Genomic DNA, 144179 nt, shown 5'->3' on the forward strand with positions numbered 1-144179 from the left:
GGGCTAGATTCTGCTGTGAGCAGGTAACGGGAAATTGAGTTGGGGGGGCATGGCTGTGAAAATACATCATGTTCTGCTTAGGATTGCATTGGTATCAAGGCAGAGCATCTCCATGAAGGTGAACAAGTTCTGGATTTACATGTGATTTTGCGCTACGGTCAGGGAAGGTGTGCACACTCTCATCTGCTGTCTTGGTGTAAGCCCAGGGTAACGCTGCTAGAGATGGGGAAAAACATCCGAATTAATGGAGGATAAGTGAGCTTGGTGCCCAGGAAGTCGGTGAGTAGCAAGGTAATTGATTACCTTGTTCTGAAGAATCCTTGAGCCTCTGTCTCAGCGACACCAGCAATCCCTAGGAGCTGTACCTTTCCAGACAGGCTCTCCATACGGCCAAGAAAGAACTGCCTGTACTGGGTGTGCAACAGGTTTGAGCTCTTTGCAAGGGTAAGTGCGAAGGCCTATTTTTGTTTTTTTTTTTTTCTTGGTAAAGACATCTTCAGAAGTCAGATAGGCACTGACAGGGAAATTGTGTTAGCTTAAGCCTAAAAACTTAATAGGGTTTTGCTAATACAGGAGAGCGTGTTGGTGCTTGTATGTGGGTATACAGTAATTCTGCAGGTAATCGAAATCAAAGTGGGCTGAGCTAGGGTAAGTAAGCAAAGCTGCTGAGTGGAATAGCCAGGCTCCTGAGCTTAATGCAGGGAGGAGGTCCATGCTTTTACAGGTGTGTCTGACTCCAGAGCTGGCAACTTGGGGTGCAAGACAATCCAGGCATGTGGCTGGGTCCATGTGTGCTGACTTTCTTACTGGCTGCTGCTCCTGCTGCTGGAAAGAGCACGTGGACGGCTGTCGTCAGAGTTGTACCGAAGGAAAGCGCAAAGGGACGACGCCAGCTTGGCTTTTTTTTTTCCTTTTTTTTTGTTTTTTAATCACTCAGCTGCACTGAAGCCCGACGCCTCTGGTAGCCAGCGGTGGAGCAGTGAGAAGCTGGTTTTGTTGCTGCGCTTTTACGGGAGAAGCTTGGCTGCGTTAACTCTTGCAAAAACAAGCACCTAGGTAACTGGAACAAAATCCAGTGATGGAGGGCGGCTCCACAGAAGCCAGCAGCAGCTCCCAGGGAGACACCGGCTGGCTGGATCCTACCCTTGTCACCTGCACTGAAACAGTGACTTTCACTGAAGTGGTGGCAGAAGAGGAGTGGGGATCCTTTTACTATTCTTTTAAGGTATTCTTTTAAGGCATGCATTAGTTTTCTCACATGCTTGCAGCTTTGGTGCATTTTCAGCACCTCTGTGGGGAGGCAACTAGGATTATTGAACTTTTTTGCCCAGATATTTGTGGTTTTTTCCCCCTGCAAAGACGGCAGATAGCATGTGTGAGGCATTTACTGAAAAACAAAATAGTTGTAGGAATTGGAGTTCAGACTTTCAGGTCTTAGCCAATTGTATCCCCTTCCAAGAGGGGACGGTACTGTTTTTCTATAGAGGTATTGTAATTATACATGCATCTTTAATCAAAAGCTTGTATTAGTACATCTTTTATGTAATTTCTTATAGCCATCATCTTGACATAAGGGATTTCTTTTCAATTTTCCAGCTGCAATGAACGTTGTACAGAAATGAGAGGGGGTTTTGTTGTTTTGTTTTGTTTTTTTTAATCACGAGGGACAGGTTCTAATTGGTTGGTTTGTTTGTTTGCTTTTAACTTGAGCGGGGGATGCAGTGTCTGTTGAAGGCTGCTGTTAAGAATGCACCAGATGAATCATTCAGTAGTGAATGCTGTTGAATGACATGGAAAGTGTATTCATTCATCTCCCCAAACCAACATCACCCTTGCAATACGTGAATGAAGGAAAAAGATGAAAGCAGTACTGAAATTCATCTTTCCTTCAGATTTCTGTGCCTGTTGTCATCGCTTAATTTCGTGCTGCATGCTGTGTGTCACTTTACTGTTGTGGCACATTGTAGAAGTTAAGTTCAAGTTCTTAAAAAGCCTGACAAGGAGTACCCTGCCATTCCTTCTGCAGCTCAGGACCAAAGAGATCACTTTCAACTGGAAAGATGTAGCCACTTGCATCATTTGACAATATGTTAGGTAAAAGAGAATATGTTCAGAGGCAATTTTGATTTCTGTGAGCCTGTTAGTGCTCTGACACAACGCCAGCGGAATCAGTGGAATTACAACAGGTTTCCACCCCTGGAAAGGAAAAAGTCGATCTGTAGTTCTACAATTAATTAATGAGGGTCTCTTTTAACATGCTGCTGATACATTTTTGTTCTTGATTAAGACAGTACTTTCTTATCTAGGATTTCAAGGATGAAAATTCTTTTTTTTCCCCTCTTTTTTTTCTCTCCATATTAGACTCCTAAAATGCTCTTGAAAAAAATCAGAAACGACAAGCAAAATATTTTTAACAACTTTCTCTTTATCTCCTTTGTTCTTTCCACAGTTAGGGCTGTAAATCTGAACAATGTCATGGGAGCAGTATTATATAGTGGCAAAAGTGACAATTAATTCCATGATTAGAAAGTCCCCAGGCAGAAAAATGCTCCTTAATAGAGGAGATTGAGTAAATTACAATAATTGGGAAACCATGGATAGTCATGCATGCATGCTCGTCCATTGCTAAAGGAAACTTGATTCCATTAGCTGAGAGCTTCTCATTAGACTTGCACTCCGCTGTTGGATGTCTAGCTCTGGCATATATAGCATGAACTTTGCAAGGAGGTTCACTGATTTCACATCAATTACTAGCTGTTGATAGGCATGGAAATATTTTGACTCTGGAGACAAGTGACAGCTGGTGCTGCTGCAGGAAAGGAGGGATAAAGCACCTGCTCTGATGACTACGGTGCAGGGAAGACGGGGCTCCCTGCCAGCAATTTCAGGTCCCTGTAAAAGCTCACATGTGGAAGGTGCTGCTGACACCTGCTGCCTTGGTTGGCTGTCCTCCGCCAGTGCTGCCCACATTGCATCCATGTCCTTGCCCCTTCCAGCAAGCCAAGCAGGGGGCTGGTTAAGCAGCTAAAGCAATAAAAGGTTCAGCTTGGAATTGGGTGAATGGATTAAAAACCAGAGCTCAGTGCTCAAAATGTAGCTACAAATGGGGCTTTGGCCTTTTATTGGGATTTTCAAACACGTTGTAGCCCATGGCTGACAGTAAAGGCAAGCTGGATGAACGGCCACCCCACAGGTTGACTCCAGAGCCTGCGTGCCAGGATGCAGACAGGGCACACAAGCTATTTCTGCTTGGGAAATGCAGGTGTAACCTATCTTACCAAAGCAGTCATAGGAAAACACGATCTAAGCCGATAAATGGAGACGAGGGAGTGACACTCACCCAGTACCTGGAGCAGTTCCTGTGTTAATGACTTTTTAACGATTTTATCCAATGACAGCTATGTAGCATATCTCACACGCTGCTCGAACTATGGGAGCATGCGCTGGTTTCTTTTTTTCCTCCCATGCTTCAGAAGGACAGCCTGTGCCTACCTAAGGTAGTGTCTGTGTTATACTGTGGTGGCAATGTGACAAAAGTAAAATAATGCGCCATAGAGCATTTCAGTGCCAAAAAGTCCTGTTACAGGCTGAGCTGTGAGTGCTTCCCTGCTTCCACTTTCAGAAGCATTTGAGTTTCTGTCTATTCCTCTTCAGAGCTTAACAACTAAATCCTGCACTGCTTCAGATTAGAAAGCATTTTGCCAGTTCAGTTAGATTTCTTCTTTTTTTTTTTTTTTTGGCTGGGAAATGGAGCATTTCATCCCCTTGGAGGAATGCACATTTCCCTTCTGTTAGTCATTACAGTAGCTCCTCGGCCATTTGCTCACCAAGGCTTTGCCCACGAAGTCTGCTTTGGGGCCTTGGCCGTGTGTGCTAACTAGGCTGGCTCTCAGCGTGTGGAGTTGCAGCCTTTGGGGCAGGATTGGGTGCACCCACGCACCATGCAGCATGCAAGATGAGCTGGTGCTTCCCACGGCAAAGGCACTGGCTCATCCCCACCTACGTTCAGGTCTTGCTGCTGTGTTATGACAAATGGTCTCTGAAAACCCAGACCGTATTTCTTCCCGGGTGCCTTTACATGACACATCCAGGTAGGTTACTGTCTTAAACCACAAGAAGTCCTGTTGGCTGTGTCAGCACCAAATTCAGAACAGATGTGCAAATTGGTATTAATTACAGCGCCAACCTCCCGGGCCAAAGGAGAGTTCATTACATCCCTTTACAATCTCCCCCATATGCATTTAATCTGCGTGTAAAAGGGCTCTAAGCGAGTGTCAACCGCCCTCTGCCAAATACAGTAATCCAAAAAGAACAGAGATCATCTGAACACCTGTGGCCTTCCTTCTCTTTAGGACCTTCTTAAGTCTACAAAGCTGACAAGGTGCAAACCAGAAACCTGCCTGGAGAGAAGTTGAAATCTCAGAATAGGTTTGCCCCGCTTGTCCGCAGGGTTGGGAGGCTTCGTCAGGGCTGGAGGAAGCACCTCCCTGTGCCAGGCCCCCAACAGCTCTGAAGCTTCCCCAATGGTAGGAGCATGTACTCGTCCTCAGCGAGGACTGAGTAGGGCTCACCTCTTTTTTAAGAGGTCTACTGAGAAACAGGACGCCCTACTTTTATGCAATAGAGTAAAGGTTAGAGTGCTCAAAAGGAGAAAAGTTCCAGCTGCTGTTCCTTTCTCGGTGGGACTGTGTTCCCACCGTCACCTCCTGCCTCCCAGGAGAGTGGACTGAATTCCATCATCTAGTACATTTTCTTATTTTGTTTTCTGATGTGTAGAGTTGAGCCCTCACCTGTGCAGCAGGACACAAAGGTTTTGTCGTTTACATCACAGGTTGTTTGGGAGCCCCAGTCCCTCCCCTGCCAGGTGGGAACCCCAGCCACTGGTCCACATGTTGATGTCCCCCTCCCTCTGGCCCCATGAGCCCTGGTCCCTGTGCCATGCAGCATCACCGCAGCAGTGACGCTGAAGTGCTAGAGCTCTCAGGAGGAACAATGTGCATATTGAATCCACCACAAATGATTTTACACATATAATCTAAATTCTCAGTTTGTTTCAGGAAGGGCTGTTTGACTCTGCCTATGACTGTCCTCACCCACACTGTAGCATTCCCTGTACCTGCATGTTTTAGCCCACGTAACTCAGATATTAAACAGGTCTGCATAGCCGTGCCAGAGTAAGCACAAATCTAAGAGCATGTGCGGCTTATCCGTGGAGCCTAATGCTCTTTACAAAGGTCAGGGCTTACCATCTTCAGCAAAGAGCTGAGGAGACCAATGCACGGAGAGAAGGTTTGCATAGACTTGTTTTGTAGGACCATCAGGTAACAATGATTTGGCTCCAGGTGTCCTCCGAGCCTGTTTAAGTCAGAATCTGTTGTCCCTGTCATTTCATCCAAATGCAGGAGTCTCTCTATCTCCTGGAAAGCATTCACCTATGCTATTGCTCATTCTGATTTTCAAGCAAACCTCACAGAGCATCCCATCATTGAATACATAATAGAAAAATAATAACGGGTGCTGTCAAATTTCTGGAGTAATCTCTGCAAATGCAATCATACATTTTAGAAAAATAGGCATATCAAATAATTCATAAGTAACTTTGCAATCTTTCGGTGGGGGGAGAAGAGGAGAATTAAGTCTACACAAATAAGGTGTCAGGAACTCCTGAACGCAGCCTCTGCAATATGCCATAACGACTATTGCTATTCCTGAGATGCTGCGCTGAGAATGTAATAGCTAAACTCCTTGTGAAACAAATCGGCAGTGCTGTTGGCCAGGCTGGCTTCATCTAGTAGCTTAAATGCCACACAGAAGTGATCTGGCTGTATGACAGCCCGACTGGGGATAGCTCTGAGCCAACTGATTTGGGCGGTTTTATACTAGCAACCCTCATACTTCTGACTCCATGGTCCACACAGCATAGGGTTTGCGTCTATCTGCCTCTCCAATATAAATATGCCTAGAAAGTATTAATTTCTCCAGGTTTTTTTGAGATGTTTTAATTGTACAGATTAGGCATACTTAATCATTTTACCCCTTTTTGTGATTAAGATAAAACAGCATTTCACAGTTTTTAATAAGGCTATCAAAATCATGCTATTATGGATGGACCATTGAGTGACCTAATATTATCTCTTCCTGTTGAAAATGTTCTAGGAAAAAAATAGATAGGTACACCATGAGAAATGTATCTTTCCTGATGACATTAAAATCAGGGATATCTGTTTGTCTAATTCTGTGGAAGTTTCCTAGGGTGCAGTGGGTAAAAAAATCCTGCAATAACTGAACAGTACTGTCCCCATTTATTATCCATCTTGTACCAAAACACAGCAGAATGGCAAATGTCAACTATCTGCTAGTAAAAATGAATTGTTACCATTTGTTATTGACCGAAAATCTTCCCCTCTATCCCAGTCACACCTATGGAGGATTTTGGGGCAGGGTGGGGGGTGGTTTGTTTAGCTGTTATTTGAGCTTGGAAAGATTCACATGCATTAAATGTTGCACTCTGAAAGGACCCTGCCTCACCTGTGATGGTGAAGTCAGAGCTAAGAAATACATTTCTAAAAAAACTGGGGATTCACAAAAAAGGTAGATACAGTTTTGCGAGATTTCAAAAAGAAGTGAAAGTAATCTTAATAACATAATTAGCCCTTTCCATGAGAAAGTGTCCTGATTTAGTGAATAGGCTTCCTCAGCTTGTCTGTTTCCTTAAGTCTAAAAGGAGAAAATATTACAGATTTTTCCTCTGTATAACACGTTGCATTCACAGACTACGAGTGCAGTACCATATAGACACAAACTCATGCAAAACTGCTTCTCAAGTTTGGCAGAATAGAAAACATAAGCTTGGGTCCCTCCCCACTGTGCCCTTCTTCCAACCATAAGGACATGGGGAGAAGTGACTCTTCCCAGCACCTCTGATGTGTTACGAAGGCCTCGTGTGGCAACGCATCCCAGGATCGCCAGAATGACCTGTAACTGTGTGCTGGGAGGATAACACAGCCAGCCTGTGAGAAAGCATCTCCGTAAGGCAGCCTCTGTGCAGGAGATATGAAAACTACCAGGCATGACTGGTGCCATTGAAATGGGAAAGCAGCAGTCCCAGAGGCAAACCTGGGGCTGAACTAGTAGTTATGCACTTTGAATCAGGCTCCATTCCAGGCCACGCTACCAAAAAAAAAAAAAAAATCAACTCCCAGAGGGCTTGTTGCCTGCCCAAATGTGTTCCTCTCAAATTCAGTCATAGTGGAAGCACTTTCAAAGACAAAATATAAAACTTTGCTTTGAACTTTCTCTTTTCTCAGTCTTTCTTATCTTCACATGAGTTTTCCCAGAGCTTTTTGGTGTCAATCAAATTGCTTTCCCAAAATTTTCAGGAACATCTTGTGTGAACGCTGTATAGAAACATCTTCTCCGTTTTGCCTTGCAGAAGATGGAGAACGTTCTTTCAAAACACACTTGTATTACAGGGGTGGCCAGTACAATTTCTGCTGCTTGTGACAACTAGGGCATAAGATTTCAGTGATCTTCCCAGTTGTTAGCGTGTTTCTTTCTTACTGAGACAAGGCCTATCAGCAAATGAATCAAGAGTGAACCAGCCATTTTTGCAGCTTTTCTCGAGCATTAGGAGGTGGCTTGAATTAATCATCTGAGCTTTCACATACAGGTGACTAACATTTACTGTATGAAGCTTACTTCTAGCCTAAGTATCCCGTCCACTGTCCCTCTTTTTCTAAGATATTTGGTGACCCTTACTTTGTTCCCTCTTGACAGTCAGAACTGCTATCTACAACTAAAGTATGTGTAATGCACCTACCGCTTATCTTCAAGCAAATTTCTGTCAGGTTTTTTTTCACAGCCCAACTTGTGTTGCAACTTTCAACACAAGAAGAAATATGGATGTTTCCAGTTGGCACTTTAACCAAGTTTGGGGTTTTTTATGTATTAAAGAACCTTTATTTTGTAGCTGGTAAAAATAACAATAGTCATGATCCCTTCAGTGGCATCACACTTTACTTCTGACAGCTCATTGTTTAAGCTGGTCACACCATGGCAGAAATTCTTCATCTCAGGCCTCCACGTAAGCATAAGACAAATGCTTTCTTATACTTTTAAAGTCCTTTTTCCTAAGACTAATATGTTTGTGTCATTTCCATGCCAGTAGCTTTTACACCCATACTCTTTACTTGCAGGGTGAATTTTAATTTACATAAAGATTCCCACAAAGATCTGAGTTGTTCATGTTTCTACGATACAATAAAAAATATACTTGTGCAAAGCACTCCTCTGATTACGTCTGTATAAGTACCTTTTAGTTTTAAGTACATTCCTTAAGAAAATAGGTCTTATGCATACTTGTGTGTGCATAATAATTCAGGCAGGGAAGGACTTCTGAAGGTCACCTGTGCCAACCACTCGAAAGCAAATTCAAACTATGCCAAATTGCGCTGGGTAGGGTCCACTCAAATTTTGAATATCTCCAGGGATGGAGATCCTGCAGCCTCTCTGGGCTCCCATCCCAGTGTCTGACCACCCTCATGATGAACATTTTTTTCCTAATATCTAATAAAAACGTCCCTTGTTACAACTCTTACTTGTGGCCTCTTATCTTTTCATTGTGCACTTCTGAGAAGAACCTGGCTCCATCTTCTCTGCACCCTCCTGTTAGATAATTGTAGGCAGCAGTTAGACCCCACTAGGCTCCTCTAGGGTTTCTGCTGCGGAGGAATCTGGCAGTATGAGACAGAGGGTTTTTTATTTATTTTTGCTTTGTTTTTTTTTATTTTAAAAAACTTTATGAGTTATGTCAGAGGTGGTGCCAATGCCTTTAAGACTCCTTAATTAAATTTTGCCGATGAGTGTCTTTCTTTGATTTCTTTCAGTGTTGCTGTCCAAAGTGCAATTTGCCTTAGAGGTAAACTGACTATAAATCCCTGACTGGAATCAGTCAAGCTGCATGGCACCTGTCTGCGTCAGGAAAACTAATCTTCCTGGGTTTTTTTGGTTGGGTTTTTTTTTTTGTTTGTTTGTTTGTTCAATCCTAAATGGGGGCTGTTAAAATAGCAAATCTGTCCTCAACATCTTCAATATTGAAAGTTCAAGTCTCCAGATCTTCTACAACAGGATCAAAAAAATGCAAATCTAGACTCCTCCATTTTATTACATGGCCTGCAATTAAAGTGATTATTTCAGAGGGTGAGAAAAGATTTTTCTCTTTTTTTTTTTCCTCCTTTAAGAAAGTGCAATGCAATCTACTAGTGGTGAACCTGACCGTGAGCATGACAGTTCCCCAATTTAGCAAGGAGATTTATGTGTTCTTCTTAAATGTTAAGAAGAACATCCTTACAAAATTGTTTGGCTTGCTCTGTGATTACATCTCTCTTACAATCTCAATTGCTGCAATAAGCTACACTAGAAACCTAATTTTTAAAATATACCAAAGGCAAGCAGTAAGACTGTTTGCATATTCCCAGAATTTAATCATCCGGCAAGAAGAAGCTGTTCAGAGACTTAAACCACTACTGACCTGTGATATGAGGGATCAGTGCCTCTTCTTCACCCAGGTGACCAAGGACATGGAGCAGGAAGGCACCAGGTCAGCAAGGACATTAATTCACTATAGGCCTCCTCTCCTCACATTAAGAGGCCAGCCAGTCACATCAGGAACGGAGTACCTCTCCCTCTCTTTTTCTATTTATTTGCTGATTTCTTACCTGGCAACCTATTTTTCCAGGCTGTTTCCCAACCAGCCTCAGCAGCTAGAACAAAACTGTTTCATGTTGGGTCCCTGTTCAAGTACAAACATGCTTTGTCCATTGATAGTTGAACGTCTCCTTCCACTGGGCAACTGCTCTGATATCAGGCAAAGGCTTCTCCACCTCAAGACATGAGCAACAGCACCTCCACTGGGATGGGCTATCAGGTATATCCCTGTTCCACAGCCACAGCTGGTGGCCCCCAACAGAGAGAATACAAATCCTGAGAAATGAGTGAGCAAGGAAGTTGGCTGGGGAGAACTGGAAAGAAGGATGGCATCCTGGCACCAAAATGTCTCCCAATGGCTCTGAAAGGTTTTAACTATGGTCTTGATTAAAGCTGCTTGCAGGGATGATCTTTGTCTCAAATATAAAGCAGAATACAGCTCTTGCTAGACTTATTGCAGCCTATGGATTCAGAAATTTTGTCAGAGAGACAAAATAACAAGCCTCTTCTACAAGCAAAGGAAAATGCACACAATCTTCAGACAGGTTTTCTGGCTTACATTTCACCCGTGAAGAGGCTTGCTTCATTGACTAAAGCTGGTTTTAATCTTAAAGCAAGTTAGCAAAACATGAATATGTGCTGCAGATGTCAAGCACCTCCATGCTCTGAACACAGCAGTCTTGTGGAATAGCAGCACATGCAATGGTTGTAGTCAAGCCAAGGAAATCCTCTTGACTTTGATTTGTTCTGGGACCTTAGTCTTTAGTTTTTCTAATCTAAAAGAACTGGTGTATGACACTAGTCTCTCTCACAGCATTCTCATGTAATGTAGTTAGCAATGCCCACTGCAAAAGCAGCCCTTGCCAAAAGCTTCTACACAGGGGTTTGGGAGATGTTATTATTTTTCTTTTCATCCAGAATGCCTCTGGTGTCTGTGCAACATGTTATTAAACATTGTTTTTGTAAATTGCCTTGCTGAGGGTTGTTTCAAAAGAGGATTTTTGCTTGATGAACAAACAAGACACGAAATGAAACACCTCTATGTCTAAGCAACCTTAAGGTTCTAAAATTATAGAAAGTGCAGCTGGAGTCAAGTTCAAGGATCAATCAGCTATCTCTCTAATCTAATAGCTATTTTTAAGACCTTCACAGATGGAAGTTTCACTGGCTCAATCAATCTATATAGATATGATATATTTTTAAGTCAATTTTTAAAAATTATCAACCTGAATTCTGTGCTGTAGTTTTGGTTCACTGATTTTTGGCCAGTCATCCGTGGATCTGAAGAAGAGATTATTCCTTTCCTTTTTTACGTCAGTCTTTTTGTGTATTCAAGGCTACGTTCATATTTTCCTGCAGTCCGCTTTTTGCTAGATTAAGCAACTTCATTCAGTCTTTTCGCCTGGCTCTATCCTCTAGACTGCTGTCAACTCATTGCTCTGTGTCTCTCTTGAAGCACAGCGCCCGGGAGTGGGCATAGTACAGCTGCTGGGTACTGTGGAAGGATTAGAGCCGAGGCACATGAGACTAGTGTCGATCCCATGATGGTGGTTGTCGCTGTCATGGTAGAGTGACGTTATTAAATCATGTTCCACTTGTGGGGCACTTTATGTGCTGTATGCAGGGGGGGGATGTTTGAAGGCTCGCCCAACCCGATGTGATTATACCAACTGCACTGTAGAGTTCTGCATTTCTCCTTTGTTGAAGAGCATCTTGGTTTTTTTCCAGTGCATGTTTCCAATTCATCAAGATCATTTTGAATTCTAATCCTAGCCTCTGTGAAGGCCTTTATCACGGTGGGCATCCCATTAATAACCACCAAAGTTTTCATTCTGCAAGCTAACACAGACTGAGAGAGGCTGCAGTGATTTAAGGTGCCTATTATTATAGCTCCTTAATCCTCAAGAATGAGATTTTTCTCTTCTCTCTGAATGGCAGCTACCACAAATAGATTAGTAGAAACTATGGCTTTATTCCTTTGTCTATGCCCTTTCAAACTGACCTCTCCTGCCCTTTCAAACTGACCTCTCCTAAATTCAGCTTTTGCACCTTTTAGGTTATCTTTGTAGTCTGGTTTAATTCTGTATGTCCGTAGAGGCTTAGCTTAAAATTGCTTAACTGTTAAGCACTGCTTTTTAACTTGGCAGGAGGGCGTTTAAACTGACCATATGTGCTGCACCCCTATGGTGGCGAAACACCCCTCTAACACAGTCTCTGTTGCTCCATAGCTATTTCTTCTATGAGAATCATCAGAAGGTGTGAGTGTCAGATCCTTGTTCTGTTTGTACCCAGAATTTCTTTCAAGAAGATGCTCTCCTGATTTTATATCAGAGAAAATGGGAACAAGTCTTGCCCTTCAGCTTTCTTCATGTGTGAAAGACCTTTTCTGAAATGGAAAAGACAAACCAAACCCTGAGGAGAACCCACTGATTTCAAGGACAAAAATTATGTGAAATCTTACCTTTTTCAATTTTAATTACCTTCCAAAAAGACAGTTCCTTCCAATTCCTGTACAAAGCAAAGCATCCCCATAAAAATAGTTCCACCATGTCTCTGCCACACATTTTGAAGGGAATTTGTTTCCAAGAAATTCAAGAGATTTGCAGACACCCAAAAAAAGTGGAGTGGTTTTTGTCTAAAAGCTAATCATCCAGCCCACACAAGTTGTCTTATCTAGGTCACTGTATAATCAGTGGAGACAGGCCATCCCAAGGTAGGTGAGATGAATGGTGACTCACCTCTGAGATACTGCTATTATCTAGACTATACTATGACAATTTAGAGTAGTTGTCTCTCTTCAGAGCTTCTCACCTAACTTCTCTCAAAGTTAGGTGAGATGACCCAAATGGTAGATTTTGCTGGCAAAAGTTATCATGCTGGGAAAAGTGAAACTGTCTAAACACAGCCTTCATTGTATGCTTAAGCTAATCTCTGGGTTCAGGCACAGAGCGCAGCCTGAAATTGCTCATACACTGGGTCTTGCCTTTCCTGCATGCCCACATAACCCATGGGTAGCGCGGTTACCTACCTGGAGCAAAGTTGAGGCTGGTTCCCACAAGTGGCTCCCCAGTAGAGGAGGGACCATGGCTGCTGGCCGGGAGGGAGGCACTAAAGCTCATGGCAGAGCAAGAAGCTCCTTGCCTCTGCTCTTTTCCTGCCATTTCACCTTCCCTCCCCATGCTCACAGCTGAAACGTTTTCTTTTTGCGGGCAGCAGGAGCCCTGGTTTCTGCTCACCCATTGACAAAGTCATGGGTTAGTGGCTGCCAAATGCTTTTAATGAGTGCTCTCCCCTCCTTCTGTTCCATCATCAGCCCAGTCAGGTAGGCACGGGTCTCACTGACAACCTCCTTCCCCCCACCTGCTCAGGACAGTGCCTTGGGGTCACTTCTGTAGGGCCAGCAGCTGGGATCCCTCTTCCACTGCAGCCCTTACCTGTCTCCTCCATTTTCCACTAGCTCCCACACTATGGGTTTGGTGTCAGGAACTGGGAGATCCCGAACGACTGCATTGACATAAACCAAAACTCATCCCAGTTGCTAGGATGTGAATCCAGGCGAGCAATGCATCTGAAACATTGGAAAGCCACAAGAAGGCAGAGCAGGGGGCTGAAGGCTCTTCTGTATTTCATTCATACGGACTGTCTCCTCCTGAAACATCAAAGGCAGGGGTCTGCTCAGGAGCAGCAGGCTCTGGGAGAGGGGTCCCTTATGGAAATTGGGTTTACCTTTATAACTAGCAGTTCTGCTGAGCCATATATATATTTTTTCTCTCTTTGACTCTAATAATAATGTGTAAACTATTGCTGCTGGATACCTTAGGATTTTTTTTCTCCTGAGCTCCCCTGCTCTACGCCCTTCAAACCTAACTGTTACTGTGAAAAATGCCCTCTCTTCTATTTGTCTTTGCAGAAGAGCAGCAGAACCGTCTTCCTCCATGCCACTACATACAGCTTCACACAGGACAGGTTTTTATAAGTGAGAATTTTGCAGAAATGCTGAGTATTTTCTCCAAGCTGACCCCACGCTTACCAGACTTGGTGCTTCTCAGGCTCAGAGCTGGGCTGCTATGGGGAAAACATAAACTTCACACTCTCACATGGCGAGGGAAAACCTACAGAGTGGCCACTGAAAAATAACTATCCTGCATCTAGAGAGGACCAAATGGGTTTTGGTAGGCCAAAAGGAGGGCAAAGATTGGGCGTGCACTCACAAAACAAGCAAAAGTAGATACGTACGCCCTTGTTCTTGCAGACAGAGGATCCTGATGCCTTGAGAACGCAAATAACTTTTTTTCTTACTTTCTTTTCTTTGTACACACTACCACTAGGGGACGTTTTGTCATCACGTATTGCTCGCTACACAATTTTACTTTTCCTTACAGTGGGTCATGCTTTCTCTTCAATCTTGGTGCCCATATAGATCATGGAGTGAATGTCTGAATTTCATAGGGCTTGTGGAAAACCCAGACTCACTGGAGCTGGGAAGGAGAGAAGTATTTATTTCCCCCATTTCTCTGAAGGAGCCCATCTATCAGTATTGCTTACAAAGTGAGGCAGCTGGTTATTTCACAGCTTGCTGGAGCAAACCGAGAAAACTGAGGGTTGCCTCTCATTTTAGTGTTAAGTGCTGAACACAGACACTGTTTTGTGAAGATAGAAGTAATATACAGCCACTGCAAATCAAACTGGAATGAACATCACCAGCAGTGATGCATGTTAAGTATTTTCTGAAAGAACAAGAATATCTTTTAGACTAAATAATTAGAAATCAATTGGCAAAACTCACATTTCACTCCTTTTTTCCACTCTCATCTCATTTGTCCTAGGATACTGACTGGCTTAACCCAAGTCACTACCCACCCACCTACCAATACGCTTTTTTTCCTTCTCTCCAATGCAGACAGAGCAGCTGGTGACTCTTTGGATTCTCTTTATTGTCACAATTGCTGGAAATGCCATTGTGCTCTTCTCTACCTGGAGGAGGAAGCGGAAATCTCGAATGACCTTCTTCGTTACACAGCTGGCAATCACAGGTAGTGTATGGGAGGGGAAAGGCCATCTGAACGACACAGGAATCACTATTAAAATGACAAATAAGAAAATGCAAGTTGAGTGGTGAAGAATTCAGTTGCCACCTGATGTCCAGCTGCAGCTTGCCATAAGACAGATCGACAGCTGCTTATCTTAGGGCTCAGTCTGCCTCTGACCTAAAAAGATGTTGCTAGATGTAGTAGTGTCTGTGTCAGATGCAGCAGCTGCAACTCATTGATTTCACTGAATCTTATCTTCCAGTCTGAATTTGCATCCACATTTCCCAGAAGTTATGTCCCCAGCTGTTGTCATGGAACTGTTTAAATTGAACTAGTTTAAGATTAATCTCTTGTGTTTTTCTACTAAAACCCTTTCTAAAGTACTTAACAATGGTATTGCTTCATCAATTACTCTCTTGCATTGAAGAGTGAAAATAACTTCATGTTATCTGGTTCAACAAAGCGAGGGAAATATAAAAATGTAAATGTGGAGAGGAATGCATTTAGCGATTTTTTTTTTAATGGAAAAAAGGATGCTGATCTGAGAACTTTGTAGTTTTTAAACAAAATGGAAAATGTACAGAAACCTGGTTTGTAAAATTTCAATCTCAGCAACTAGGAAAGGAAATGAACATAAGCAGCATATTGTTTCTCTGTGGCCCTGAATGGACTAAATTTGTGGGGTTTTAAGTTTCCCAAGGGAAAATATGTGCTGTTTCTATAACAGTGTCCTGCTACTAATCCCTGCTTACAAGACAGCTGTGTCGTATTGTTTGTGTATATAGGATATATTTATATGCTTTCTGTTGCTTTTTTGGTAAGATATGGTAGGAATTACAGCACTTTTCCACTAAAGAGCTATTTAATATGTGATTTCCCAGCAATATTGCATCCTCCTTTGATGTCTGTTGTATCTCTGTTTAAACTGGAAAATCAAAGGACTACACTCCCCAATTTTCAACATGCATTCTTTGCAAGTAAATGAATTCCTGCTCATGGTCTCAACAATGTCTGCCCAGGAGCTTGTCCCGTTTGAAGAACTACTCTCAGTTGAAACAGACCAAGGTGTGCAAAGTGATGCAAAGGGACTGGCCCATAACTACAGGTGATGTAAGTATTATTGCAAGGTGAAGAGGTGAATGAAGGTTTGCAGTGACTCCTCTTCTGAAGTGCTGACGGCTAGTTTTCCTGTTTGCCTGTGAGTCATCTATAATAAACAGTTTCACTTCTTACCTTGGTCGTGACTTTCATGTCACTTCCTTCGTGTGCGAGCAGTATTTTCCATCAGGTAAGGCATGTTGATACAGCCTCACAGCACAGTTTGGAAGCATCAATCACAGATCAAGCGTTACAGTGTTCACAGGAGTTTCAAAATAGCCAATCTCTGCTCAAAGAGCTCTCAATCCCAGATGAATATACGGAAGATGGTAAAAAGTAGTCAACCAAGCAGTAGTACAGGCAAAGAGCAGAAGAGCAACTGAAGCCCCAGATGGACACCATCCATTTTCTACCTACTGTCATCAGCAAGCAGAGTACCAGGGGCAACCATCATGAGAAGGGCTTTGGAAGAGAGGAGGGTGGAAAATGACTCTGTGTATCCATCTGGCACAGAGGGCACAAGGGCTGGCCTTGCTGCCAAAGCAAAGGCACAAGTAATACATACACCAGCATGGTAATAGAAGATGGGTCCTAATAGGAAGAGCTCAACTAAACAGCAAAGGGTCTTGTCCTAGTAAGAAAACAAATGTATTTACTTCAGCAGAGAAAGAACCAGCATAAGGACACGGGTGTCCAGGTCAAAGGAATAAAGCAAGAAGCAGACAGAAGTGTCTGGACCAGGATAGCTCAGGAGAAGACTGGTCCACATGAGGTGTACTACGAGGAGGCTACTGCTGTTGCTGTGCTGGGTAAGGGCCTGGGTGGGAGTTTTGCCATTTTGGACCCATAGGAAAGGCTGACTTTTTGGATTAGAAGGGAGGTGGATAGAGAGCTATTCACTAGGGGTTCAAATACCATCTACATGAAGGGAGGGGAAGGCATTGCAAGTGCAGTTTTGAGGGAGCTGGAATAACCAGTGACAAAGACAACAAGGCAAATATCCCATTAGACGTGGGCTGCAAATAGTGCTATACAGCTGACGTTACAATATTGACTGAGGTCCATGTGTTCCACTTGCTGATTCTTCTGACTTCCCCTTCCCTAAAATTATCCCTGACTTTTAAAATCAGAGCTTCAAAGTGCCTGAGTTCAACAGTCTGTTTCATTTCAGATTACAGAAATTCACATAGAAAACTCACTTGACATTCACATTTGCAATGTTAAAAGAAGTAACACCAGCTTGAACAGCAAAGCTCCTTTCAAGCAATGTTGACTTCTTTTTTGTGATGCAGGAGTCAGAACTCTAATTTATCTTCCCGCACCAAGAGTTCCTGTCAGTATTTTGGCACAAAGAAATTACTTAATTCCTGAAATGGAGCCATTTCACTTTCTTATCTTCAAAAATATTAATAAGAACAAAGCAAGCTGGCAACAGTCATCATCCTTTCACAACAAGTTATGAGGTAGACACAGAACATTATGAAAACACTGGCTTGTCACATTGCTTTGACATGCTAGGCATATTTAAATCCTACCAACTAAAGCCTAATCTCCTGGCAAACAGTTTCTGCTTAGTCAATATTACTACTTCCATCTATTCTGGGATTCTTAAAATATTTATTATTTCTACCCCAATAGCAGAGAGAAGAATAATGGATATAGCTTTATCAATGTAGGCATTTCAAAGCCATTTAAAAACTTTTTGTCTATTGATCTGTGGCTCGATAGTTGAGTAGTGTCCTCAATTCTCATGTCTTCCCACTAATGTAGTACCAAAATGAAATGAAAATATAGCCTTTGTGTTAGAATAAACAAGGTATTCAAAGCAAATTGTGCATAATACATGAATAGGAAATGAGCGCTGTTGTTCCCCTTGACTGGTTGCCAAGCCAGATGCAGACGAGAACTAACTGATTGAGGCTTCTTTCAACACCGCCAGAATTCAGTGTTCAACCCACTTGGCAAATTCAGAGATAAGACTCATACTGATCCCTTACTACACCGTAATTCAACATGGTGCTCGAGGCTGCAGGGTTCTGTAGGAATGTGAGTAATCCCTTCAACTTCAGTGTGCTTAAAGATGTTGCTGAATCCTGGATTCAGAATATTTCATATTAAATATATGCCTATACAATGCCTGTGCCAATACCACATTTAAGTCTACGTTTAACTCTCAGCTCATGCATAAATCTCTTTGAAACTATCTGGGAATTAAGCACTAGGAAATCAGCTAAGAGTTAACAGCTGAGTTGAACAATAGTACTAATCACTCAGCATTAGCTAATTTAACAAAGAGGAATGTTGCCGTGTTTGCCTTGTGTTCAGTTTGCTTTCTGGCATATTCCTTTTTTGTAAAATTGTGTTTTCTTAGAAACAAGCTCATTGTGAAGACTGAAACTAAAGGTAGGTTTCCTACAGATATCTATCTCCAAGGCAATTTAGTTTTTCAGAAAGTGTAAGCTCTGAAGATTACCCTGTGAGAAGGGTATTTCTAAACACTTTTTCCCAAATAGGTTTCTTCTGAGTTTAGCACAAGTTATGCTCATGGTGCAGCTATCTATCTCGCCTGGCAGGAAACCACTCACATCTTCCCCTACCTGATGCCATTTCACATAACTTCAGAGTCTTAGTGTCTTTAAGATCTTTGCCTCTGACTGAATTCACTGAGTGGTTCACGATCAAAGAGTGGGGTCTGATAGACGGGCGAGTTCACAGGAGCTGTATCACACTGGAAATTTTCAAGTGAAATATGGTTGTTTTCAGAAAAAAATGGTTTGTCCACACATTTATATCCATTTAGATCACTTTATCCAACTCTACCAAATGAAGGCCTTCTTAACTCTACTCTCAAAATGTAAAAGCAGCAGACATGAGCATATATAAAACACAACTATTTGAGTAGCATTGGACAAGGAATGTCATTTATTGGCTAAACAGTCCATTCAATAAAAACTTATTATTTGACCAATTCTAAAACCAATCAAGCAATACATTAAAAAGCTCTGCTGAAAAGTATTTTACTTCTTATTATTCTTCATCCAACTTCAACTACTACTGACAGAGGAATGTATTTCAGTTCCTTTTAATGACCGAAAGTGCATAGTTTATTGAGGTTTTCTTCTCTAACATTAACATCTGGAAAGTTGGAGCTGGAAATGTCATGACCATTAGCTCTGTGAGTTTCTATTCCAACATTTAGCAGAAATCAGTACCTTAAGAACAGTGTTAGATTTTGTCCATTGTTAGGGGTAGAAATACATGTAGGCACTTTACCGCATGCCCAATTTTAAGCCATAGGCTGACAGACTTGGTTGGAAATACATGCTCACTTAGGTATTGCTGTGGCTGTAATGAAGAGATAAAATAAAAAGAACGTCAGCTAACTTCTATGGTAGCTTACATATAAACAGAAAAACAAAAGACAACCTGTAAAGGTATTCAACTACAGTCTGTATTATGATATAAATATCAGATCCTAAGGGATGAGTTGAGAATGACATTAAAAAGACAACGAGGTATTTTTAAAAGTGTCTCTTTATATCGCTGCCATGTTCTTCGGTTGCTCCCAGAAAGCTGGACCACAGGAGGCCTTGGTCCTTAAGCAACTGCACTCATTTTGTTCAGTGTTTAGTAAAAAGCCAATGCACTAAGAACTTGCTAGGAGACGGTTATGTGAGCAAATAGGTGGAAATGGATCCCACTAAAGCAAGGAGTGTTTATTTTCTGTGCTGCTTCTGTCCAGAGAGAGCATGATTGTGGGACTAAAACCAACTGGGCTCAGCCACCGACCTCTGGGATGGCTTTGGTTAAGATGACTGAAGGCAGAGTCTGCTAACTAATCTGCTAGTTAAATGCACTAAATAGGTGCATCTAACTCTACTACTACAACAACTAAACATGAACAAAACACATTGGAAGTTGTCCTTCCTTTCTTCTTCTTTTTTTTTTTTTTCTACACCAAAACCACTATGGCACTGACTGCTTTAATGGACTGTGCCCGTCCTTCAATATTTTTCTTCCTTGTCTATGTCACTTGAAGGAATGAAGATGACTTGTTACTCCCTGATCTGTACAAAAGCTTAATATAATAATACCATTACCAAAATTAACATGTAGAACAATATTAACAGATAATTGTCTCTGTTCCAGCTTTTCATCTGGAAAATGGTACTTGTAATATTTCTGCACTTCAGAGAAATCATATATACAGATTCATCAGTTTTACAAGTACCTTAGACATCACAGTGATTATGAGCATTGGAAGTTAATTGCATAAAGCCAATTAGCAGCTAACTCAGCAAGTCACCTTAATGGAGGTGGACTGTTGGCAGCCAAAGAGCCCATGGAGTTTCCAGTTATACTGGAAAACTTATACCTTGCCAGCTGGGTCTTGGCTGGAACCTGCCATCTGATTTACATGATTGCCCACTCAAGGCACAGAAACCTAATGCAGAATGCTGAACTGAAATAGAGTTTATTTCAACAATTCCCAGAAATCCGTGGCTTTCTCCCCTTTCCACACCTCTATTTTCTGCTAATTTGTGGGAAAAAAATGAAGGCTGAGGAAAGGTGAGAGGCATCAGTATCCTACCTGCAGAAAAGAAGACTTGGAGGAAGTTACGATTATACTGCAGAGTTCATTGATAAAATTGAAAGAAGGATATCTGCATTTCTTATGTTCATCATGTCCTAAAACCTCTTGAAAGTGTAATTAATATATGGTAAGGAAAGAGTCTCTGCTAATGGATCGTCTATGTTTTACACTACATGTTCCCATCACTACAGAAAAGGATATGTCAAAATTGGGAAGGAAGAGTGTCATTTGTTAACATTCCCTCAGGCACAGACACTGAATTTGCCGGAGTACCCAATGGCATCTAAATACCCCAGTTTTGGAAGCAGCCTGATTCCTGAACATCTAGCTGGAAGTCCAACAAGTCTGCAAATCACCTGAGTGTACACACGGCTTGAAAAACAGGGAAAGAAATAGATTATATCCATCTTTCCTCTGCAGGCTAGAGAAACCATAGCATTTAGTACAACTGTTCATTTTGCATTCACAGAATAAATGAGAATCAATTTACCAAGAGCAAAAATGGTCCTCAGGAGTAAACACAGCAATATTAACATTACTTATTCAGTGCATCCCATGATCTCTGGACTGGGAGTGAATAAGAAAATTCATTGCATGGCTGCATTAGTTGTCTGGAGAAGAAGCAATCATTTTCCATCCTGATTCTTCCAAGAAGACTAATTCAGTAACTGGAAAACAACATGGGACTTACTTTAAGTTAGGTATGTATTAGTGTACCCCCCAAAAATTGAGACAGAATGCAGGGTAAGATAAATGTGGTCACTGCCTGCAATACCCCGTGGTAGCACATGGCAAACCAGATTTGATATCCATTGCCATTTCTGGCAATTTAATACCACCTAGCAGAAACTCAAATTCTCCTTTGAACTTTAACTCAGATTTGAAGATGAGTCATAGTACCCTAGATCGTAATAAGTAAATTGGACACTGACGCTATACAATTCCAGTCTGGTATTATGAATCATGTTTTACTATACTCTTAGATTTCTTATATGAACAGCCAGGAATATTTCTGTATGTCTATATATAATCATCCTTGTCTGCATATATGGTTAGTCAACACAACTCAGTCTTTCCTGAGGAAAATATCCCATACATGCATCCCTCTTAAAATGCATTTTCTCCAAAACCGAACATGAAGTAGGTGGGGTAAAAGGTGGAATATCCTCAGAAGTTAGGCAAGGAAACCAAAAGTGAGCATTAGCATCAAAACTGAGTGACAGAAAGAAGCTTTATGCAAAGGAGGAGACATAGTCTCTTTGCGGGTATCAGGACCTCTATTTCACAGTGTTTGGTCATGGAAAGGAAAGGTCATGGAAAACAAAGTAGATTTCATGTTTTAATGGTGAAATCATGAAACTAGAGGTCTGACATAGAGAACTTGGCATCCTGAAAATACATTGCGCCAATCCAGTCTAGTAGTGTAGGAAGAACAGTGAAATTGGGACTAGCACACAAACATTCGGTCTAGTTGCGCAACTTCCTTGTGAGGTTTAATGTAAAAGAAACTGCTTTTGGTGCAAAATGAACTCTCCTTGAAAAGGTAAAGTTATGCTCCCACAAGACTGGGGCTCCAAGAAAAAAGGTGGCCTTGGAGGACTGGCAGTAATCCTGTGGTCTAAGGCAGTTGGATTGCCTTTGCGTTCTATGTACGTGGGCAAGAGAATTGGAGTCAAGGACGTATGCTAGGAAAGACAAAGAAACAGCGATGGAGCTGATCTCGATGCAGTAGCCAGAGAGTTTTAGTCTAGAACATGGGACCCCAAAAAGCAGGCTGGTTAGTGCCCCACCAGGGAGCTCTTGTAGAGGTGGGACACTCTGAGAGTGTAGAAATGAGCTGTGGGTTTGCTGACAACTACTTCTTCTGCTTTAGTTTCCAATTCCAAACCGAATTCAAAGTGTTTTTAACCAGCCTGGACCCAAGCTTGTGTACTCTATAGCTTGCCTAATGCTCATGTATTTTTAAATACCTTCTTAAGGGCTCACTGTAAAGTCCAGGGCTGGACACCATATTCGTGTTTGCTGTGACTCTATCCATTGTAGCTCACTGCAGTACGAAACAGTAACACTGGCACAAAAGCAAAAAAAGCTGAAGTGCTGTATCTGTAACGCTAGAATGTAATGTCCCTCCCATTAGTGGAAATATAAAGATAATGAGCTCTCCAAATTTGCTACTGGAAGCAAGAATGGTCATCCACTTAAAAACCCTGTAATGACTGTTATTTATATAGCGTACTTTAATCTTACAAATGCAGGAACAAGATGTCCATGATTCATGGTTTGTAATTAATGCAATCACAACCCACCAGGCAGACATCCTTACACCAGCATTTTTGAGCCTGTTGTCTCTGAGCAGCGGTCTTCAGATCCCTTACAGGTAGCAAAAAACACTGCAGCATAGCTCCAAGTACAGAGCTAAGGTCCCTGCAGGCAAGGAGAACTCATGAAAAAACCCTCTTCTTTCCTATTTACTCAATGTACAGCATCTAAATACTGTACTAAATTGTTCTGGAAGGGGACAGTTTGTGCATTCATCATCCATAGGTGCTCAGAGTGGGATTTTCAAAGTGTCTAGTGATATAAACCGTATCCTCTCTGCAACTGCAAAACAGCAGACACACTCTCCCAGCTTGCCAATAGCTCCAGTACCAATTTCAGTGTAGGATATGGTGATGTGGTTTTTTTCACATTGCACAGGACCATGTGGGACCCTGAGACTTTAGCAATAAAGGCAAGATGCCCTCATTTCATCTGCATCTCAGTCCCTATAATACTTTCAAGCCAGAGAAATCTTTTTTAACTTTTATTTTGTGGACCCATGATATATTTTCAGTAGAGGTGTGGATTCCTGTACAAAGAATTTGAGTCTTTCCTTACATAACCTTTAGGGACTTAATAGGCTTTAGTCCACAAATCTCCCTGCTTCTAAAGCAAAGAAAAACTAGCTACAGTACGCCTATAAATATTCAATACAGTATGCAATGATTATTCCTTTGCAGTGTATATGTATGTTTAAAATCACAAGCAGGCACCAGACTTCTGTTCCTAAGTCACCCAGGAGTGCCCTTGAATGCCATCCCTAAGGCTTGGGCCCCTGGACACTCCCACAATGGAAATAATAATTTTAGTGGAACATCTTGTGACAATCCTATCTCCCCAAATTCACCCCAGACCACACATTTTTAAGCTAAGATGGAATCAGTCGCTCTGTTTGCTTTTCCTGGGTAATAAGTTATTTCTGAAAGGATTAAAAAATGATGAATGGACCTTAGATGCCCTATCTTTATACAAAGGCACCATCTTCTCATTTCAACAGACACACACACACACACAGCCTAAACTTGATTCCACTTCCCCACCTACAGATTTCCACATAGGAGATCCACGTTTGCCATTTCTATTATTTTAAAAGGAGCTGTCATTATTTCATCTTTGCATATAAATGCTTTTCCTGACTAGACATCTGTGTGACTAAAATGAAAGCATTTCCTTTCAGCCGCTTTTTGCTAGTAGCTTTTTCCCCTCTTCCACCTTCAATGTAATTTCTCTAACCCTGTGCAGCCAAATTACTGCACCATCACAGCTCTGCTGGTACCAGTAGGGCTGTGTGGAGATTTTAAAGGTTTGCCTGGCCAACTACAGCACTTTTGAGGGCTGTAAGACAAAAATGCAATGTGGTCTGAGCCTGTACGCTAGAGCGACCATGCGGTATTTGAAAGAAATAGCAAAAAGAACAACATTCTAATCTTAGTAACTTTTCCAGTTAGCCTAGTGGAATGTGAATTAGGCAAATATCTTCAGACACCTTTCTCTTATAGGTAGGCGGTTGAGTACTTTGGTGACAACCTACATTTGCAGGTCTTTGATCTGAAGGGATTTTAATCTGTGACCTTCTTCACCTGAGGAAGTTACTGTTATTTGGGGCATTACACCTTTTGCTTTATACAGCATCATTATTAGCAGGGAGGGTGGAAGGAAAATGCTCTGTTAGCTTCTTGCCATGTGTACAGAAGTAGGTCTAAAGAAAGCATATGGCTCGACATCAGTCCTGGGAAGCAGAATGGGACATAACTGTCATAGAGATAATTGGATTAGGTTTCGTGACTGCATTCTTGCACAGTGGTATTCATTTTAGGGATTATTCATGCCATCTATTTTAGGTGCCTCACTGTAGGTATGTAAGATACGAAGTCACTCTCCCTGTGCTCCATTTATAGCCAACAGAGGAAAACACTCTGAGCCGCCTTTAAGTTCCACTGACTTGTACAGAAGGATTCAATTCCTAATTTAGATCCCTAAAGTTGACTATGTAAACCCCTCTGGTGTTCGTACATCACCAAATATGTCAGGATTACTATTCGTCTTTGACAACTAAGAACCTAATCGTCCACCATTTCAATCAGACCTCAGAAGGCTCTGACTCAAAACCCACCTGCAAATACAAAGTTTTACAGAGAAGGTATTTCTCAGTACTTTTTTATTTATTTATTTTTAGGCGCAGCAAAGCATATCAACGTGTTACCTGATGGGAAACACATGATTATTTCTTTTGTGCTCAGCTCTGTTTCTAAACGGCCATCTGGAATTTGTCCAAACTTTTCTGGGCTCTACCCAAAAGACAATTTATTCAAGTGGGGTCTAGAAAAAAAGTGTAGCTTAAATGACAAATGTTATTCCAAACCTGTGCAGTAACACTACAGCTGCATGATTAACCTTAAAGGAGAACCTTTGCAGTGCAGATAACTGCCATGCCCCACTGTATTAGTGAAAAGAACAACCTGAAATTACTGAAGGATGCAATGTGGATAGGGATGCATTTTAGCAGCTCATTCTGTTTCTGCACGCATTTAATACACACACACACACACACACACACACACACACACACAAAGCTTTGTCAGTGTTAAACAGAGGTGGCTAAACTCTATAGCCCAAACTTTGAAATCCAAAAGAAACTTGTAGGTAAATCATACATTTCTCCACTCCTATTAAGTTAGGCAGGCAGTAGGAAGAAAGAGAGAAGGGTGAAGAACTCCTTAACAAGAACAAGAATAGTCAAAATAAGATGGAAATTGCTTCTGGACAAACCCCCAAACATTTCACTTCCATGTCAGACTTTTTGCTACTTCTTAAGGAACGGGGGTAACAGCACTAAAAAGCAGAAGCGGTTGGTTGATCACACCGATTTCTTAGACTGAGAGGTTACTGATAACGAACAGAAGCAATTTTTCTTGCAAGATGTTTGTACTTTCATTGTAAACTAGCAAAAGAGAATGACAGACAAAATATTATCCGACCGTGACAGAAGCCTGCATACTAGAAGTGGGGAATAGGGGGTTTTCAGCACGAGGAAACAGTTTGCTTTGAAGCTGTAGAAACCTGAAGAAACATGATGAAAAGAGGAGAATTTTAACTATTTCCTTAAAAAAAAAAAAAAAAAAAATCAGTATTTTAGGAGGGTGTGTGTCTAAATATTTTTACAAAGTCATTTATGAACTGAAGAAATAACATTAAGAGCAAAAATCAGATCCCATCCACTGGATGTGCCAGGACAGCTTTTTATTTACTGGGTTTTTAGTATAACCTTAACTGTGGAGATGAGTACCACACCTCTACATTTTAAGATGGTATTGTTCTATGGATGGATATTTTCTAGTCTTGAATGGAGGAACTGATTTCTATCCATTTTCACTTTCCAGCTCACATAGGCAGGGAGAAAACCAGGAACTGATGCCACATGTGGGAGGGATGGAGAGCCTTCTTAGAAAATGGCTTTCCTCTGCTACAGAGATAGGGATCATATAGACACTGGTTTTCTAATGTGTTATGGGGTTGCTGGAGTTATTGCTATGTTACTACTAAGTCCAGAAAAACAAGTTGAGGTATATTAAATATGGTCATTTCATACTGCTCTTCAGGAAATTGTCTCTCCAGTGATATCTGATAAGTCAACTGAAATACAAGAAATGTCATTTGTTGCTCAGTCTTCTTTGTTTTAATGAAATACACAAAATATTTAAAAATCAAGGGGACGTTCTCTCATTTAAAGTCGTTACTCATGAACCGCAAGGCCATGGACCTTTGCTCATGGAAGTCAGTAGCAGATCCCCTCTAAAAGGGCTGAAAAGCAAAAGTGGCTTTTTCTGTCAGCCCTAGCATGGAATCCAGCATCACCAATTCTGAGGCCAGCTTTGTACATAACCCTGGAAAAGTGAGGGTCATTCAGTGTTTTGCTCAAATCTCTAAAAGGAGAATACCATGTCACCTCTTCCATCTTTCATTTACAAAATCAATTTAAATTTGGGTTCCTGGATTTCCCTGACAGAAGCACATGCAGGCACACAGCAAACCTGACACATTTAAAATACTGGGCTTGTTAGATGGCACAGCCCATTTGGAGTAAGCCTCACAGTACTGGCTGCATGGGACCCATGAAGACTGTGCTACAGCACTGATTCACTTGTGCAATATATGCATTTCCAATCTCTGATGATCTTCTCTGATGAGTTTTTACAGCTCTGTGATACTCAAACTCCCCATGAAGCAGCAAATAAATTTCTTTTTGTGTCAAAGAGTTATCAGTGGCAAATCTCATTGCTCTAAGTCAGAAACTTTCATGAAATCTTAATGCACAAAAGACAACACAGCAAAAAAAACCCCACCCACCTGAAATCTTTGCTTTGCAAAGGTATCTAATCTAATATTAATAAGTGTAAACCATCTCGGTTGCACATCAACCTAGTTTCTCTGAAGCGTCTTCTTATAATATTATGCTGCAAAATCTTATCTCTCTCAAACACTGAAGCTTCAAACAAACAAATCAGTAGTGAGCCCTGTACCTTTGCAACCTGGCTATAAGTGAAGACTGTCTCTAAGTCTCCTTGCATGGGTATGTTAGCACTTGTAGTTTGGCAAGTTAACGGGAATAGCAGCCCCATCACCACAAACATGATTTTCATCAAGTACCTTCCAAGTGCCCAGTTTGATTTCCATGCAGTAACTAAACTAACAGGTTTTGTTCAAAATATGGCACCTTTTGCACTCTTCAGGTGTTTCTCAAAAGCACTTTTTGTCTCTTCTATAGCAAAAACTTGTTCAAACAGAAGTTTTGAGTTGCGTGGGCACGTAACATCTCGGATGACAGCAATCTCATTGTAGAGTGGGTGGGATGGAGGTTCAGTGTTGGCCATCTTCTGAGGTCTTGGAGCAAATGGTTGGCTGATGGAAATCAGCGTGAAAGTGTTTTGTACTGTGTCTGGGTGGGGAATGTGAGTGTATGCTGCCTCAAGTATAGATTTTCTGTCAGCGATGACATTAAGAACACGTATTGCACTCTGAAGCTAGCTTACTGTAAGTGCATATCGTCTTCAAAGGCATGTAGCACGGAGCAGCTAGTGGGCTTAAACTTAGACTTCAGCTCATTGCCTACTACCTTCTTTTGGGTACGGTGAAAACATAAACTGAACCACTGAAAATAACTTTTAAGTGCTCTTTCTGGGAGGAACACTCACTCTCCTATCTAGACCAAAGCTGTCAAATTATCAAATATCAACATTGAGAGCTGGGAGTGGATGATGGGGAAGGGAGCCATGGAGAGGAGGAAAAGAAGGCAGTACAGTTTACTCATTACAAAAGGGAAAGTATATTCCACTAATAATTTTTCCACTAAAGGGAAAAATAATTTCCCTTTTGGGGGAAATCATATGCCAATAGAGAAATTGTTATTTGGGATAAAGGTCTTGAGGCCAACTGAAAAAATAAATAATATATTGACAATTTGATACTGGCTAGATTGGTACCTGTTGTCTGTGTGAAGGTCTCAGATATTTCAACATATTCTTCAACCTTTATAACTGTGATTTATGGAAAGATTTCTTAGGTTACAAAACCTGGACCCTGTAGACAGTTTAAAGTTAACGCTTAGTTTACAGCAGAAATAGGCAAGATAGACAAAAGGTTAAGAGAATTGCAGCAAACTTTACAGCAAAGAAAATCTACAATGAGGAAAAAAATTACACTGAACCCAGGGCAGCTGCCATGATGGGAAGACTCCCCAGCATGCTATGAGGTTTGGCAATACTCATTCAGCTGCCAAAAGCTGCGAAAAGTATCATTTCTCTCCTCTACCTGGGGAAAGCTGCAGGCCACCTGCACAGGGTCTGATTTTGAGAGAAAGCACAGCCTCAGAAGAACTCCCAAATCTTTAGGCAAAGGAGTAAACTCATATGTCTGAACATTACATTCATGGACATTGCTGAGCAAGGGATGACCTCAGGAGAGGGGAAGATGGCTGTTTAATGCATCCAGAAACTAAAGCAATATGCCACTTCCTCAGTGAACATCAAGGATGTCTTTAAAATAGCTCCATTATTGTTTTACCGAGTGAAGCACTCACAGCACGTGGGCGAAGAAAGCCCTCTTTCTCTCTGTGGTCTTCACAGCTCTCCCAGAGCCCCAGTTTTCGGGACAGACTCACATTAGCAGATGAGCCAGAGCACCTTTGTAGGACTGGGCATCTCCAGAGCCCCCACGGTTTGGGAGGAGGCCACTCATGGGTACCAGGGAGATGCTTCAGCACACTCTGGAAAGGATCCCTTTGTATCCAGGAAGAATATATGTGCCACCTGCCTGTCATCAAATTCCCCGGCAAACCACGCTCAGGCACCTGTCTTCTTGGACTGTCTTGGAGTCAAATCAAACCTGTGACTGACAGGAGAGCAAAAGCTGTCAGCTGGAAAGCCACGGCACTAACTCCAACAGAGCACATCTCAATATATTACAATGCATTAGAAGTATTAAAGCACTTCAGCTTGCGTAGTTTAGAAGTTATGAGCACAAAGGGCATTTTCCTTTTAATAATGTTTTTATGAGCTGCCTGAGTGGTTTGCAAGCAGTTCAATATCCACTGCTGCATACCATTACTGCTGTATTTTCTAGAAGACTGCTTGGGAAACACAAGAAAGAAAATGGCTGTGATCAAAGTGAAATTACAATACACAATTGCATTTCTGTGAATGCTCTACCAAGCTAATACAAATAGACTGGAAAAAAACTGATTCAACAAGATCCATCAGAAAAACAAAGCAGTGCTTCCAAAACCATACCCCTTACAGGTATGCTTTTAAATAACTCTGTGCTTCACTTGCGTGGTTTATAATGTCAAGGTAAACTTGAAAGGATCTGGAAAAGGAAATGTTTTTGAGTTCTTTTATTGGACCTTTTTGTGTACAGATAATACCACAAACAAAATATTTTGCTCTTGTTCAGGACTAATTTGATCATCCTGAAATGTCACAACAAACGAATGGACTACCTACTCTTGCAAGATAGCATTACGCATTTTCATTTGTATTTCCAAATCCTTAAACACTCACTCATTAGTGTATCAAATACATTTTCAAGTAAGTGCTTTGGCAGGTTAACATTGTTTTCAGCAACCAATGTTTCCATAATGCATTTTTTTATGCTTTGCAGAAAATGTTCTTGAAAAGATAGTGATGTTATAAATTCATCGGATTGCTGGATTTATACAGTCTGTGGCTTATGTTATCTATTTCGCCTAATAGATTGCTCAAAATATTCACATCTCTTCTTGGTTGACCATTCATTGCTCCAGAAGTGGAGAAAGACACTTTGATCTGAATGAAGCTTTTCCCACAGAGTTACATTTTTCATGTGAATTGTAAATAAATACAAAAGTTCATATTCATTCACTGTTTCGGAAGACATTCCAATTTCAGAAGAACTTTGCTAGGATGCTGACTGAGAGGATGTGGAAAAGGCACAAAAGTAAATTGATTTTAGCTTTTAAATGAGAGTTGGTGTTTACACTCCTTACACTCATCAATCTCACTGAATTACCTGCAGGGAAAATCCAAATTTCTGGATATTCATCTCAAAGATACCCAGACCTTTTTGGTCAGGAAAAGAAGCCAGACATTTTGAAAAAACTAATTTCCTTTATGATTTTAGCATGCCATGGTTTCAATTTTGGGCTGGAGTTTCAACCTTGACACAGCTGCTGGCTGGCTTAGCCCTCGAACCAAAAATCACATCTCATCTAAAGACTCTTGACACTGGTGGGAAACTTTGACTCCATTTTAGCAAAGCTCTGTGCAGGTCTCAGGGGTTCTGTGTGCCCTCATGTTGGCCTCAGGTTGAACTCTTTGGGAGCCCAGGAAAGGACTGTGCACATCCAGTGCTGTCAGAGAGGTCTGACTTGGCCACACCAACAAACATCTGATGCACCAGGTCCGTGCTGTGCCCACGGACATGGTGTCGTGGGTGGCATAAGCACACCCTTTATTTATATGAGTAACATGCTTTGGGAAAACAGAGCAGCAGCATCTCTAAGTCTGGCTGGCAAAACATTGGTCCTGTTTAATGTATCTTATCATAAATGACTTTCTTCAAAGCAACCCAGTTTTTGGACAAGGCGGAGTGCAAGAAGAACAGTTGGTTTTATATTCCTATCACACTCGGCGCACACAGTGCAGCACAGGGAAACATGAAGGGCAAGAGGTGAACTCGGGGTTTTCTTTGGGGCCCCAGAGCAAAAGCAGACATTAGGATGGCTGATATTTTGATAACCTTTCCTGTGTCCCAGTGGTAGCCCTGAATATGCTTTGAAGATACACTTGGCAGCCAACGGGCTGAACTATGTATTTTTTACATCGGCAGCAGCCAGCTTTTTCTGTGTCAATTTATGCCAGTTTATAGGAAGGCTTAATTCTTGTTTTGACAGCTACAGAATTGTTCTGTGGTCCTGAAGGACTGATTATGGTTTTCCTACCTTCAGCCTGTTTCAGACATTCAAATCCTAATGACAGTTGTGCTACGTTTGTTTTTGTTTTTAAAAAAGGGTGCTTGGCAGCCAAGCTGCATAATCCTTTGGGTCCAACATTTCAGCATTAAGGGGGGAAGTGGTTTTCTTTCTGAACTGCTTGGAAAACATGTTGCCTCTAAATTATATAGATTCCTGTTCGATTCCCTGCTGAAAGTACAGGCAGGATTGCCATCTGACAGAGGGGACACTTATTTTACAGTAACTCTACATGAAAGTTTGACTTCTGTTGATAAATGAAGGTAGGTGTGCGGAGTTTTCTACCTGGCTTTTTTGTAGGCTGGTGGTAAATGTTGAGAGACATATTGCTGACAGCGTGGTGCTGCCAGCAGTATGGTCATAATGACTACACTTTACTTGGAATCATCGTTTAGGATCTCATTAGCTTCTGTTAAAAGACACGACTTTAAACTTTTGACATTAGATGTACAAATACATCATTAACATCTTTTAGTCCATCATCTGTACTGCAGCATTTCTAATTGCAATCGAATAGCAATTATGCTGGAAAGATCCTTTGCATGCACTAAAAAGCACTGAAACAAAAAGCTGCATTAACAAGGTAGGGATTTTTCCTGTTCCCTTCTTGCATATTAAAGAAGTGATATTTATTTATTATCCTGAGTTAGATTGTCTTCATGCCACCAACAATAGAACACTTTTTCTTTTTCCCATCTTTCCAAAGGGCTGTAGCACAAAACACCCAGCATTTTCATGCTGTACTTCCTCACCTGCCAATCTGTACAACTCACATTCACGTGTTTTACAGGTTTTCTGAGGAGAGTCACTTCCTTTAACTCCATCGCCTAGCTGGTTACCAAATGCTTACAAAGGTTTAACAGGATTTGTGGAATTCAGGTCAAAGATATCACATATGGCACTACAGGGACTTAGTTGTTCTAATAAGACCAAATGCTTAGAAGTCCATTTTGGCCAAGTTCAGCCCAATTATAGGACTGAGATCCAGACCACATGTCATGAAATCTTCAGCCTGTACTGGTACTGCAGTATATTTAATGGAAAGCAACTCAGTATACATTTGCATGTGCTACCTTTTCCACATAATGATTTTACAAGGCAATTCTCCAACGAATCTTGCCAGTATGCTTTTGTTCATGCTATCAGCAAACACTAGGGGAGACAAAGCAGGTACAAAAATGCGAATGAACATTGTTCTACTGTTCTGTAATTGCAAGCCTACGGTTGGACAAAAATTGATCTGCAGTGTGCAATATCACTATTTCAGCATCATGGAAATCTGATTTACAGTTTGCCGCAAGGGAGGAAAGAAGGATTTATTCTTACCGTTCCTACTTAGACTACACTATCTACATCAACAATATCTGAGCCTACTAAGACAGGATTGTAAGAAGTGCAGGTATTCAGTGACTATAAGGACCAGAATGCCCGAATTACACCAACAGAAAATATTCCCAGGATAGTCCACATTTTTTAGATGAGAATAATCATGCAGCTGCTGTTGTGGCCAAGATATGAACATGCAGTCCTTAAAATGCTTGAGGTAAAGAGTTGCCAAAAGGATCAGTAAGGGGGATTCAGAGGAAATAACAAAAGAAATTGTGTACCAGACGTTGGGGAAGGACAGAATTAAAATGGATTTGTTTGGTACTTGGTATCTTAGAAGGTATATTTCTTCTGGAAAATGTAAGAGGTACAGGCACCACTTGAAATAAATGAAGAGGCAATGAGTTACAAACGATGTGATTTCTGTGTCCTTTGAGGAGGCATGTACTTGTTTTCCAGTGTGTAGGTAAGACAAGCTGATCCACAGGAGCTTATCTTGTGCATTTACACTAACTGAGGCCAGCCTCCCCTATGCAGGATTTTTCTCCCCACTGCTTTTATTCTTTCTACCTGTTCTGACTCTATAAGGTCTGTTCAAAAAAATTTTCTCTCTTTACACAGAACTTCCCACTGAGCAACTGCATACAACAAAATAACATTTGATCTAGTAGACCATGCTCTTATCTACGTATGAGTAACACAAGACGGGAAGTGGAAACTTTGCCCTAACATTCAGAATTATCATCAACTTCATCTGCCCCTGCATGTCCACCCTTAAGGGGAATTGCCAATCCCAAACCATGGTATTGGCAGAGGTCTGAAGAAGGGGGCATTTGAATGGAAATCATTTGCCTTTACTTTCCTGATTGGTTCATGATACATCCTGATTTTACAAGAAAACAATTCTCCAATCAGTTCTTCACCATTGTGGGAGAACTGAAACCGACGCTGATGTGGATGACCTGGTATTATAAGCCAAGTCCTCCTCCTTGCTCACCCTCCACTGCATTTGATGTGCCGCTACTGTTCCAGTTGTCCTGCCCTGTTTTGGTGGGTGCTGTGCTCCCCCCTGCAGCACTGCTAGTTCAGTCTGGCTCCTTGTGCCCCTCCAGCTGTATCCCCACAGCAAGGGTGGAGTGGGAAGGAATGGTAGGAAGAGATTTATTAATAAAGGCAAATTAAAAAAAGCTTTAATGCCCTTCACAGTGGCAGGGCATGTTGAATTTTAATTCCTAGGGACCTGCTCTCCAGCTCTCTAGTAAGCACTGTTTCTTAAGAGGTTAATGTTGTGTAGTACATGCTTTTCTCAGCTCTTCATCTTTTAACATGGATGAGCTCTGGAGCGAGGCTGGAGCCTCACTGTATTCACCCTTTACAACATCTAGCCTAACAGGGCCTGCCTCATCTCAGGGGGAGGGAGGACCTCAGAGCAGAAATGTGAGAAATGCAATGAATAAATAAAATGCTCACCTGGTGCAACAAAATTTCCTGTCACTTCCTATGAGCCAGAAAGAGAAAAAAAAGCATAAATTCTGCCACTGAAAAAATCCACATAGCTTTAACAAGGGAACTGAACAGGTTTCCTCTTGAAAATTTTCAGGTGGGTTTTGTTTCATCCATTACATTTTGTGTTCTGCTCCAGGCTGCCAGGCCTGAAGGAGACAACATACAAGACTGGCGTACTACACATCGTTAGTACGTGTGGCAAACCCGCTGCCTCACGCGTGCTCCAGCGCAAGCACCGCGGCAGAGCAAAGTGCTTGTGGGTGTGCTTGCTGATTCTCCACAAAAGCTTAGCGCACTCTGAATTTTGGCTCGCACTTCTCGCCCCTTTGCCAGGGATTCTCTGGCAGAGAGCGGGGATCCTTGCACCATCTAAACACAACCACATCTGCTCCACATCAACACTTCTAAAACAGTTAAATGCAGGACGGGTGCGTTCACAGCAGCCCCTGGGGGTGCCAGCTGTCCCCCCCTGTTGGCCCCATCTCCAACATCATGCCCAGATGCTCTGCAGTGCAAGGGGCTGCAAACAGCCACAAACTCAGGAAAAGGCACCTGGAGGGATTGCAAAGAGGACAAATGGGCTATCGAGGGCTGAAAGTGTGAGGAGGGCTCTCGCCCCTGTGTCCTTAGCACCCTCCATGGCCCACATGCAGCCCCTCGCTGCACCGTGGCTGCACGGAGAGGCACTGCACCAGGCTCCTGGGGGGGTCAGTGTTTTAAGAGCTAAAATGTAATAATTTTAAAAGGCATCTTCTAGGTATCTTGCAAGTATTTGTCTTACAGGTCTTACAGGTACATAACATATTTCACCATCAGCGGCTGAGTCAGAGCAGAGCGGTGGGTACGTTTTCTAGCTAACATGGTCAAAAAATTATTCCTAGTGCAGCGAATACTTGCAAAGTCATGTGTGGTTTTCAGCAGAAAGCACAGACTAAGGGAGGAATGGGAGTAAGGACCACAATGAAATGAGCTGCAGGGGTGTCTGTGGGAGACAGGGCAGCTTCTCCTGCTCTCTCTCCCCTGTGCCTGTTCTCAAGCCAGCCTGCCACTTCAGAAGCCCTAAGTACACTCTAATTTAAATTGCTTGCACCCCCAGCCCTGTAACAAAATCAGCTAGGGGTTTTACTAACTTGCAAGGCAAGTGCACGGCACTGTGTCTTATTAGCAGACAGCACATCAAGCGTGATACAGAGCAGCAATGGCAGAGCGGCGATGGCTGCCTCATCACTTCAAAAATCACGGACAGGACCCTATTGCTGTAATAGGGCAGGGATGCCATTTTTGTTTTTAAGGGTCTATGGTCTATCACTTCATTGCAGGCAGGTGTTAGTAAACTGCTGCTTCTGATGCTTCCAGAGGATGTGTGCTCTTTGGGATGTGGTAGATGATGGGAATGGACATGGCGTGGTCCCAAAAAAACGAGCCATGTGAAATGCTCAGCCCTGACGAGGAACTCACACCCCTTGTCTTACCTTACAAAATGTTGCTGCTGCCACAGTGCCTCGTGCAGCTTGGTGCCGTCAACAAAGCAGAACAAAATATCCCTCGTTAAAATGGAATCACTCTGTAAATGACATGAAAAGAGGCATGAAATTTCAGTAAGAGGCACAGCTTCACTGAAAAGTCATGAATCACCACATCCAACTTAATAGGACTGTTGTCATCAGGGGAAAAAATGGTCAATCTGCAGCTGAGATGACGTATGGAACTTTTTAACTTGCTGCAGCTTACCAGCAATCCGCTCTCCACTTCTGACAGAAAAGACTTTCAGCATCTTTAGGGTAAGTGTCTTAAGGGAAGAGTGGTGTCAGTACTAATAATCAAATGATAGAGATATTTTCTTGCAGACTTTCTAGCACAGATTTTTGTCTTAGCCTCCTTAGTTGTAATGAAAGAAATATCCTGAAGTCTGCACAAGGTACATCCCTTCGGCAATGCCATCAAGTCCATGAATTTCTAGGAACAGATTAACTGGGACAGTTGTAACCTGTCTCTATTCCCATGCCAGATCACTAATTACCTCCATTTGTTTTCTGTAATGGACTTCTATCTCTGTGGAGGTTTTTTTGCCACGAAAATTTGTCTCACTCACAGCAACAGCAAGCCCGCATTCAGATTTGTCCCTCCAAGGGCAGTGTTTTCTTTTCACATTTTTGTGCTCATCGGTCATACGAGGCAATGCCCACCATCCAAGCTGCTGCAATCGCCTCCTGAACCGAGCGGTTCCTGTGCTCAAATGCGTAGAGGCAATGCCTGCACTCAGTCATGCCTATAAAAATTCCAAAGGGATTTTACTGAGTGCAACACAGTCTTGGGTAAAGTTGGTCTTTAGGGCCCAGGATTTTCAGTTTGTTTCAGTACCTGCTGTATTTCCCAGCCGTAGATGCTGTAGTGCTATATTCAGCGTGTTTCAGCCTCCTCTAGGAACAAGAGGCTGCTTCTCCTTCTCCATCACTTTCTTGGTCTTTTTGATAAATGTTGTTTAAAAATGCTGCATTTTGAAATACTGACAGGTTGGTAAAGGCAGGTACTAGTTCTGTCTTTGAGGACTGGCTGCGGCCATGGTGCAGACCAGGAGGAGGGAGCTGAAGGGTTGCAGTTCATGGGACTCCAAGTTGTGCAAACACCAACAGCCCGTTTTTTTCCCTCTGCACCCCAGGAAAATCCATCTTTACTCCCTGCCTCCCTGTACTTTTCCTTATTATTGAAGTCTCATGGAATTTTTCTTTTAAATTACATTCTTAGAAACTCCATCTCTTCTTAAGAGCAAACTGCTGCCATCCCCATCACACTAGTGCCGTGTCTTCTCTCCAACAAGGAATCTTTTTGTCTGCATCATTTTGTGAATATACATTTGGCTCATGTTAAAAGTCGCAAACTATCACTTGCTGGTATTTTTATATTCTATCAAAAGAGAATATGTCATTAATTGATTTTTTTGCCTATTTTTCCGAGGAATTAAATGAACCACACAATTGCCTAGCAATGCAGACACAGAACCGCAGTACACATACCACTTCTTGGTAAAAAAAAGAAGAGTATTAAGAAAGTAGTGGCAATGACAAGCTCGCACACAGTTACAAGTGAAAGTTGATTAGTACTGTTTTCAGGAACGAGCTTGGTGCCATTTGGCCTAGGAACATTCATCAGTGAAAGAACACAAGCATCTGATGTGCAAGCCACCAGCTTAGTAAGGAGTGGTGAGGATACCAGTAGTAATGATGACACTGAGGTTTAGAGCGATGTATCAGCTATGTTGGTGTCCAATACTTGACTTTTACCACCTAGGACATCAACGATGTAATCCAGTGACACTCATCAAGGTGTAGGCTTGCCAAAAGCAATGAGGGATCTGCTGAGATCACATCGCTGAAATCAGCTGACTTCTAAACACTAACCTCTATCACAGCAATTCAAATTACATGATGAATAAGGATTTCAAGACACTGTGATCGTGGCTATAATTGCATCTGAGATGATACGTGGGTGAGGAAGATTCATCTACCAGTGACTAAAGCTCTGCTGGTAATTCATGATCTATGTATCAGATTTATAGCACTGGCACACTGGGGCTTTGTATGAAAGGGGGGCTTGTAGGCTAAAGCAATGTTGTGAAGGTGTGAAAAACATGAAGTCTAATTATCGTGGCTGTGATGAGTAGTAAGATAACAGAATAATGAGCAGCTCATTCATTGTCTAAATCACTTATAAAGGTTTGCACCAGGTATCTGTGGCACTGGAGGAGGGAGGACACAAAGCAAGAAATGGCTAGGTGGGACATTCAGGGCAAGACGTGAATACGGAGCTTGCATGTATGCTTAGCACAGGGGTAACCAGTTAGCTGACTAGAGAGTGAATAATAGATGCATAACAGAAAACAAGGCACAGAAACAACAGATTAGAGTGTATACAGCAGGGAGCAATAGCACAAATTCTTCGTCATAATTTGTAGGTTTACTGCATTTTTATAGAATCATAGAATCATAGAATAATTTCAGTTGGAAGGGACCTCTAAATGTCATCTAGTCCAACCCCCCTGCCATGGGCAGGGACATCTTCAACTAGATCAGGTTGCTCAGAGCCCCGTCCAACCTGACCTGGAATGTTTCCAGGGATGGGGCATCCACCACCTCTCTGGGCAACCTGTGCCAGTGCTTCACCACCCTCATTGTCAAAAATGTCTTCCTTATATCTAGCCTAAATCTACCCCCCTTTAGTTTAAAGCCATTCCCCCTTGTCCTGTCGCAACAGGCCCTGCTAAAAAGTTTGCCGCCATCTTTTTTATAAGCCCCCTTTAAGTACTGATAGGCTCCAATAAGGTCTCCCCAAAGCCTTCTCTTCTCCAGGCTGAACAACCCCAACTCTCTCAGCCTTTCTTCATAGGAGAGGTGTTCCATCCCCCTGAACATTTTTGTGGCCCTCTTCTGGACCCGCTCCAACAGGTCCGTGTCTTTCTTATGCTGAGGGCTCCAGAGCTGGACGCAGTACTGCAGGTGGGGTCTCACCAGAGCAGAGTAGGGGGGGCAGAATCACCTCCCTCGACCTGCTGGCCACGCTTCTTTTGATGCGGCCCAGGATATGATTGGCCTTCTGGGCTGTGAGCGCACATTGCTGGTTCATGTCCAGCTTTTCATCCACCAGTACCCCCAAGTCCTTCTCGGCAGGGCTGCTCTCAATCCCTTCATCCCCCAGCCTGTATTGATACGGGGGGTTGCCCCGACCCAGGTGCAGGACCTTGCACTTGGCCTTGTTAAACCTCATGAGGTTCACACAGGCCCACTTCTCGAGCCTGTCCAGGTTCCTCTGGATGGCATCACGTCCCTCTGGCGTGTTGACCACACCACTCAGCTTGGTGTCATCTGCAAACTTGCTGAGGGTGCACTTGATTGCACTGTCTATGTCATTGATGAAGATATTAAACAGTACTGGTCCCAATACGGACCCCTGCGGGATGCCCCTCGTCACCAACCTCCATCTGGACATTGAGCCATTGACCACTACCCTCTGGATGCGACCATCTAACCAATTCCTCACCCACCAGACAGTCCACCCATCAAATCCATACCTCTCCAGTTTAGAGAGAAGGATGTTGTGGAGGCCCGTGTCAAAGGCCTTACAGAAATCCAGATAGACGACATCTGTAGCCCTTCCCGTGTCCCCTGATGTCGTCACTCCCTCATAGAAGGCCACTGGGTTAGTCAGGCAGGACTTGCCCTTGGTGAAGCCATGCTGGTTGTCTTGAATCACCTCCGTGTCCTCCATGTGCCTTAGCATAGCTTCCAGGAGGATCTGTTCCATGATCTTCCCAGGCGCAGAGGTGAAACTGACTGGCCTGTAGTTCCCCGGGTCTCCCTTTTTTCCCTTTTTAAAAATGGGGGTTATTTTTCCTGCATGCTGTCTGATCACCTGCACAAGGCACATTATTTACTTCGTGGCCCTATGTAAAGTAACCTGTGTCTGCATGACAAATCCTCTAAAGGTGTGCAGTTGGTTCAGAGTGAGAGAGTCTGGTCCTTTGAAGAGATGGGGTAAGAAACACCCTCTGGAGCAGGCAGTGGAAGAGCAAAGGAGTGAGAAAAGTTGGTCTGATACTTGGTAGGATTGAAAAGACAAGAGAGATTTCTGAAACCTGCAGAGGGCATGAGGATGTTGTGTGGGAGAACGTTTCTATAATTAAAGGTTATTGAGAAATCTGGCTAATTGGCACACATGCACAGCTGGCTGCATCTGCTTTGGCATGCACATGCGTGTTGTGCTCAGGGCATATGCTCAGAGGAGTGCATGCTGAGCCCTTCACAGGGATTCAGAAACTCAGCACAAAGAGCTCTTAAAGTGTACTGCTGGGGGAGAGGAGCTGAGGTTGCCAGCACAAAGAAGCTGTGAAGTTTAAACCTTGCTTAAAAGCCTCTGCAGTCACCTGAAAACCTCACTCAAAGGCTTTCAAGGGAAAGAGAGTTTCAAGTTGTCTTTAAAGCTCCCAAAGTATTTAAGGCTATAGCTATATTAGTAGGTAATGCCATGTAGCGGGAACAGACCTGTAGCATGATGAAGATGGAGCTGATATACACACTGTGCATTTGGGGGGGGCGGTCTGCTTCAGCCAAGTAAACCCCCCCATGGTCCCTCAGCCTGAGCACTGGCTGGCAACTGCATGGCGTGGGGTGCATGAGGGGCACCCCTGGAGAGCACCTTTGGGTCAAGCATCAGCTGAAGCGAAGGCTCATTCCCCTGTGGCTTCTCCATTACGTGAGCCAGTGAAGTGGGGGCCATCCACAGGTTAAAAAATGCATTCCCGATGCAAACTAAAAAGCTGACGTGGGCATATGCTGGAAGTGTGCTTCTGGGCCTGCCCAAATTGCTTACACCCAGCAGGCAGCTCCACACCCAGCATCCTGGAGACCATCAGGACACCGGCTCATCTCTTGCCTCACCTGCAGGATGCACCTCCAAAGCACTCTCCTAATGTGCTAGAAAGGGATGGCAAAATGGTGGTGAGAAGAGGGAAATGAGGAGACAGCTGAGGTGCCTTCCCTTCTCCCTCCCTTTCCTCTAGAGAGCACTGAGGTGGGTAGGAGGGAGGGCAGCCCCTGCACCTTCCTCCTCCGGAGGGAAGCTGAAACCCCGTTTACCACCTGCTTGGCGGATGCTCAGATCATCAAAAGCTGGAGGATACCCTGAGGTGAAACTCTATTGATGTGTATTACTTTGAACCAATGAATATTTCATTACTGGAGAGAGAGAATACGAATCAATAATTCAGGAGTAAGGAAAGGGGAAGGGATGGTTTTGAACCACTGCTCGTTTTTGAAACACTTAAACTCTGTGGTTTCTTCAAAGACCACCTTGATTATATACACCTACAACCTTTTCAATAAAGTCTTAAAGCCACTATACTCATCAGAGGAATAATCATCCCTTGCCTCATCACTCTAATCAATGAGCAACATTTAATATAAGGTTTCAAACCACGATTTTCTGCTGCCTTGGGCAGGAGTGAGAGCAGAGACCACAGAAGTGCTGGTTGGAGGGGCCTTCTGGAGGTCATCTCTGATCCAGCCTCCCTCTGGAGGCAGGGGAAGAGCAAAAAGAGAGAAAACAGGGTTGGGAAACACCACAAGAGGAAAGAACAAACCAGAATTAATTGAACAATAAAGTCATGAGGAGGGAGGCAATGTAGTTACATGCAACAGCAATGATTTTTCTGTTCTAATTTCATTTCGAACTGAGCCTTGAACAAAAAGAGGAGATAAAGGATTACCGATACAGAAAAAATAATCCTAGTTTTCCAGTGAAGCAAAACAAGTTGCTTCTTCTAGAGCATTAAGCTGACATCTCAATTTCCAGCTAGAAGTAACTGGAATTTCTGTAATTTCAAAGGAGAGAGTTAGAAGAAACTGATTTTGCCAAACCCATACCCATTTGCTTGGAAATACTGTTTCAAACTGCTTACTGCTGAAAAAAAAAGCTTTGAAATTGTTGAAATATCTTTTTTCCAAAAGCATACATTTCAAACCAAAATCTTCTGATATGGGGGTTAGAATGCCTTTAAACTTTAGCAATAGTTTTTGAATGTGTAAAATGGTGGTATCAAAATGAAACATTTTACCTCACCACTCTAAATTTTTTAAATATGGGTTGAAGCTATTTCTTTATATTACTTGGTTTTGTCCTGACAAATTGCACAAAATGTTTTCCCAACCTGCTCTCTCCCTTTGTGGTAATCTGTGCAAGAAGAGCAACATGCTGTGTTACTTGAAGCGGCAGAACACTGGATTGATGCACATTTTCTTCCATGAACAGCACTTAAAACATTTATCCTGTCCTACAGGGAGAGAACTTTTTATTAACTTGGTTTTAAAGACAAAACTTAATATCGCCCATATGTCCAACAGCAGTACCAGTTTTTGCAATCCCTTTGTAAAACTTGCATCTCTGTGAGTGCTCATTTGTTCAATAAGAAGCAGAACAAAGGCTGGAATATCTCAGATTGTCTAAAAAAAAAAAAAAGAAAAGATGGCCTGAGGTGTATTTCTTTTGGTGAATGCAGAGTACAGGAGAAGTACAGGCATAAGTAGGTCAACTTTAAGCTGACAGGGCAGGGTTAGTCATTAAATAATTAAGTTTGCGAATAAAATCCTGACAACTTCAGCAGCATTTGGATTTCACTTCAGGTGCTTTCACAGGAGACATATTTCTTTTTACAGTGAAATAAAAGACAAAGAATAAAGGACATTAAATAGTTCAGTATTTGGCACAGCTGGGATCAAGCCGACATACTTAGACACTAACCTACAGCTTCTCCGACGCTATATTTTATCCACACCTCATGGAAAACCTGGGGGCCCTTAGCAGGCAGCGGTGAGCCCAGCACGCTGCAGGATCAGGCCCACCAGGCAGTCTCCTCCATGTCTCTCATGAACAAGCCTGAAATGTTTAGGTGTATGTGGGATTAACACCCATAGGTGATTTTTTATGCAGCTCTACTCACAGAAAGCAAATTGTTATTTGAGAGGGAATTGATCTCAGTTAATTTTAGACATCTTTGGTATAGATGAGGCTATAGACCAGGGCATGCATCCAGCCTAGGGCTGACGTGGCCATCTCAGCTTGTCACTTCATGTCCCTTTATAAGCAACGGAGGGAAAATGCACTTTAAGGGTGCAGTTCATCCGATCTGTTTGCAATGCCAGCCAGGCTGAACCCCAGCCCAGAAGGCAGTGGCAAGTCGTGCTCGTGAGAAACCAGCTGTGGGCTCCAACGCTTAGAGGAATCTTGCCTTGTCTGTCTGAATGGATTGGTGTTAAATTAAGAGAACAAGAAAATAAATACACAAAACTTCAAGTGTTTTCTGAGGCTTTCCCAGCTCCTCTAGTATCCTGGGCTGACTGACTGTGGCATGGCTGCCCTCAGGACTGGGGGAGCTGGCACATCCCGAGAGTCATACCTGCCTCTGCGGCTCACCTGCAGCCATGTGTTTGTTTCTTTTAATGCTTCTTCAGTTAATTTTCTTTGCAGATTCATTCACAGGACTCATAAACATAATGACTGACATCATTTGGCGCTACACTGGAGATTTCATGGCTCCTGATATTGTTTGCAGAGTCGTTCGCTACTTCCAGGTATAGAAACCTTGGGCTCCCCTGTATGCCCAAGCTCGTGTGGCTTTGTGTCCCCACAGCAATAAACCCTAACAAAAATGCTGTATAGACTTTTTTCTAGCATCAGAAGTGCTAAGTGCTGAAAGTATTCATTTACAGTTGAAACACTTTTAATTAAAGCATATTAAAACTTTTAAATTTTGTGGACAAGATAAAGGAAAAAGATCTGGGTGAAAATACAAGTTTTTTTTTTTCGTTTTCTTTTCTTTTTCAGTAAAAGTTTTCAAATATTCCTAGTTCAGTGTTCTTGCTGACATTATTTTCTGCAATAAATGTGTCTCAACTGCTGCCTCGTATACCTTCTGCCCCAGGTGGTCCTTCTATATGCCTCGACTTACGTCCTTGTGTCACTAAGCATAGACCGGTATCATGCCATAGTTTACCCAATGAAGTTCTTGCAAGGAGGTAGGAGAATTTCTGTACCTTGCTATTGCTATGGATATTGTTGGAGAGTCTTTTAGTTTCAAAATTCTTAAGCTTGTTGCCATGAATTATTCATTCCTGCTGTAGCAACATTTGGACTCTGTTACAGTTTTCCAAATGGCAAAGGAGCTGTGGTTTTGAGATTTATTAAGCTGCACTTAGCCCTCAGCAGTTTTTATAAGCATTGTGTTAGCAAAGAATGAAATGACATTCAAAAAGTATAGAGGTTTTCATTATCTTCCAGCATTTTGAGAACGTTATTATGGGCAAAATCTATTCCTCGTAGAACTATACTGGCTCTAGGAGCTGCAACAGCTATATTGTCTATTTATTCACACTAAAAAAATAACTTGGACAGAGAATGCAGTACTGAGAACTCATACAATAGTTTGATAAGAGAACTTCAAAAGCTGTAGCATATAAGTTTGGATATCTATTGTTTCTTGTAATTTCTTCTATTTGTTATTTTTACAGCACTCAAATATATCCTGTCTGCTTAGCAGTACAATTTAAAGAACATGATTTCTTTCCTGCAGAGCCTAAAGTGGGACGTTAAGTATGTTGCACTGAGTGAATAAACAGAAATAGCCAGTGGGGAGGAAGGAGAACAGTTACAAGAACCATGAGGTCCAGAAGACGCACTTTAATCAGATGCAAATATCATTCTTGTTTTGGAGTAATGATGGCTTTTGAAAGCCCGCTCTATTCAGGGGATCAGATTAATGGTCCTTTCTGGCCTTAAAAATCTATGAATCAATCACAGCCCAGGCAGTGGTGCAGCTTTGGCAGATGTTAAGGTCTGAAAACTTCAAATACCTTGTGAAATTTAGCCTCATATTCCCCAGTGTGCAGACCAACTTTTTCAGACCAGGGGATTGATACCAAGGTTTTCTCAGCAGGCTTTGGGACGCACGGCGTGCTCTGCAGCTCCTGCCCACGCTGAGCTGGGCTGGGGAGGGCTCATAAACCACCTGAAGCACCGACTGCCGGCTGAGTGGGGCGAGCTGTGAGGCAGGCTCGCTGACATTTCGTCTTCATACGTGGTACAGGAAAAGCAGCACTTGTTAAATTACTGCCTGGGCCTAGTAAAGAATTTGGTGGTTAATCTTTGCAAGCCACTTTGAGGCTGAAAAAAAACCCCCAAACTACCAAGCTGCCTCAAATCTTTATAAAAGCCTTTTCTTAACTCAGTCCCATTTCCTATACCTATACCGTAAAGTTTTTTCTTTTCTTTTTAACTGGAGAAAAGCAGACGTTGCACCCAGCCGAGGGGCAGCAGAGCCATCAGCTGGGTGCAGCTCTGGGGGAGACACAGGCCACAAGCAGAGATAACGCTGGCAAAGCCCATCTGCCTCTGGCAAGGGCTGGCTACACACTGATGGACAAGCAAAGACCATGTTCAAAGGGAAAAAGGAGGCAGCTCTAAATTCAAAAGAACTATCTAAAGAGGTATATTTACCATAGCAACTTCCTGGAATATACATAAATATTCACCTTTTGCACCCAGCTATTCCTAGCAGAGGTGCCATGTGGGGGGCTTTTGAAACGCCCTCTTAGCTGTTCTGCAGGCAGAGAGCAAAGAGATTTACGAAACTTTGTCATTGGTGTTGACACAGAGAAACTTTAAAAACCATTCTGAGTCAACTTGTGGCAAATGTCTTTCCAAAATGAAACACTCATCCCCCCAAATCCTTCAATCAAGAAACAAAAGAGTTGTTTCCTCTTACCAATTTTAAAAATTATGTTTCCATGTAGCCTTGAAATATCATTTTGGGAAAAAAAATCAAAACTTTTGCTTTGAAAATGTTGAACAATTTTTTTTTTTTTTAATTGCGGTTTGGTTACTAGCCTCAGGTCATGTTAAAAAGCATTTGCAATGAGCTGTACTTTGCATGGCTTCTAAGAAAACAAATGTCAACAGTTAAATATTTTATACTCACTTTGCGAATACATAAACGACCACAGAAAGTGCAGGATGTGGAAGAATTATGCATTCTAATCCTAACGCTTTTACTGTATGAGGTACCTAATTCAATAACCAAAAGGGTCATTAAAAAAAAAATTGTAAAATAAAGATTGAAAAGAAAAGAAACTGAGAAGTTATAGCAGAAGACATTTTATGAATATTTCACCATGTTGAAAAGGTATATGCAAACAGTATACAAACTAAGCAACAGGCGACAACGGAACTGCTTAAGTAAATGACAAAACCCAAGTAGGTGTAAACTGTCCCTTGCGTGGCTTTGGGCTGCAAATGACGCTAAAGTCCATCAGATCAATATGATTCTGGAACAGCTCGCTCTCTCTGGATTTAAAACCTAACTTTAAAATGGCACTCACTTTATAGAAGGATTGCATGGTAGCAGGGAGCAAAACTCCTCACAAGAGGTGCCTCCCCGTCACATGTTGCTGGGAGCAGGCAGATGTGCACAAAACCACTGCCGCAGCACACGGATGGCGGAAGCGGAGCAAAGGGGACGGTGACATGAAAATGTCCTTTAGGAGAGTCAGTGCCAGAGCTCACGACTGAGAGTCCCGCTCCAACCCCAGGTGTTAGTCTTGACCACCCCAGTATGAAAAACTCTCCATTTAAAGAACAATATTGTTTTTAAAGGAAAATACTGAGACTGGCTGAATAGAATATCATATTTCAAAAGCTGTTATTTATTTGATTCCATTTATAATTGATATAGTTCTAGTTATGTGATTTGCTGGCATTTAGAACATATCAGAACATTTACAAAAAACAACATTAAAAAAAACCCTGCTTGTGAGGCAGCCAATTAACATTAGTCTGATAAAACAAAAATCTACTTACCTAGAGGCTATCAGTGCCCTGTAAAGCCCTTTAGACTAGCAAGGACATAATCTACCAAACATGAGGGACATTTAAAAACAAGATTAAATGAATATTGTAGGTAATGTTTTATAAAACACAAAAATAAAATACCACTCTTGCCCAACCCAAATTGCCCACTTGTCTTCAAATTAACAGCGTCACTACACAGTGCAAAAAATGAAGTATATTATCCAAGTACGATCTTTTCCCCTTAGAAATAGACACGTGGGCTCCACTGAGGCTTGTATGTATGTAGTTTAAGTAGCTAGCTCACAATCAAAAAGCCCTTTCTGTGAGGAAATATTTTGTGAAACTTACTCTTAATACTCCTTTTGCTAAGTTTATTCTGTTATGCTTTGGTAAACTTTACAGTTCTCCTTTGCCTGTGCAATGTTTATAGACTCGATCTGACCCTCTCACTTACGTAGATGTCATCAGAGTTCCCTTAAGCCCTAGATTAGCAAGACCGTATTTTGCTGAATGTGGGTAGCATTTAAAAATGAGCAGGATAAGTGAATATTTGCAACTGATATTTTATAAAGCTTAAAATTACTTTTTTGAATGTTTCTCCCACATGCTTTTGTATTGCTCTTTGAGCTTCAAGGAGGAAAGACATTCTTCTTGACATGCATAATTTAAAGCAATTTTCTATTTCACACACAACCTCAGGTATTTTGTAGGACAATAAAGTATTTCAACACCAAAGCTTCCCAGATCAAAAAAATCTGTCCCCATCTGTTCCTCATGATCTGATTCAGGAGGAATAACTGCTGCTGAGAATCACTGGTACTCCACAGATCAGCCCTTTCCCCCCCCCCCGCCACTTTTTGGCTAGAGCAACATGGATTTTAGCCAGAAGATTCAGATTTGTGAAAACGAAAGCCTTGGGGCTGTTTGCTCCAACCCATTGATTTTTACAAAATACCATGGGTGCCACCAGGCATCATTTGATTTCCCACCTGTTTTCCCCACTTGGCAGCGGACGAGGCCAGAAGTCGAGGGGAAGCGGTAGCCCAAACATGCCAAGCGTTTTGGGATCCTTCAGCTCCTGATCTTCACCATGAGGTCCAGCAGGATCTCCTAGTTCATGTCTGTTGTGGCAGATAAAACAGGGCTGAGCACTTGAGCACCAGCCCACCATCATCTGCCCTGTCTCACAGTTAGCAGTCCACCCTTGGCATGGCTTGGGCATATGCCCATCAACAGGAGCTGGGTTTGGTCCCCGCCATGATGCAGAGAACTGCAGGAGATGCCCAGGCCCTCCAGGACCATGTTTCTTTGGGGCAGTAGAGTTGCAGCTGGAGTTAAAGGCAGCTGGTTGTGCAGTTTTGTTCTGATCCTAAACTGAGGCATTTTCTCTTTCCTGATAGGAAAGGCTTTGTGAGCTTTCTCACTACAAGGTGCATCAAAATGTTTAATTTCCATTCCAAGGAGGACATTTCCCTTGCCAGTACGTCCAGTACGCTCTAACCTAGTTTATGTTTTAAGTAACCCTTCCCAGTCTCAGCCTTCCTCTGTTATCTGTAGCACAAGGGCTCCTTCTTCTTTTCTGTCTCTGTGTCCTTCTACTGACCGCCACTTTGCTGTGCCAGGGTAAGAGCGTGCAGTGGGGCAGGCCTGAGGTCCTTTGCATTCATTCATGATGTTGTCTTGGTGGCATAGAGGAACTATTTACATCTCATGTTTCTGACTTGCTGACCCTGACCAGTGCCTTTCTCATAGCGTTTCAGATTCAATGGGCCCTTAGCATCTTCAAATAAAACATGTAAAATACAAGCCCATAAGGACATGACTTTTTATAATGAGAAAGAGATGAAATCCCCATTCTCCTTTGTAGTCTTTTCAGCATCAGCCGGCTGCAGCCCAAAATTCCTTTTCTTCACCCGGTTTCCTCCTCCTCCCTGACTTTCTGTCAGTACTGCTACGAGGGGCCAGTCACTCCAGCACCCCCATTAACACCATCTGTTTGACTCTGTTGCACAGAAAGACAGGCGAAAGTTCTTATTGGAGTGGCCTGGAGCCTCTCTTTCCTGTTTTCCATACCGACCCTCATTATCTTTGGGAAACGGCAGCTCTCCAACGGGGAAGTGCAGTGCTGGGCTCTCTGGCCTGATGACTCCTACTGGATACCCTACATGACAGTGGTGGCTTTCCTGGTGTACTTCATTCCTCTGATCATTATCAGGTAAGCCTGAACCGCAGTCAGCGAGCGTGTGGTGAAAGCTGTCAAGTGTGCAATCAGCTTAATGCTTTAATTTCTACTCATTCATTACGATTTCATTTCCACACCTGCCTTATAGCTGCTTCGGTTTTTATCACATAATGCACGGGTCGCTGTACTTGCCCTGGGGCAAGTACAAGTACAAGTACAAGTACATGAGGTAGCCAGAAACTAACTAAAATATTAATAGCCAGAAACATTTTCTCTGAAAGAAGGACTGAATCTCTAAGTGTGTCCACTTATCTCCACAGCTGCAGGCTTGAAACATATCTTTATAAATCCAGTATGAATGTCTAGCTATTATGACAAAACATAATTTTAATAAAAGAACAGGAAACCACACAATGCTAATTAAACTAAAATATGCTTAAAGTGCTCTCAAGCTTCATAGTAGCGGAAGAGTGTTTCTTCACCAGGATCAGAAAGAAATCTCCAAGCTTTTGAAGCTGCCAACCACTCCTAAAATACGAGCAAATAAAATTCTTCCTGTTTTGTAACGGGAAACCTGAGTTGCAAATATTTGAGACTGATTTGCCCAAGATCACAAAGATGATCTGCAGCAGAATCTATTTTAAACTGAGGTCAAAAAATATCCCAGACTGTGCTTAGTGATCAGTGAATTTTATTGCCTCCCTCTGGGGTGCTGCCATTAGCTGCTGTTAAACAAAAATTATCTAGCCATGAGGAGCTACCAATGCAAAGGACAGTCAAAAACCAATGTGGAACGGGAGTGTGACTTCTTAACTGCCTTGAAAGGCTGCCGGTGGCAGTAACTTGTTCTCCGAGCCCTTTCCTTTCTTTCCCTTTTATTCTCTTCCAGTAGCAAGGTTACAATAGGATTTCTTGATGTTCATCTCTTCTTCTTTGTGGCAAAGAAGACTTGCTGGGACTCCTTTTTTTCCCCATGATTTGGTGACACGCTGTTTGGGCTGTGAGAGAGGAACTATGTTTGCCTGTCCTTTGGACATCTCTCTTGGTCCATCTGCTTTTCCAGCAGGTGATGAGCCATGAGTCTCTGTTGGCTTCCTGCTCATTAGCACCCCAGGTGAGGGGGGGGTGGGGGTGGGGTGATCTTTTCTAGATGATGACAGGAATGGCTACATAAGCTAAATAGTAAAGATCGTGTCATGGTTTTAGTTCCTCTCCAGTCGAGTTGTGCCTTGAAGTTTCTTACTGTTTAACTACGGAGATTAAGTTCTGCAGCTTCTAATGGCAACCAGTTTATCTCTGATAGAATCAAAACCACATGGTGCTTGAATTCATCTAGCTGACTTTTTGATACAGATTCAACATTGACCAGTGGTGGTCTCTCCCTAGAGAGAAGGGACAATTTTTATGCTTTGCTCATAACACATCAGTTTGCTAAACCTTCCATTTTTGCACCAGATTGCACAGATATAACAAACAAAATCATGAAAAGTTCTCCTGAAAGAAAGGACATGATAGCAATAGAGAAAAACTACACCCAGATTCTCCAATTGCTCTTCCTTCCTAGACAGGATCATTTCTCTTTGTATGTTTTCCTGAATCTTAAAACCAGACTAGTTTTAAATAAACCAAAAAATATTCTTGGGAATATGTAAATAAAAATGTGGGTGGATCTGCAGCCCAGCACTAGCAGCAAAAAGAATAAACACACACAGAAGAGACAAAAAGTAATTTAACTGTGCAAAAGAAATGGCACTAGAAAACTTTGAGGCTGGCTGTTACTATGAGAGGAGCTTTCTTACGAATTTTCTCAAGTAGCTAGGAATCAGGAAATTCTAGCCAGCATCTTAAGTCATTTAGGAAAAAGGCCCATAGCCTGTCCAGTTATCAGTCATTCCACAGGTGTGTGAAACATCTCTTTCACACTCAAACTTAGAGATTCTCACACTTTCTGTTACAGATCAGCCACTCCTTTTTACATGGCATATATACTTGTTTGGCAAGAGAAGGCAAGCTACGTAGCCACAAATTTTTCAGAGCTGCTGACATTATGCTCCCCTCCTCCCTGCCAAAGGAAGATATTCAAACCAGATCAGCTCTGCGACTTACTTTACAGTAAATCCCCAAAAGCAACAAGGCGATGAAGACATGAGGGAAAGGGAAAGTCAGTGAAACTGGCATTTCATGAGATTGCCCTGACAGCTGAGACATGAATTAAGCATCCTAAAATTTTTGCGGCTTTAGCCTTAAGCGACTTTCACATGGGAAGTTTATGGCAGGACAGGAACTTAAAACACGGGCCTCGGAGCCACAGGGCAGAGCGGTGCCCGTGGCCTGCCCAAACACGTTCCTGGCTTCCAAACACTGACACAAATGCTCCCATGTCCTTGCCAGCAGAAGTCAAATTCTTGACAGATCCTAAGTGGTACCAGACACTGGGACGAGGGAAGGGGGGTGAGCCAGGGAAAGATTTTTTTGCGCCCATTTATTTCTAGTTGTCAGTGATACTATTTTCTTCAGAATAGAGATTGTCTAAAACCATATAAAAAGAGGATTACCACCAGGGCAAGGTCAGCAGAGACATTATGAACAAATGCCATGCAGTTTGGAAAGAACTGGCTATTTTTTAGAACATTTTTTCAAGTTTCAAGCACACAACTGAAGGTTGCAACTTCCCAGCTGATGCATCTATAAAACACCTGTCAACATAGCCTCAAGGCGTGACATCCATTTCTTTAAAATTTCTTGGCAGTCCAGAAGTTTAAAGCTAATCCACCTAATGTGGCTGCAGCATATAAATACTCTGGTAAGCAGTTTGCAGCCAAAGAATGGCAGGAATGGCTGTTAACGTCTTCAGGGACTCAATTTCTCTGCAAAAGTTTCGTTCCACTGAATACTTTCAGATGCACAGTAGGTTTGATGACAAACAAGATGCTGTTTCATAAGGGTGAGTGCAAGAGATCACTTACATTGTAGTTGTGTGTCACTCTGTCAAACGATTAATTATAAAACTGACAGGTGTTATTTAGTAAATGAAGGAAGGCATTTTGTGATTTTTTTAATTTAATGGTCTTTAGCTGAAGATGTTATTAAAAAAGGCCACAGCATAATGATGGAGAGACGATCCATAAATGTGTGACTGAAAAGTCAAGGATCGGTATCTAAGAAGCCGGGAATACGAGTAAACCAGAAGCCAAGGCACGCACCACACTTACTGAGGAACTGAGACAGGGTGCACTCAGAGAAAGAATAAGACCTTTTCTGCAATAATTCATTTTGTTTGCGCAGCTACTTTATTTTCTCTGCCGAAGCACTCATTTAGCTGCATGGCAGGTGCCTGACGCAAAGTGGGACACTGGCTGGTGGAGTTAATTCTTAATTAGTTCTGCCGCCTGAATCTGCTGAAAACCTAACCTCTAGAGCAAAGCAGTTCACTGATGACAGCACTTTTTCTGGCGCAGTTCATCCGAAGTGCATACAAAGGATAAAATTTTACTTTTCAGGTGCAGGACTTAATTCCACACTAGATAACGCCGCTTTGGCTGAGCGGTTTTCACTTGCTACAGTCCAGGTACCATCATCTTTTAAGCTTCTCTCATCCACCCCTCAGCTCTCTCGGCAGAGCTGATTTCACATGTTCCTGACGCAGCCTTCAACTAAGTCACAGGAGTTGTGTTATTCATAACACTGCAGCCCGTGGAATTAATTATTTAGCTGATAACCTTATGCTAAGCCTGGAAAACCCTTCCACCGACAAGCCAATCCCCCAGACGTGGTGTGAGAAAACCCTATAGATTCCAAGCCAAAACACGAACCAGAAGAAAACAACAATCTGTCCCTTTTTTTAAAACGTATATATAAAAAGGCAATCTATGAACAAAACTGCAACAGCCCTGAAAGATTTAAATACTTGGTAGGTCTGTTCCCACCACTTCTTCACAACTGGAAAATCAGCAATCAGTTATCAAACAGCTCGTGGTTTTGTGGTGAGTTTTTTATCTGATTATAATACAGACGATCAAGACCTGAATAATGAAAAGAGAATGAAAAGCTCTGATTAGATTTTTAACCCAAGTGTGTGGTTATCTTTGAGAGCTGAGAAAAGGGAAGAATATTTGTTCTTTTCATGTAAAAGCTCCCCTCCTCCCCACTGTCTCAGTGTCGGTCAGGGAGAGCTACAGATCCTGCATCAGGTTCTTCTTTACAGCGCTTAAAAATTTGGCCTGTTCTTCCCTCTTATTTAGACTTAGTTGATATTGTCAACCTACCAAAACCCCCAAAATTTAGAAAAATTAGTTAGGCAACATGCAGTAACTAGTTCTCTCCTGTTCTGGGACAAGTGTCATCAGCTATAACCAAAGCCATTTCTCTTACACCAAGATATGCCAAGCAGTATCACAGCTCAAACAGTAGCTGTGATAGTTGAATATCTCTGGGGTGTTGCTGAACAGAGGTTAAATATGGGTCAAATCAAGATTACAGACATCTCTCTTGCAAATATTTGCACCTTGGCCCCTCAGGTCCTGTGATGGGGAGACAGGAGAGCTACTGGGTTTCTATTCTGTATTGCTGCCCTGTGCCAAACCATAATTGTAATCTGGCACTTGAGTATCCAGAAATTCAGAGTCGTTTTAGCTGTTATTCACGATTGCCAGATATATTTTTTATATTTTAACCTGATAAATGTAATACATAGGCATTTATCTAATATAATTCCAAACTCGGGTTAAAAAAAATTGCAAAAGTTGCTCTTCAAGCACAGAGGAAAAAATATCCATCTGCTGTTTAAAATGAAAACTCCAAAGAGAACACTTGCTTTGGAGCAGCAGAAAAATAATTAGAAGAGAAAAAACAGAATCAGCTAAAAGGAAAAATACGGAACTAAACCCAAGACATCGCAATGAAATAAAAAATAGATTAAATAAAAGCTATTTGTCTGAATTGAATCAAATAAAGGGAATAAAAATACCATTAATAAAAATACCAAAGGTCATTTTTTGAGCTTGATTCAGTGAGCACAATCCTTTTTGCCTGCGATTTCCATTTCTAAATAAAAAAGCCTAGATCTTGCACATATGTTCTAATATCTGCCCGTCTATTAACTTACCCATTATGCATGCCTACAATGGTTTGTTCAGGTGATGTTACATATGCCTTTTGTCTTTGGATAAATAGTGCTGTAAATTAGCTACCATAAAACATAATGCAGCTGCATCACTTTACACAAATAAAGTACAAGGAACAATAGGCAATGCTGGATGATAAATACAAGCAGTTAGCAGGGAGCTTAAATGTACTTTTTGCCATGGTAAAGGCTCATTTTACTAGTAAATACTGAGGTTGGGTGGGACGCTATCATAATGCAATCATTAATTTAAAAAAAATAAAAATCTCTGTTTAAAGAGTGGGCAGATCAATAACTCTTATGATTATTAATAATAACACGTTGCCTTACCAGAAGACATTTTATTTTCCAAAACAAAAGCGATCTATGAATTAAAACTAAAGACGGAGTGGGACTGTTCATGGTAGCATTTGTGTGACTAACCATAAGTTAGTTATTTACATGAACAAAAGAATGCTGTAATTACCAATGGGGTCATATTAAACAACACCATTAACTAATAACATGCTACGATGAACATGCATCTTAGTCCTTCAGAATTTGGATCAAGCTAAATTGCTTTTGGACATGCAACGAATTTAATTTGCTGAGATACATCCACAGTCTGAACCATATTCTTGTATTTTCCTGCCACCCCTCCAGATATGCCTCTTAATAGGGCTAGAAAAATCACTGCGTTTTCAGATCAACAGCATGTCCTTTCTATCCTGTGGTATTCAAAGCCTGAGCAGCTCCTTCTCAAAAAGGCTTGGATTATTTTTCCATCCAGGTTTGACTACTCCACCTGAGCTCTTTCTTCCCTTTCTTTAGTCTCTCACCTGCAAATAATGGGCCACAACAACTCATATAGTATTTTAGTATCATAGTATGCATTAAAATGACTACAGCACATGTTTATGTAGCTGCCAAGGATCCCCAGTGAGGGCTGGAAGACCGGCGCACTACAAACTTACAGACACAAAGAAACCTGACAACATCTAGACCTAACAAACTGTACGTCACATCACCAGCTGCTTTCAGTGGAGACAAGAGCAAGCAGCATGCAGGCATGTTACATGTGTTGGAAAATGAGGTTTGTGGCAATGTGTACGGTGTGCTTTTACCTCTTGGCAGTGAAGGCTGAGTAGCTTGATGTCGAGAGGAAGGAAACAGAGATTACCATACGGTCAGAATGGTGCAGACCGTTGCCGAACACCCTCCTGTCCTTCTGAACACCAGTTGTCATCTGTCCCCCGGTACTCTTTGCTCATCTGCCACTTCATTTTCCACCCAGTGGGAATTTCTTCCCACCCTTTGAGATGTCACCAGCCACCATGTCCTCCTCCAGCCACCTTTAACAGAAAGACAGAAGCTACAAATGCATTCTGAAAAAAACCTGCTTTTCCCTTGTAAGAAAAATACAACTTCTCTTCCATAAGTACTCTCTTTTTATTTCTGTGCCTTTTATGATCTTAAGCTTTGGGTGACACATTTCTGGAAACTCCAGTTTCTTAGCTCCATGTCAGCATAGCTGGGGGGGGGGGAAGATTAGGTGCTAATAAGATCTGGAGTCCCAGAGACATCAAAGCATAAAGGCATAATTGTGGCTGGCAAAACAGTTGCTGGGAAGTGTACCTAGCATTACAAGTGACTCGTCTTTCCTGACACCCACCCTGAGCAGCTTTACCCCACCTCTGGTCCCCTCCCGATAAGGAAGGCTCCAGTGGATCCAGCTATAGAGAAAAGAAAGATGAACACTAGTACAAATCCACTATGTTGGCAGCACTTTAGAAGCCACCAGATTAAATCAGGAATTAAACTTTCCCCTGGACTTCTAAAAATTAAGGATTCAAATGAAACAGCATGTAATCTCATACGTGAAATGCCAAGTGAAGAAGAGAGCTGCTGTAACTGCATCTGGTGAAAGGGATGCTCCTACCAGACTCTGCAGCCAAGAGGGCAGGATTTCTGGGGTCGGAGGGAAAGCAAGTGAGGAGCCTGACTTTGTATTTCAATCCTTAGCTGGAAGTAGGGAGTCTGAATATTTTGACTATGGATTCCTTTGTCCTGATGCTTAGGCAACGCTGAGTGTGTCCTGCTGGACACATGCAGGTCTGCCTCAGAGGGGATATTGTTTCAACTGCAGATAAAAAGGTCAGGCTAGAGATAGCAGGCTAGGGAGAAAATAGAAACAGGACTTTTAGGAGCTGGCTGGAAATTTTCTTGAGATGACAACAATTATCATTGCAATACATTCTTATTCGTTGGAACAATCAAAGGAGAAATGATACGTGAATTTTCCACCATTGTCAGTACAAAGTACAAAGGAACTCTCAAGTGCACCAGCTGATAAATAAACAGGTTCTTGAAAAGCCAGGAGATAAAAGGAAAATTCAAGTCAGCTGGGAGCCACGCTGGACCTTTGAAGGGATTAAGGAGGGCAAGCTGGAGTCCATGGCAGATGCATGCAAAACCCTCACTGGACAAGTACGCTACTGCTCTGCTGCACAGCTCGGACTTGCACGTTGAATTTCCAGCTCTCACCTATTGAGCCTGGAAACCAGATGGCTCAAACTTCCACAGAAAGGAAACCTCCAAGGCACACAAATACTGCCTTTGCAAGCGTGTCTAGGAATTGAGGGTGCTGTAGGAAAGGCTCGTGTATCAGTCTGAAAGCTCTAATAAGAATAATGTCTCTTCTGATAGTAAAAATAAACCACATGATAGTAAGACACGTTTTTGTCTCTATAAAACACCCTGAAATAATCTCCCTACTTGCACCTTTTTCACGGAGTCACCACTAAGGTTTATGGCGATTAATGGTCAGGCTGCCCAGGCCCCCCAAAACACTGTGGTATATTGCAAACAGTACATGACGACTTCGGTTATGGTGCTTGGTTTTTACATCAGGAAAACATGGCAACCCAAGTGCATTAGCTGAAATATTTTTAAATTATTTTTGTCTTCTTTAGCAGATTAAAAAGGAAAACACTGGTCAAAAGTATGCTGTTGCTTAGTGATTTTAGCTGCACATTATGCATGCTTGCAGGAGAAAAGGCAGACAGATCAAGGCCTCGGGGGTTTTTTATGTAAAGTGCTGAAAAGGTGACATCCTCATCCAGGATGTGGGTTCAAACAGGTCTTCAGCTTGAAGGAATTATTTTTACCTATTCTATATTAAATAAATAAATTAACATTCTATTCCAGATTTGTTATCGCCTAGGGAAAGGTCATACCTATCTGAGGTCATTGTGGACTAGGGCACTTTTCATCTTTCCCATTAAAAGTATACGTATATCCCCCTCTAAATATGCAAATTGTGGTGGATCTGGCCTTGAATCATCTAACTCCTCCCACCTACCTGATAATTCTGTCTTCCTTGATTTCCGTCCCAGGACCTTGATACCTTAAAGTGAGCACCGCGGTTTTTAACTGCATTTCTCATGGATCTTGCCCCTGTCAAATTCCCCAGGGTACCATTTTATTTGTCGGCTTCATACTCACAAAGTAACACCAAAACAGAAGTGTACACACAGCAAAACCAGGTCCCTCCCCTTGCTTCTCCCATTTCAGGGCTAGTGTGCTGGGGCTGGTACCCAGGCAGATTTGGCCTCAGCTAGCTCAAAATCCCCAATGAGCTCTTGCCTGTGAGATCTTGGCCAAATCACTGCATTCCTCTGAGCCTCAGATTTGACATCTGCAAAGCCAGGACAACGCTAATGACTTACATGGTGAAAACTCTTCAGATCTGCTTCTGAAAATTACTACAGGAGAGTGGTATTTTAGTTATTATTGTTGTTGTCATTATTATTCCTATGCAGTCCCATCATCCCTATGAGCTCCTTACACATAGATAAGTGTATTCATAGAGCACAAATAACTGGGATGTCAGTTAAATTTTCTGTGCCTCATAATACCAATGACTCTTTCCCTTCTGTAGCGTCATATACTCAATCGTGATTCGAACCATCTGGATGAAGAGCAAAGCTCAGGCTGTCATCATATCCAGCTGCCCTGGTGAGTCACAGCACACATGTGCCTCCAGCCTCGTGATTCAAATCTGGCTGGTCCCCCCAAATCCGGGAATGCCTTGACATGCAGTGTCGCGTTGGGCCCCCATCACTGCGGTGGGAATGGGGTTTCTGTAATTGCTCCTTCATAACTCTTTTTTATATTATTTACCTTCTGTCCTTTGACACTAAATCCCCTTTAGAGAAACGATGGAAAACATCTGCAAGAAAACAATTAAAAAGTAAAAAATCCTTATTCTAGAAGTTAGAATCCCTATTCCTAGAACTTTGCCCATTTCCAGAATAATTTTTTTCTAGCATATACTTAGATAACACTTTTGCTGTGTTTTCACATGCCCTTGCAAGTTTGGATTTTGGTCAAGCTCAGAAATTCCTGGCTACGGAAAGCCATAAATGAGCTGAGCTTTCCACCCCAAGACCATAAACATTTTTGGACTGTTCTGAGCTATTTTGGCAAAGTGCACACATCATTTCAAGATCTGCACTCGGCAGCTGCCTTTCCTATTAGTTATGAAGAAAAGTATGTTCATTTACACTAATGTGTTTTACAACACAACTGTAAGAGCACACAACCAGTTAGTGCAGCCAAGTGGTGAGTGGAAACACATCAAACCACAGGGACCAAGTTGCTGGTACTTGCCTGAAGCAGGATCATGGATCATGTCTGGTACAGGAGGAAGTGTCCTAATGTGATGTTGCACATATTCAGATATCCTTATGCTTGAGCAGGACTGATTTCTAATGGTCCTGCCTTCATGACAAAATCAGTATTAACTAGTCTTGAAAAAAATATCATTCTCCTCATCCAGGAGATACATTCTGCTTTATAAGTCACCAGGTGATTTCCATTAATATTACATATGGACTAATTTCAAGCATCTACATGGGATGTTTCACTGATAACAAGCCCACATTCATTTTATTTACATTTTTTTCTTTACAAATTACACAGCCTTGATATGCTGTTTTTATAAGAGGTGCAAGAAGTCATGTACACAGAGTTATTTCCAATTACATCAATCAAAATTCCAGCCCTAAGTTTGGACTACAAGTGTTTAAAGATGTTTTGATAAAAAATTACCTTCTTGTGTATTCACTATGGTGAACCTAATTATTCTGACCAAGTAACATGAACAGCAAATTGACATTAATAATGAAATCAGGCATATTATTGTAATCATGCTGGTACTGTTATTCAAATACAGAAATTGATTCTCAGAGATATTTGTGTTACTTCAGAGGAAATTAGATCAACCAGCCTTGGTGTGAGACTGAACAGAATTTGCTTCTCAATTCAAGCCACACTTCATATCTGAAAAGCTAGTCTAACAGCATTTCATATTTCATTACTGAGTCAACATGGAGAGTAAAATGTATGACTGATTATCCAAAGCATCAAAAAGAGTAAGAGGTTAAGAAAATGAAGTATGTAGCTTTCAAAATCCTTCTGACCGAAATGCAGTTAAAAGTGAACAGGTAGTCTATTTTGCCAGATTGTTTCTTTTCTTTTCTTAATTATAGCTGCCAGTTCCTTTCAGAAAATGTCTCCTATAACACCACTCTGGTTGCATTTTTGTAGCCGTGATGGCCCATGGTTTTTATTAGACTGATACTGTTGGGCGCATATGCAGTGCTTTTCCTGACTAAGTGTCAAGGATCAGGACTACCCAGCTGCCACAATGCTTCAGGAAGATCTCTTCTGCTTACATTTCCCCTTTTGATTTTGGGTGGCTCAGGTTTTGAGCGTCCAACTCGAGCAGGCTTGCAAGCGTCCAAATTTCAGGAACTACTGAGCCCCTGCCTGACACCAGGGAAGGATGGGCTACGTATCGCTGTCCTGCCTGCAGAGGTATGTGCTGACACATCCACACAGCAGCCCTACTCTTTCACTAGCTGAACTGTTCTTTCCCCAGGTGGCAAAACCTTTGCTGGCTACACCAGTCGTGGGTTCATATCCAGGGCAAAAGTGAAAGCGATCAAGTACAGCATCGTAATTATCCTTGGTAAGTGAAAAGCCCCACAGCTGGTAGCTAGGGAGGATGCTGATGTTAGGAAGCTGGTCCTCCTCAGCTCCCTCCTCATTAGCAGATAAAGTACAGTAGATGGCTCAGAGAAGGAGCTTTAGTTAGACCCTCTGACTTGCCTTCTGTCCTTGTCCTTCCCCTCTCCTCTGGCTGATAAGCTCCTATTTTAGGCCTCTGACATAAGCCTCAAATGAAATTATATGCACAGCCCCTCATGTGCATAAAGAAAGTAAAGGAGGGACATTGCCTAAAAGGAACAAAGGAAGGGGTCATCTCCTTCCCATCCAGGCTGCCAAAAGACTTAGCAACTGAGTTGTCTTTTAGGCTTAGAGACTATGTACGGCATGTTAGGTGCTGGGGCAGTGCAAGGGAGAGGAAGGAGAGGTGAGGGATGCAGATCAATTGAATTTGATGTCAGAAGCATGTTGCCTGCCCAGGTGGGAAGAACGAGCTCTGCTTTCCCAACCAGGCAGCAGATGACTCAGTGCAGGTGTCCTCTGTCTCCCAGGGAGATGACATTATTCTGATGGAATTAGGAGTCTGACATTCTATCTCGATAAATAAAAGCAGCGTCACACAAGGCTTGTGATTAGCTGCCAGAGACAGGCAGGAAGGCGACCGAAGCTATTTACTCCCAAGGGCTGACAGCCATCCCCTACCGCTAAAAAAAAGAGATCGCTCCTCTTTCCAATGCTACACAAAATTCAGATTGGATGATATTGTGGTAATAGCTACTACTGAGGTGCTTAGCTCACTGTTTAGCGGTTGCGTCTGCAGACATGAGAGAGGCCGGTGTGATTCATGCTTTTCAGAAGTCCAAGAACAGCTTCTCTGTATCTGAACTTTTCTGCGTGGCAATCAGAGAAAGCTTTTGTCAGAAGCAACTACTATCACAATGCCATCAGACGTCAAGAGCTCACCTGGATGCTCAGTATTTCAAAGGACCTTGATAATATTAGGTACCCGGCATCTCTCGGTGTGCAGGGTGCACCTAACATTCATGGATTTCTTTAAAGGCACTTAAAGTTCTGCGTGGTCAGTGCTGTGATCTACATGCTGACAATGCATATTGCTATTTTGCTGATATCTGTGCTTAGGCACTGCCGGTTTGGTTACTCTAGAAAACAGGAGGGGAGTTTATCTCTTCCTTGCACATTCAGTGAGTGCTCGGCTAACTGCCAACTAAGAAATACTGATTACTGCAACAAGAAAGCAAGCATGGGGTCACTCTGCTGTCTCATTTGGGCCAGGGAGAGATCATGCATCTGATTTCACAGATACCTGTACATTTGAAACTCAGGTACTTACGGCTTAGTTGAGTGAACTGCCTGTCCCAGTGTTCCTATGTAAGTCTTTAATCAAAAGCCTTTGTGAAAGGAGATGACATAGAAATTTGTGAGGGACAGATTAATTTCCTATGTCTGCAAATAAAGGTAAGCCTATGGCCTTTTTATTTCTACCACCTCTGAACAAAAGCAGGGGCTATGAACAATGCAGTCCTCTCTTGCCTTCCCCAAATTCATCTCTCAAATTGCAGTATAGGAATTAGAGAGTCTTCCTGCACGCTCCATATACACAGCACCTCCAACCAGCATGCCAAATGACATGTTGGTCTGCTGTAATGTGGTGTAAAAGGGTGTCATTCCTTGCTCCTGGGTGTCTAGAGCCCTTGTTTAATAGGTGGCTGTGATAGGCAGAGCTGTCACGGCACGGCACTTTGGTGGTGTGTACATTTAGATTGGCTGCTCACTGAGGGGACCATTAAAAGAGCACTTCACTATAACTTATGATGCTTTAACTGGCTACCTATTTACCCTTTATGTGTTGTGTAGTGCTCAAAAGCGCCTCGATATGTCTAGAGGGAGCACTCTAAACACTTAGAGGAACACACATAATATATTTTACAGGCATTAAAATAAAAATAAAGATAAATAAAAGCACAATCTAATAGTTATTCTCTTAAATAAGACCCTGAATAGGGAGAGATTTTTTTTTTCATGAACAAATATTTATGTGTTATGACAGTCTCTCTCTGCGTGTGTGATTACTTCCCTAAATAGCTAAACTATCTGAAGTCAAGCTCTTCCTCTCTCTGTCTCTCTTCCAGCATTTGTTCTCTGTTGGAGCCCTTACTTTCTTTTTGACATCCTGGACAACTTCAACATACTCCCTGAGACCAAAGAGCGCTTCTACGCATCCGTGATCATTCAGAACCTGCCAGCCTTGAACAGTGCCATCAACCCCCTCATCTACTGCCTCTTCAGCAACCACCTCTGCCCCCCTTTCGAGTATCGCTCCTTTACCATCACTTTGACTATCCCCTAAGAAGGGAGGGAACACATAAGCACAGTCCCTAAACCAACTACCTGTTTTCACCTGTTTTAATTCTGACCATTCCTTTTTTTCTTTAGGGAAAGAAGAACACGAAGGCTGGGGGGAACTTTCCGGGACAGGAGTGATGGAGGGCAGGAGATGCAGGTTCTGTCCAAACCGGAATACATCTAGCGTGGGCGATGCCCTGCAAAGCCACGCTGGGACCTGTACCATGGAAAGCGAGGTCCCCCACAAGCCCCGAGCAGCGTGAGCTGATGGACACTGACTGGAAAGAGCCCACACCTCGCTGCTGTTGAGCAGCACACGTGTTTTGGATCAGCACTGCAGCTTCAACAATTGCACATTGCTGGTGCCAAACTCAGTCCAAGTGGTTTGCATGCCACTGTTGTGAGGGCTCATCTTGGCCCTCTATTTTCAAGCAAGCTGTAATATATATGTATGCCAAATGGCAAAAAACAATGTAAATGGTGTCTAGTCAGTTTTCTCTCTATTTTTCAGGAGTCGCTAAAAGCCATCTACTCTACTGTATGGCTCACGTAACTGATAAAGAGTATTTACAAGTAATTACAGAGCAGGATCCCTACTTAAAATGAAAACACTGGCACTTTTCCAACGAGAACACACCACCGTCACTCTATGTAACTATATCTGAGTTTCGTACCCAACCACTTACGAAGTGACACTCAGAGAAGAGGGGACTGAAGGGCTGGGTTACTGCCTCCCACCTCTCCTGTCCCCTCTCTTCAGCTCACACCAGTCCTCCCAGCCGCACCGTCCCTGCAGCTCGTCCTCCCCTTCCCATGTGTTATTTCCCTGCTGTCCTACCTTGGTGTGTCGGTGGCATCCCAGGCTCCCTGCAGGGTTGCCACGCGACACATCCGGACAGTCATTTATTTCTGGGCTACTGTATTAACGAAGCGTCTGCCAGTCCCTCCTAGACCCCGCAGTGCATCAGGTGTGCCAATCCTCACGTGCTTCTGTGGCAAAGGTCCTGAGCAGTCTTTTGGGGACCCTGCCCTCATTCCACCTACAGGGAGCTGTCATCCAGGGCACTTCATCAACGCAGATCAATCTTGCCACCACACAGCAGCATTTCCTTGGCTCATGCACTAAGTAAATCATCCATGTAGCTTAAATCACCCAGGGAACCATACACATCTTTAGACAATCTCAGAGCTGGCAGAAGACCCGTGTGAAACTATAAAACTCAAATTACATTTAGAAAAAAATATCTGTTGATGGTCCAGTCTTTTAAACTCATTGTAGGGTCCACAGGCCACTGGCCGTCAGGCAGAGCTTCACTGCACAGTGCCCCAAGCAGTTGGGCATCCCCTTCCCCAGCCCTCGGGGCATCCTCCCACCACACTCTTCTCAAGTTTAAGGAGAAACGTTCTCACGCAGGTTTAGCGGGTGGGTGGGTGGGCGGTATTGACTTCAATGTTCATTTTACCGCAAGGCAGCGTAAAGTTTTTGTATGATAATACACTCTAACCAGCTGTATGGCAAGTGTGTTTGTTTCCTCTTGGTAAAACAACTGCATTCTTACTTAAGTGGAGTCAGTGTAAACAGGTTTTTTTATTATTATGATCCCTTGTAATGAGTTTGTTTCCTGCAAAACAAGAACTCAATAAAATTTATTTATAATTACCTATATTAAAAAAATCTTTTTTCCTAAGTAGGAGATACATAAAATCGTGGGGCTTTGTGTTCTCAGGAAAATAAATAAGGTTTCTCTTTTTATTATTACGAAGTTCTGTTATGTCTAAATTTTGGTAACAGCTTAATTAAAACCATGAATCTACACCAGCCTTTACAGCAGCCACCTTGGACAGATTGTATATAAGAACTAGACAGAATTTTTTCTTGTGGGCATATTATAACTTTCACAAAAGTAGACTGCTCGGTTTAAGCCTCATAGTGATACAGATTTTGTTTTTTAACTTTTTCATCTGATACATATACTTTTGAACAATTAATGGAGTTCGTAGACTTAATACCTGGAAATCAGATAACATTTCTGAGCAGTACTTTGATTTGCAAATTTAATATGCCTCGATCCCACTAAAATTTACGTATTATTCACTGGGGTCACCACATGAATTATCCCATCTAAATTAGGCATATGCATGAGTAAATGTAGGACTCCAGCCTTAAATGAAGTCATTACCCATTTATTTTCAAAGAAACAGTCTTTTTTTTTTCATTCATTATTGTATTATGTACCATTCACATGTTGTTCATATCCTTTTTCCTCTGGACATGATTGTGATGCCCTTCCTCGTATGAGGATCTTTCTGTTTAAATGGCCTCACACCACTTTTGTCTGCATCCCTTCCAAGCACTTAGGACAGAAATAAATAATTTACCTCATTTTCTATCCTGCTTTCTTAGTGTGCAAGAGATGGCATTTTACTACCTTTTTATATTCTCCAAAACTTTTGTTGTAAAGAAACTGAGAAAAAGCTGAGCTTTTCCATTAGTCTGGAAAACACTTGCATGACCCTCCTTTGTCTCTTGGGAGAGTGATTTCGGGAATTCCATCTGACTCCAGGAAGTTTCTTACTCTTATTCCATGTCTGCAACTTGCTCTACCTCTGTTGACTGTTTAGTTGCTTAATTGTGAGAGAGTTGTTACGAAAGACCCCAGGCCTATGAGGAGAGGTAGCAAAAGTTGGTGTCAAGGTCCGAACGCCCATAGAGAGCCTGAACACAAGAAGAAGAGGGCACCCAGCTGGTTCATCCATGACAGCCCACGAGGAGCTGTGTTTTTCATTCGCTTTAACACTTCAAGATGCGTCTGTGAGATCCTTCTGACATTCACACAGCAACCAGAAATATTTGTATGCATGACTGTTAGGACATAAAATCCTGTATGCTGATAAAGTCCTGTATGATTATAGATTACCAGGAAGCATGAAAAACCAGATACTCATCCCTCAGAGAAGTCACATCAAACAACATAGGACTAGGATACTATTCAAACTATTACATTAGTTCAAGATAATAGAAAATGTGTGCTTTCTGTGACAGTTTCAAATAAAATCCAAATGAGAAAGCTATTTAACTTGCTGTTGGACATTTTTTTATGTAATTTAAAGTTCAATTCTTTTAGTCCAGATTTCCATCTGTTGCTAAAAGTGTAAAGCAGTATTTTGTCTTTCATCTTGGTTTTACCTTTGAAATTTGTCTCCTTTTTTATTTTTACTTTGAAAAAAACTAATGCAAGACAGAAAAATTTAACATCCAGATCACTGGGTAGGTATACTCTAAAAGTAAAAGCCTACATAGAAGCATTTTGCATCCTCCTGCATGTTGCTGACCAAGCGCTTAGAGGTGCAGATATTATCAGTCAAAAAAAAAAGGTAACCACTGCCTGGTTGTTTGTAGGTTTGGGGTTTTTTTTGAAAGATATCTTTCACAGAAAAATAATTGACCTTTTGATATGATACAGGATGATTTGTCTTCCACAGAACAAAAAAAAATAATTCTTACACATCTCTAAGACTTGCAAGGCATGAATGAATGAAGGTCCATACTTTACAAGTTACCTGGACATTTAAATATGAATTGTTTTAGTGGGAATCAGGCACATAAATGTAATTACAGAAGTGGACTTACACAATACGTTCTTAGAGTACTGGCTATTGCAAGCATCAGACCCCTACTGACAGCAGTCTCTAAGAAGGACACATAAGCAGAAGGAGTAAAAGCGATTCTAGTACTTATTTTAGTTCAAGCCATGGCATTTGAATACCAGAAAGCTTTATGTCTACTAAGATTTCATATTTTCTTGACACTACAAGATGCAGGAAACTGGGAAAATCCTCTCTCAAACCACAGGCCCCTATTCAAAACATAGGAACAAATGACTCAACTAAAAAAGAACATTTTCAAAGTGACTTTGGTGGAGCATTTCTCAAGATACGAGTGCTTTGGGGTAACTCTGACCAGAGATAACTAAGAATAGTCTCTTGGCACTCTCTTTACAAGGAATACACTTGCTGGCGAGATGCCTCAAGTTCTGCGTCCCTTCAGAAATCCCTACCTCGCTGCTTGTCTGGATTTGTTTCAGACAAGAACCCAGAAGGCATCGTGCTACCTGCCACTTCACCTTACCCCTCACAAGGACTGCACGTACTCTTCAGAAATACTTGATGGAAACAGAACAACTACAAATGAAAGAAATTGTGGAAAGCACAGCAAAGAAGTATATATACGCTGTGGGCACAAGTGCCTTCTTTCAAGAGAGGAATCATTCCACAGATGAAAATAAACTAGTGCAGAAGCTATCTGTCTCTATCTGCCAACCCAGAGCCTGGTGCTTACAGGAGCAGAGATTTTAGTTTATTCATCAACCTTGGGAAACATGATTGATTTGGGGAGTAAATGCAATTTTTAGTGTAAGGTAAAATATGTTTCATTTTCTTTAGCAAACTGTAATTTATTTTATACAGCGCTCAATTTAGATAAGCATTATAGCTGAATGGTTCATCAGATAATCTTTTATCATGTTTGATGGCATCTTATTCTGAGTATGCATAAAATATGGGGGTAGAGGGTTAGGCATACAAACACAGGCATGAATTTACAAATAGGCATCGCTGATTCCTCAGACTGAGTTGGTTATAGTGGTACGTAATTAGAAGCTTAACTGTTAATTTAGACTCAAACGAGGCAAATGAAAATGGGCTAAAATTCAGCAGCTTTAATAAATTCAATAAAAATGAACAGAGTCTGAGGCATCACATAGGAAGAACTAGATGATCTTCAGAACCCAAATAGCAGAAATGTGGTGAAATGTACCACGCTGTGTGCTAATAATCAATTACTTCAATTACGAGAAATTCTGTTATATATTGGGAGCTCATCAGCTGGAAATATCTGAAAAGAAGAAATCCTTGAACGTGTTCATTGGACAGACAATGGCTGGTTACTGACAACAACACGGACGGTGGGGTCAGGGGGCTAATACGATCCCAATATGTATCTGGTGAAGCATTTGTCAGAAGAGCTAAGGCTGTGCTAGTGCCACTGTTGCCCTCTGTTGAGACCATTCTGTGCAAAACAAGAGAAAGAAAGAATGCGGAAAAGAACAACCTCAGATTTCGGCTTGTTGGGGCTGGTAAAATGGAAAGGGGTAGTTCTGCTGCCTGTTAATACAAGGATGTCAATGGGAAAAAGAGGGAGAGGAGAGAACTACTTAAAACACATGATAAATCTGCAACAAACCCTGCCCCCTGGAATAATCTCACCATGAATAAATTTGAATAAATTCAACAGATACAACGATCAGCCTGCCCAGACCTTATTGCATGGGTCAGGAACAAGCTTTTTGGTTATAAGAGAGCCCTCCTAGTTTGTGCTATGGCTGTTTATTGAGACCTAAATGCAAGGCAAGGCAAGACTTTCTGTGCAAGCTTTTCAAGGGGACCAGGAGCCGGTTCCTCTCATTTTGAATCATGCTAATGGCCATGCCTTTGCAATGGTGCAGCGAGGAGATGTAATATGAAGAGTATCAGTGGGGAACACTTATCGGGAGAGATAGTATCTTCTTAAGTCAAGCTGATGGAGCTGGAAAAATGCATGAACTTTCAGGCACGAGCATGCCCTCCCCATCCCTGCCTTACCGACTCACATCACAGGTTTCAGAAAAGTGCAAGGTAGCAGCTGGCCTTTTTGTTTCTGTTCAAGCTTTCAGGTTGAGACCAATACTGATGATAGCAGAGTTATACAAGCGTTACTCTTTGAAGTATAATCCTCTCTCCTCTTTGCCCAGGACACTGTGGCTCACACTGTTTGGTCTCACACGACAGCCTCGTGTTGGAGCAGCAGCCTACAGCCACGCTGGGGGCTTGCGGACAACCTGGGTCCGCTCGCCTGGTAGCTGGGTTGCCACTCAACCTCCTTCACATGTGCTTATGGTTTTACAAAGAAGTGACTAAGAGCCTGTAGTCGGGCATGCGTTTATGCATGGTGTGACTGGAAAACTGCACCTCCTGGGCAGCACAGACTAATGCCAAAGGGAAAAATTCTCGTAGCCGTTAATTAACAAAGTGTCCTTGACTTAAAGGATTTGGGTCCCTTAAATGCATTACACAGAAAATTAAAGAGAAGTCAGACTCCCTTGATCATGCTAAAAGCTAAAAGGTACTTTATGAAGCTACAATAGAGTGAGAAAAGACTTTAAAGTGATCAAGTAGGAAAATATCACTAAGTCCCATTTGGAGCCCATGGCTTAATCTCCTCATTTGGGAGAGAAGGATTATTCCAAGAGAGTTTTTAAAAACCTAGACAGGGGAATTACTGATTTGCATAGACATCAGTTAGGTGGAAGAAGCATGCTCAGTTTTGATATGGCAACAGAATAACAGTTTAAAGGTGACTCGGCATTGCGGTGTTTATAAAATGCCATAGGTGTAGGATAATTCATAGAGGAAAGTCAAATGCTGTCACTCTTTCAGGCGTACTTGGCAATTCCCTGAACATCCCCCCAAAGAATGGGCTGTTTATGTCGTTATTCCCGTGGGACAGGGTGTAGCGTCAACTGGGAATATTTATTGTCAAACAAACTCCTGCAGCAAATTATTATTTTTGAGAAAACTTTGATTTTGAAGTTTTTTGCATGCAGAGAACATCTTCTGGGTCAAACAGAAGAGGGAGGCACCTGAGCACAGCCATGGCCATGGCCACGGGGTTAGGGAATATGCTTAAGCAAGGTCTTGATGTAGCTTCCCAGATCCGAAAACCCCAGGGCTACACAGCCAGGTACAAAACAAATATTCACTCATTTTGATGAGAACAACTCCAACAGGAGAGGTAAGGAGAGGCTTCCTGGCAACCTCTCCCACATGGTGCCCAGCACCCGCCCTGCAGTAGTGAACCCCTCAGACTCATCTCACGACTCCCCATTCAAGGGGGGAGGACCCTCACGGAGGAGCACCCTGGAGCTGCCTTTGCTTTCGCCCCCCTCTGCAGTTGCTCCCCTCTTTCTCAGCCTATCTTCCCTCCCACAGCAAGATTTTCATGTGGTTTGGGACTTCTTATTGAGTCTGAAAAAATCTCTGCATTCTTAAGGGAAAAAAAAAAAAGACAGACATTTCATCCAAGTGAGTTTAACCCAAGAGTCAAGAGGGGTAACATGGCTCTGCCTCAGTTTTCTAAAAGAGCATTGCTTGATAGGCAAGAATCATTGCAACGTATCACGCTATATGACTACAGTAACCGCTCCTTTCAAATCCCAAAGACGTGGGTGAGATACCTAATTAACAATGTATGGAGGCACACTGTTGATATGGCTCACACAAGGGCTCAGTAAGATATCGTAAGGGGCCTGTTGGGAACGCAGCGTTATACATTTGAACCTGTTTAATATTCTGAGCCAGATTCTCTGTTCATGTATCTCAGCAGGGCTTTACCACCTTCCACTGAAGACATGGTGTTTTTAGATCAGGCCTACATCCATGTATCAAGGAAATCAAGGAATATACGTGTGAGCCATTCTGAACCATGATCAATCATCAGAAAACAGGCATAATTATAATTTTATAATTATGAGAATAATTGCGAAAGATTAGTAGTCTACCCAGCTGGAGACTTTGCAAAAGCCTGAAGGCAATTAAGCTGCTATATTTTGAAAGTATCTAATCAATTTAATTTCTTTTCTTAGATAAAGCAGCACAAACTTCAGTTCACATTGTTGGAGGAGGCCTGTTGGGTGATGAATAAATGTTACTGGTAGATCAACCCAGCCCTATCACAAGTCAGGAAGATTCTTCTTGCTGGTTTCAGTAGGAGTTGATCTGGCTCTGTTCAAGGAGAACACAAGACCCGTTTAACATGTTTACATTTACTATTTCAGGCAGGACTGAACTGATTTAACTGCCACCCCAAATCAAGCTGACATTTAAAAAACACATTGCAGAGACTTTTTCAGGTCAGCCAAGCAAAATGCTAAGATAAAATAGTGCGCATTGACATAGAATTATCTAAGAAAAACATAACAAGTGGGATGGGAGGAATCACTTAAATGGTGACAGAGGGGAAAAAAAAACAATGCATGCTTCCTAGAAGCACAGGACATGCCTATTTCTTGAAAGACTGCCCTGATACCCAGCTGAAGTTTAGCGGATTCAAATTACACTACAGACAGGAAAATCACAGAATACCAACAACCTTGAAACAGAGTGTCTTTGATGACACTATGGGGCACAAATCACTCCAAGAATATTGCAACAATCTCAAACATGTTCTTGACATTTTTATGGGCTCAGCAGTGGTATAATATAATTCCTGGATCACTGAGTACGCTCAGAGTCACACCTACAGTAGCTAAAGGCGATCTAAGGGATAACATAAGCCTCTCCCTGAGATCAGAACTCCGCCAAATTTCACTCCTTCCCACCCTGAACTGGGATTAAGCAGCACAAAATCCATGGGACCCGTTTCAAAGGTCTCGACAGACAAAAAGTCTTAAACTCAATAAAATTTGCTACCCTGCCCTCAGAGTGTGACCAAAAGTCATAGACTTTCAAAAGCGGGTCTGGAGTATTTCACAGGTGCCAGGGTTTTCATGAAGAGTTTGGGGAGTCACTGTCATCTTCTCTTTGCACCCTGGGGAAACCCTGGTTACTGTGGGGTAACCGGTAACACATGCTGGCGGCTGCAGCCTGAACCCCAGTCTGGAGAGAGAAGGAATCATGCTGGAAAAAGTCCAGGAAAGATTTACTCGCTGTCAAAAGCCACGTCCAAGCCCACCATTTGAGTAGCCCTCCATATGGCACTCTTGTGCACATATGGGGTTACAGGAACAGGCAAGAAGTCAGGGGCCACCATACCCTGACCACTCTGCTTTGTATTCAGAGATGGTTTGGATACCTCTGCATGCTCCTGCACCCAGCTGCATCCTTGGACACTGCCTCTGCGTATGTGCCACCCTTACGACAAGGCCACAGTCACACCAAGTCTGACATCTGTCTTTTTAATGAAGTAAAGGCTTTTGGATAAAAGGCTCAGCCTGCCTGATTGCTTTGCTGTTTGTCCAAGAGGCACAAGTGAAAGGTGAACTTCAAAGTAAAAGTGTTTCCCCTACCAAGATATTATTTTTTAAGATTCATGATATAGCAATCTGATTTTAATATGTCTATGATGTATAAAAGCCACCCACCACTCCATCACTGCTTCACAAAGCTAGTATGACTCAGATAATTAACTCAAGGACAAATGATTATCAAGCTACAGGACGTTCACCAGTGGAGTCATTAAACCCTTCAAACATATAACCGTTGCTCTATTGACTGACAACCCTTATGTGATTAGCTGAATTCAGTTCATGATCTTTTCAATCAGTCACCAGCACAAAACGCATGACTGCAGTTTCCCGGTCCTCCTCTTCTGAATTGCTACATTAGCCTCCTCTGAAGTTTGAATCACAAGGATTTGTGAAGCTTCTGCTGCTATCTATTAAAGTGATTTATGGTTCATACTATTTCAGGTGGCATACCTGCAAGCAGAGACAGAAGTGGCACTTCTGCTCTAAAGCTGCTTTTAAGTCCTTTAAAGCATTGTTGAAAAGGAGAGGAGGAAAAAAGACTTTTATAGTAGAGAGTGACTCTCAGGAAAGTTTGTTTACTGCAACCCACAGCTACCATCAGAATAGCAGCATGACATTTTGGCATATCAAACCCCCACATTTAGGGCTTTCTCCTGCTACCCCATTGCAGCACCTTAAATTCCTTACGCCTCCTCAGAAATCCTCCCGTCAGTATGTTGCAGCATGCTGGAAACCTGGAGCACACAATATCCTACTGGTGACAGTGATCCCCTTTCCATCTAATCCTCCAGCTCCATTCGCTATGCAGGCAAGGGACAGGAGGAAATGTGGGGATGAGCGGGCGACAGGCAGATCTGGCAGCAGGTGCCCTCTGCCAGGACAGTGCAGGCAAAGAGGCCTTTGAGTAATCACCTTCCACTGAAGGTCCTTTTGCCAGGGCTCTTGCAATGGCTTTGCTACCTAACATTATGCAGTCTGAAGCCTGTAGGCAGACTAAAAAGAGTGTGGAGAAATAGCATATTGATCTGATTCAGTACGTTTATCACTGATTTAGAAATATAAAGGAAATCACTTCTGCTAAACTATGCAGATGGCAAACAGGTAAACATGGATGAGGGTTGAGTGTTCACAAAAGCAGGACAAGGACATTCAGTAAATTAGTCCTATACAACAGGTGTATTAGTACAGTCAAACACCAAGCTATGCATCAAGGGGAAAAAAAAATGTCCCCCCTATCTAGAGAAAGTGGTGCTGTGGCTGGAAAGCCCGAGAGTAGAAAGGAACTAGAGAGAATAATAATGAATAAACAACACACTGTGAGCTCCCAGTGTGATCAGGGGATCAAAGGAGATCAGGGAAAAGAAGCAAGGGGTTGTTCGATACCCTTCCACACACAATGGGAAGGACAGATGTGGAAATCACACCTTTTTCAAAAAGCTTTTACAAAACTTGGGTAGGCTGCCAGGAAAGAGCCATAAACAAATCTGAGGATGGAAGGAAATCTCCTACAGTAAGAAACATGAAGATCAATCTCTTTTGCTTAGAACATGATTACCAGTAACAGCACCTAAGAACTTTCACAGGGAGAAAAAGCACAGTGCCAAAAAATTAAGTTTAGTGGAGCAAAGCATTACGCATCAGTGGTATGAAGCTGAAGTCTACAAATCGTCAGACATTGGCATCACATTTTAACAGTGAAAATATTTCACTAGTGGAGGGAATTGCCATGAGAAATACTGGATTCTTCATCTTTGATGTCTTCTAATCAAAGTGGAGGAGTTTATGTTTTATAAACACAATTCAACAGTTTAAAAATCTTTGAAAAGCAAAGTTGTATTCTGCATGGCTTTGCATCGTTTCTTCTAGCCCTAGTTAGCTGTATTGGGTAATGTAAGTACCAAAGGTAAAATGGTTGGCCAGCTTCCAACCTGATTTTTTCATCCTTGGTTTTGGATAGAAACAAACTCAAAACATTGATTGTTTATATCTAATCAAAAGGAATAAAATGCCTAGGTATCTTTCAGAACACGTTGAAGTGGCACAGGGAAACCAGCAGATGGGACTTTCAGTGTGGGTAAAGCAGACTCCTAACCTCATCCCAGCAGGACACAGGAAAAACAGAGCAAGGGGTGAACAAGACCACAGCTGGGTAGCAGGAAGAAACATGCAGGACTATCAAGGAGATCTCCTGGCCCTACTGCAGTCAATGGAAATTCTGCCTTTGACTTCAAAATGAACCAGGACTGCACACAAACATTGTTTAGTTTATCTGGGAAAAAGTCAGAATCTGGACATTGTGATATCATTTATGTACTGCTGGGACAGTTGCCTTAAAAGGACGGGAATAAGGTATCTAAAACAGAGATATAGAACAGACTGGACACTCCTGTCTATTTTGTCCCATAACCAAAGAAGAGAGAGCGTTAGATTCAATTAGAAAGACTTGTAAGCAATCACTGTAAATGCAATATTATAATTAGCATATTGGTATTTGGAATTCATTACTCCATGCTAACACTTAATCAGTTTAAATCTTTGTAAACTCCTCAATGCTTGACTGAAAAGAGCAGCACCTGCAGTTACTGTAGCTCTGGGTGGGTTTCAGATTAAAAACATCATGATTGCTATATTTCCAGGTAAAAACATATCACAGATGGGATCAGAAAGAAATTCCATTCTCTGCAACATATAGCTGCGAATGAATGCCCTGTCATACATTGCTTTTGGCTCTATCTCCTTTTTCCTCTGCTGATAAACCCAGCCAAGATCACTCTACTGGTAAAACAGGACATGGGGGAGGACGGTCTCTAACCCATCTAAGGATGCCAATTCCCCTCTCTTCTCTTCTAACAACTGTTCTGGCTTGATATAAATCTTTGCATACGGTACTTTGCGTGTAGCAAATAGGAAGAGAGTCATTTTCCATTTTCACAGTGCAGCACAACGATATTACCAATTGCAAATTAAATCTGCAATGTTGACTGCTTATAGCGCTACAGCTGAGTCACTGTGATGGCTTGGATCTGCTTTTGTAATTTTGAGAAGGATTTATTAAAAAAAAGAAGCAGTGGGGGGAAAGGACTAAACTGGCTCGTTGATGCTTGGCAAACACCTGAGTCTTTTTCTCCTGAATGGAGGATTAGTGGGCAATAATCCTTCCTGAAGTCAGTATGTTCAGCAGATTCCCATGGGGAACATGGTCCACTGTGACTATTGAGATGTTCTGCTTCAGAAAAACTTGACAACTGCCCTTGTCTAAACGCCAGGATGCCGGTAGCCAAGCAGCGATGGGCCAGGATGCCCCTCGGGAGAACCTCAGCATGCGGGACCCCAGCACCCCGGGCATCAAGGAAAAATCTGTTCCCTCCATGGCTCCACCAGTGATGCTGGGGCTTCAACATGCTTGAGCCATCCTCAAGAGACAGCCTCTCTTTGAAAGGGCAAATACGTGCATCAGCATCTCACGCGTGGGAGTGCAGGACCTACAAGCACAAGGCAGGCTGGTAAGGGTCTTCACAACAGTTAACCTATACCAATTTTACATTCAATTTTCATTTCAGTTTTTTAAGGCCTGAAATTGGAATCCCATAAACTAATGGCAAAGTTGTACTATCAACAAAAATAGAGAATTAAGCCTGTTTTCATTTCTTCTAACTGGAACAGGAAGGTAATATTGTGAGCATTCAGGGGTTTTTTTAATAACCTCTCTGTGTTCAACTGCATCCAGGTTTAGATTAAATATATTGCTCCCTCTTTACCTTCAAGCTCAGACAATGGTGTTTTTTGTTCAATAAGACAGATCTGGAAATTATTCATTACCTGATGAAATACTGGCGGCTGAGGAAATGCATTCATGAATGCTTGAAGGAAATTGTTTACATGCACTCATTCATTGTCAGTGTTAACCAGACTGAATGTCTTTGACTTTCCTTCTTTTTTTTTCCCTAAACAAGACATTTGGAGACATTTTGAAGGTTAATTTAGCATTTCTCAAATGTCACCCAAACTCTGAACGATAAAGTTTATCTAATTTCCTTTTCATCCTCCATCACAACTGTTAGCAACGTACTCACTTAACAATTCTCTGGACCATAATCCCTACAAATGGAAGGCATCTGAAAGCATGAGCTGAGCTCTTGCTTGTACTAGAATAAATCCTACTTCCTTGGGTTTCTTTGGTTTCTTCAGCTTCATTATTTCCACAGAAGATAGCAACAGGGCAGCCACCTACACCCTCCATGCACTTACCAGGCAAGGATGCTGAGAAAGAAGGATTGGGCATCCTGTAGCACAGCTTTTAGGTTGACAGCTTGTTAGGTCCTTTGGGTTTGAAGCCAATGGATTTTCTCACAGCTGCTGAAGCCGATCTGAATCTGAGGTGCTACGGCCACCAGGCTGGCAGAAAGATTTTTGTTAGGGTTGATCCTACCCAGATCATTTCTGAGAACAACTAGCATCAGCATGCAGGGAGGCAGTGCAGACATGCTGTGGAGGCAGTGCAGACATGCTGTGGAGGATGGTGGGAGTCCAAACTGCAGCAGCCCTGACGGATCAAATCTGCAGCAGGATCACTGCAAAGGCGCACAAATCCATGTGCAAAATTGCCTGCACCCTGGTAAGCCCAATGAGACACCTCTACCTGACACAAAACTGGAGGCACCAGGAGCAAACTCTTCATGCTACCCAAATTCCTGCCTCCCTTACACATAGTGGGTGTCCTGCCAAGGTCTCAATGCTGTAGACACACAAAATGAACCGAGACATGGGTGCTCCAGGTCAGACCTGTCTCTGGCTAACCTGCAAAACAGAGACAGAGTCAGGCCCCAATGCCACTTCACACTTCCCCAAAGTGAGCCATCTCACTTTGCACAGTGTACATCTGATACCAGACCAGTGCACAAGACACCGAATTAGCTGATGGGTTTACTGCTTTGACCTCACCAGAACTTCCCACCACGAATCCTGAAGAACAAATTCACTGCTGACGAACTGCCACTGAGGAGGGAGAGGTTTGGTCCAGAGATGTGTGAAACCTCTGTGACCCACAATTCAACTGTTACCTTGCTTGCCACTTTACACCTTTCAGTAGTCGAACAACAGCAGGTCATCACCATTACAAGAAAAAAAGTCAGCTTTACCGGGTTATACAGTGACCCTGAGCTGACTTCTTCCTCAGTCAGCACAGAGTGGGGAGAAGAGTGAAATGGAGTCACCTCCCCCACACGTTGTCAGCATCCATCCAAGGGTGTACCCAAGTCAGCCCGCCTGAAACAGATGAGGACAGCCAGTCAAACTCCAAGTTTCAGTTATTTACACATTTGTCGGAAAAACTCGAATCTGACAACTCTTCCCACAGCAAATTTCCAAACAATATTTCTTGTGTTGCTGAACGTGACTTTGTTTTATTTGGAAATACCAGCCACAATAAGCGAGCTCTGAAATACCAGAGTGAAACAATAGCAGGAGGTGGGAAGGAGGGAGGGAAAGCATTCAAAGCTACCAGAAGGAAAACTGCAATTTTCCAATCAGCTCACGAAGAGGGCTCATTGACATGGTGACAACTAGTGTTTCAATCAGCCTGCAAAGACTACTTTATCTAATTAGCTGATGAGCTCAGGCAAAGCCATCCTGTTTGCTCAGTTCCTTGGTCTAGTGCTAACCACACCTATCACTGCAGATCGTGCCATCCACCCATGTTCCCAGGGGACTCTCCACCCAAGGACAAGCATTCAGATGATGCCTGCTCTGCTTTTGTGACAGTATAGAAAAACCCTTTTTTTAAAGTCAGCGCTAATCTAAGAAAACCAAATATATTAACAAAAATATGATAGTAATAAAACAGCCTTACCAGGATAACAGCTTTAGAGGAAAAGAGGCTGATACTGTCTCTGTAACTATAATTATTTAATAGGCATTTAAAGCAGCAACATAATTACTCAGCCCTCACTGTAACTGTGCCTTGGAATTTCACAAAACTGATAAAAAGAAAACACTACGTAAAGGGTCATTGCAACATAAGCAGTTTCCACATGGCATAGTCCCTTACCATGCAAAAGACTAGTAAGATGGGCCAAGAAAGACGGAGAATTTGCTATGGGGAGGTTGGACCCCAGAGGACGTGGGTCTGTGCCACAACCACTCAGCTGGTCCCCTCCCGGGTGGGAAACTCTGAGTTTGAGTTTGGCAACTCAAAACTCCCATGGCCCTTTTTTAACCTGGTACGAATGATGGCAACATGGTTTATCCCCTGTTCGCCTGCTCTCCTCGGCTGCCAGGCAAGGAGGGAGAGGAGGAAGGAGCATGAGCACATTTCCAAGAGGACAACGTTGCTTCTTGCTGGCTGCATTTTTCAAAGCGAGCCAGACACTGCCTCTCCGTGCATCAGGTCAATCTCCACCACCAGCAGAGCTCTAATTCAGAGGGGTACTTCAAAATACAACTTTATCCCACCAATTACCCTTTCTACAAAAGGTCGTACTACCATCTCTCAGATCCCATCCTCCTGCATTCCCTGGGACATTTGCTTCAGGAGGATGAGGTTTAAGAGCAGGCATGCAGGGAAGCTACCTTACCATGGTGGCATGCAATTAACTGAGCTGTCTATAACACCGTCGATACCAAAAACATGTTTAAGTGTGTGAGTATTTGAATGGAGTCAGGCTGAGCGCCAAGATGCCAGTTCATCCCATCAGTTCCAGGTACAGGACGCTGAGCCGCCTGCGCCGGGGGAGCCTCTGCTTCTCCTGCACCCTGCCAGTCCCCCCAGCCACAGCACGCCCTGCGCCCATGGCAAAACAGCCCCCAGAAAGCAAGGGAAACCCTAATCTGAGACCACGAGCATAAAAGCAAAGGCAGGGAGACTCCAGGCACCTCACTAAGAGGCTCCATGCAGGGCTGAAGGAAAAGGGTGCCAACCAGATGTCTACAGAAAGTGCTATCAACCACCTCTGCCAGCCACAGCAGGTTTTTTTGTTTTGCCACATAGACTGCAATTTACACAGGATGCTCAGATTTTCCTCCTCCCCTTTTCTTGGGGCAGTGGTGGATTTTCCCAGAGGCTTGTTGAGCTCACCAAGTAGCTCACACAGTCACTTGCATTAATGAAAAGGGTACAGAAAGGGCCATCATCCACGTTGGTGCACCTTAACCCACAGAGCAAGAGGGTCGGTCCCACCGCCCCGACCTCAGCTGGAAGCGAGTCCCAGGCAACACTGGCAGAAGCGTGGCTGTAAGAAGCAGATTCCTTTACTCAACTTCAAATATTAGATACCTTTCTGAAGCAATTTCTGACCTTTTAGAAATGTCATTTTTATTCATTTAAGCAATTTGCAATACAAAATTTTAAATATTATTCAGAGGAATTCTTTGTCCTTTTTGAAATGCCGTTATATTCATCCAGGCACACATTTTTTATTTATATGCTTCTTTTTAATTCTATTGTACTGTAGCACTGAAAGCAAAGTGCATAACCTTTGACTACACTTTGAATTCCTCTTTAATTGCATTACTTCAAGACTTCACACTGCATTGAGCTTGCTGCAGGGCCCTGAGACTGTTTCTTTACCTTCTTTGAAATGAACTTATCCGGAGGTAGGAGTCAGGGCTGTGTTTCCCAGCCCCCTCACAATTCAAACAAGAGCCCTGTGGTCCCGTGACATCCCCAGCCGTTCTCCAGGCTGCAGGAGGTCACGGCACATCTTAGCCGTGCCTGCACGTCTGTCTGCTCTCCAGCATACTGACAGTGCAATACTATGGATACAAATACAGCTGTGCAGTGCAATATTATGGATTCAAGTGTGGCGGTGCAGATGCTCGCAAGGTGGCTTTTCATCTGATCAGGTGGGATCCCAAGACCACCCCAACTCGGAGGCATATCTGCCTAAACATTCAGGACCGGAGCTGCTGCAGCCACTTCACTTTTGTCATCTGAGCTATTGAGACAAAAGCTTTGCACCTCTGCCTTTATGCCAGCTACAATCTTTCAATCCCTGACTGCAGAGTTGATATGCTCTCAACCCTTTAACCACCCCATCCTCATTTGTACACAGGCAGCAACACTACGTCAAGGACCATCACAGTGCTGCAGGTTTCAGGCTTACCCCGAAACACCCCCTTGTCCCTAGCTGTAAGCCAGCGCTTGAGAAAAGAGGGGGTTTAAAATGAGCCTAAATCCAAAGAAAAACAAAGAAGTAGACTATTTGCAGAATGGTAAAATTCCATTATTTTTGCATTTCCATTTAAAGTGAGAATTCCTTTCTGGGTTATATATTAGCATCTCATTTAGTTATACAGCATACAGAGGACAGTATTTTGACATAGGAACTTTTACACTGAAATGAGCTAAGTTTCTGAAGTTACCTGATGAAAAAACATGTAGAGAATATGAAAAGGCAAGAAAAGTTGAGCATAATTTTCTAGAGCTCCAGCATGCACAATTTATAGAGATAACAGCATATCAAACATTGAACTGAAAACAAACTCCAGCCATTTTGGACCGTGACCCTTTGAAGCTGACGATGAGCGTTCGGTCAATTCAGCATTTCCAAATTCCTCATTGGGCTGAGCTTCATTCTCGATCGATTAGTAGATACTACACTGTGCTGCCAGACAGCGAACTGACCTCAGTTAGCATCTACACACTCTTTCAGTCAGACCACTGTGATTCAGGATTTCTAGGTGCCAAGTGTCCTGGCTGTGCGAGGCTCCCTGTGTGTACCTCCAGTGAAACAGGAGGGTACTGGATCAGGCCCACTCAATAGGGGCTACTACTGGGTACTGAGTCACGTTCAACGCATCAGTCATTATTTTTTCAGCACTTCAATGCCTGGGACAAGAACTGCTAAAAGCCTACAGCTCTGGGATTGAGTTAAAACACTCTTGTCCCAGGACAGACATTGCTGACCAGTGCCAGGGAGGACAGTCTGGATCCGATACCTGCCCTTCGATGTCACAAATGTCGCACCTACCTACAGCAGCGCTTGCTACAGCAGTCCGATACAACCGGGTACTGGAATCAAAAGACACTTTCTCATACTTCCTAGCAATTTTATCCTGAACTCTCTCCAAATCTCTGGCTGTTCAAGCTGAAGACGAGCAAACTCAAAAGAGAACTTTGCTCCTCTTGTATTTGGCACAGCTCAACCACTTTGCTTTTCTTCCTGGATTTTCAGAACTGTGTCAGCGTTAACTATTGGCAACGCACGAGATGGGATACCTTTGTTCTCACTCTTTTGAGCCATTCGTGCACTCTGAGGTTTTCCTTAACATATCACACAATTGTTATATTCTTTTCATACCTGAGGAAGAGTGTGGGAGGAGGCTAAATAAAACTAAAACTTTGACAGCACACAGGGTATCTCAGACACAATTATAGCTTCACTCTACAAAACAAGCTCATGTTATACACTGCCTTCCCCCTGTGCATACACATGCAAAGCTGGTGACTGCCCAGGTGGTGACCTGTATTTATCATGTACCTTATTTATCATGATTATCATGCACTTCCCCTCTTAATCAAAAAATCTGAATATAAGCTTAAACAACTGTCATGAAATGTTCATAATTTTTTAAATGTTGGAAAAAAAATTCTGCAGCTTGAATGTGGAATTTCTCTCCCTGCAACAGGAGACCTCTCAGCTGCCGGTGGGGGGGGAGGCATTCAGCCGTGGTCGGTTCTCTACCCAGGACACATTCAGAACCTCGCACTGCTTAGTCTCACAGATGCTCAACTTCCACATCAAAACCAGACCTCACTTTTCACAACAAATAAGTCTAACACTTCAGGCTTTAGGGTGTGACTCTGTAATGTACAGCAAGCTTATCAGAGGGCTTGCTAAGGGTTTCCAGCATGCGTGTTTCCCTCACCTTCAGCTCTCAGCTGTTGGCTGCACGTGCCCACTCCTATGCTTATGTTGCACACGCACTTTAAGTTAGCTTTAATTTCAGCAACACGATAAGTATTATCTCAACCAGTTCCTACATCCAGTTCCCAGTGTGGCTTCATGAACACCCCAGCTAACCCAAGGAGAGGATGGTGGAGGGGGAGAGCCAGCAGACCATGCTTTCTAGCAACAACAGCAGCTTATGGAGTTGCTTGTGGACCCCGATGTTGGCTTCGTACCAGAAAGCAGGCAGCCTTTCAAACGGTCAAAGCTTTCCAAAATAATTGTCTGGTAAAATGTACTCTGAGAACAAAGCACGTGACGGTACCCTGGATGAAAAGTCTGAGCCAGCATTACATCTGGCAGTGACCCGCTATTCAGAGACATACGTGTCCTCTGACTGGACAGCACACGAATGAGATTGTATGCGTGTCCAGACACCAGAAAACCCACAAACGTGTCAAAGTTAATCCCCCCAAAACTAGCACAAACCAAAATTAAGGTTGTGTGTGACAGTTATTTTACTCTTTTTTCCTGCATGTGGATGTCACACGATACAGAACAGAATTGCTGCCACAAAGTATATTTGTTTTATATAGCATACAGAATAGACTGCCCTGATTAATTCTTTTTCATTATTTTACCTTATCCCAAGCATTCACTGTATGGCCACACACCTTCTTAACTCCACACTTCTCAGATGTCCTGCCTTAGGTTTTTATTTCGTACCCATGATTGCACCATGAGCTTGCATTAGACACATCCATGAAATTATTTCCCTGACACCCTTGTGAGGAAGCCCATCCTCCCAGTCCTACAGACACAGAAGAGGAGTTCTGCATCATCTGGTTTAAATTTGTATTTTCAAACCAAACCTCCTAATGGCTTCATGGGCAGCTGCGAGTGCTCAGCACTCTTTAGAGCAGACTCCACTTGCATCAGTGAAGGGGCCCAAGGCTGGAGAAGCCTTGTTCACCCCTTAGTTTGGTTGACTTAGTTAAACTATCGGCAGATAATGAAGGGGGTACAATGTGGCTCAACCACTTCTTAGGAAATAACCTGCTACGTTATAGAAGCACACATCATTGTCTCCCCCAGAACTGTGGTTCTCTCAGTCAAATGGAGACACAGTGCAGACACAGCCCCACGCTTCACATCCTCACTGTCCCTAGCCCAGTCCCCTTGAACCTGTGCACCACACAAGACCCACAGAAACCCCTTGGCTCCACGGCTTGCCTTTTAATCCTGCACCGACATCTATGGCTTGACATGTGGCTGCAAACCCCACAGCCCCCCAGCAGCCCTCTCCCAGTGCCTCCTGCCCCCTTGCCCAGGCTTGCCCCTCACCCTCAGCCATCCCAGAGGAGAGCCACCGACTGCAGGATCTGGGGCTGGACCTACCTGCAGCCCCCTCTGGCTTGCTGCTGTGCCCTTGGAGGGAGGACTGCAGTCCCCGCAGCACAGATGATGACTTGCCAGAGTTTCCACAGCTCTTCAAGTAACAATCAATGTCACCACCTTGGACCTCCCTGCAGCAGGTTGTGAGCCCCTGCAGCTGGTGTTCATCCCATCTGTGCTGACTCAGCACTGCTCAGCAAGGGCTGGGGTGTGCTCTGCAAGGGCCGCAGCAATCACCTCTGAGCCCTTGAGGCATGGTGGGTGCCACGGAAGGGGCAGGGAGATGCATCCACTCCTCCAGCACAGCCTGTGGATATAAGGCAGCAGAAGGGCTTTTTTTCTGGAGCAGGCAGATGGGGATAATATTTGAAATTTTGGCTGGTGCAACCATTATGCCTTACGGATACCTTGTAGGCATCTTGATACTTTCCGATGAAAGGTCTCCCTCTTCCTCCTGTGTGCAGAGCTGTGGGAAAAAGCTCTGAAATATAAGCACCTGCCAAAGGAAAAAACTGGTAGCCCTATGAACAGCAAAGCCTGTTCTCCTTAGCTTCCCCTTCCTTTCCTTTACCACAATGACCCCCTTTTCCCTGTATCCTCACTGCATCTGCACAGGCGAGAGACAATAGCGTTGCAGTTGGGGCAGAGGTACTCAGGCAGCTAGGTTCTGCTGGCTTTGCAGGGGGGGAGTTAATCCTGATCTCTCTTGCCTTCCTCCTCCTGTCTACCAGTTTCATTGGCGCCCGTAAAAAATTATCTTTGAGAGCTCTACCTCCCCTTCAAATTTCATTGAACTTAGGCAGGAGCTCAAAAGTTTTTTGGTAGGGACTGACAGAGAGGGGCCCTCCTGAAGGTCCATCATCACAGACACTTTCAACCGGTGTAGGGTGACCTAGCCACTGAAAAATCTTGTGTTGGCTGTCTGTGTCTTCCTCCATGATGCCTTTTCTCCTTAGTTGTTCCAAGGTTTCCTGTAGCTGTGTGATGAATGAGATTATGTACTCAGCTGACGTAAAAAACAATTTATTTTGCCAGGTGAGTTTCATCTGGACCAATTCCTGATCTGGTTTACTGCATTGACTGCATGAAAGTTCATGCTAGCATGTGAGCTGGCCGGGGGGAGAATGACTTCTTCAGTGGCACTCTAGATTACGCTGGTCTGGCACACATGTGGAATTACAGCTTTAGCCAGACTAAATCCTTCCACCATTTTAAAATCACTGAGCTGGGAAAGCCTTTAGAAGAAGATTGTATTTAACATTCTCATACCTGTATTTTGCATTAGCCATTCTCTCGGAGTTAAATTAACTTTTTTTTTTCCTTCAAATGTTCACCATTCATTTTACTTTTAATTTAATTTCTTTTTTATAAACTCAATGAAAAATAATAATTTATTAATGTTTTTCTTTAAGTGAATGTGATCGCTATGTTTCCACTCAGTCTTCCAATTTTTCTCAGTCAGAGAATAGTTCTAGGAGGTGGTATTACAGCTTGTACAAATTATGGGTTTTAGGCTTCAGTAATCCTGAGGAAGTAGAAAATCTCTACCTCAGGGAAAGTTTAGTTTATGCTCCTCTAAATTCTTCCAAAATCAAACACATGTGCTAGTACATAGACAACAAAGTTTCATCCAGTGATGAGACTGAATCCAACCACTAATGAAACAAAGCCCGAGGAAAATGGGCTCCTGGGTACTGGAAAAGTGGACTAAAATCAAGGGCAACCTCCCCAAAGTCACTGGAGTGGCATTTGAATGGCATCTGACTTGGCAGTGATATGTGCTATAGATGAAATCTGATTGAACGCTGGCATGTCAGCTATGCAGGTCAGCATGCTCCATGGTGACAGCCCACAGCATAGTATGTGACCTTCTCAGCTTTGAGTGTGCCTTTTGGATGGACCTTACTGGTTGCTTGCTGCCACCCATCTTTTTATCACAGTTGTGAATCAGGTAGTCACACAGGAATCAATGAAGTTCACGTACATGGTCTACTTCCAAGAATACAAGTAACGTTCAGAAGGATTTGCTGCAACGGACATCTGCCGCTGACTGTGCAGAAATAATAGATACAGCGAATGCAATAAGTGTGAGCCAGCAAGAGAGTTTGGCTCCTTCGCCTTTTGCCTTAAAACTGTCTTCGCTGCTCACTTACTCTCTGCTATCAGCTCAGATGGCAATAGTGAAAGGCAGCCTGCAATCGCGCTGTGCCATAAGGAAGAAAATATGAAAGGGTATCAAGAGACCAGAAACCGATGAAGGGTGTCGGTACTGTTCACCCTCAGTTGCGTTTCCAAATTGTGTGCTTTCCTCATCCTTGGTTCTTACCGAGTGTAATCTGACCCATCAAAAACAGATCAGTGTGACTCTGTAACATTGTCAGAAAACATCTTTTGGCTTTTTGGTCATTTTATCAGAGGATATTGCCTTGATTTGTGAAGCTTTCAGTAAAACTTGCATGTATATTTTCTGTATTTGCTTGTCACAAATTTGCAGGAGCAAGTTCCAGAAGGGAATGTAGACATTTACAGAGTGGCAGCAGCATCAAAAAATACATCACTGTTGTTATCTATTTGTGAAATGTAAATTAGGGAGCACGGAGCAGGTAACTTTCCATCATAGTTGTTTGCTCTGCACAGATGGCATCTGAATCCCTTCAGTTGCACAGAGTGGAGTGTTACCTATAACACAAAGGCACTGGATGAAGCACGATGGTAGTAAGGTAATTAAAAAAGGGGGGGGAAACACAGTGTGAGGTGATAGGGAACACCGAGGTCCTATGCCTCACCACACTGACAGCAAAGATGACAATACCCATCTGCTGCCTAGGAGGGTCTAAATGATTTGAAACAATTCAGAAAGCACACCAGCACAAAGATAAATGAAACAGTTAAGCTCGCAAACAATAATGCCATGAAATAACATCGCCAACCACAAATAACTCAGATTTTGTGGTTTCAAACACCCCAGACATGTCATCTTCTGTTTCAAAAACTCTGAGACCAGAACAGGTGATTTCATAGGTTACATGTTCATTAAGCACAGCTCTTCATGAAAACTTTCCAACTGAACTACTTAGCATAGCAGAACATCCTCCTCCTGTTTCTTCTTCAGTGACTTGTCTCAATGTGCTTTGACAACAGTCTTTTAGAAACAAAAAAAAAAAGGAGCCTCAGAGCAGAAGGATTGTGTAATTCTTTATGTGTGTCATGTTTTAACCCCAGATGGCAACTAAGCATCACACAGCTGCTCACTCACCCCCCCCTTGGTGGGATGGGGGAGAGAATTGGAAGAGTAAAAGTGAGAAATCTCATGGCTTGAGATAAAGACAGTTTAATAGGTAAAGCAAAAGCTGCACATGCAAGCAAAGCAAAACAAGGAATTCAGGTGTTCAGCCATCTCAGCAGGGCTCCATCAACCATAACGGTTACTTGGGAAGACAAACACCATCACTCCGAACGTCCCCCACTTCCTTCTTCTTCCCCCAGCTTTATATGCTGAGCATGACGTCACATGGTATGGGATATCCCTTGGGTCAGTTGGGGTCAGCTGTCCTGGCCGTGTCCCCTCCCAACTTCTTGTGCACCCCCAGCCTACTTGCTGGTGGGGTGGTGTGAGAAGCAGAAAAGGCCTTGACTCTGTGTAAGCACTGCTCAGCAGTAACAAAAACATCCCTGTGTTATCAATGCTGTTTCCAGCATAAATCCAAAACACAGCCCCATACCAGCTACTACGAAGAAAATTAACTCTACCCCAGCAGTGTGGCAGCAAAAAACAATTAGCAAGCTCTAGTCCTACATTTAAAGCAGAAGAGCAGCTTGAAAAAGTGCTCACTGAGGATCAGATGATCTTTTTAAAACTAAAAATTTCTTTCTTGAAACACTTCCAAGATTTACTGTAACTACTGTTATACAGATAGCCTGGAGTAAGCTACTAGTAGGATACCATTTTCTCTCCTTTCTTTTAAACAAGATTTGGGGGTAATGTTTTGCTTTAAGTAGCCAATTCTGAGTGACTGGCCTGACCAATATTTCTTTCTGGAAGTTGGGCCAGCACCACACACCCTGGAATGAAGGCACACAAAATCATTCACGACTTTTGAAAAGCCAGTCCTTCACTTCTTTGGTGCTGAAGTTTGTTCATTATGTTCCCAGTGATTAACAATCCCAATAATCCCTCATTTTTCTGCTGCAACCTTGAGAAGCATCCTAATTCCAAATAGTCTTCTATAAAATTGGTAACAAATAAGAGTATTTTGAATGCAGCAGCTATGGCAGGAAGCTCTTTGATCTCCAGTGTGCCTCCCCTGTGCTCTTCTACTTGGTTACGTACATTAGACAGATCAGATTACACTCCTTTCGAAGGATTACACCATGGTACCGTATATGACATTTGTCCAAAGGGCTCTTAAGTTGCAGTCAAAGCACAGGAAACTTGGTCAAACCACCACTACGACATAACGCAGACATCATTCTGATTCATAGTAGCTTGAATGAATTCTTCAGTAAAACGCACTTCTGGACTTACCGATTAGGTTAGTAGCAACATTCTTAGTCCTCACTGAAAATAAATCCAGCTCCTACTAGGTCACTAGTTCAAGACCAGACAGAAGAATGACGTGATGATAGCTGCGATACATCCACTTCGGTTCTTATCATTACAGCACAGCATCGCATGCACTTGGTAGTTTACTGCGGTGAGCACCTGTGTCACAGAAATGAGTTAAGATCTGCTACAAATAGAATTTGTAGCCAAGAAAGTTATTTGCAGGCCACACAGACAAACACACATGACGTGTGTGTTTTTTTTTCTCTCCAACTGTCCTTGTTACCCTTTCTGTGAGGTCCTGATGATGACATGTACTCCAGGTTTAACCTTGTAGTAAGTCCAGGCTCTTTTTAACTCATTAATAAATGAATTGCAGAGCAATGGAGAATGATGACAGACTACCGTGGTACAGGAACACCAGCTAACATGGACAGCTTCCATCACCTAGTTCATTGGCATAAGCCAAGAATTTTGACAAGGTTTAGAAAAAACAGGTCACGTCTGGAAGACACAAACACCTCGGTTTCAGCTATTCAATTTTGCTCAATTCTATTCTGTTCAATTTTATCCCATTTCCCAGCATCAAAGTGAAACAGCATAAGATGAAGTAGAACACAGAAAAAAAACCCAGGAAAACACATTCCAAATACAGTCTGACTTTATTAAAACCATGTTTCCTTTCGGCAATCCTGCTGCACCTTGACATTGCAAATATTTACGCTTTTCAATTTATTTCAGTTGGAACTTTATTGCTTTGCTACTTCCTCATGTGTAAGGACAATCTTACAAAACGAACCATCAGTGCTGACAGGTTTCTTTTTAAATTCAATTATCAATTCAGTTGCACATCGAGGGTTCAAAGGAAGGCAATACATGTCACAGGCTCCTAATTCAAAGGCGTCTTTACAATCCCTTTTTATTTCAGGCAAAAACCTAATGGATGAAACAAATTTGCAACTAGTCAAGTAAATAGCCAAGACCTTATTAGTTTACAAATTAGTTACAGATTCTGACAGCACCACCAAAACCAAACATTTGATTGGAAGCATTGAGGGTAGTAAACTCTAAGATTAAAGTGCTGGATGAAGAAGCCGTGGAATACAACTTACTTTTGGTCATCTTGTTACCATTTCTCCCTTCTCAAAATGTTTCACCATTTTAAATTATGTAATAACACAAAAATGGCCAAAGAGTATCAAAGCAAAGATCTTGTATGCAGCAGTCTGTAGCCTGATAGCTGCAGCTAAATCCAGCAATGATCTAGAACAAAGGATACAGAGGTTAAGGAAAAGATCTACTCCTAGTGCTTTTATACAACTTGTGTTTTGAGTTAAATGTCCTTTAAAATCTTTCAGGAATATGAGAATTTCTACTCTACTCAGCTACTAAGCTTGATTCTAACTTTACCTTCCATTGCTCATAAAAATAAGTTTCTCCAAATATAGATGCATTATATTTTCATAATCAAAATCAAAGAAAAGCAAGGCAGTAATTCAAGCATGATCATAAAGCTAATTCAGGGAAAAACAAGAGGCATCCTACTCTGGGGTACCTTCAGCCTTTGCTACCTTTCTTTAGCTAAGAAAAAGAAAAGTTGAATTTTTAGAATTAGTTAAACTATAAAAGCCAGTACTTCAGAAGAGGCTATAATTTTTTTCCAGAACTCAGGCAGAGATACCTACAGCAAAACACCAACTGCCTGCAAATAATGTTTGCCAACTGCATCCTAAGACACCCTCGGGACTTGTAGTCAGAGAAGCCGAGCAACCAGTTGCTCGGTAACATAAAGATGATACTGCTCAGTTGTCTAAACAGAGTGATAATTAGTAATGAAAGTAAGAGTTTTGGGCACTGGCTTTGAAAATAAGCTTGGTCAAGCCTGAAGAATAAACTCGAGAGACTTCGTTCCTTCCAGATGAACATCAAAAGGACAGGAGTTTTCCCTTTAGAAGTTGTCCTCTTTCAGGCTCAGTATTACCTTTAAATGAGAGCCAATAAGCATTTCCATATTCTTCAGGCTAAAAGCTGGATCTCATCCTTCCTGCCGAACAGGCAAAACAAGTGCTGCTTGCACTCGAGAATCAATTTACACATTGATAATCTTGACGGGGTAGAAGACTGGCCACAGGGATCTCTCATTTGCAGTAATTTTACACAGTAATCAATCAGTATCTTCTCACCTGACAGGAAAATGAGAAATTTTACAAGAAATGAATTCCTGCACACTTCTGACGTGGCTAGGGAGGCCCTTAAGCCGAGTAGCTGTAACGCCTGATCCAAAGTCCAGGGAAGTTGAGCTGATATTCGTGCAAAGGCTCAGCTAGCATCAGTGTGGTATCGCTGATCGCTGCTGAAATGCAGGCTATCCTGCTCGAGTTCTCAGCCAGATATGAAACCAGTATTATTCACTCTGTATGTGTCTATTATCTCATGATCTATTGGCAATGAAAGTTCTATACATGCTGTAACGGGAATAAAGTTGTTAACTACTACATGATGAAGCCACTCAAACAACTGACAATTTCATACATTGTATGAATTTCCTCAATAAAGGAGAATTACAGCACAAGTTCAGAATCAAGCCGATTTGCTGAGAAGGAAAGGGATTCTGCCTAACCCTGTAAATCCTTCTACTTCTCTGCTCCAAGCCAACAGGTCAGCTTAAAGCTCTGTGGTGGACAGTTTATCATCATATTTGACTCTGTGCTGAAATAGAGGTGCTTATGTCGTACAGCTACAGCTGAGACTCCGTTTATCATAGCACTGAGAAGTTTCACTGCCCAAGCAATTCATGCACAGCTGACCAGTTCTCAGATTTAGAAGTTCTGCATGCCATTTTATGCCCCCAGTCTTAATTTCACTCAAAGTATAATTATTCCCTAACATTTAAACTCTATTAATATTCAAACAGTAAAGTCTTCCTTTCACACCCCATCTGCCATCCTGCTCTTTCCTCATAGTACAACAACAAAACTTACACAGAAAAGCACTAGTATCAGTTAGGATTTTGATTCCTTTGTCCAGCTGCTGAAACAACTCAGGAGCACCTTATTCTTTTGGGTTTAAAAATACCACGTTGTTTTACTGCAGTCCTTCACATTTTGTAACTTCAGTGAAGCAACAGCGTTTATAGGTTGTTATAACAGCGTTATACAGTTGGACCCAATGATCTTAAAGGTCTTTTCCAACCTAAACGATTCTATGATTCTATAGAGACTACACAATAATGCACAGGTCCCAAGCCATAAGTAGCTTTTTGTAATTGCTTTCAACAATGCCGCTTTCTGACAAAGCTGTGTTTCTACTCTTCCTTACATATTTGCTTTTACTGAAGGAGTTTTCTTTACTTATCTTGGAGTGGGTCCTAGGTTATGGAACTTGCTATCTTCATCAGAAAAATCCAAGAGACGCCAAGTGATTTCGTTTCACTGTTTAAGCTGAATTACAAAAAAAGGCAAAAGCAAAGCCATTTTTTTAAATGGTAGATGACAATGACGAAGTGCAAGGCAGTACTGAATAGCGTCTTTGTTTCACAAAGGTGCCTCATTTGGTCTCCATACTAAGTATTACAGTTTGCACAATTATTGAAAGTTTGATACCGAACTGTAATTGTGCCCTTTGCAATGAAGAAATTTGCTGCATTCGAAGCTAGCAATATTTCGGATTCCAAAAAATTAATCTATATGTTCCAATATTACTAGAATGTAACAGAAACTGTTTTCGGGTACTGAAGTATTCCAGTCCTGTGCCTAAATTACATCAAGGCCAGCACATATTTAAAAATGAACCTACTTGAGTTACAGGTTTATTGATTGGGATCTTGCAAAGGGAAAAACAACTTCAGTGACAGCTAAGAAATCTCAAACTTCTGCTTCCTGGTTCAAGTTGCAGTGATAAGCATAATATTAACATGGTGCTCCTACGTGTAAAATGTTGTATTATTTAAACCCAAATTCTTTCCTTTGGAATTGAGAGCAAATTACAGAGATAACAAGAAATTCGTAACATGATACACCGAATTCATGAATTCCCATGTGTCTTCCCCACGATCATATATTGCATTTTTTACTTCATATTTTTCCATTACTAGATTTTGTCATCTTAACATTAGGTGACAATATTTATTTGGGTTTAAGACCAGTTCAAAGAGAGGGACAGTATAATATCCTTCAACTTAAGCTGAAAATTTAAAAACAGGGTCTGGCCATGTACGCAGTAACAACAGGCTCCTCATCAAATGGGGAACATTTTTACCGAGTACATCTTTGAACCTTAACTTTCAAAGGTTTCTTCATTCTACCACTATTTGGGCTTCACTCCTGATAACCTGAGTTTAGAAACCGAGAACAAAAAGAGAATAATTTTGAACTGCCTTCCACGTTCACTTTGCGTGTAAATAGGTATTTGACATTTTCTCACGGTCTTTTCACATATTCCTGCACTGATACTCCAAATAAAAAGGAGGCTGGAGAGAGGTGTGCTAGTTCGGTTTCATTGTCTGAAGCACTTCCTTGCATTGTTTAGTTGAGGGTTCAGCTTCAATCATATCTGCTGTGGCAACTGTATTACACGTCCGTTTAATAAACATAAGAGCAGAAATGTAACATCCATCAGAAACATGAGAACAATTTCCATCTTTTTCTTTTTTATTTAACCACATAAGTACATGTCAACAGTTGGCATAAACTTCATAAAAATACAGTACCTTTTTGTGCTGTAACACTAGTCACAATGTTTATATAAAGATTTTCTTCCTGCTTCCTTGAATTCAATTAACATTTTAAAAAGTGACTTCCCAAAAGCCCTTTTTGTGATAGTTTCCTTATAGAAATTTCTCCAAAATCTATTCTGTAAAAGTTAAAAAGCTAATGCATTTTCAGCCATTCTCCCTCACCCTCTCAATAAAACAGATTTTAAAAAAATAAGAAGTCTTAGAATACTGATCAGTTGTTACACTACTACTTTATCACAGATTCCCATTTAATTGATACTGTTACAGGCGTGACGGATGCTATTCCTATAGCATCTAATATTGCTAGATGCTATTAGGGCTAAAAAGACCAGTCCTATCAATAGACTGATGTCTGAACAAAAAAACAAGCCAAAACAAAACCAAAACATGAATGATATACAGAGAAACATTAAGACTTTAGAAGTCTTATACTGCAGAATCACAATTACTGTGATACTTCCCAATGGCAATAAACATACAAAAATTCTATCAAGTCAGTTAAACGACTAAAGGGTGTCCTTGCACTGGGTACCTTGGAAAGTGAATTCTCTAAATTCTTTATAACTGATAACGTTGGTGTGACGCTGAGATGACAGAAAAACTGCAGAACCAGTCTAACATTTTTGGAGCAATTATACCCACGCAACTGACTACACCCATATCACAATTGGGATAAATTTCATTCTTCTTTAATGCTGATGATAAAATCCAGGCAGGATCTAATACATGGGGGGAAAGAAAATAGGGCATAAATTTTGAAAGTAATTTCTTATCAAGTTAGGCGCTGAAGGTCTAGTTAAGGCAGTGAAGGATTTATTTTAGTATCTTTCTAAGGCTATGACAGATTTTTCCTGAATAAAGCATTTTCCCTTAAAAATTTCATGTATATTATGCCAGCTTACTCTGAATGCATAAGAATGCTAAAAATCCTTGGACATTGAGAAGCTAAACTATTGCTTACTGCAAATATTACCCTTATTAGTCTTCTTTTTTAATATCAGTAAGATTCCAAGAACATGCACCTAAATAATGAAGTTTCAAGTCTGCCTACAAACTCTTCCATTTCAAAAGCAAGCTTAAAAGCATGTGTTAAGTGATCCAAAATGACAAATGTTTTTAATCTTCTCGAAGAAAAAAATGTATTTCTCTCTGACACGACTAGTGAAACTACGTGACTTTTAAGAGAATTTTTAGTATCACCTTGTCCAGAAGGGAGATGGGTAATGAAAGCGACATGAGAAATGTGATGCCAGATGCTATAGCACCATTCCTTTGTTCCTAGCTGCTAGCACCAAAGCTTTAAACAAACTTGCTTTGCTAAGACATTCTGACAGTCCCATTTCACAATATCATTGGTTTTGAGAATGGACTTACTTTCCATAGCTACTTTTAACTCTTTTTGGATCAGTGTTAAATAAAATGTGCAAACATATAATCATTTGCATAGCAAATCTCAAGGGACTGACCCTGAAATAGAAATCCAAACTGTTAGGTTTAAGATATTTCTATAATCAGAATTCACTTAAAATGGTAAAAAAAAAAAAAAAAATACACATTTTTCCATTTTAAGTCTAGTAGAAAAGGTAATTCTGATTTAGAATTCTTATAGTTACTAGTTTAAAAAGTTGAAAGACTGATGGTTCTTCGCATTGAAATGTTATTCCTTTGGAATCTTTAAGACTTTGTAATTGCTATTTTCAAATACTGTGATGAAATATGGCCTGGAATCCTTGCTCATAAGGGTACATAAAGGAATTTTGCCGCTATTAGCAGGATCTTCGACATCCCAAATTTCAGGCATACTGCAACCAGGCCTAGAAAACATATGAATACGAAAAGAGAAATGAAGAAATGCCATCAAAAACCACAGTTTGCTAAACTCAGTTTTATAACCCCCCCATGAATACTTAATTGCACATCTATATTTTTTTAAGTTCGTCTTTATACTAGAAATTCTTATCAGATTACAAAAATCAATAAATATAGTAGTAATTTAAAAAATAGTATTGAGAATATGTAAAATTTGTCTGCTTTTGTGGTTACATAATTAATAATTAATTTGGAGGAGGAAGCATATAAAACAACTCAAATTATATAATATACATTATCAGGGACACTTAAAACTTCTTACAAAATGGAGGGTGATGTTCACACTCCTAACATTTCCAAAGAAAACTCAGGAAATAAAACACCTTTAAAAAAAAAAGTAATAACTCCTTGCTTTTTTATTAAAGCACATAACTGTACAGGGAATTGATGTTGGTTATCTTGCAAAGTTAGAATTACTGAGAATTTCCTAATTTGTCAAAGATAATAGCAAAGAAATACAACAGATTCATTACATTTTATTCTAAATGCAAAGAAAATAAAATAAAAAATCCAAACTCATCATGTTCTAAAGGCCAAAAAGAGAGAGAGGAAAAAAAAAGCACATAGCTTTTTCTTAAGGACAGCGTAAATGTGACAAAATTTTCAGTGACCAATGGTCATAATATTTTGGTGTTCAAACTATCTTTTACTCTGCACCTTTTATTCATACTAGGCTTTAATTATACACACACATCTGTTCCTGCCATCACAGAATAATGACTTGTTTCCTTTGAGAAACTCTTCTGTATTTTACAGTGAAGTTTAAAAATACATACAACACAGCTTTTCAGATGCACACAAAGACCACAAGGTTGCTCATGTGGGTAAAGTTAATTGTACTTACTAATATCTGGAGACGCTGGACAAAAACGTATTTTGGACACTTTTATTAAAGCACAGATCAATGTTTCAAAACTACTACTTGATATGAATCTTAGACTAGTTATTTGAGCGGCATATCATTCTTGTGAGAAAGACACAGTTTACTCACTTTTTTCTGCTTACACACAATGACTCTTCCAGAATATAGTAATTCACTCCTAGTTTTATCAATTCTCTTTTTACTTCTTTTGCAGGTTTTCGACTGTACATGGAATACACTACTTTAGTTCTGGCCCTTCAGAAAGTGAAATATAAAAGTTAGCTAGCAACACAGCATGAAAATGTAAGCTTTAACTTTAGACTGGACAGGAAGGCTTTTTATTTCACAAGACAACTAGGCTAAAACAAAGTTTAAATTGATAGTGCCATTTGCTTTAATGCAATTATTTCTTCACAAATATAATGATTCCAAGAACAATGTACACAGCCCTTTGATTTTTCTGTAGCAGGAGACATCTTTGTAACAAGATCCATGGTTACTGTGAACAGAAAATGTAAAGATGACAAAGCAATGCATTCACCATATAATATTCAACGACCTTGCTTGGACTGGGGGCGATCAGAAAAAATAATCTGCCCAGTCTCTCCGCAAAAGGTCATACTCATTGCCCTTGTTTGGACTTTTTCAATGCAGAGTGCAAGACCTGATGTCTGCCTATGCTCAATCAAGCAAAATCATCACTTGTAAACCATGATCCTCTCTATATTACACAGTAATATCCTCCTTTGATTGTGCAAAGCATGAGGGCGAGGCAAACGAGGATGTAGACGAAGGTCCGTCCAGGGGGTTGCCTCGGGTGAGGCAGTCAGCCCCACGCATTATGACTGCCTCTGCTAAGAAAAAAAGGAGGGTAATTGTCATAGGCGATTCCCTTCTGAGGGGAACAGAGGGCCTGATATGCCGACCGGACCCGTCCCACAGGGAAGTCTGCTGCCTCCCTGGGGCCCGGGTCAGAGACATCACTAGGAAGCTCCCTGGTCTGGTATGGTCTTCCAATTACTACCCACTGTTGGTTACACAGGCTGGCAGTGATGAGGTTGCAGAGAGAAGTCCTGCAGTGATCAAAAGGGACTTCAGGGCACTGGGGCGACTGGTTGAAGGATCAGGAGCACAGGTAGTGTTTTCCTCAATCCCTACAGTGGCAGGGAAGGATACTGAAAGGAACAGGAAAACACACCTGATCAACACGTGGCTCAGGGGCTGGTGCCATCGGAGGAATTTTGGTTTTTTTGATCATGGGGAGGTTTACACGGCACCGGGCCTGCTGGTGACAGACGGAGTTCAGCTGTCTTACAGGGGAAAAAGGATCATGGCTCATGAGTTGGCAGGGCTCATTGAGAGGGCTTTAAACTAGGTTCGAAGGGGGAAGGGGATAAAACCAGGCTCGCTAGAGATGAGCCTAGGGGTGGCGTGCCGATGCCGGGGGTGAAATCGATAGCCCAGCTCAAGTGCATCTACACCAATGCACGCAGCATGGGCGGCAAACAGGAGGAGCTGGAAGCCGTTGTGCAGCGGGAGAGATATGACTTAGTAGCCATCACAGAAACATAGTGGGGTGACTCTCATGACTGGAGTGATGCAATGGATGGCTACAGACTCTTCAGAAGGGACAGGCGAGGAAGGAGAGGCGGTGGGGTGGCCCTGTATGTTAGGGAGTGTTTCGATTGTATAGACCTCAACGATTGTGATGATAGTACAGTTGAGTGTTTATGGGTAAGGATGAGGGGGAAGGCCAACGAGGCAGATATCCTGCTGGGAGTCTGTTATAGACCACCCAACCAGGATGAAGGGGCAGATGAAGCGTTCTACAAGCGGCTGGCAGAAGTCTCTCAATCGCTAGCCCTTGTTCTCGTGGGGGACTTCAACTTCCCAGATGTCTGCTGGAAATACAACACGGCAGAGAGGAAGCAGTCTAGGAGGTTCCTGGAGTGTGTGGAAGACAACTTCCTGACGCAGCTGGTAAGTGAGCCTACCAGGGGAGGTGCCTCGCTTGACCTGCTGTTTACTAACAGAGAAGGACTGGTGGGAGATGTGGTGGTCGGAGGCTGTCTTGGGCTTAGCGACCATGAAATGATAGAATTCTCCATTCTTGGTGAAGTAAGGAGGGGGGGCAGCAAAACCGCAACCATGGACTTCCGGAGGGCGGACTTTGGCCTGTTCAGGACGCTGGTTGAGAGAGTCCCTTGGGAGACAGTCCTGAAGGGCAAAGGACTTGGAAGGCTGGACGTTCTTCAAGAAGGAAGTCTTAAAGGTGCAGGAGCAGGCTGTCCCTGTACGCCGTAAGAAGAACAGGCAGGGAAGACGACCGGCCTGGCTGAACGGGGAGCTCTTGCTGGGACTCAGGAAAAAAAAGGAGAGTTTACCGCTTGTGGAAGAAGGGGCAAGCGACTCAAGAAGAGTACAGGGATCTCGTTAGGTCGTGCAGAGAAGAAATGAGAAAGGCAAAAGCCCAGCTAGAATGCAATCTGGCCGCTGTCGTTAAAGACAACAAAAAAAGCTTTTACAAATATATTAATGACAAGAAGAGAGCCAGGGAGCATCTCCATCCTTTATTGGATGCGGGGGGGAACATTGTCACCGAGGATGAGGAAAAGGCTGAGGTACTCAATGCCGCCTTTGCCTCAGTCTTTAACAGGCAGACCAGTTATCCTCAGGGTACTCGGCCCCCCGAGCTGGAAGACAGGGACGGCGAGCAGGATGAACCCCCCGTAATCCAAGAGGAAGCAGTCAATGACCTGCTACGCCACCTGGACGCTCACAAGTCTATGGGGCTGGATGGGATCCACCCGAGAGTGCTGAGGGAGCTGGCGGAGGAGCTCGCCAAGCCACTCTCCATCATTTATCAGCAGTCCTGGTAAACGGGGGAGGTCCCGGACGACTGGAGGCTTGCCAATGTGACGCCCATCTACAAGAAGGGCCGGAAGGAGGATCCGGGGAACTACAGGCCTGTCAGCCTGACCTCGGTGCCGGCGAAGATTACGGAGCGGTTCATCTTGAGGGCGCTCACAAGGCATGAGCAGGACAACCAGGGGATCCGGCCCAGCCAGCACGGGTTCATGAGAGGCAGGTCCTGCTTGACCAACCTGACCTCCTTCTATGACCAGGTGACCCGCCTAGTGGATGAGGGAAAGGCTGTGGATGTGGTCTACCTGGACTTCAGCAAGGCCTTTGACACCGTCTCCCACAGCATTCTCCTAGAGAAGCTGGCTGCTCACGGCTTAGACAGGTGTACTCTGCGCTGGGTCAAAAACTGGCTGGACGGCCGGGCCCAGAGAGTTGTGGTGAATGGAGTTACATCCAGTTGGCGGCCGGTCACGAGCGGTGTTCCCCAGGGCTCAGTACTGGGGCCGGTCTTGTTTAATATCTTTATCGATGATCTGGATGAGGGGATTGAGTGCACCCTCAGTAAGTTTGCAGACGACACCAAGTTGGGCGGGAGTGTTGATCTGCTCGAGGGCAGGAAGGCTCTGCAGAGGGACCTGGACAGGCTGGATCGATGGGCCGAGGCCAACTGTATGAGGTTCAACAAGGCCAAGTGCCGGGTCCTGCACTTGGGTCACAACAACCCCAAGCAGCGCTACAGGCTTGGGGAAGAGTGGCTGGAAAGCTGCCTGTTGGAAAAGGACCTGGGGGTGCTGGTTGACAGCCGGCTGAACATGAGCCGGCAGTGTGCCCAGGCGGCCAAGAAGGCCAATGGCATCCTGGCCTGTATCAGAAATAGTGTGGCCAGCAGGAGTAGGGAAGTGATGGTGCCCCTGTACTTGGCCCTGGTGAGGCCGCACCTCGAATACTGTGTTCAGTTTTGGGCCCCTCACTACAAGAAGGACGTCGAGGTGCTGGAGCGTGTCCAGAGAAGGGCAACGAGGCTGGTGAGGGGTCTGGAGAACAAGTCTTATGAGGAGCGGCTGAGGGAACTGGGGTTGTTTAGCCTGGAGAAAAGGAGGCTGAGGGGAGACCTCATCGCTCTCTACAGCTACCTGAAAGGAGGTTGTAGTGAGGTGGGTGTTGGTCTCTTTTCCCAAGTAACTAGCAATAGGACGAGAGGAAATGGCCTCAAGTTGCGCCAGGGGAGGTTTAGATTGGATGTAAGGAAAAATTTCTTTACTGAAAGAGTGGTGAAACATTGGAACAGGCTGCCCAGGGAAGTGGTGGAGTCCCCATCCCTGGAGGTATTTAAAAGATGAGTAGATGAGGCACTTAGGGACATGGCTTAGTGGGCATGGTGGTGTTGGGTCGACGGTTGGACTCGATGATCTTAGAGGTCTTTTCCAACCTCAATGATTCTATGATTCTATGTTGTTAACTCCTGTTTATTTTCTGATGCTGTATCATCTCTAGCTTATTTTCCCCAAACATGCCCTGTCCTATATTTTGTAGTTAGAATAGAATAGAATAGAATAGAATAGAATAGAATAGAATAGAATAATTTCAGTTGGAAGGGACCTACAGTGACCATCTATGTCCAACTGCCTGGCCAATTCAGGGCTGACCAAAAGTTAAAGCCAGTTAATGCCAGACACAGAACTAAGGACATAAGGCATGTAAAATGAATCCCCTCTTTTTCTTCTTTATCCCTCTCTATCTTATTGTTTTTTTGTGGGTTTTTTTAACCAGTTTTACCAATTGCCAAAAAACGATGCTACGATATTAAAATTAAAAAAAGAAATTCATGACCTTATGAGATAAATCAATTTCAATTTAGAAAAACATCCTGATTTTGAAAATAACAAAGTACAAAACTCAGTAATTCCATTACAAAATTTCAGTTTCAACTAGTCTTAATATTTCAATAATTACATATATTATCATGAAAAAAAATGACAACCAATCACAGAAAGCTAATAGGAATAACTAAACTGGCTACCTTGAGAAAAAAAATCAAGTCTGTCTACAATGTCAGGACTAACTAGAATGAAGAAAGGATATAATAGTACACGTTAATTCCAATTCCATAATTATACTCAGATTTTTTTTGCATGTAAGTTTGAAAGCATATCTATCCTACAGTATATCCTTTCTGAACACAAATCCTGAAGAAATACTGCATGTGTTTTCAATCTGACTAAAGTAACAAATCAAGTTCTATGGGGTTTTAACAAATTTTACAATATAACGTGATGCCATTCCTACTGTGTATTACCAACATTAAGAGAACTAATAGCAAATAAAATAAATCCTCAACTTCGAAATTTACCTTAATCCTGCATCTTCATAGTGAGGATGATTTACAATAGGACGAAGTGTAGACAGTTTAACACTTGCCATTGTAGGCATTGCTCCTGCAAAAACTGCATCTGAAATACAGAATGAAAGCCATGTTTGAAATGAAGAATCAAGCAGTAGAACCAGAGAAGCAATCTTCAAACATCTGAACAGTAATCCTATAGAAAAACATAGAGGGTAGGGTATTCTTTTTGAAAAGGCCTGACATGGCACCAACAGGAGATGCACAAAATCACTTTATTTCTTTTTTAAAACCTTGAACTCAATATAAGTCATTAGATAACTAAACATCTAAGAATGGAGATTTAATACATCTTATTTTTCTTGAATGGGTAGAATAACATATTCATTATGACAACATGTTTTTATTTGTCACTTCTTACACCATTGTTAAACGAGCAATAAAATCTCAGTCCAGTTTGGCTTGAAAGTATTTTCCTGATAAAAAGGTAACTGCTAAGTTTCCAGCTAGTTTTCTGACACTTTTACTCATTTTAGTAAAAGGAGGGGTACAACCACAACACACAGATTTTGAATTCTCTTCTAGCAAAATGATCATCACGGACTCACATACAGGACCAGTGTAATTTAAGTAAAAACCTATTTTAATTGGACTTTGCAAGAACACTTTTGTTGTAGGAATACTACACCAGTGGCTCAAAGCTCCAGACTGGTAGCCTGGAGTCTAACAAAGCAAGCTTTCAGTGTTTTTTGCATTTGAGATAGCTTTTATACGGACAAGTATATATGTGGCTAAACCATGGCTTTAGGATAGTCCCAAGGCAAAGCCACAGATAATAGCAATACTTCTGCAGTCATTCATACCAAGTTCTATAGTTACATCTCACAGTAAATGGGGAACATCATACATTATTAAACAGTTTACCTTGTCTGGTACTGACTTTTATCCACTCTAAAAGTTCCTCCTGTGGCAAATTGCTAAATTCTCCCATGATGTTCCACTGAGTTTGAAGGTTTGCTGATCCCTCTATTGCCATCAATGCTAAAATAGCAAAGACCAATGTTTTGGGCTGGATTTTACAGAAGAGCCATCCAAACAACTGAAATGCAAGAATCGATTAATTTCTAGACAACAATTCTGTGATGTTGTATGCAGCACAATTCATTTTTATTTCTCTATAAGGAGCCTAACATATAGTACAATATGAAACATCTCTGCTATTGCTTCTCCACTAAATTTCAGTGAGACCTCTCAAGTATTCATGTTTACCGAATGTAGGGCATTGTATTTGTAATTCTACAAAAAAAGAAAATTGACATTAATGCAGCTTTTAAAGTTCTAGTTCAAATGTCAAATTCTGCAAGTAAAGATTCAATAATGCTAACTGCACTTTTACAGTATTTTATCTCCTATTTACATCAAGAGTTTCTAGCTGTAGTATACAGATTAGAGATTGCAAACTTCTGAAAACATATCAGAAAAGCAGACTTTGGGGATATAATTTTTTGGGGATATATTTTTGTTATATCCTACTCTTCCCCTTCTTGAACTGAAAAAGATGGCCCTTGCATTTTTTCCTAAAGATAGTTTGCTGGAGGCTCTAAGCAAATACTCATAAATGTGTGAAATGGGTAGTTAAGAAGAAAGAAGTACCACATCTGCTATGTTGAAGTTTAGTTTGAGCAAGAACACTTTATCTCCTATCTCACCTAAACCTTAAACAAGACAAAGTATGAATTACTTTTTTTTTTTTCCAAGCTATCATTAATTAGAAGTAAGGCTTCACATTTAAAAAATATCAAACCTGCACTAAATAAATACATTTCATTCAGACTACCTTTACCCATTTTTTTAATTAAAGCATGAAATGATAAAATAAAGTTTCACAGTAAAACCTCCCACTAGGCTGACTACACCAATTAGGTAGCATATGTTATCTTTGTTATAAACTAACTGTAAACTAGTTTAGATATTAAAACTTTCAAGCCACCTCTCCAAAAATACAGTGTACTCTACTCTCATCCTCTAAGACTTGCTAAACACTCTAGCAAGAACAGCAATACTATCCAGGGAAATGTAATATACCAAATATGCCTGACCACTGTATAGGTCTGGAAGGATGAAGGGAAATGAATTCATTTGTATGCTGCTCTACATGAGCAAACCTCCTTTTTACCAACAGTCACAAAAATCTCACTTCAAGAACATGTTAGAACTTTGGAATTCTTTATTGAGTTCCATGGCTTTTCAAATCAAAGAAAATCACATTCCTATCATGCTTTTATAAAACCCCATTAATATTCAAAGTATCTAAATTTACCATTACTTTGTTTACATAAAGAGCCTAGAATGGTCAAACATATAGGCAATGCAAAAGGAGCATTTCTTTTACGGGATGCTGTTCCTCATGTGGTTTTTATATCACTTCAAGGTTTTTTACGTGTTTTTGTCAAATGAATACGTTAAGTCTTTCTCAAGCTATTTGTCTTTGCTTTCAAAATTTCCACTCAGGGTAGTATAATTCCTCCTAACAGAAAGAGGAAATGTGTAGATGTAAACAGTTATAATTTTTATTGTCCATCAGGTGCCACAAGCTGCAACACTGAGGTAATGGAAAGTACACAGACTCATGCAATGGGCTGAGAGAACACAACATACAAAATTCTTTTTCTATGTGCAGAATAATTCTATTATGTCTTTTGCCTGATTGCTCATTTTTGGTTTGTGTTACAATTGTACATCTCAGGCTGATTGTTCACTAATAAAATTATATTTTGAAAGGCAGCTGATTAACAAGTTATCTAGCTATAGCCTCAAAATAAATTAGTTATACTAACATACCACTGCAGGTGAACTTTCATGGTCTGCTAGAGGAAGGGATAGTGTTGCCCTCAATTACAATGAGATAATTACATATGTTAAGTTTGCTTAAATTTTTCTTGCATCTGTAAAAACAAATTGTTGCTTATTAACTTACCCTTTATGCAAACATCTAAAACTTTACATAATGATAAATGTACCGAGTGTTAAGCAATCATTTGGTCACAAGTCCCATCTTCCCCTTCTCATCTCCCTCCATCGCAGCAATTCTTCTGAATCAATATTGCACATACGATCAGATTTTTCAACCTCAAAATACTACTTCTGCTCAGCAGCCAGTAGGACAGAAAAAGCTCACTAAAACCCACTTAATATTTTCCTGATCCTACAAGAAAAATAAGGAGTTTTCTTATTCCTTTGCTTGCTTAAGTCAGAGCAGTCTTAGAAGTGGTCTGATCGATAGCGGCTCAACAGCCTTATGGGCCAGTGTTTCTCTCTCATGCTGAAGCCAGTCATGTATTACCTGGAAGATTACCAGCCGCTCCCTACTAAAGAAAGCATACATCAGCCAGACCAGAAAAAAATCCAGCTTGTCTTTTACAGGTATCAATCAGCACCAACCTAGGGAACACACCAAACAGGCAAAAGAACCTTTACTGATAACAACACAAGGGAATTAATTCTATTTTTACTGACATCGTTCACCTAAAGTTGGGTACTCTTGAACACAAGTATGTAGGTCTCCTAAGGCCCAAACCAGGGCCAGGATAATCAGAGGCCTTATTATATGGGGCAGCTGGTCATTTATCATCTTCTGCACAGAACAACTGTCCAAACTGCAGTAATCTAAAGCCTTACCTTCCCCAGCATTCAAGACCTATTTCTTTCAAGCCAACTATGCCTCCATGATGCCGCAAAAGAGGACGAAAAAGTCGCTGGACCTGAGCCATCTGGTCCAACAGCGGCAGCTCCCAGAATAGGTTATCATCTGCATTTGTAGCTTCCCGAGAAGCTTACTCTCACTCTACAACCATAGGAAACAGCAGAACAACCAACGGGCCAAAATGCAGTTGGAAGCAGAAGAAAAGAAAACATTCATAAAATACTCTGAACCTGTCCTTCTTGCAGTATTTACAGAGTGGTAACATGTGGCATCCTCTAAGATCCAAAATGCAATGATTACCAAAAGCACCAGTTTTCATTAACTGGCCTGATGACCTTAGTTGCAGTACTAAAACAAAAACCACAACGATCCATGATTAATTACTGTAGTGCCATTACTCAGGTGCTTTAAAAAAACAAATAAAGATACCACCAGCTGAAAACTTTTACTGATTTGCCATGTAGCAGCTAACTTACTATATATGGAAAAAAGCAAATGAAGCTATATATTAATAGAAACCATTCCTAGCAGCTCATCTTTCAGTCATTACCAGTTACAAGGTACTTTTTCCTATCTTTCAGAGATTTTTCTCCATACAGCAAAAAAAAGCAGTTCAGATTTTATTGTTTTTCAATTCTCAGAAGGCTGAGAGGCCTTTTTCTGTGGCATAAAACACAGAAATACTTTTAGTTCTAAACTTCACTAGAAAATTCTACAAAAACTTTTCAATAATGACGGGGCAGAAAAGCCCATCAATTTTCTTCTAGAAACACACAGTTAAAACAAGAAGAATTAAGAACAAATTAACTTTGGACAGAATTAAGTTATATTGTAATTGTTATCTAGAAATTGTACGTTAGAAGAAAACAGACATTTTTCTTTTTGGTTTTCCGACTTTTGAAAAGCAACTTCATTTCAAATTACTCAGAAACACCTCGTGAAAGTTCATTCAGAAAAATTTAACCACAGTGTAACTGCTATTACTTAAACAACCAGACCACCTAAGAGGACACCAATACTTCAAGAACAACTAAGAGCTGGGACACAGAACACCTGTGAACCTTACAGAATAGCAAGAGCATAGAGGAAAAGTAAATTTCTCTTAAGTCCCAATACCCAGTTACAAGGTGGCTAAATAAAGTTACTTTTTAAAGAGGTTTTTAGCATTTTATATGTTCACTGTACAGATTCATTTCATGTTGGCAAACACTCAGCACTTTTACCTATGCCAAGTAACAAAACAGGCATCAAGTGATGAGCACAACATTTAAGCAGACTGAAACTGTGTAGCCTGTCCAGCATTATCAAGAACTGTCCTTCCCTGAAAGAACATCCAGGGAAGCAATCCAGTTTTCTGGGAAACAGTAATTTGTTCAGCTGCCTTAACATGGGACAACTTTCTCCTCTTTGCATAATTCTGTCTTACTCACTCACCTTCCGGTTGTATGACACAGGTGTCAGATGTTCCACAGGCAATAACTGCCTTCACCATACAACCCTAATTCACCTTTAGGATGGGCTCCAACCACAGATATTGTGGGAAAAACAATGTGTATCAGGCATTATAGTCTGTATCATACTGCATATGCACAAGGCAGACGGAAAAAGGTTGTACATACACCGTCAGTTCTGGCACTCCAGATTTTAAGTACTGAACTTTGTAATGTTATTCTTGTATTTCTTCAATTTTCAAGAACAGCAAACCTAACGACTCAGGTTTCTTATTAAAATCCTAATTTTCGTCCCCAGCCATTGCTAGTTTCCCCACTCTGTCAAATATTTTTCTCTTTTCTTTCTTCTGTATTATGTCTGCAACAGTTCTTAGCACTGGATTCTTTCTCCCACTCATCCTCATGGCGATCTTCTCCATATAGACATTTTCACAAGTTCCCCATCTCATCTTCCCAATTTGTTTTCTTGTTAGTAAGCCCAGCTCACTATTAATCATAATCTTTCACTCTCTCAATGTGGGATACTTACTTTGTGTGATGTAAATAACACTTTCTACAAAATCACAGCACGGTTGAGGTTGGAAGGGACCTCTGAAGGTCATCTGGTCCAGCCCCTCTGCTCAAGCGGGGCCACCTACAGCCAGTTGCCCAGAACCATGCCCAGACAGCTTTTGAATATCTCCAAGGATGGAGACTCCATAACCCCCCTGGGCAACCTGTGCCAGCGCTTGGTTACCCTCACAGTGAAAAAGTGTTTCCCGATGTTCAGAGGGAACCTCCCATGTTTCAGTGTGTGCCCATCGCCTCTTGTCCTGTCACTGGGCACCACTGAAAAGAGCCTGGCTCCATCCTCTTTATACCCTCCTTTCAGGTTTTCATACACTTTGATAAGATCCCCCGAGCCTTCTCTTCTCCAGACTGAACAGTCCCAGCTCTCTCAGCCTTTCCTCACAGGAGAGATGCTCTAGTCCCTTCATCACCCTCGTGGCCCTTTGCTGGACTGTCTCCAGTATGTCCATGTCTCTCTTGTACTGGGGAGCCCAGAACTGGACCCAGCACTCCAGCTGTGGCTGCACCAGTGCTGAATAGAGGAGAAGGATCACCTCCCTCAACCTGCTGGCAACACTCCTCCTAACGCAGCCCAGGATACCATTGGCCTTCTTCGCAGTAAGGGTATATTGCTGGTTCATTTCTACCTTGTGTTCACCAAAACCCCAGGTTCTTTTCTGCGAAGCAGCTTTCCAGCTGAGCAGCCCCCAGCATGTACTGGTGCCTGGGGTTGCTCCTCCCCAGGTGCAGGATTTCAGCGCCCCCCTTTGTTGAACTGCATGAGGTTCCTGTCAGCCCATTTCTCCATCCTGTTGAGGTCCCTCTAGAAGGCAGCACACCCATCTGATGTACCAGCCACTCCTTCCAGTTTTGTACCATCAGCAAACTTGCTGAGGGTACACTCTGTTCCATCATCCAGACCATTAACAAAGACATTGAATAGGACTGGACCCAGTATTGACCCCTGGTGTACACTGCTAATTCCTGGCCTTCAATCAGACTTTGTAGCACTGATCACCCTTCCCTATGCCCAGTCGTTCAGCCAGTTTTCAATCTACCTCCCCGTCTGCTTCCCAGACAAAGGACTGCTTACCCTGCTTTTGCTGCAACTGTGAAGCTTCTAAAACAGCTATTTAGATACAGATTCAATCAAGTTCACTTCTCAAAAACACAGATACTGAAACATGGAAAGCCAATTCTAGTATCTTTTATATCTGGAGAAAATCTAGTAACATTTTATATTATGGATAATTTCAAGCTAGGAAAATTAAATCTGAGTTAGGCATATGACTTTCGATTTTTAAGGCTGAAATGTTTTCAACATGCAAGACTTCAAAACTATACTTCTGGAAAGAATTAATACACAAAAAATATGCAAGGCAATAAGCCCTAAAGAGCTGTGAAAACACAGCGTAAACAAAGTCAAACACTGTTTGGATAAAATTAATAGTCAATAAAAAACTTGCAATGGCATAGAAATGTGTAAGTACAGTAAAATCCAGCATATGTGTCCCTATGCTCAAGCTCGATACCCAGCATATTAACTCATATAATAATGCAATCGGACAAGTTGCATAAAACAAGACATTTGCTTTATTTGGGGAGAGGGAGAATGGAACTTGTGTAACCACACTTTTCGACAGGCAATATAATCTGGTTTATTTTTAACTGGTACACTCAGATTCAGCAATTCAACACACACAGAAATTTGCTTTAGGACAAATACCTGGGTAATACTGTAAGTACTGAGATAGCTACAGGATTAAAAAGAGACCTTACCTGTTTTGAACACACCAAAGAAGCCATAACACATAGATGTGGTGTCAAAAACAGTTTTAGTCTCATGATTAAAATCGCTAGGACACTGTATGCCAACAGCTGCAATGCATGGTATACCAGCTGAAAAAAAAAATACCACACAGAAGCATAATATTTGCATACTTTTCATTTCTATCTTAAACATACAACTTCATTTTCAGTATAGCTTAAGTGAAGAGCTTGTCTGAAAAAGAGTCAAAGTCGAAGTAAAGATCTTCACATTTCAGACAGTGATAAGGACTTCCTGTTATCTTTTTTCTAAAGTGTATGTAGTATGCTAAGGTATGGAACAACAGGAAGGATAAATATTAACAATCAAACTAAAAGGAGCTAGAGAAATGGCTAGCTATGCAAAAGATCCTGAAACATAAATACACAATAACATATGTAAAATTTCTTGTATAACCTCTTTATAGAAGTGAAGAGACCTTGCTATTTAATACCTAAAATACCTAAGTATGAAACAAAAGAAGCAAGTAAAATCATCCTTGGTACTCACACAACCACAGGCAGCTTGCTTTAGTATTCTCAAAAAAGGTTAAAAAGCATCAGAGACGTCACTCACCACTCCTAACATTGAATCTATGTTACTTGTGGAAGTGCTGTAGTAAATCATAGAGGCATTTTTGCAATCAGTGCTTTTATCTGATTGATTATTGTATTTTGAATGGCAAGAGATTTCTCTCATAGCACAAACCACAATTAAACTGCTGTTAAGAAAGTTTTGCACTGCCCTTGCTGACTTAATTGCAAATAAAGAAACCACATAAGAAAGCTGCCAATTATATTTTTTTGCATAATTTTATTAAAAGAACCGTGTGTAGAATTATTTTCATTATGGTATATTTCAAATCAGAATTTTAACATTATCTGTCACGTGAAACCCCAGTAAAGGAACAAATCTCCTTCTCAGTCCATATGGGGAAAATGGAAGGTCCAGCATAATTTCAGTGTCTTCCTGTACTGCTACAGCAAAAGCCCAAAAGACTCCTCTCTTGCACTGCCACCCCACCATTAGCTACTGTATTTTTTTGTTCAACATTCCAGAGTTATTCTGGTGATGTACCAGACCCAATTTAAGACAAGGGAATAAAAGATGCAAATACTTACCTTCAAATAAACCACGTATCAGGATCAGACCGTTGCAACCTGTATTTCAATATCCAGTATTACATTAACAGATGAATAAAATTGTGCAGAAAAAGAATCTTACCTCACCATGGTTAAAACGTTCCTCTCTGAATAAAAAACAGAAAATCACATTATTTGTTTATGTACTACAGAAGCACTGGTTTTACTTTGAAGTAATCTACAGTGTCTCTAGACAACTGAACTAATCCAGTAAGCATGAGTCAGCACCTGCATAGGTTTTTTCCTCCTCTATAGCAAGCTTTCAAATATGTTACAAATCAGTAACTATCCTCCTCAATCCCTGTATCTATCTGGAAATCTGAAAATTAATTTTAGCAGTTTTTTAATTACTTCCATGAATTATTTCATATATAGAACAGCTTATTTAGAGAATGAAACTTCAGTAACGTAAAAGAGGCAGAGCACTGGTACAAAAAAAAAAAAAAAAGAGTCAGTCATTTACTCAGGTACTACGTAAACTGGTTTTGGATTCTCAGAAGGAAATACAGATGTGGAAAGAGTCAAAATCATGTATACTTGTTCTCCAAAAACATCTGTGAAGACAGAATGCTGAATCCTGCTCACATCTGTTGAAATTTTGATAATGGCCATTAGACCATGGAAAGCAGAGATCACTGAAATGATTGGTGATAAACTGAAAAAACCAGGAAGCAAAAAGATACGTCAGGGACATGACAACATTCAATTGGCCAAATTCACTGCTCTTGAGCACAGCATCAACGAGTGATGCCAAATGGCTGTGACAGGTAGAGCATGTATTACAGATATTTAGAAAATAAAATTAATACAGTTGGGATCCCTTCCTAAAGATGAAACTCGGGTATCTTTATAACCTGGAAAAAAAAATAACGGGAAGGAAAGAATTTGTATTCACTATTTATAGGGGAAAAGTGAATAGGCACATGAATAAATATTGATTTAGGAACAGAGCAGAAAAATAAATGATTAAATAGAAAATTTGGGGGTAAGAGGGTTAAGATGTCTAAAACCACGTTCAGCAGCTAAACTTAGTTTTAGACATCCTATAAAAATACCACATATAGTACATCCAAGCCATTCAGTTACTGAACGATACATATTTTACCCTTCAAAAAGGGCCAATATAATGTAGAATTCCGAATGATTTAGCATATAGCAAATCAAATAAACTTCCAGCAGAAAATTCAGTTTTACATTAAAAAAGACGACAATATTTACCTTTCATATTGGCCTGCCTGAGGTAAGGCCCACCTAAGGTATTTAACTGCCTGAAGAAAACAAAAGCCAACAAAAAGTATGAATAAACTTTCAAAAGCATTCTAAAGTATTTTCAGCATTTGCTAAATTAAATTATACCTGGGTAATCTCATTTTGAGATAATGCTAAGATAAAGACATGCAATGTTTTAGCTAAAAATTCTTTTTGAGGATGTTTAATTAGCCAGGCAGTTAGCAGTTATCCCATCTGTTTCTGTGTAAACTGTAAGTTGTTTTTACACAAATTATACATAATCAAATTTACAAAAACAGGTATAAACTTCAGTTATAGTACTCATCAGCTAAGTGACAGAAATTTTCTTGGCATTTAACATCAAAGCAAGTTTTACTGCTGAGTCAGCACTGGACCTTTGCAAAAATCTATATGAAGACAATACAGAATTTTAAGCAAATATTTTTGAAAACCTGTATTTTATCTAACTATATTGAGTTTACGTGGCAAGGTTTTGGTAGCGGGGGGGCTGCAGGGTGGCTTCTGTGAGAAGATACCGGGGCTGCCCCCATGTCAGACAGAGCCAGTTCCAGCCAGCTTCAAAACAGATCTACCACTGACCAAAGCTGAGCCCATCAGTGGCGCTGGCGGTGCCTGTGTTGATAACATGTTTAAGAAAAGGTAAAACACTGCGCAGCAGCTTTAAGAGAGAGCAGTGAGAAAAACAGGAGAGAAACAACCCTGCAGACACCAACGTCAGTGAAGGAGGGGGAGAAGGTGCCCCAGGCGCCAGAGCAGAGATTCCTCTGCAGCTTGAGGAGAAGACCATGGTGATGTAGGTTTCCCCCCTACAGCCCATGGAGGACCAGATATCCACCCTGCAGCCTGTGGAGGACGCCATGCCAGAGCAGGTGGACATGCCCTGAAGGAAGCTGCAACCCATGGAGAGCCCACACAGGAGTAAGCTCCTGGCAGGAACTGCAGCTCGTGGAGAGGAGCTCACACAGGAGTAGGTTTTCTGGCAGGAGTTGCGACCTGTGGGGGACCCACGCTGGAGCAGTCCGTTCCTGAATGACTGTAACCCGTGGAAAGGACCCATGCTGGAGCAGTTCTTAAAGAACTGCAGCCTGTGGAAGGGACCCATTGAGCCTGGAAAGAAGTGGGTGGGGATGAGGGGAAGGTGTTTTTAGTTTTGTTTTTGTTTCTCACAATTCTACTGCATTTTTAATTGACAATAAATTAAATTAATCTTCCCCAATTCAAGTCTGTTTTGCTCATGACAGTAAATCGGTGAGTGATCTCCCTGTCCTTATCTTGACCCATGACATTTTTCAACTCTTTTTTCCCCCCTGTCTGGCTGAGGATGGGGAATGAGAGCACGGCTTGGCAGGCACCTGGCAGCCAGCCAAGGTTAACACACCACACTAACTTCGTCCCATCTCAAAATAAATAGTGAACCCTTCAAAAAACCTAAAAAGGTAAAGGTGATTCACTAGATCAATCACTTACCCTTTTGATGATTACCCCAAAAACCACCAGAACAACTGGTAATAGCAGAGTCTTTGTGTATCTTACTGGAGTCTACAATGGAAATAAACTGCATTAATTGCTTTCCATTCCCCTATAATTACTTCAATGGTCATTTTAAAGAAAACGATATAAAGAGTTCTTCCTTGAGTAAAATGTAAATTTAAACATCCAACAAGAACAAAGCAAGCTTAAAGAAACTCAAATTTAAACTCCACCCAGCAATCATACTAGGTCGTAATACTAGGGTTATTAGGAAATTATTCCCGGTTCTTTGGCAAGACACCCAAAGACTAAAAGTAGATTGGATCTCATCTGAATTTGAGTACTATGGGTTGAGTAACCTATAAACGTTCTAAATGCGTATCTAGATAGCGATGAACTAAAAAAAGTCTACTAAAGCCACATTAAGAAGCTTTGATGCTCTTCTGTAGCCTAAATCTACCACGCAAGGCCTTTGCAGCTTTCAGTACATTTTCCATATACCCAAAACCAGTTACTGACAGCCACATAAAATCTTAAGTTTGCAGAACTGTAACCTTTCATTTATCCCTGAGCAAGCACTTCTTTCATTCAAGCAAGCACATTTCTTAAATCCAAAATCAAAACACTGTTTTGTTTTTAGTTCATTTAAAAGCAATAAAACCAGTTAAATTTAGCTTAAGTTCATTAATGTGTCTAACTTCATGAGTTAGAACTTGAACTTATGCGGCAGTAGGAGGTTATGTCTCCCAGATGTTTTAAGTTATAAATTAAGATAAAACAGTAAGTTCCCTCTTCCATAATCATCCATTTTGATCAAATTACCTCTTTTTCCATGAAGTCAAACTCTGCAGCACAGGTATACATTAATGTATCAAAATCCTTGTAGCCAATAAATTTAGATTTTAATATATTTCCTATATGAGCCTGGTAGGATATACAGAAAAAAAAGCGCTGTAGTAAGCAAAAACTGTCCTGTTTTCCACAACAAAGTAGTTTGAATGTATATGAGAAATATTTTTCATTAGAACAGAAGTTTATACCATTTACAATATTGTTACAAGAGCACCAAAAATCTATTTCTGGTATATTAAATGACATCTTTGAGTGTAACACAGATTGGACTGTTAAATAAAAAGCAGCAGAAAAAGGGTGTTACCATTGCAACTGGGTTCAACAAGAGTATAGTTTTGCATACTCATATTTTAAGATATGAGCTTCCCATCTTTTGCCCCTTGATGCACATCTGCAGATAGGTTTTTAACAGTAGAATCTGGCAATAAAGTGGCTGAAGTGAAGCGAGGAGTACTAGTTACAACAAGCATTTCAAAACTGTCTTGAAGATTAGCTTCAGAGGAAAGTGAAGTAAGAAATTGAGTAAATAAAGATGTAGGTAGAAGATATCCAAAATAAACAAAGCTCTATAAATCCACATTTAAAAACAAACACACAGAGCATTTACTAACTCAATAGTAAAAAAATTTGTCTTTTCACAAACTTCGGTAGTAACACCTCAAAGTGATAATGCATAATGAAAGAGAAAGCAAATATGCAATCCCTCTCCCACTTCTGCAAAACAAATCTCAGAATTTCAGGAAAGCATATCAGTAAGATGCCAAAATCAAAATACTAAGAATTAAAATAGTTTTGAAAGACGCCAACCAGATACTCAGATAAGAGAACTTACATCATCAGCTATTCCAAATGCTAAAGAAGTTAGGTATTTCAAGGTGACTGTCCCAAATAACCAGGCACATCCTTCAATGACCTTAAAAAAATATATTCAGAATTAAATAAACATGTGTCAACAATTTTTTAAAGAAACCTTTTCTTTTTTAAAAGGCTTATTAAATTTAGCTACTAGTTACAAACTCTCCTATGTTGTCACCAATAAGTACAGTAATTTCTAACAATTACACTTCCTAAATTTCAGTACACTGGGGTGTTTTAAGGTTTTTTATATTTTCTATTACAGCTGAAATAATTTTGTGCAACTGATTTATATTATGGCTGTACCACTGCACACGACATTGTAGCAGAGGAGGTACCAAAGTGAACTTTAAACAGGGGCAGCCTAACTGTCAATTCCATCTGGTTTGCATACAACCAGTGTATAGTGATTATTTCCCACCAATAGCCTCTCCATATTATCAGGTTGTACTACTCTGCTAATACAAATCTTTGGAGGAATTTGCTCATTTATAGTACCTTCTCAAGATAATCTCAAGTTAGAACTTGAAGAAAATATAAAGAAAGTATGTACAATTACTACTTTTAGTTACATATCATGTTATCCCTGTACCAGAAAGATTAAATTCTTGGCAATCTAGCTTAATCTATCTAATTCTTTATAAAACCAAATCGACTGAATAGGACAACCTGGCTCAGTATCTTTTATCTGGGACCAGTGGCAGATGCTTTCAGAGAGAATATAACAACAAAATACAAACTGATCTTTACCCTAATGTAACCAGGGTTTTTATGTGATGACGGGTTGCTCTCAACCATCCCATTTAAAGGCTGCAAATGAACCTAAATACCTAGGAGGTACCTAATCCTTTTCTGAATGCCTCTAATTTTTTTGCTTCCACAGTATCTTTCTCCTCTCTTATAAGCTTATTGCTGCTAGCATAAGGGGCACTAAATAAACTATAATTATATCCTACTTCTATTCACTGGCTTTGTCATATTTACCTTTATTTTACAAGATGTAGAATTCTAACCTATTTTAAAATCTCAGCTATTTAGCAATTCTACATTAATAATTATCTTCATACTCTCTCTACTTAAATTTGATGGTAGTACATTTTGGGGGAATGCATTCTATCTTTTTTGTAAGTAAGACACGTTGACTGAGACTGCATGCAATATTTAGGATGCTAAGTACAAGTTTACAAAATAAAAAAATATTTTCTGCTTTCTCTGCAGTTCCTTCTCCATGACTTCCATCATGTATTTTCCTTTTTGATGCCTGCTCAGTAATGAATTGATGTGTTCAGAGAACTTTTCATAAGAATACCAAGAGTTCTCTGCTGAGTGGCAAGGACTTATTTAGGATCAGTTATTTCATATACATATTCGGGGGGGGGTGGTGGTCGTCTTTTGCAAACTTACCATTCACATCTTATCTCATGGAGTCTATTTTATTTTATAGTTGGTTAGATATCTTCCCCAAAAGGTTTCTGAAATTCAAGTGCATTACACTCACCCACACACCCTTATCTACATCCTTCAAAGAAGTCAAATACATTTGCGAGGCATGACTTCCTTTCACAGAGGCTGTATTGGACCTATCTCGTTATATTGCATGTACATATAGCCTTAACAACTTCATCACTGTTCAAGTTTTTATTCTTTTACAAAAGTTAGACTTACTGGTCTGCAGTTCCACAAATGCCTTGGATCTCCTTTTTAAAAACTGACATGCGATTTGCCTACACTCCTATTTCCCGTGGTACCACAGCTAACTACATCGGCAGGTTATACGTGCACTGCAGTTTGTTATAAATATTTTTTAAATTCCTTTGTATTCTAATTCCTTTATAATAACTGTATGAATTCTATCCAGTTTTGCTAACAGGTCACCCTTCATTTAACAAGAATGCCTGTCTTAAGCCAGGCATAGTCTCAGGAGGCTCCCATTTCAGGTGTTTATACAAGTTAATGTTGTGTCTTAAGCAGTAAGTTGCTTCTCATGTTTTCTACAGTGTTGTATTTTATTTGTCATAGTTTTGGGGGTGTCCTCCACGTTTAGACACGACTTCTACTGCCCTCAAACTCCACCCACACACCCTGCCGTGTTTTAGTCCAACTTGCTTCCTTTACTTAGTTATGTAATTACAAGTTGCTTGCTGTTGTTATAAAAAGTATCTTAAAAAAATAGATAGGACACGTTTTAGTGAATTTCTGATGCACTATCTTAATCTCCATTTCTGCAAGTACTGTTAGCCTTTTACTTGCCTCTTCTAAATTGTCCTTTATTTTAAAGGGATTTTCATACAGATCTTAGGTTTTGTAAACATGTTTAATTTGGTAATTTAAAATTAAATGTGTTGCCATTTGAAGTCTATTTTAATTTTCTGATATAAATGTATGTTTATGCCCCTTTTCTTCCTTCAGTAATTTACGATTAATTTCTGGGAATATGGACAATTCACTTAAAGAGGGTAGTTCAGCTATATTTCTTGATTTTCAACTATTAGAAACTAAACCAGAAGTTAATTCTGTATTTCATTAAAACAAAATAAAGTCATAGTTCTTTTCTGAAATTAAAAATATATGAAATTCCTTACCCATACATAGACTTCTCTTCTGCTGCTTTTCAAGACTTTTGGACTCAATTCAAGAATTCCCTAATAATAGAATGAATGTACATTTTCAGGTAACATATAGTAACAACAAGATATTCCAGTACCCTGGGTGAGGGGGTTGTTTTGGTAAGTGCCTATTGTACCACACAGCTATTTATTAAAAAACCCTCTGCAATTAATACAACCTGAAATAAGAATGAATATATAATATTGTGATTTCACCCTGCACTGGCAAAACATGCCAACATAAAAACTCTTCCTGCAGTTTATATACAATTAATGGAAGACTACTCTTCTCCTTAACAAGTAAGATTCTGTATTACACAGTTCTAAGCTACGTTAAATCAAAGCCAATGGGAAACTGAATTATGTCTGCTTCCACAAATGACAAGAGACATCTGAAGCAATAAATAAATTACTGGCAGCATAATACAAACAATTTTCAAACAAGGCAACAGAATATGGGGGGTGGGAGGAGTTACTGGTATTTTTCTGTTTCACATTATGTTCCCCATTTTATGACACAAGGAAGACTCACTTTAAGCTAATCTGATGAACAATGTAATTAAGAAAAACTGAGAATGAACTTAAAAGCTTTCAGAAATCCAGTCCATACGTGACACTAAGACCGAGGCCACTATAAGCACCCAAATAACAGACAAACAATAAATATTTTTTCCAAAGCAAAAAACAGGCAAGAAACTCAGTGTACCTGTACTTACAATATAATTACAAAAGCTGCTACAAGAAATTAAGAGTGGGTTTATAACAAGCAAACTATACTACAGCAAATACCAGTAGCCAAGGCAGCTTATTCTTAGCATGAGAAATTACCATGCTTTTGCCGATTGACAAAACATAAACAAAAAACCAAACCAAAACAAAAAATCACTGAGCTCACCCCAAGCTTCTAGGAGAGGCAAAAAGAATCAGAAATGGAGACGATTTGTAGTATGCTAAACTAGATCTGTTCACACAGTCTTATCTCCTATTTCCTACGTACACAAATCCCTTAAGAGAAACTATATGAAACTGAAAGAGGTTGGAGGTTGTTTTTCCTATTTAAGGAGAAATTAAAATAGTGAATGATGAGATGATGAGTCTTCAGTGAATAATTTCACTAACATGTCAGTATGACTCAGCAGTTTCAAATAGTCTTAAACCAGTGTTATATGTGTTTTAGTCATTTGTTCTACATTTGCAGTTTCACAATCAATAAAGAAGCATTTAAAACAAACTCCTCCTTGCTCATGTTCTTTTAGTTATACTGGTTAAGAATACATATGTGGTAAATTTTATATTTTTATAAAAAGAAGAGAGCTATGAAAAGAAGAGAACTGAGCCTTAACTGAATGTCTCTTATGAAGAGGTTTTGTAAAAACATGATTTTTAAACTAGTATTTACCCATCCTCCAAATATCTTTAAGGTCTAACTCTGTTTGTCATGTGAAAGATTTCTCAACTATCTGGTAATGCAGCAGTTTCACATTTTACATCAATACCTACATAACAGTACAGCATTAGTCTTAGCATGTCATACGATTTTTTTCTTAACTTACCCAGATAACTACTAAAGATGCAGCATAATATGATGTCAATAACATTGAATTACCAAACATCAGAATAAAACACACTATAAGAGATACCTGAAAGAAGAAAATAAAAATAATTAAATTTAAAACAGAAAAGGTAAGAATTGCCCAAGTATAGAAATTACCTTGTATCAACAGCTTTTAAATTTAAGACACCTATTTCACAGCGAGTGCAAACTTGATACTCAGCTTACAGAATTGTTCTGAAAACACTGATTATAAGGACTTAATGGCAACAGGTAGCCAAGTGTAGATTATTATGTTAATTTCTATTTAAAAGTACTTATAGACAAAAAGATTTGATCATAGGATTAACTAACTCATCTTACATGATATACCAGCTACGTTTTTGAAGTTATTCCTAACATACTCTTTTTTTTCAAATTATTGCATTATTTCTCCCTCCTGTTTGTTATCCTTCAGAACCCTGGACAAACATAAATGTTGAATAAAGTGTTTGTTGTCTTCTTTCTTCCAAACTGAGAAGCATATATTTAAAACATAATCATCACTGAAGTCAAGGAAGCAGAACTCCTTGACTGTTTGATCATATGCACTTAACTATATGAGGTTGAAAGTCAGGGCTGAGATACAACTTTTATCCACCATCCTGATCTCCTACTGTGCTTTCTTTTTAATAGAAAGCAAGCTGAATTAAATTTTCTAACTTGGAGAGTAAAATCAATGATCAACCTGTGCCTTCTATATACAGGAATAAGGAAAAATAATGTAGTTATTTGTCAGATACGCAGACTTTTGTACTCCCCCCCTCACATAGTTAGACTTTCATTTTCCACAGAAAAGTAGGGGGGAGCTAAAATTGAAACCACCACAAAACAAAAACTGGCAGTTTACCCAGCCTCGTTAAGCTTTCTCTGTAATATAACATGATTGTTTATCTATCTGAAAATAGGCTTTTATTGCACTTTGGCACCAAAATTACGATATAGCTATTGACATAAGCCAAAAGACTTAAGTATTTCATCCTGCTTCTGTCAAAAAATTACTAAACCAAGATGCTTATTTGCAAATTTTCCTGGTAAATCTGACTGGGAACCAGCATTTGGTATCCCATGGTTTATATCAGAAATGAGTTGCATAGAACTTACTACTGTCTTTAATTTATCATTTACAGTATTTCAAAGTATGTTTGAAAACACATGAAACACAATTTAGCTCAAAGCTTATTTCCTGTGGTAAACATTCTCTTTGTGCCCACTGAGTTTGCATAGCACAATTTTAGCAAAAATGTATTTTTAAAGACAACCATATTTCTTCAAAAAAGTTGTTTACATCTTCCTGTATATTTAAAAATGTAATCTCACTTCAAAGAGCAAAACTCCTGGTAGCAAAACTTGATCATTAGCTTAACTTTAAAAATGAAAGTCAGATATATTATGCAGAAATTTACATGCCTTTTATCTATGATCTCCTTCTTTTGTTGACTTTCTCACCCATTTTTTGAAAAATAATTTTTCCTCAGACTAATCATTTTCTTGGTCCTCCTTTCTAAACATCTCCCCAAATAGTTCAACCACAACATCTTTGCATAGTCAAGACTACAGTAGTCTTCAAAACCCAATTTTAGTTGGGGTTCTTCTCCTTCAATGATAAAGACTTACTAACAGTAAGTTTTGACTGACTAATATCTCATTTTTTTGTTTCTACTAACCTATGGCATGAGATGAGTGCTGCCTTTTCAACTTTTTATTGCTCATGGTATGTTTTCTAGTCTGTTGTTTGAGACAGTACCTTCAAGTCCATGGAATGAGTAGAGATAGAAAGGAGAGGCAAATATTTCTACAAATCTTTTAGGTTGATAATTTTTCTGGAGTTCAAAAATTCCTGTGCGCCAGAGGGATCCTAGTTTCTGACACTGTGATATAAATATACATAAGATCAAATATTCAAATCCAGGCCCCTCCATCCCTTATTATTGCATCTTTTCAACCATCTTGCAACTAAGGAAAACACTTCAGACAAATGGCCTCTGTTGGTTTTCTAACCTGTTTGAGGGGATTTAAGTTTTTTAAAAAAAGTATTACCATATGAGCAGAGAGTATCTTCTGTAATTTGCAGGAGTCAATATAACCCATAATACACACAGCAAATAATGAAGCTATCTAGAATCAAAAGTGAAAGATAAGTTTAAACAATTTGCAGTGGTGTACTCTTTCTACCAGAATACATATTCATACAAAAAAGTGATTATTCAAACAATCATAAACTTCTATTGCCACTTTTTTGCTAAGTAAATACTTAGGTATTTCATAATGGTTTCTTTCAAAAAACCTATTATGGCGCTCTGAATAACAATTATCAAACATTTGAATATTTAAGTATTCAGCTTTACAAAAATGCAAGTCATCAAAACACAGCACTAACACATCATCTTTCACCCTTAGATTAAAAAAAAAAACACACAAAAAAAATCATTCATTAACACTCTTTAACCTTAACTTTTCAGCAAAGTATGGGAACATCCATAATTTGCTGCTGAGGAAAACGAGATTTATTGATTAGGCAGCTTGCTAAAAATCACATGGGAAATTAATGAAATTATGAATTGAACCTGTAATTTCAAATTTCAGGCCCAGCATCTTAAACAGATTATAGCAATGAGTTTCTCACAATATTTTACAGAATTTAATGGCTTCCTCTTCTACAGTTAGAAAATTTGCATACATTTGTTCAAAACTATCAACTCAAACCAAGCAACATCTGCTTCAAGTAGGACAGACAAATTAAAAGGTATGGAGACATAGACGGATTTCAAGCAATAGGCTACATTTCAATCAATTAAACACTAAGAAAGTGTGCTGTATGACAGTATCCTATTGCTCACATTAGCATTTACTATATTTCAACACTAGCTAAAGTTACCTCAACTGTCTGAACTCTCAGATAGTAAGATTATGCCACTACCCACAGGCTCATCAAAATTAAATAGGAAATCATGCAAAATCATGCCAGATATTACATGCCATGCAAACATTGCTCCATTTAAAAATTTGGAATAGCCTAAAGAGATGCAAGATCAATGCTTTAAATTTTGTACTTCAATACACAAACTTTTTTCTTGTTCTGCAATTGTTCTAATGTACTGATCTGAGGCTGAAGGCTGCTTTTAGGAGAAAAGTAAATTTTTTAGTCCTGGAAACAGAAGACTGAGCAGTGTAAATGGTCAACTTTTAAATTTAAGACTAGAAAAATACTGATGTGATAAATGGTGTGAATCTTTCCTGAGAGCAAGAGTGAAATCTGGCTAAAAGGAAAGCATTGGTATAGCTGTGAATTTAGTGGCTATCTATACAAAGCAGTCAATTTGCCTAGATAAGACAAAGAGGCTATTTACAGGTGAATATGGTCTTACCTGTGTTAGAAGAACAAACTGAGCAAACTGCCAGGGAAGCATGAAAAAGATATTAGAAACACACAGTGCAATCAAGCTTCCTGTATTAATATTCGGAATCCTTGGGAAAAAGAGACAGAATAGGCATCAGTAAGTAAAATTACACTGGTATTTGCATATTATTGAAAAGTACAATAGAGAATGCAACAAAAACAAAGTTACCTTGGTAGTTAGCTAGCAATATCGATCAACTACAAATAACATTGCTCATATAAATTTAATATCCATTTTCCATCAGTTTCCAAAAACAATCGTTCTGATGCTTAATGTTTCTTAACTATTTGATGAGTCACTCATTACCAAACAAGTCTTCTCCTGGCAGCATGTAATATAGCAGGCCAACCTACATCACTTGAAGTGGTCCACCTTCTTGTAACAACTCTACAGTCAGGTCACAGCCATTTCCATTTCAGCTGGGATCACAACTATTCTCAAAACAGTCTGCATTTGAAAGTGATTTCACTCCTCTCTCTCACATTTCTTCCGTATTTACTTTCTGCAACTTTCTGCCAGCAATCCTGAGTGAGGTTTCAGGGCAGGAGACAATGACAAGTACATGAAACTCATCTTTTAACTGGAAACAGCCCATTCTCTACGTCCTACTATAAGTCTTATTTATTTAATCCTGTGTTAGCTCTGAGTTCACTTCAGAAACGTCATGTTTCAAATGTCACTAAGCGGCCTCCAACAGATGAAGACACCATAAATACTCTGCTGTAAAACGCAAACCCAACAGATTACAGCAATCTCACCAAATTCTGTAAAATTTTCTTCAGCTTCTTTTACAAAGCCTGAAGATTAGCTTCTATTGGAAGTCACACTGAGTATGAGTCTAATGTATTAAGTAATACATTGTGATACAAGTGATACAAATAATGGAGAATTTAAGTTCCAGTCTCTGTTTCAAAGATAGTTTCTATATTTCATTGGAATACTGCTATACATAAAACAGAGATACTCTTGAAGCAGTAATTATAACTTAGAAACAGAATGTTAAAATGTTTATCTCCTTTTTGGAACCTAACTCTGAAATGCTTAAATACCTACTTCTCATCGGTAAGCAAGCCCAGGTACTATTTTATGTACCAAGATTTGAAGAACAAGAGTGAATCTATCTAACCAAGAAGTGTCGTAATTATAGGTACAGAATATACGTGGTCTGATCACCCTAACTTAAAATGTCATTTCCTCGTTTTTTTTGTTTGACCTCACAATTTAGCATTAAGTGAACAGGTGTCTTTCTAATATGAAATCCAGCAATCACTCTACAAACTATTCCTCAAAATATTTTTCTAGACAGCATATGTCTTTTCCTTGCCTAAAAACCACAAGTTAGTGACAGATGAGGACAAAATATTTTTTATTTAATCATCAATAACAAATCAGTATGACCTAATAAAGGAAAATCTGGGGTTACAAGTACAAAGTTCAGCTAAATCATAAATATATTGCAAATCTGGTGCAATGGAGTTGGTGGAAAAGCCCTCAAGTATTAACAATCATGCTTATTTTTCAAAACAGAGGCAAGACAGTAACAGAATCATGCTGCAAGCCAGAAACAACCACTGAAAAGCAGAGCTAATGAACTCAAGAACATCCCTGCATGAATGTAATTAGATTGCTCTAAATCATTGAACTAGTTAGACCAGTTAATTAGTCATAGAAAACTAGCTTATGGGTGCCTATAGCATCCTCCGTTGCATAGCATAGGCTTATTCTAAGTGCAACCAACGTACCACTCTCCAAGAGGGACAAAACCAATTGATGGAGTATCAGCTTGTTTCTCATGGGAAGGAAGTGACATCAACCAAAAATTCTGATTTTTAGTTTACATACGTATTTGCCAACACAGTAATTCTGATTTTTATTTTAATCATGTCTTCAAGTTGCAAAGTTTTTCCTTTTAATAAGTGAGTAATATGACTGCAGTTCTACTGGTGCAGCGTCTGCAATGTAACAGCCACAGGAAAGTTTCTTTGTTAACGATATCATTGCTACAGCACACAGAGGCACTTAAATAAATACTTAAATAAATGCATTTAAACAAATGTTCTGTGACATTCAATTTTTTAAATCATTATAAAGAGCTAAGTATAAATTGAGAGGTACCTGAGAATATAGGTCAAAAGCAACATCTGAAGCACGAGGAATGGGTATGAGAAACTTTCACGAAGAGGTGGAGTCCACATGACACGAGTGCACTAAAAGAAAGAACTGGGTTAGCTGGTAACATTTGCTGCTACATTTCCATAAAACAATGCATTTGTATTTCAAAATGAACGACCACAGATACTTCAATAAAGCAAAAACCAAACTACATGGGATTTTACTCACAAAAACAAGCCAGGAAGCAGAAAAGAGAAGGAAAAAGGAAGCGGCTTCCAGACTTGAGGTCTATGATGCACTGTTTAATTAAAATAGATCACTGCTTTTCCAAAATTAAATGTGGCAGCTAGAGAACATCCAAGAAAAAAGCCAGGACAGCAGCTGCTCGTCCCTGCTTCTGCTGAAATTAACAACTCATTCAGGTAACTAAAATCATTCTCAAATTCAAGCAGTGCCTTCCCACACTTAGACAGAGAAAGTGTGTGGGGAGAGGATCTGAAGGATAAACCGACACACTCTTCATTATACTAGAGTTCTCTAGGTTATAGACATTTCACATTTCCACTAGCAACAGCACAGAAATTATAAAACCCGAAGCTGCCCTCCAAAACAGGCCAGTAAAATTGAACACATGAAATTAAGCTCTTACAGAGCTTATACCAACTTATTTATTTTGCTCTTTAACCATAATAAAGCAAAGCATAATACAATGAAGTCAACTGAATAGCTTTTTCATTAATTTCTTGGGTTTCATGGCAAATGGCTCAGCTATAACTGTCATCTCCAATGTTTATATTCAGCTCTTTATAAAGCGCTTGCAGATGGCACTGACTATCAAAAAAATAATTACAACTTTACAGGACAACTTTGACATACAAATAAATGGGTTCAAAATGGCTATCAATAGATTTGCACTAAAAATTAGAAGTAGGTTCTTTACAACTACAGGACAAAAACGTAGTTCATCTTAATATGGACCATAATGAATCTATGAAAGCTTATAGGATGTTGATGCCAGGATGTTCCTTCTCCTTCACTTCCTATAATCTTAAAACCATTTTTAAAACCATTTTTTCAAATACTATTTTACCAAGGAAGTCACTAGAATCAACATTATACGATTCCTTGCTTATTGTCTTGCTATTTCACAAATATGTTAAATTAATAGCGTAAAATAAATGTGTAGAAATAGTGTAAAATAAATGCAAAGTACAGAAGCCCATCACATTAATCAAACACGGTCCTTGCTGTCTAAAAGCACTTTCTGTAAAAGCTGCATCCTGATTACCATTAAAATAAACCTTTCATAAATATATATACTAATGTGTTGTCTTCAGCTGACTGCACAGATGTGATTAGTTAAAATTATTTTTATTAGCAATAAATATAATCATGATTATTCTAAAGCAGTATAGTCTTCTTGATTATTTTTCAAGACTATAGCAACATTTGATTTACCAAATCTTTTGGTACTGGAGGAGATAAAGACAGGAAAGAAATGATGAGCATATACAACCACAAAAAGGAAGCATTACTTTAAAAGTGGATTGACTAATGTAGCCCATGCTATTTTTCTATATTGGGAATGTAATACTAAACTCAATCATCCGTGGATGATTTATCAAGGCTGTAAACTAACTTTGCTGCAGGTATAAATACATCAGTTCTGTCTAAGCTTGAAATCATTAAAACACAGTAGCACAAGCACAGCACAAATAAAAACATACTGCCTTAGGATCATCAGTTCAACGCCAGAAGGCTAACTGCTTTTACACAGCATTAGATCTGAGCTACCAAGACTTGCAAATCAGGCTTACTCACGTAGCTCAGTCCCATCCTTCCAGAAAAGGAAAGCAAATTTTTAGCAACTGGTTTAGCTCCCCAGTATGTACTGTTGAACCACATGCAAGATGATTTCCACAGAATCAAAGGCATATCGAAGAATTAAATAAAATAGTTTTTTATACACACACGCGCACATGCACACCCACTGCATGTGATTCAACAGTACGCACAGTGAAGCTAGACCACCTACATACATGTAACTACATATATAACTTACACATATAACCATAACTCTATATACACAACAATATCAAACAACTCTGTGTTATTTCATTAGGTACAGTACAAATGCAAAGAGCCAGCTGGGATCTAACACTGCACCTCTGCAACTAAGTTCTATTACTCTCCAGAAATCCATACAGCTGAGCCTGAATCAGGGTCACCCTACTTAAGCTCTACCTAAGCCCAGACTACGTCTGCGTAGAGCTATGCAGGCCTAATTTCATGCCATTCTCCAAAATACACACATTATCTGTGTTGCTCCCCCAAGTCAAGTCATCCATAGAGAGAGATGAGCTCTCCTACAGAGTCTCGTATGGATAGGAGAACTGGCTGTGCCATAGTGAAATAAATGCTTCTTTTCATTATTGCTACCACTATCTTTGACGTTTTCAACTTGTTCCTTTCTGAAGTTACACTTTACCACCTTCACAGACTTGGCAAAACAGTGCATAGTCTATCACTATTTCCTAGCAAAGGATAAAATATTCACTTCACTTCAGAATGCCATTGAGAAGAATGGCAACCCATACAAAACTTTGTATTTACCCTCTTATAGCACCAAAAAAACTTCAGAAACTCTGTAATGTTTACCTGGTCTGGACCAGGCAATTATCATCCATGGGTGAAAATTCTTCACGGAGGATATTTAGAGAAAAACATTTCAAATGAAACTTAGAAGTAAAATAGCTATTTCATCACACAGATTTTTGTTTTATAAGAAAACTGTCAATGCTCACTATGAGTAGAAGCATCTTTGATTCTACTATGTGCAACTACATATTCTTACTACTCAGAGTTTTCTACCAAGTTCAGCTCAGTAAAATAAGAAAACAAAACATAACTTTAACCCTGAACAAAATCGTAAGGTAGCTAGTTTCCATCTAGAAAATCTTTACAGTACAGCTGCATTTTAAGTAAAATAAAACAAATATTTATATGAATTTATGTACATAAAGTGAACATAAAAAAACAGAAACACTGCGCAAGGGTATCAGAATAAAAGCCATGAGGTTTTTTACAAAATATCAAACAATGACATGAACAGCATTAGCTGGGGACACAGGGAGATGTTTTAAGTGACAGTTTTAATGCAGCTTACTAATGAAGTTTAGCATTGGAATTCTCTATACACATATACAGTTTCTAAATTCTGTGTATCCCGGCTATAGTATATCAGTACTACAGAGGTTTCCTTGGGGTTTTTTTGTGCGTGTGTATTCATGTATTTCTGGTAAAATAGTGATTTCAAGAAAAACTCCTCCATTTCTGAAGCTTGTTCATATGGTACATCTAGCCCAGTTATGTCTGGAATGGGCACAAAACCAGAGTATTTTGATGTTTTGAAACTTGAAGTCATTGCGCTACTAAGATTTCAATCTCAGGACCACTTTACAATATATTTCCTTTCTGAATTTTTTTTTTTTTTTTAACATCTAAGGTGACACATTGGACTGTGCTATACATTTTTGAGTCATAGCCTATTTTGCTTTCGATAATGTCTTATTCCCTTTAAATTCATCCCCTAATAGATAAGCAACACCACTATCTTTAATGAAATGAGAATTAGCTTAATGTTAAAAAAACAAACAAACAAAAAAAAAAGGAGGGACTAGGGGAGGGACACCTACCTCTCCATGGTTGAAAAAGAAACACACCACGGTAATGAGGCCTCCTAGACGGCTCCCACTGTGAAAAGAACATGAAAAATAGGTACAATAGAATCTCATAATGGTCAACGCTGCTTAAAAAATGTGAAGCAGCACTTATGGACAGCTAAGTTTATTGAGGTGGAGTGGGGAATGCTTTCAAGCATCAAGGGAAAGCAATCTACAGCGTACATACGATATTAAAATACTAGTTAGTCAGCTAATGTTTATTTCCAAGCAAACCACTCTTCATGTATCAGCTCTTTTCTGCAGAACAGCAATTTTAACATAAATAACTTGGAAAAAGGTTATTCCACTCCTCACAAACTTTCATTGAGATCATTACATCTGGAGCTTCATCTGCTGCACCCAGAACTTGGTCTTGAAAAGTGCCAAACTTTTTTTTTTTTTTTTTAAAACACCAAGCAATATAATATACATGGAGTATTTCTTCCCTAAGATGTTGAGCAGAAAACTTTAGAATTTGCATGCTCAATCACCCAACAGGGATCTTCACGAATTTTGGTCTGAATCCAACACTATGTTAGGGTAATCAAATCAAGCACACTCAAAAAACATATTTAGAAATGAGTTCATGACGTGGTCAGTGCAAGATACAATTTAATTCTTATGTGAAATACTGTGATGTTAACATGAGAAAGTTTTCTAAGCCCTTGACTTCAGGATTTTTATGTTTCTAAACCAAATTCACCTGTTGAATAATTAGCACCATGGAGTCAACACAAACCCCAAAGATACTACTTACATTTATCCCATCTCAAAAGAGCAATAGATAAGGTCCCTATTTATTTGACTAGATTTGTAATTACTCATGTCCTGTGATATAAAGAACGTTTTTGTGCACACAAGTGCACTACTACTATGAATGACAGAATACACCATTTCTGCTACTAAACAAAAGTATCAGCCAGGTGTTAAGAGTCTTTAAGGAAAAAACCAAACAAAACTCAGATCCTCTCAGATCCTTCACCCATCACTAATATACAAGTCAAACAGAATCAGTGAGTCCTGGGTACAACATCTGAGGATTAAAAATACCAACTGAGTGCTAAAACAATCTCCAGGAATTGTGCATTCTTGCGCATAAAACTCAACCTTTTATTCCACAAATTCTAAAAGCATCAACACTGAAACCCAAAATTACTAAAAGAATGTGCTTAATATTGAAAATTGTTAGTCTTAGAAACAAAGGAAGCTAAAAATTTGACAAAAAAAAAAAAACAAAAACCAGAAACACAATGCAAGATCTATGCTAAAGGTTAACATTGTGATAAAACCTTAAAGTCTAGAATACAAAGGCCTTAATTGTATTATGAGTGCTTTAGAGCTACAAGCCTCTATAAGGGATCACTATTTTACCACATGAGAAAAGATCGGTAAATCTGTAGCGCAGAATAGGGAAATGCACCTCGTCAGTATCTTTTCCAGAAGAGGAAACGAACAGAGCCTATTTCACAGCGGGTTATGTATAGTGTTGAGTTAGACTGGTTATCTTCTAACAGTGCAGTGCTATCATGTAGGAGATACAGTAGTTAAGCCTTTCTATGCCAATATAAAAGATAAAGGATAACTCTTTCCACTGAAACTCCCATACCATACTACAACTGGCAAAGTACGTGCCCTTCAGTTGGAACCTATTTCCCCCATGTTTAATACAGAATAATCTAAATTTAATAAATAATTAGTAATTTTTAAAGAACTGATCTGAACAGTTACACTTTGTCTGGTAGAGTCAGCTCTGGAATAATGAAAGAACTAGTCTTTTGACTCCCTGGGTACAATAAGCTGAAGCTTAAAAGCCATCTGGAGAAATGTTGTAATTCATTGTTGATTAACATGCAAGAAACAAAATACTGAAAAAGTACTGTCAGAAGGAGATATGGGAAATTTACTGCTAGTTCCTCAAGATGCAGTATTTAACAATCAGCTTAAGTATTCTGTCCCTTGACTACAAGAATAGAGAAGCAGGGAAGGTTGGGGGGAGGCAGAATCTTACAACTGCATAAAGTACTTATCATCCAAATGCCATTCCTTTGTCCATAAAAAACCCCTAAAAAAGTGGCATGAGTTCTCATCATATTGCTTCAGTTATCTTAACAGAGAATGCTCCAGAGCTTGAGACTAACTTGCATCATATAATAAGATTCCCAAGAGTCTTTGAACAAGCTCATTATAGAGTACAGCAAGCACAGATGTGAGAACACATGCTAGCTTGGAAAATACTAATAAAAGTGGTCTTCCACTATCCTATCACCTTCCATCACTAGTCCAAGATTGCAAAGAGACTAAAAGCAAATAAAGGCTGAAATAAAAAGATTACACGTTCTATGAACATATAGGGAGACAAAAAAAAACACCTAGAAAAAACAATTATGTAAGCTTGAGATGATTAGTGCTAACAAATTCAGGAATGAAAAGATAGAGAAAATATTAGAGGATGGTTTCCCACCATCAAATGAGTCATGCTATGAAAAAGCCTTTCAAAATGCATAGCAGAAACAAATCAGCTTTATGAAGGAGACTTATGCTGAGTCATAAGATAACCTACTTCAGTGTAGTAGAATTGCATTACTCCAGATTCAGTTCTTTTATTTTTCACACCTTATGGAAAAGCCTAAATATTTTGGCTTGCTTTGACTAAGAGGAACCTTGAAAAAGCCATAATGGCTAAGCAGTTGTTGTCATTTAACCTCAGCCAGCAACCGAGCACCACACAGCTGCTTGCTCACTCTCTGCCCTGCTCCCGGTGGGATGGGGAGAGAATTGGAAGAGTAAAAGTGAGGAAACTCATGGGTTGAGATAAGAACAGTTTAATAATTGAAATAAAGTAAAATAATAATAATAATAATAATAATAATAGAATATACAAAGCAAGTGATGCACGATGCAGTTGCTTAACACCTGCTGACCGATGCCCAGCCAGTCTCTGAGCAGCAGCGCCCCCAGGCCAGCTTTCCCCCAGTTTATGTACTGAGCATGACATCACATGGTATGGAATATCCCTTTGGCCAGTTTGGGTCAGCTGGCTGTGCCCCCTCCCAGCTTCTTGTGCATCTCCAGCCTTCTCAGTCGGTAGAGCATGGGAAGCTGAAAAGTCCTTGACTTAGTATAAACACTGCTTAGCAACAGCTAAAACATCAGTGTGTTAGCACGTTATTCTCATACTAAATCCAAAACACAGCACTATACTAGCTACTAGGAAGAAAATTAACTCTATCCTAACTCTATTGACTCTAGCCGAAACCAGGACAGCAGTCATCTAGATCTGGTATCCAACTACGAATATTCTTCAGAATAAATAATTAAAATCAAAATCCTACCTGCAGGAAAATTCGTAGTCACTTGTTATTTTTCATAACCCCATATAGCTAATGGCTTACACCTTGAAAGAACTGCATTTATATTCTAGTCATCTTGACTACCTACATAGCAGATCATTTATATTAAAAACTGAATTACTATCAATACTTGGTAGTTATTTATATTCAACACAGCCCAAGTCTAAGGAAAGTACTGAGAAATTAAGACCTTACTGCTTTTTCAGTAACATTAATATATAAAAAGTGGGTTTCCATACACCTCCCTTAAGAGAAAAATGACAAGTTAATGATATGAATATTCAAAGTTTATCCACTTCCTCAAAACATAAGACATTAATTTCCTATGTTAAGGAACACAAACATATACACTTTACCCCCACTGTCAGCTCCTGCCCTTATACTATTCTTTATCTAAGTATCAGCACATGCTTCACAGAGAGAGCAGGAAGAGAACAAAAGACAGTGAAGCCAGGGAATGAGGGGGAAGACAATCACATCCCAGAGGAAAATGTAGCAGCCTTTTGCTTTTTTGCAAAATTGACAAATGAAAATAGAGTTAAACAGAAAAATAGTTCCACTTCTGTTTTTCTGCTGAATGCGAGTCTGTTTTTGTATGAAAGTGTATTACAGTTCCTGAAATTTAAGGACAGATACTGAAAACAGAAATTCATAGAAAAAGGGAAGTTCATGTCTCCAAAAGAATGCATTATCTTAAAAAATATTCTACCTTATCAGTTAAATTAAAATTGAAAGAAATGCAATATGACTTAAGGCAAAGCATTGTGAAACTCCAATCTTGGTTAAAAGTACACTGTCGTTTAAACTTTGTTTAAAAATGAGTTACACTGGTAATTTTAAGAGCACAAACCTGTCAAAAGCTGTTTAAAACCTGCATAGTATTTAGTTTTATCCACAACCCGGTGGTAGCAATGAGATACCACTTCACTGAAATTTTCCACAACTTTTTCCAACATATTCAATTATTTTAAGCAACAAGCTTCTCTGTCCCAGTAATTTTGTAGTGACAATGTATATGTAATAAAAAGCACTACTATTGTACAAACAAATAAGCGAATATCCCATAAAGATATTCTAGCATTCACTTTTTCAAATTTAGTATAGAAACTGACAGCTAGTATCAACTAAATAGCTCAGTCTTAATTGCCTTACCTGAGGTATGTACCGTATATGAAGAACAGTGACATCATTAATCCATTCAAAAGAAAAATCACAGCAACATAAAAGGAAGCAGGGTCTCCCAACCCTAACAAACAAACAGTTAACACATGTTGTCAAATATAGAAGAAAGATCATATTGCTTAAAACCACCATACAATCAGTATAATACAGCACACAGCATACTACCTTAATATATGTACAGAAAGAGACAACAAAAAAAGTTAATGGCACAAGATTATTGTGGAGGTTCAATTGGAAGACTACACTTCTGGAAAAAAAAAAAAGGAGGGGCGGACACAGCATTGGTGCAGTCAGGAACAGAACAAGCCAAGAGGGAAGTATTAACTGTAAAGAAAAAACCTGCCATGTATAAAAGGCACAAGCATCACTAAGAACATTCTCTACAGACTACGTTTTGACTTCATAGAGCTTTTTAGAACAGGTTTGTACTCCCTATACTCTCACTTCCCATCTCTTGCAGGAGTAAATCCATCTTTAAACATATCACACACAATGCTCTTTGCTTTCTTTGTTTCATTAGAAGCCAAGAGATTTTCCAATAAAGCAAATCTTTCAGTTTATTCATTCACAAACACTTCTGCATTCACACTTCTGTTGTTACTCTCTTTACCATTATTTCTTTAAACCCTCCTGGCTCTAATCATTTCAGCAGTACAGCATAAAAAGCCTTATTAATTACAGAGAAGGTAGCAAAACTTCAGTTTTCAGAAATGGTGAAAAATCATTTCTGCATACAAAATACAGCAAGACAGTTCTCTAAAGTAAGATGATGATATGCTCACCAAACATGGTAGTCTCAATAGTTGGTGTTTTTGTTGGTTTGGTTTGGTTTTTACAAAAAACAGGAATGAAAAGTTATACATCTATTCACTGTTTATTGCTTCTGACAAAATTAGAGAAAGTGAATCATTCAAGCTCTGAAGAAAGTTCTTATAGCCTTTGTGCAAAGGAAAAATACTAACTTGTCACCACACGAAGACATATGAAATGATAAAATGAAACAACTTCACAAGCTACCATCTATCATTCAGCTTTAACCGACTGTAGAACACCTCAAAAGCATTTCTCAGCAAGGTACTTTCATCGCAAAATACTTACTTGACAAGCCAATACTTTAAATGGGGGGGGAAAAAAAAAAAAAAACAAAAAGTGGCAGCGTCCAAGCTTTGGTATAAAAATCAAGGTATAACATTGAAATTCTTATGCTGAATAGTAGGTCACAAGAGGAAGAGGAGTCTTGCCAGCAGAATCACTACACAAGATTTCTCAAAAAGGCAGCCTTGTGGTTACCTTTTTCCCTGTCCTCCCCACTCCTCAAGTTGTAGTTAGGGGAGGAAATACAGAGGGTAAGTTTTTGAAATGTAGGAACTTGGAATGTATTAGGGATTCTACAGAAGCTACAAAAATGTAACACATGTACAGTGGCCTCCAATTACATTTAGGACATCTTATTCTTTATAACAGTCCAACATTATGAAGGCTCAGACTACAACTGTGAAGTTTTGAATTGCAGTATAGGAATTCAACCTAGATAGGAGGACCTATCTAATAAGCAAAGCCCACATTCTCACCCCTGGCATTCTTAAAAGTATCTTTTTTTCACGCTTCTCACTCATGTTGTGAACCTGCCAAACCCACAGGCTTAGCCAAATGAAAGCATGTCAGTGATAAAGACACAGGAGTATTTATTACTTCTGAAATATGTAAAGCCACAATTATATGCTTCCAGGAAGAAACTAGAATAAAATGCAACTCACCCTCACAACTTTCAACAGGACTAAGCCCTTTTCCTCTGTTTACAGTCCAACATGTCTTTGTCGGTACACCAAGGAAATCCATAATGGCAGTATATATGCGGTACCAGCTGGCGAGGACCACCTAGGTAGAAAACAGGATTTGAAGTTTCTGGAAAGGAACTTCGAGATCAGCTCAATGCCCAAGGTCACCTCTCATGACAACTGGCCCTCATCCAGGATTTTTTTTAAACTCAGAATTTATCTCAACTACTTAGCATTTCTTACCATAATTTCCTAAAGGCATCCAACATAGACCAAGCGTTCATTAATAGACTAAAATTATGCCTGCCTTAGAACAGAAATAATTTCATGCATCAAACTGAAATATTTGAAAAAATTACACATTTCAATATTGTCTGGAAGGTTCCCCATTTAACTATTTTTGTTTATCAGATATTAAAATCCCAGATTTTGTTGACAGAGGACAGTTAGCCGAATTAAATCCATTAAAACCAATTAACTTTTTTTCCACCTGGCAAGAATATTAATGGACCAAATCTTTAGCGTTTTTACTCAGATAAACTTTGATAGGTTAAATTTAAGCATGCATTAGAAAGGGCTTCCAGATGCAATGTAAGATAGCATTTCCATTTTCCGTGCAAAGGTCGTAATGTTTTTATAACAACAACCAAATTAAATCTCAACACTTGACACAGAAAACATCAGTATTTTACGCACAGAAAAATGATGACTCATCTCACAGCAAAGTCACTAGTTAACATTACCAAGCTATTCTGTCAGGATATAACTGACTTTATAGAGTTCATAAATGAGTAATGTGGCCATTCCAGTTGAGCTGCTTTGAAAGTTATAACCCAGGGGTTCCCAGACTGAAAATATGTTTCACCACCGCAGTGTTAGCTGTCTCAGCCCTGTGTCACAGAAAACACGTACAAGAAGGATGATTCCCTCTTTTCTTTCCCCATACAACTAATAAAACTCTTTATGTCACTTCTATCTTCAAGAAGGGCAAGAAGGAAACAGGGAATTACACCTTGATCTCTGAGAACGTGATGGAGTAAATCCTCCTGGAAACGACTTCAAACATACTAAGGACAAAAAAGTGATTGGAAGAGGTCAGCATGGATTTACAAAGCGGAAGTCACGTCTGCCCAACCTCATAACCTTCTGAGATGACTGTCTTGGTAGATGAGGGGACAGCTGTGGATCTTTTTTTACCTGCTGCCAATTCTGTTCTACATCTTTATTAAGACTAGATGATGGCACAAGAGAACATCCTCAAATGATACAAAATTGAAAGGAGTCATTGATGCTTGTGTTGCTGTTCAGAGGGACCTCAACAGGCTAGAGAAATGGGCCAACAGGAGTCTCACGAAAGCTAAGTGCAATGTCCTGCACCGGGGAGGAACAACACCATGCACCAGTACAGACTGGAGTTCACCAGCTAGAAAGCAGTTTCGCAGAAAAGGACCTGTAAGTCCTGGTGGACAAGTTGTACCTGAGCCAGCAAAAAGCCCTTGTTGCAAAGAAAGCTAAATGTATCCTTGACTGTATGTCACGAGGACAAGAGAGGCAATTCTTCCCCTCTACTCAGCACTGCTAAGACTGTGCCTCCAGTGCCGAGTCCAGTTCTGGGCTGCCCAAGACAAGAAGGACATAGAGTAAAGATGACTGAGACAGACTTGTCGGTTGACAAGACAAGAGATGATGAGCACAAACTGAAATACAGGAAATCCCACTTATACATAGGAAAAAACTTTTACTTTGAAGGTGGTCAAACACTGGAACGCGTTGCCTAGAAGTGGAGATATTCAAAGAGAAACCAGAGATGGTCCTGAGCAACCTGCTCTACCTCACCCTGCTTCGAGCAGAGTGTTGAGATTAGATGATCTTCAGACACCCCTTCCAACCTCAACTGTTCTGTGACTCTGTAATTCATTAATTTTTAATAGCAGGGCTCCAATCATCATGGCTCACTTAATCTATGGCCTCTACACTCTCTCACAATGTAAATCTTATACATTTAAAATACAACTACATCTTTCTAGACCAAGACTCCCTGCCTCAATATTCTGTCCTGCGAAATACACTATCCTGAATTCCTGGAGGCTTTCTGAACATTTGTGCCCTGGCAATTCTGACTGTGCATGTGTGCACACGTGAACCAGTCACTTGCCCCACCTCCAGACAGGCAACAACAGGACTGGGGAACCAAATCCAAATCTCTCCTCTTATCACCTGAATGTGGTTTGTACACTGCCAACAGAATGCATACGGCAGCTCAGAGATATCTATTTAGCATATTTGCATCACCAGCCCTGAAGCTGACATTACCCTAAGCACATAAAACATTCTTGCTGAACCAATGTTGCACAAAAAATTTTATCAGCTTTACCTTTTTACGTCACAAGTGCTTGTGTCTGCTGCAGATGTTACCACACATGAATACTCCCTAAAAAGGTACCAGGTTAGGTACTTCATGCAAAACACAGAAACCTTTTTTGCCAAAAGCTACTTTATATGAAACAGTTAACATGAGCATAAAAATGGAAGCAAATCACTAGTACAAAATTGCTAGGTCAATTAGAGCACAGTGGCATTTTTTGAATTCCTACTGTCCCATATCAGATGAGGCAGTAAATGCAAAACTTCGAAAACAAAAGACTGGCTCTCAGACTCAGAAGATCTCTGTGGGCCGGGCCAGTCCTTTGCTGTAAAAGAACATGTAGAAAAGCTAATCCCTTTTACTAGTTGCCTTTGAGTAAGCATTTTAATGCCAACTACGCAACACTCATCACTCCAACTCAAATTTTCATCATCAGGGCCACACACAGAAATATCAACTGTTCTGTAACGATGAACAGCCAGAGGGTAAACTTAACACATTATCTCTCCGCCACAGAAACTAACACATTATCTCTCTGCCATTTTGCATCAGGGATCACAGATGAAAACAACACCACAACTACTGGAACAAACTGACTATGCAGCAAATACCTGGAAAATCAAGACTTTATTGGGACTATAATATTGTACAACTACAAGGACTGACTTGTTCCTTTTGACAGATTTTTTTTTTACTGCTTATATTTATAATTTACACAGATGATGCAGTGATTGCTATGGACTCACTTTATCTTTCTTTTTCCTTCATTTTAAGTTTTCATGGCTAGTACCGGCTGTACATGCAGGTGAACTGTTCTACTTTTCTTAATGGGTTTAACATCCTGTTTAGTAACTGGATTTCAAGGCTATTTTTGATGCAATTAATTTTGAAAACCGCTAAACAAAAATTTTATTAAAATTCAGCCTTAATGCTACTATTGGGCTGAAAGAGCTGGAAAGATACTAAAATATCAAACAGGAAATGAAACACTTTCAGAAAACATGACTGGATACTGAGTATCAGAAAGAAAAGTTTCACTGCCAACAAATAAATCCATAAGCATCTTCCCACCACCCAGCCCCCTAAATAAAATTAGATTAATTTGGAGAACGTACTTCAAATGTCAAGTTGCACCTATTGACAGTTTTACAGATGTAGTTATGTGGAAACAATAGTACTCAAGAAATAGACTTAAAAAAACCCTGTTTACAGGAAGGCTAGACATCAAGCAGTAAATGACTGAAAGGAGCAGAGGAGACTGTTTGTCTGCTTTGCATGCCCACACAAGCACAGAAAAGATGAATGAATTCATACCTTATCACCAAGTTCTATGAGCCAGTAAGATCCTAGAAAACTCTGAATGAACAGACAAGCCTACACATTTTGCACAGTAATCTACCTAACGTTCTTACAGAATGTCAGCCACTATATCTGATTGCTCGTTTTGATTTCATCATCCAATTTACTCAGTCATCTTTCATGGTGATACTGATGATTCTCTAAGAGCAAGTTCATTTGACCAGTCATCTTTGATTTTTGCAAGTCAGATTATAGCTGAAGTCAATAAATCTTTCTCAGCTAAAGAAAATAACATTATAGTACTCAAATAAGGCACATGTTCCCAATGTTGCATTTCTAGAACTGAACTGAAATCCCTTTGGAGTTAAAACAAATCAAAACCAAACCACAAAAAAACCCCCCAAACCTAAAACCAGCGAGAGGGTAACAAAAAGCACTCATCTATAGCATTTAGTTCTTCCAGAGCAAGGAATTAAGAAGCAAATGAAATCACGACATGCAAGTTGTATAAATACATGCATGCCAAGAACCTTTACACATACAGTTCCTGAAAGCAGCTCTGCTCTGACAGAGCAGGAGAATGAGTATAAATGCTAGTACCCAACAATTACAGCCATTATTAGTCCTTGATTCTCAAAAAAATAAGCTGTTGCTGACACATGGAGTTACAGAAACATATGTTAACCAAAGGAGTTTTCCCTTTGCAAAATACTTGAGACACACTGGCAAACCGTAAGAGAGAAAACCAAACATTTCTGTACTTAAAGACACGTTCTTTTTAGTGACAAAAAAAGCAGAGTAGGAACATAATCTAACCAGGTAACAAGCCTAACATCAAGTATGTACAAACAACAGCAGTCAGTCCTCTACAGAAGAATTTCTTCTGCAACACGTAAGTGAACCATTACCATTCATGGATTTTAGGGCCACAGTGAACTGTGATGATTCATTAGTACATTGTCCTACACAAAATGCAAGCCAAAATAACCTCTCAGTACCTGTATCACTGCAGACATTATTGTCTCATACTACTGATGCTTCATATGTCATATTTCCTGAAGTACACAATGTCAGCAACTTACTTGCTTTCAGTGAAAAGAACAAAATAAGACAAGAAGTATAGAATTGGATTGCAACTTCAGGGCATGAAACTAAGATCTAGAGAGTATTCACATTTGATCGGACATACTTGAAGTCTGACAACTGATCACAATGTATGAAGTAACTTTCTCATTTTAAATCTGGAACTAAAATAAGGTATTTAAGCAACACTTCATTAGTCACTATATCTTTACAACCACATTTTCCAGAGTAACATTTTTTTACAAATTTGTAGTCAAATCTAAAGAAACCAAAGATTTATCAGAAGGTATTATTTTTAAAACATAGCTCACCTCTGGGTAAAGATTGAACCTTTGTAAGGTGTTAATCACTAAAGGATATTCAGTTAGTCTGTCATTCATAATTGCCCATACTCCATTCCAAAACGATGGTGCCTCAATAATGATCTTGAAGTAGGAATAATAAAGACCCTATAGGAGAGCAGAATCATTATTTACAATTAAAGAGGTCACTTCTGCTTCATGAACTGCCATACACAAGCTTTGTTTTTAAATCAAATTTTGTAATAGAGCAAATAGGACAAAACGATTCAAGATGACTATCTAGTTTTTCAAATCTCTTCTGTTAGTGCCACTGAAGCATGCAATGTGGGTTTCCTTCCACCTTGTTTCATAGGACATCCGGAAATCTCTCATTTGGGCTGGTAACTATGCACTAGCATAGTATTTCACAACTCTCAAAATAAAAGCAGCCAAAAGGTGTATACATACGCAAACATCTATTAGCTACAAAATATTATTTAAAAAAAAAAAGCTGCAAAACAAGACTGTAATTGAAACTATGCTACAAGGTTCTTGTAGTTTTGTATTTTAGCTCCTCTAGAATCATATTTTTAAATTATGTTTTAAGTGAACTGTGAAGAGATACACCCATAGTGATCCGCTGCAAGACACACAAATGCTCTGCATGTAAAAGTGTAATGCATGTTAGTTGCAAGATATCAATATATTTACTTATCCAGAAGGTATTAAGAAATTTTGGAAAGCCCATGATCACAAGATTACAGACAGAAGTTTTCCAATCACTAAATTTTTATTGAAATATAATCTAACCATTTCCGTGCGAAAAGCCATTTCTCTTTCTAGCGTTGACAGGTGAGAAAAATGACGGTCATTTTCAAAAAGAGTTGTTATGTGACACCTGTTAAAAAATAATAATAATTAAAACTGAATAAAGAGTTTTAGAACCTGTACTAAGTCATATATACCAAGGAAAAGCTGACAAAACAATTCAATGAAGACCCAAAGTTTACTTACAAACTGCGATTTTAATTTACTCGTATAGTATACCAACATTCTCCTCTATTCAGGCCATTTTAAATGGAAAAAATATTAATCCATACAGCATTTATTAAATTGTATTATGGAATTAGTTATAATACTCTAATGCATTTTAACTTAAGTGCAGACACTTAAGGATAAAAAGTTTAATGCTATTAAAACTATCAAGTCTACATAACAGGAAAGAAAATTCAAGTATCTGACAAATGAAAAGAATCACAGATCAAAAACTGGTGAAAATAACAGTGCACATACAAGTAGTGTATGTTTTTTTTCCACAAAAATCTTCTCTGACTTGTATTTTAATGCAGTTATCTGTCATTATATATAGATGCGCTTACCATCAAAAGTATATTTTAAAAAAGGTGCAACTACGGGGGGGGGGGGGGGGGAAGCCAGGAAAAATGCAAATAATTTTGGAGGCAAAACTTGCCATTTCCAAGAGGAGCTTCATCTCCAGAAAGGATGGAAAAGAAACAGAGCAGTGCACATGGCTCTGCTTTTGAATAGGAATTTGCAAGAAACAAACAACTAAAAATCAATAGTTCTTTTTGAGCTAGGAAACAAAAACAGAGTGGCAGAAGCTGTTACTTTTTATCTCTGCAAAAGCAGCTGGTGAAAATCACTATAGAAGCCGTTCTATTTCAAGTCTATACTACAAAAAGGAAGGGTGAGGATTAGGATGGAACCTGAAACACAAGGATTACATTGACAAAGAGTAGCTGAAAGGCCATTCTTCTGTACACAAAGAAAACATTGGCCAGACTTCGCTGAAGAGGTTAGAGAAAACGTGACGTAAAACTAAGAAATTAAAGCAGAATCTAAATAAGCAGAACACAGGAGAAAGTTGAAAGGATTTACCTGGACTTTCAAAACCCACTGAGGGTCAAAAGGTCTGTTAATGGAAATGCATGTGAATTTGTATAGCTAAGCAACAATTTTCCACCTGGAAAGCAGGCTTCACTCTTTGCTGAACAGGCTTAAAAAACCTTTCATGTCAGCTTCACGAGAACAGAGTTATTCATCTTAGAGACAACAATTTGGTATTGAAAGGAAAGATCTAAATATAAATTATCCCAACAGCTTGTCTAAATATAAGTCAAAATAGTATTTTTATTATTTTAAAATATCGTATTACTCTCAAGCAATAAATTTAACCTTACCAATGTAGGACTCCTGCAAAAGCAGCTGTAAAGGAAACAAAAGGTGTCAAGTTACTCAAATATTTAAATCATTGAACATGAAATCATGTTCTTCCTAAAGTAATTACAGTACTACTTCAGAGGTGCACAGAAGGTATTCAGCCTCCAGAGGAACAGAAGAATAGGAACATCTGAATTAACTTTTATGGCCAGCTCTTTGAAAATCTGAAATTATGCTGATGGCGTTCAGCAATAGGCAATGTTCCCACCTATATCCTGCATCACTCAAGTTGATTCATCAGAATCTAATGCACCCATTTCAGCTATCAATAACAAAACTGAATTATAAGCATTTGTTTTAATAAGCACAAATATTTTTAACATTTTAAGATACCTACTGTGACTGTTCACTCAACTCCTGCTCAGATTTTGGCTAACACACAGCTCATACTAAGGCCTGATGTATGCTAGGAGCAGCGCTGTTAGGTCAAAGCAAGGGCAACATATAGGCAGGACCCGGTGGCCAGAACGGGTTAAAGGTCATTATGCAGCCATTATTACCCGCAGCTTGCTGTCTCCTGCAGCCATAATCCTCACATATTGATTGTCTGGCAGTTACTTCAGAATCTGCTAACTCATGGAAATGGTATAGATCAAACTTCCAAGCTGGAAGGTACAAGTACATCAGCTTACCCAAAAAGTTTTTAAAGCAGATCCAGCAGCAGCTGGACTGCTGAGGCTTTCGTGCTTCCCAGTGTGATACAGAGGACACCTGCACCGTGATGGAAGAGGAAGGATGAGCACTCCCACCATGGGCTAGGTAACTATTTCGCTTATAGGCACACAAGTTAGGAGTTAGTTATGAGCTGCAAATTAGAGAACTTGTGAGTTAGAAACCTCATGCCTTAAGAGATGAATTAGTGAATTCCCATGTTAGACTAGTCTGTACAAAGTGGATTGAGCCCTTGTTTGTCATGTTTCATTTTCTTTCCTAATGAGCTCATAAAATAAGGTTTAATTTTCAGAGTACATTGTCCTGTAAATTTGAGAGATCCAAACAGACCGTGACAACCAACACAAATCTAATTGAGACTATAATTGCTAAAAAAGGTAGACTCTCCATGTAAAAACATTCCATTTGTCCATTCGGAGACTATCTGCACTGTTGTCACATAGGTACAGAACAAGAGAGGTAATTTGAGGGACAAAGGGAAAAGACTAATGATGATAAAGTGGTGGGTAAACAGCCTAGGTCTCCGACTTCTTTAGCATGACAAGATCCACAGAGAGCAGAAGCCACTCCATTTTGCTTAGGCAGCATTCACGATATATCCAGAGCTCACCGTGGAAACAAAGCCAGCATGAGTGAGGGATAAAGGGTAGGCATGTAGAGCGACCACGGTGCTCCTTCTAGACTGAAGGTGTCTTGGTTGCCCTCTAGGCACACAGTGGCTCTCTGCCATAGAAAGGTCAGGCAGACGGGTTGCCTTCAATCCAAGAAAACCTTTACGGCTAATGCAGAGCCCTCTCATTCACATAGGCTATACGGAGCAGAGAGAAAGTGGAGAGGACAACCACCCTTTCTGCTTGCACCCAGCTAGAGCCAGACAGGTGCTGAGCACGGTGTCCCTCTCCAGGGTGCTGATCTACACACACCTCCTACAGGCACCCAGGCACGGCCCTCGCCTCTGTGGCAACATGGTCAAGTTGCTTGCACATAGGTAAAATATGTAACAAATGCCTGCACACTGATGCAGAACATAGTTGGAGAGTTAGTGAATGCGCACGTGTTCAGACTGCATGTTACATGCGTATGGTGGTCTGTTTCTGGAAAGCAGCAGGGACAACAGAAAGAAAAACACCTTCGCAAAAACACTAAATTTATGTGGAAAGGAGTGAACTGAATGTACACTTCATGCCCTAGTATATATTCCCAAAACACACGTTCCTCCAACACAGAGCCTGGAAGTGCTGCTGTTGGCAGTACTTGTTATCATCGTCACCACAACGCTGCTGCTGGCGGCACTTGTTATCATCGTCACCACCACCAACTTCATGTAATAGTTGAGGTTGTACAATGCCACACTGAAACTTCCTTAGGAGTTTTTCAGCTCCACTTCAGTCACTGAAGTAGTTTCCTCAAAGGGAAGCCTGGATTTCAGTTTGAAAATGAATACCACAAGCTTTCATTTAAAACTTTACATTTTTACATATACTTTCCAAAAAAAAAAAATTCATCAAAGGACTGCTCCGTGTAGTTCACATTCAGTGGAATTTAATGTCTTAGGAAAGTTTCAGGAGCTGCAGATTTTTTTTTTTTTTATACTAAGGATCTTTACGTTAGTTCTCATGGAGAGCTGCAAACTCCTTTTTCAGAAAAGCAGATATGGATATGATATGGAATTCCAGGTAAGCACATTAGCTGTATCAGCAACACAGCAAACCACATTCCATAAACAAACACATTTTGCAGTAACTGTATGGAAAGAAACAGAGCAGTCCATACCTTTCTTAGTTATTACTTACTGAGTCTCACATTTGCACAAGGCATATTTAATTTCTCAGTAACATTTCTAAGATTCCCAATAAGATTACATGTTGAAATACATTTACATATAAACACACCCCAACTATAAAAAAATATCAATTTAAAGACAGATTACATGTTAGGTAAGTATATACAGTAAAGTCAAAATAAATGCACATTAGCTACTAGGATTGTTCATGATCTCAAATTCATGTGATTCCAAATAAGCCAAATATACAGTATTTTATTGTTGCAAATAAATTATATATTAATACGGAAATTACATTTCAGATTCAAACATACCATTTACTTCATAAAGAAAACGATATATTTAAATCTGATTCTTCCCTTCAGTAAACATTTTATTTAAAGTCAATGCATTAAGTGTAAATACTTTCACAGTTGTTTTGGAGAATTTCATGTACATTTTTATGAAACTTCACAACATCACTCTTCACACCATTCTGTGTCTTCACAACACTATATATTTATATATTATAAATATAAAATGAAGACCTTTTATAATCACATAGCAATCCATGTCACTACTCACATTTCAAGAGACAATGCGCTTAATTCATAGACTTACACTATGAGTCCAAATCAACGTTTTTCAACAGACTGCATCCAGGCTTACATTGAGCTAGTTTCTGATGGAAAACATGCAGATCAGCTCTCGTAAGTTACCATCCTTTGAGCCCATTAATATCCTTACTGGGGAGGGAATGAAGGAGAGGACAGGAGAGGAATACTAGAGTCCTAATGCTACAAAGACTTATACAGCTACTACGTACTTGAACTTGCAGATGCCATTTTCTCACCCAACCTAAGAATCCCTAAAAGCAAAGCATATGATCAAATTTTTGCAGACTAGGGCTATTATGTAAAATCTGATAGTTTATTCTTCAGATTTCCTATTTTTGCCTGTGTTCTATTCCAAGAAAAGCAATGCGAATGGCATATAAAAAGCATTCTAATTCTAGAAATTAAATACTGCAGAATAAAGCCATAATATACAGAAGTCATCTACCAAGAGATCAACAAACACTGAGATACTGTAATGCAACAGGATGAAAACGTACTAGAAACTGATTAATACTTTGCAAGCATCCCCAAAATGACTAGGTAGGAATACAGCAGAACTGGGAACAATGAGGAATGTGCAAACATTGACTACTTCTGCAGCTTCGTCAAGATGTTTCACTGTGAGATTCTGTGCAATCTAGAAAGGATGTCTTCGAGAATAAGGCCTCAATTCAATGGTCATTGTAAAAAAACCCAACATAATAGGGCAAAGTGTTATATAAGAATGTCCTTGAAAATCTGACGACTTTATTGTTGCACGTAAATTGGAGATAATTCCTAAGAGAAAAAAATCCACACCCTATAACAAAACTAGCTCCAACTGTGGGAGCCTCTGTTTTTAAAATCTGGACCTTACAGCTTAAGCAAAACAACAACAAAAATTCAAATACCACTAACACTAACCAAAACCCACTATTTCATATTTAGTATATGTACATTCTTTGCTACTGCAAATACTGTATGCTATTACATACTTTGCTATTAAAGGTTTACTCCTATTAAAAATATAAACAGCTCCCTGAAGTATTTAATTGGTAATCTGGGTTTCACAGCCAAATTCAAACTCCAGAAATTATAAAGCGCTCTATCTAATCTGCTCTCAAATTTCAATCAAAGGAAAGCATTTTTCAATTTTGACCATCAGTTTTACATTTCTATGTCATTTAAGTAACTACTAGTCCAGGAAATGCTGAATAAACAGAGGTAAGCAAAGCAATTCAGGAGCAGTTTATTAATCAATTAGTTTGTAAGCTAAGGGTTGTTTCCCTGCTACTATTTTGCAACGTAATTCATCAAACTGAAGAAACTCCCTTTGGCAACAAGGACTACTGGTGGTGTGATTAATAGTACC

At 40.5% G+C, this 144179-nt stretch overlaps 2 protein-coding genes across 2 annotated transcripts in view; one reads left to right on the top strand and one right to left on the bottom strand.

Annotated features, from left to right (window-relative positions):
• Window positions 1-1078: 1078 nt before the first annotated feature.
• NPSR1 (neuropeptide S receptor 1) lies at window positions 1079-62314 on the top strand. The gene is made up of 9 exons (XM_076332106.1): window positions 1079-1225; window positions 14606-14738; window positions 43097-43200; window positions 43551-43644; window positions 48485-48686; window positions 57695-57771; window positions 59699-59788; window positions 61917-62097; window positions 62221-62314. The coding sequence occupies exons 1-9, from the start codon at window positions 1079-1081 to the stop codon at window positions 62312-62314; spliced, it is 1122 nt and encodes a 373-aa protein (XP_076188221.1).
• Window positions 62315-91503: 29189 nt separating this feature from the next.
• The window catches only part of DPY19L1 (dpy-19 like C-mannosyltransferase 1), a 54824-nt gene continuing 2148 nt past the window's right edge, over window positions 91504-144179 (bottom strand). The window contains exons 3-23 of the mRNA XM_076330854.1: window positions 139738-139762; window positions 138347-138434; window positions 137567-137704; window positions 132488-132608; window positions 130701-130794; window positions 126172-126229; window positions 122480-122571; window positions 120332-120431; window positions 119004-119081; window positions 116926-117012; window positions 115349-115408; window positions 112744-112824; window positions 111882-111983; window positions 111057-111128; window positions 109557-109606; window positions 108421-108445; window positions 107169-107288; window positions 100611-100785; window positions 99696-99795; window positions 94610-94735; window positions 91504-93563 (exon numbers count right to left, since the gene is read on the bottom strand). Of these exons, the coding sequence (XP_076186969.1) occupies window positions 93407-93563; window positions 94610-94735; window positions 99696-99795; window positions 100611-100785; window positions 107169-107288; window positions 108421-108445; window positions 109557-109606; window positions 111057-111128; window positions 111882-111983; window positions 112744-112824; window positions 115349-115408; window positions 116926-117012; window positions 119004-119081; window positions 120332-120431; window positions 122480-122571; window positions 126172-126229; window positions 130701-130794; window positions 132488-132608; window positions 137567-137704; window positions 138347-138434; window positions 139738-139762 (1949 nt within the window). The 3' untranslated portion in view covers window positions 91504-93406. The remainder of the gene's footprint in view (window positions 93564-94609; window positions 94736-99695; window positions 99796-100610; window positions 100786-107168; window positions 107289-108420; window positions 108446-109556; window positions 109607-111056; window positions 111129-111881; window positions 111984-112743; window positions 112825-115348; window positions 115409-116925; window positions 117013-119003; window positions 119082-120331; window positions 120432-122479; window positions 122572-126171; window positions 126230-130700; window positions 130795-132487; window positions 132609-137566; window positions 137705-138346; window positions 138435-139737; window positions 139763-144179) is intronic.

The sequence above is a fragment of the Aptenodytes patagonicus genome, chromosome 2 (assembly GCF_965638725.1).
Source record: "Aptenodytes patagonicus chromosome 2, bAptPat1.pri.cur, whole genome shotgun sequence".
Classification (NCBI taxonomy): Eukaryota; Metazoa; Chordata; class Aves; order Sphenisciformes; family Spheniscidae; genus Aptenodytes; species Aptenodytes patagonicus.

What these genes read in the sequence shown, in the direction of transcription:
- NPSR1 (XM_076332106.1), top strand. Translation starts at nt 1,079, where the DNA reads ATGGAGGGCGGCTCCACAGAAGCCAGCAGCAGCTCCCAGGGAGACACC. An exon ending in TACACAGCTGGCAATCACAG is followed by an intron (nt 14,739 to 43,096) that starts GTAGTGTATGGG and finishes TTTTCTTTGCAG; the next exon opens with ATTCATTCACAGGACTCATA. An exon ending in ATTCCTCTGATCATTATCAG is followed by an intron (nt 48,687 to 57,694) that starts GTAAGCCTGAAC and finishes TCCCTTCTGTAG; the next exon opens with CGTCATATACTCAATCGTGA.